The 144,179-nt window shown below is 41.1% G+C and overlaps 1 protein-coding gene across 2 annotated transcripts; it reads left to right on the plus strand.

The window, feature by feature from the left end:
* The first annotated feature begins 3,127 nt into the window (after positions 1-3,127).
* KIF14 (kinesin family member 14) lies at positions 3,128-65,374 on the plus strand. 2 transcript variants are annotated; one of them, XM_003264524.4, is made up of 29 exons: positions 3,128-4,317; positions 6,306-6,560; positions 7,489-7,576; positions 12,924-13,022; positions 15,360-15,412; positions 16,267-16,297; positions 16,709-16,816; positions 18,253-18,369; positions 18,876-18,991; positions 20,153-20,325; positions 21,718-21,865; positions 22,105-22,168; positions 24,087-24,271; positions 28,718-28,820; positions 30,236-30,396; positions 32,213-32,360; positions 33,129-33,281; positions 36,109-36,235; positions 41,356-41,449; positions 42,260-42,389; positions 46,673-46,773; positions 50,523-50,617; positions 54,564-54,788; positions 54,980-55,164; positions 59,326-59,484; positions 60,752-60,874; positions 63,257-63,331; positions 64,104-64,242; positions 64,959-65,368. In XM_003264524.4, the coding sequence occupies exons 1-29, from the start codon at positions 3,206-3,208 to the stop codon at positions 65,336-65,338; spliced, it is 4,947 nt and encodes a 1,648-aa protein (XP_003264572.2). In that variant the 5' UTR covers positions 3,128-3,205; the 3' UTR covers positions 65,339-65,368. The 2 variants fall into 2 exon arrangements, with proteins under 2 accessions (XP_003264572.2, XP_012357413.2); XM_012501959.2 differs by lacking the exon at positions 7,489-7,576 and having other exon boundaries at positions 64,959-65,374.
* Positions 65,375-144,179: the final 78,805 nt, after the last annotated feature.

Raw genomic sequence — 144,179 nt, forward strand, 5'->3', positions numbered from 1 at the left:
ACCGCACCTGGCCCTGATAAATATTATATTCTATTTTCTGATAGTTTCCTTATACCTTAATTTTAATTGAATTTTAGAGTAAGTTTTAGAATGACTACTTTATCATTTGTTTGGTTTGTCTGTATAATTGGAGCTACTTATGGTCTCTATCTCAGTGAATACTTCTCCAATATTGCTATACTTTTTGCCTGTTTAAAAAACATTGTTGCTTTACAATATCTATTTATCTAGTCTTTCTCATTTATCTGGTTATTTTTCAGAATGTATTTGTAATTTTTTTTCAGATTTCAAAATCTTCTAGGGGCCGGGCAGCACAGTGGCTCACACCTGGCAGATTACAAGGTCAGGAATTCGAGACCAGCCTGGCCAATATGGTGAAACCCCATCTCTACTAAAAATACAAAAATTAGCTGGGTGTGGTGGCACGCGCCTGTAATCCCAGCTACTGGGGAGGCTGAGGCAGGAGAATCGCTTGAACCCAGGAGGCGAAGGTTGCAGGGGCCTCTGCACTCCAGCTTGGGGGACAGAGCGAGACTCCGTCTCAAAAAAGAAAAAAAGAAAAATAAAAAAAAGGAACTTTTACTGAAACGGAGTTACATTTTACGGCGGCAAGAACCTTCGAGTTCTAATTATGCCACTGCTAATTGTCTGATCTTTCACAAGTTTAACTCTAAACCTCAGTTCCTCATCTGTAAACTAGGGGTAACATTAATATTTATCTCACAAGATTTTCAGGACTGTTTAAAAATTCATATAAGACATTTAGCATATTTCCTACTTGAACGCCTTGCGTAGGAAACACTAGAAAAGTTAATTATTATGATTAACTTGGTGGCAAATATCCACTTACAATGTGAAGTCTTCGATGTAATGGCTTCTTTCAGATTAAAGATGGATAAGAGTGTCACTGTCATGCTTTTCGTTTAACACCCACTTCAACGAGGTGCCCGCTGCGCCCGCGACCACCACCCCTTCCTGTAGTCGGATTTAAAGGGGACCAAACTCCACGCTTTAGCAGAACCCGAGGAGGGGCGGGAGCGTCGCCTGGGAGATGAGGGTGGGGCAAGTCTAGCATTCAGAGACGGCTACCGGAGCCCAATCACCGGCACTTCCGGGGGGCGGGAGTAAGCGACGGCGCGGCACCCGTCGCGACGCCCAGCAGCCAATCAGAAGGCGGGGCGCCCATTCAAATTGCGGCCTTCTGGGGAGCCGGCGCTGGAGGTGGTGAGTGGCGTGGGGACTGTTTCGAGGGGTTCCCAAGGTGCCGGACCCTGCAGAGGGGCGAAGTTTCGGCACTGGGGAGGGCCTGCGGACGCTTTCCCTACAGGCGACCGCTGCTTTGCTTGCGGGTGGTCTTAGCTCCGGTCCCCCATTCAGTTCCTCAGAATTCCAGGTCGGCGGGGAAGGGGTCCCCGAACGAAGGGCGCAAGGCAGCGTTTCTGGTGGGACCGGGAAGCTGGACTTCAGGGCCGCTCGGCCTGCGGGCTTCTCCCCGAGTCGGTTGGCATTAAGAGGTAATTCTTAGTCATAGCACCTGGTAATGACTAGGAGAGAAAGAACAGAATCACCGGATGTTTTGGTTTGGATTGTGTTCATTTTCCTTGTATTCCTTCCAGTCCTCTTTAAAATCTGATGGCGAAACTCCTCAAAGAGAAACCGTATTGATTTGTGCAAATCGCAAATGGTTTTTAGTTACAAGAGAATTTCCAGAATCTTTTTTTTTGCCTTTAAATCCATTTCATAACAGGAAAATTCTGTATTTTGAGTTGAAACGTTGATGGGAGATGCTTATAACCTGACGAATTTTTTTGTAATGACTTATTTATGTAAAAATTTAAAAGCCTAATTTAAAAATTACCTTCCATTAATTTGTTCCTCGATAGCAATAATCTTTGTAATAGTTTGAACCAGTGTCATTTTACAGGTTAGAACCCGGCATGCAAATTTAAAGTCTTGTTTACATCTTTGTAAGGAGTTGGATACAAAGTTGACTAAAAGCCAGGTGTCTTAGCTGTCACTGCTGTTCCCTTTCTTTAAAACGTTAATACCTGATAGATATTGTTGCTGTATATTTACATACGCCTCTGTCTAATTTGTTGTCTTACTGCTAAAGGGCAGGTTGTCTGTTTATCTAATCTTGCATGGTTTTTCTCAACACAATTAATTTACAGTACTTATTGTACTTACTGCCTGTGGTACTTGGGAATAATCTGCCTCGTGACACCAATCAATTTAATCTTCTCTATAGGCATTCCTGTATTCAACGTACATGGGCCGGACGCGGTGGCTCACGCCTGTAATCCCAGCACTTTGGGAGGCCGAGGCGGGTGGATCACAAGGTCAAGAGATTGAGACCATCCTGGCCAACATGGTGAAACCCCGTCTCTACTAAAAATACAAAAATTAGCTGGGTGTGGTGATGGGTGCATGTAGTCCCAGCTACTTGGGAGGCTGAGGGAGGAGAATCTCTTGAACCCTGGAGGTGGAGGTTGCAGCAAGCCAAGGTCATGCCACTGCACTCCAGCCTGGTGACAGAGCAAGACTCCGTCTCGAAAAAAAATTTTTATTAAAATAAAATAAAATAAAATAAATCTTCTTAGGGAACATTGGCAAAAAAAAAAAATACATGTAGCAGGTATTTATAAAAATACTTTGCTCCACACTCTGATTTAGGTGCTAGGGTTTCCTTTAGTTCTTCCCACTCCCCACGCTGGGAGTACTTGAAAATCTTTGTTGACATGCACTTTTTACATCTCCAAAGTCACTTGACACATTTGACCTGATATATGGCTTATCAGTATATTTCTTCTAGACTAAAGAAATGGGAATTGTATTCTTGTCTTTGAAGTCTACAGTATCTATCAGAGGGCCTGACACTGATGGAAACTTAGTCAATATTTGTTGAATAATGATGCTAAGTTCTCTGAGAGGTTTGCCTGAAGTTGCTTGGAAGCAGTATCTGAGCTGCAGATTGTGATCTATTGTAATGTGTGCCGCTGGGAATTTACTTACACAATGGGATGTTCTCTATATATTTTTAAAGCTTGCTTGTAGTCTATGTAATCTAAATCTTTTTTTTTTTTCTTTCAGTTTAGCAGATATTTTCAGAAATGGATACATAAGAAATGGCTGGAAATCAAATGAATGTCCAAAGAAGAGCTTAGGGTCTTAGTAACATTCTTTTTTGAAATAACTGTCTGCCAAAATGTCATTACACAGTACTCATAATAGAAATAACAGCAGTGATATTCTTGATATTCCATCTTCCCAAAATAGTTCATCACTGAATGCCCTCACCCACAGTAGCCGACTTAAGCTGCATTTGAAGTCGGATATGTCAGAATGTGAAAATGATGATCCATTATCGAGATCTGCAGGTAAAGTCAGAGACATAAATAGAACTTATGTTATTTCTGTCAGTAAAAAAACAGCAGACATGCCCCTTACCCCTAATCCTGTAGGTAGATTGGCACTTCAGAGAAGAACTACAAGGAACAAAGAATCATCTTTGCTTGGTAGTGAGTTGGAAGACACAGCTGAAAAAATAGCAGAAACACGCCTTACATTACAACGTCGTGCTAAAACAGATTATGCAGAAAAGTGGAAAACAGCTGAAACAGATTCTGTCAAAATGACACTGAATGTGGGAGGTGAAACAGAAAATAATGGTGTTTCTAAGGAAAGTAGAACAAATGTAAGGATTGTAAATAATGCTAAAAACTCTTTTGATGCTTCTTCTGTACCTTTAGATGAAGATCCACAAGTCATTGAAATGATGGCTGATAAGAGATACAAAGAAACATTTTCTGCCCCCAGTAGAGCAAATGAAAATGTTGCACTTAAGTACTCAAGTAATAGAGCACCCGCTGCTTCCCTGAGTCAGACTGAAGTTGTTAGATCAGGACACTTGACAACGAAACCTACTCAGAGCAAGTTGGATATCAAAGTGTTGGGAACAGGAGACTTGTATCATAGAAGTATTGGGAAGGAAATTGCAAAAACTTCAAATAAATTTGGGAGCTTAGAAAAAAGAACACCTACAAAATGTACACTAGAACACAAATTGACACCAAAGTGCGGCCTGCCTCAGGTTAAGAGCCCAGCTCCATCAATACTGAAGAAAAGAATGTCTAACCTTCAAGTTAAACAAAGACCAAAAAGTTCTTGTCTTGCAAATAAACAGGAAAGGTCCGCAGAAAATACAATCCTTCCCGAAGAAGAAACTGTAGTTCAGAACATCTCTGCAGGAAAAGACCCCTTAAAAGTAGAGAATAGTCAAGTGACAGTGGCAGTACGCGTAAGACCTTTCACCAAGAGGTATGTGACGCCTTTTAAAATCTAAAGCCAAGCAGTTACATGTAACGTAATAACGTACCTTTAATTCCTCTCTGCCTTTGGAATGTCAGTGTATTCATGCATCTTCAAACTTGTTGGCAATACTTTTGTATAGAAAGAACTTATAGATCTAGTTGTAGTGTGTTGATAATTTTTGATGGCTGACTATAAAATTAAAAAATTGAATCACCATATTTTGTATATTGAAGTTTCTCTAGATATATTGCTTTTAAAAAGTCTGAATAAGTCACTTAGGTCTCTAATGAAATCTGCTTGCAGATCTGCAATATATGCTGTAATGTTATACCTATCCCTTAAAAAGAGCCCTAACAGGCCAGGTATGGTGGGTCACGCCTGTAATCCTAGTGCTTTGGGAGGCCGAGGCAGGCTGATCACTTGAGGTCAGGGCTTTGAGACCAGCCTGGCCAACATGGTGATACCCTGTCTCTACTAAAAATACAAAAATTCGCCGGGCATGGTGGTGCACACCTGTAATCCCAGCTATTTGGGAGGCTGAGGCAGGAGAATCACTTGAACCTGGGAGGCAGAGCTGCATTGAGCTGAGATCAGGCCACTGCACTCCAGCCTGGGTGACAGAACGAGACTCTGTTTCAAAAAAACAGAAGAGCCATAACAAATTACTGGTTCCCTAAAGAGGTCCTTTCAAAACCCTTTCCAGAGTGGTGATTATCATCATCATTGTCTCCGATTACTATATAGTTGTTATAAATGCAGTGATACATTAGATTTGATTTTGATGGCAAAAGTGGTTGTGGGTGGGAAAGACACAGATTAAAGGTTGGAAAAGAGGGACATGACAAAACGCGAATGCGACAAAATGTAATTGTTTTAAAATATTTTAATGTAGTTTAAAATATTTTAAGGACAGTGAAAAACTTCACAGGGTTAGTAGTGTTTAACCTGAAGCTGTGTATCTAAGCAAGTTAGAAGAGGATTTGGTGACCACTGCATCAGGGCAGGAACCTCCAGTTTGAACCTAAGGGGTCAGTAGTTAAAGGCAAGTTATACAGTACTGTAGAATCTTTTTCGTGCCAATGGGTTAGTATTAAGAGGGAGAACTGAGGGTGAGTTGGTTTGAGAGAATTGGAGTGCCTAATAGAGCCTCAAGAACCATGATAGGAAGAGAAACAATAGAAAGAGCTGGTAGGGACAAAACGCAAGGTGGATGACTGTACTGAACTTAGTAAGGGACCAAGTGCCTGAATCCAAACTCATCAGACAAGCCTTGAAAGCAGGGCCAGGGTACAGTACTTGTCAAATTGATGAGGCAGGTGTTTTTTCCAGAATAAATTCTGATTTAAAGCAGTCTCAGAGTCAGGGGTGGAGCAGGGAGGAAGTGTATATCTGGAGCCAGACAAGGAGTAATGATGTTTTTCTGTAGATCTAAAGTATGTGAAAGATTTCCACCTAAGTCTCAAAGGGAAAAAGGGTATACATGAAGATTCGTGATTTTAAGGGAGAGAATCTAGAGGAAGGAGGAGAGATCTTTAGTAGCCAAGAGAGATTTATGATTCAAACTTATAGTCAACTGAGTTTTTTAAAATTGTATTTGTATTTTCTGCCAGCTTTATTTAGATTGGTACCCCCCAAATTTGTATAATAAAGATGTTTCTAAATTTGAATGAAGAGTATAGGTAGATTATAGTAGGTGGGATGGGGAAAGGTATAGTTCAAGAGAAAAAAAACAGAGGAAAAAAATCTTGTAAAAGTAGGATCGGTTTTCTGGGGAAATCTGGAATTTTCCCTTTGGTGGCACTGGAGCCACAGGAAGTATATTTTGGAAACCCACCGGAATTATGTTTGCTTATCTGCATTTTCCACATAAAACTAAAGAATTATCTTGCCTTGGAAGATTGTTTAAATAGTTTTGAGGTATTTATTATATTCTGTGAGAATAATACCCATGACAGTTTTAGTTACTTGATTTTTTTCTTTGTGCTTCTTTCAAGAGAGAAGATTGAAAAAGCATCCCAGGTGGTCTTCATGAGTGGGAAAGAAATAACTGTGGAACATCCTGACATGAAACAAATTTATAATTTTATTTATGATATTTCATTCTGGTCTTTTGATGAATGTCATCCTCACTACGCTAGCCAGACGACTGTCTATGAGAAGCTAGCAGCACCACTCCTAGAAAGAGCCTTCGAAGGCTTCAATACCTGTCTTTTTGCTTATGGTCAGACTGGCTCTGGAAAATCATATACGTAAGTTGTATTGGAAATGCAATTATCCAGAAGTGTTTAAATATACTTTTGTGAGAAGCGGCATGGGGGTGATAGAAAGAATATAGTTTGAAACCACACAGATCTTGGCCCAAATCTCATCCATTTTATATACCAGTTTTGCAAACTTGGGCAATTTACTTAGCCTCTGGGCTTCAGTTTACACATTTACCTTGATACAATTCATCTTGTAATTATCATTGGCCCCATTTTACTGTACTTTATATATTTTACATAAACTAAGGCCTAGAGAGGTTATCTTATAAGTATTTTGGTGAGAATTAAAAGTAAGGCATGTAAGCTAGATGTGATGGCACACACCTGTAGTCTCAGCTACTTGGGAAGCTGAGGTAGGAGGATTGCTTAAGCGCAGGAGTTCGAGTCCAGCCTGGGCAACTTAGTCCTCATCTCTTAAGAAAAAAGGGTGGGGGGGCATCTGGTAAATGGTAGCTATGATAATACCTGTTCTAGAAGGAAATACTCAGCATTTTAACAGTAGCTAATATTTGAGTTCTTTTTTTTTTTTTTTTGTAGCAAGGTTTGTTGTGAAGAGCAAAAGAACAAACCTTCCACAGCGTGGAAGGGGACCCAAGTGGGTTGCCCAACATATGAGTTCTTACTATATTCCAGGCACTGTGCTAAAGACTTTGCTTATATTCTCTCACAACAATTCTCTGAATTAGATAGTTTTATTATTCCCATTTTACAGTAGAAGAAATTGAAGTTTAGTGAGGTTAAATATCTTGGAGTCAAGATTTGGACTTAGGCAGATTTGACTCCAGAGTCCAGATTCTTAATTATGATATTCAATGAACTTGCTTCCTACTCCCTTCCCAGCCTATTTCCCCAAAAATAATTAAAAAAAAAAGAATTAGTTTTATTTCCCCCTTATTCATAATGTATTTTTCAGGATGATGGGATTTAGTGAAGAACCAGGAATAATTCCAAGATTTTGTGAAGATCTTTTTTCTCAAGTAGCCGGAAAACAAACCCAAGAGGTACGTTCTTATAATACCTGCAAGCTTCTTATCAGAGTAGAAAATAGTCAAATCAAGTTCAAATCAGTCATGGCCACTAAGGAAATACTTAATGGAAGATCAGTTCTAATTTATAGATCACTCTTCTTTGGAACAGTGGTACGGAGAGGGAGGGTGGAAATTCTAAATTCAGAATCAATTTCATCTGGTGGTCAGTGATAGTGATGTCGTCTCTTCTGTCTTCTCTCTCTTGCTTTTGCTTTACTTTTGTGTATACACAGAGGCTCACAAATGTGGTAGCTATGTACTATTATACGTGTCTTTGTAGTCAGAGAGGTGCACAGCTTAACTAAGGACAGCAGGCATAAACTTTTGGACAATGTGAATTAGAAAGAGTAGTGAAATTGGGATTTGAACCCAGGGTTGACTTCAAAAGCCATAATTTTTCCACTGTACTACACCTGAATAGGCTGTACTGGCTTCCTATTTTACTTATTCATTTACACATTCAGCTACCTTTTATTGAGCATTCTGCTGTTGCCAGGCAGCTTGTTAGATCAAAATTTTTTTTTCTCAAATTTTCTTGGTCATAAGCATCACCAGGGATTCTTGGCAGGGACATATATGTGCATGTGTATATGTATGTACACACTTGCTAAAAATCTCTTCTGGGGGTTCTGAGTCAGTTGGTCTGGTGTAGAGCTTGGGATTTTATAATTTTCGTGGTTTTCTCTAGTATTTTTTATGATAAAGGAAGTTGAGAAAATTGTGCTAGTTTAGGGGTGTGGAGTTAAAAGACCCAGTCCCTGTATTCAAAGGAGTGTAGTGGGAGAAATAAGTCATTTAACAGCCAAGTACAATCAATTAAATGCTAAACAAACGAAAGTAGATGCTTTAATAGAACATGTAAGTGAGAACATATAAGGTTGGAGGGAGACATTCTCTCAGAGGAAGGAGCAGCTGAGCTTATTTTTGAAGGATACATAGGATTATTAGCTTGGTGAAGAAGGGGAGAAGGACATTCCAGGAAGAGGGAGCAGCATGGACCAAGATTTGAAAGCAAAAACGTAGGGAGCCTTTGGGATTCTATAAATTGTTCACTGTGTTTTGAGCACAGAATTTGAGGGTGGAGAGTGATAAGAGAAGAAACTAGAGGCTGGGTGTGGTGGCTCACGCCTGTAATCCCAGTACTTTTGGAGGCCGAAGCAGGCAGATCATCTGAGGTCAGGAGCTTGAGACCAGCCTGGCCAACATGGTGAAATCCTGTCTCTACTAAAAATACAAAAATTAGCCGGGTGTGGTGGCACATGCCTGTAATCCCAGCTACTTGGGAGGCTGAGGCAGGAGAATCGCTTGAACCAGGGAGATGGAGGTTGCAGTGAGCTGAGATCACGCCACTGCACTCCAGCCTGGGTGACAGAGCATGACTCCATCTCAGAAAAAAAAAAGAGAATAAACTAGAAAGGCCTGCAGAACTTGGCTCATGAAGGACTATCTTAGTAAGTATAACTGGTAAGACTTGCTGATTATTGGAAATGGAGGATGAGGGAGAGAGAAATCGATGTTTCTGGTTGGACAACCGGATTAGATATCGATGTCATTTTTTGAGATCACAAGAGGAAAAGTAGATTTGAGTAATTGATGAGTTCTGTCTCTTCTGTGGATATACTACCTCTCCTCTGTCTTCTTCTACCCTCAACCTCTCACTTCCAGTAACTAAATTGAAAATAGGAGGAGTATGGGGATCAATAGAAACATGGCGGTCTTGAGACTATGAGATGATATATGATTCAAGTCCAAGTTTAGTGGGCATAAGAGAAAGCTGTGGGCTTGTGGGGCAGAGTTCTCTATTGGCTGTCCAGATTTTAGAAGGATAGTAATTTGAAGGTAAAGCCAGGAAGAGATAGATAAGTGTAGTTGAGGTAAAGGTCTTTGGAATGATTTCAAAGGACTGGGAGGCTCAGATTTTGCGTGGAACGACTATGTCATTGAATAACAGTGTAATGAATGCTTAAGAGCATGGTCAGCCAGGCATGGTGGCTCACGCCTGTAATCCCAGCATTTTGGGAGGCCGAGGCAGGTGGACCACCTGAGGTCAGGAGTTTGAGACCAGCCTGGCCAACATGGTGAAACCCTGTCTCTACTAAGAATACAAAAATTAGCCAGGTGTGGTGGTGGGTGCCTGTAATCCTAGCTATTCGGGAGGCTGAGGCAGGAGAATCGCTTGAACCCTGGAGGCGGAGATTGCAGTGAGCTGAGATCATGCCACTGTACTCCAGCCTGGGAGACAGAGCAAGACTGTGTCTCAAAAAAAAAAAAAAAAAGAGCATGGACTTTGGAGATACATTATTTGAATTTGAATCTAAGCTTCATCACTGGAGTAGAAATGTGATCTTAAACAATTTACTTAATGTCTTTCTGTGTTTCAGAACAGAAAATAGAGATGATATTGACAATATCTTTCTCATAGGTTTGTTGTGAGCATTAAATGAGTTGATCTATACAAAAGGTTTTGAAGAGTGCCTGGCACATAGTGAGCCCAGCTAAATGTGGTTATATCAACTTTGGAATTACCCAGGATGGTAGAGGATAATAGTATGTAGATGGGGGTAATAGAAGGTGGTATAGTGAGCATGATGGCAGGAGCCTAAGAGGAGAATAAATAAGTAGGTCCTCTCCAATGTGGCCCCAACTACCTTTTCCAATTTGTTTCCGACACTACATTTTCATTTCTAAGTCCTTCTGGAGCCTCTATAACATAAAATACTACTTTACATAAAATAAGCATTATTACATGTTTATTGAATTCTGACAGCCCCCATCCCTGTTCATAGCATTTGTCAATAACCTTATAATTACTTGGTGTTCCCTTATACCTGGTCTCTTTGGAAGTGTTTTGTTTCTCTCTCATGACACCAGCTATATTCTGCCTTGTATTACTTATGTACTGTATTGCATCTCCAATTAGCTTCTGAGTTCTTTCAGGATAAAAACTATGTCCAGTTCATCTCATATTTTCCCACCCTCCTGGAAGAGTGCTTTGTACCTAGTAGGGCACAATAAATATTTGGTGAATTGAACTTAAATCTCTTTGACACTCCCTTGAAGCTTCCAATTCTGTTAGATGCTTGCTGACTCACTTCTGGGTCAGTGGATGAAATTTATTTCTCTAATAAGGAAACCATGCTCTAACTGTCAGAAGAGCTGTTTGGAAGCAAAGGTTCCCCTTTTTGGCCTCTACACTGTATCTTTCAGAGTCAAAAGGAGGAGAAGCTCAGCCCACTTAGTCTAATGATTGCTTTCTTTCCCAGTCAGGAAGAATTGTTGATTTAAGGTTCCATCTCACTAGATCAAATGTCAACCTACAGGGTGTCTTTCCTATTCTGAGCACATGCGATGCACAGATCCTGCTGTCCTTACCCAAGAATGCCCTACCCCCTCTTTCTGGTTCAATCTACTCTGTCTCTCATGCCTCACATTCTATTTACTCCTTCCCTGTTCTCTGGCCATCCTAAATTTTCCCCTTTCTGATTAGTCATATTTATAGTCATCTCATTTTGATTCTTAATTAATTTTCTATTGCTGTGTTTTATCTATTGGAAGGTATGTTATATGTCTCTGAGATCTTAGCCTCATGGGGAAGAATCTTGTCTTACACTTCTTTATGTCCTGACAATAACCTAAAGCCATACACACAGTAGGTAGGTACTTAAGGAATGCTTATTGGATTGAATCGAACCTTATGCAGAAGTTAAGAAGAAATGCAAGGACTTTTGTTGTTGTTAATATTAAATTTTTTTTTTTTTTTTGAGACGGAGTCTCGCTCTGTCGCCCAGGCTGGAGTGCAGTGGTGCGATCTCGGCTCACTGCAAGCTCTGCCTCCCAGGTTCACGCCATTCTCCTGCCTCAGCCTCCCGAGTAGCTGGGACTACAGACGCCTGCCACCACGCTCGGCTAATTTTTTGTATTTTTAGTGGAGACAGGGTTTCACCGTGTTAGCCAGGATGGTCTTGATGTCTTGACCTCGTAATCCACCCACCTTGGCCTCCCAAAGTGCTGGGATTACAGGCGTGAGCCACCATGCCCAGCCAAAATTTTTTTTATTGAGATCAAATTCACATAACATCAAATTAACCACTTTATACAATTCAGTGGCATTCAGTACATTTATAATGTACAACTGTTACTTCTAGTGCCAAAAAATTTTCATTGCCCTCAAAGGGGACCCTCTACCTATTAAGCAGTCACAATCCATTCCCCCTTCTTCCCAATCCCTGGCAACTACTAGTTTGCTTCTGTTCTATGAATTTACCTGTTTTGGAAATTTCATATAAATGGAATCATGCAATGTGTGATATTTTGTGTCTGGCTTCTTTCACTTAGCATAATGTGTTGAGGTTCATCTACATTGTAGCACATACAGTACTTCATTCCTTTTAATGGTTGACTAATATTTCATTGTACGGATATTGCCAGTTTTGTTTATCCATTCATCAGTTGATGGACATTTGGGTTGTTTATACCTTTTGGCTATTGTGAATAGTCCTTCTGTGAACATTGGTGCATGTTTTTGTTTGAATACCTGTTCTCAATTGTTTTGGATGTATAGGAGTGGAATTTCCAAATTTCTATGGTGATTCTTTTTCGTTTTTGAGATGGAGTCTCTCTCTGTCGCCTAGGCTGGAGTGCAGTAGCGCGATCTCAGCTCACTGCAACCTCCACCTCCGAGGTTCAAGCGATTCTCCTGCCTCAGCCTCCCGAGTACCTGGGATTACAGGCGCCTGGCACCATGCCCAGCTAATTTTTTATTTTTAGTAGAGGTATGGTTTCACCATGTTGGCCAGGCTGTTCTTGAACTCCTGACCTCAAATGATCCTCCCACCTCGGCCTCCCAAAGTGCTGGGATTACAGGTGTGAGCCACCGTGCCCGGCCTGGTAATCCTATTTTTAACCTTTTTAGGTTAAAAATATTTTAACTATTTTCCACAGTGGCCGCACCATTTTACATCCACTAGCAATGGAGGAGCGTTCCAGTTTCTCCACATCCTCACCCACACTGGTTGGTTTCCACTTACTATTATTGCCATCCTAGTGGGTGTGAAGTGGTTTTTCATTGTGATTTTGATTTGCATTTCCCTACTGAGAAATGATGTTGAGCATCTTTTCATGTGCTTGTTTGCCATTTGCACGTTCTTCTTTGGAGAAATGTCTGTTCAAGTCCTTTGTGCATTTTAAAATTGGGCTGTTTGTCTTTATGTTGTTGAGTTGTAGGATTTTTTATATATTTATATATTTTGGATACTAGATCCTAACCACAGATATGATTTGCAATAAAATAAATTATATGCTGTGTTTCTATTCCTACTAGGTCAGCTATCACATTGAAATGAGCTTCTTTGAAGTATATAATGAAAAAATTCACGACCTTCTGGTTTGTAAAGATGAAAATGGGCAGAGAAAGCAACCAGTAAGATTAAAACAATTTATTATTTGTTTTGAATTTCTGTTCTTATAAATGCATCTAATTCTTTGAGTTCTCTGGATGGTATAGCTTAAAGTTTTTTTTTTTTTTTTTTTTTTTGAGACGGAGTCTCGCTCTGTCACCCAGGCTGGAGTGCAGTGGCATGATCTCGGCTCACTGCAAGCTCCGCCTCCCAGGTTCACGCCATTCTCCTGCCTCAGCCTCTCCGAGTAGCTGGGACTACAGGCGCCCACCACCACGCCCGGCTAATTTTTTGTATTTTTAGTAGAGACGGGGTTTCACTGTGGTCTCGATCTCCTGACCTCGTGATCCGCCCGCCTCGGCCTCCCAAAGTGCTGGGATTACAAGCGTGAGCCACCGCGCCCGGCCTCAGCTTAAAATTTTACTAGAATTATATGATGGCAAATGCTTGGATCTACAGTCCAATTAGATTATTTAGAAAATAAGCAGAGCACTGGCTGGGCGTGGTGGCTCACTCCTGTAATCCCAGCACTTTGGGAGGCTGAGGCGGGCGAATTGCCGGAGCTCAGGAGTTCAAGACCAGCCTGGACAACACGGTGAAACCCTGTCTTTACTAAAATACAAAAAATTAGCCGGGCGTGGTGGCTTGCGCCTGTAGTTCCAGCTTCTTGGGAGGCTGAGGCAGGAGAATTGCTTGAACCTGGGAGGCGGAGGTTGCAGTGAGCTGAGATCGAGCCACTATACTCCATCCTGGGCGACAGAGTGAGACTTTGTCTCCAAAAAAAAAAAAAAAAAGAAAGAAAAGAAGCAGAACAGTATCACTAGTAGAAATTAAATTAGTTATTAGGTTTAACCTCTTTATTTTAATGAAGAATTGTATAAAACTAAAGATAAAATATTTGTTCCAAGATTTAGTTGGACCATGTAAGTTGAACACCAGATCCCTAATAGTCTATAAGCCAAAACATAGTAAAACTTTTTAAAATTATATTTTTATTATAGGATATGTATTTCAGTGGATTATTTAGCAGATTCATACCTTGTAGATAATCTGTGAAATAGAAAGTTTCACAATTATATCATCTTTTTTAAAAACTGCTATTCGAATTTAAAATTTTTAATTTTGCAATGGACCTTGGAGCACAATAAACAAAAATCTAAAGACGACAGCTGGGCATGGTGGCTCACGCCTGTAATCGCAACACTTTGGGAGGTCAAGGCGGGTGGATCACTAGGTCAAGAGGTGGAGACCATCCTGGCCAACATGGTGAAACCCCGTCTCTATTAAAAATACAAAAATTACCTGGGCATGGTGGCGCGTGCCTGTAGTCCCAGCTACTCAGGAGGCTGAGGCAGGAGAATCACTTGAACCCGGGGGCAGAGGTTTCAGTGAGCCGAGATTGCACCACCGCACTCCAGCCTGGTGACAGAGCGAGACTGCATCTCAAGAAAAAAAAAGGAAGTCAGTTGTCTTCTTCACTTGCCCACGGTTGTGCAGTTTACTATTGGCAACATCAAGAAACAAACAAAACTTGACATTTGCTTCTATGATTTCTATATGTTTAAAGCTTCTGGTCACAAAGTTGAAAATGTATAATGTAACAATAAAGAAAAATTTTAATGTCTGAAATTTAACGAATATGTTTTAGAGAGCATTTAAAAGTATATAAGTCATAGCTACTGCAAAATTTAACATTCAAATGTCTTACTGGAAAACTAGGAAGACAAACTGGGTGCGGTGGCTCACGCCTGTAATCCCAGTACTTTGGGAGGCTGAGGTGGGCAGATCACTTGAGGTCAGGAGTTCTCGACCAGCCTGGCCAACATGGTGAAACTCCTTCTCTACTGAAAATACAAAAGTTAGCTGGTGTGGTGGCACTGTCTTGTAATCTCAGCTACTCAGAAGGCCGAGGTAGGAGAATCGCTTGAACTCAGGAGGCAGAGGTTGCACTGAGCCAAGATTGCACCACCGCGCTCCAGCCTGGGCGACAGAACAAGACTCTGTCTCAAAACAGACAAACAAACAAAAAACTAGTAAGACATCTGATGCTAAAATATATTGTTCTAATTATTGTCTATTAGCCAATTCTAATAGCAGTTTTTTAAGAATAGAAAAACTAGTAAGACTTGATGCTACAATATATTGTTGCATATTGTGCTACTATAAACAGTTTTTTATATTGAAGCTGTTTCCTAATGCCTTACAGATTTGTTTTTGTGAGAGCTTTTGTGTTTTTTTTTTCCTGGATAAAATAAAGACAAATCTCTTGCCTTAAACTCAAGATATAGAAAAAACGATCATTTAAGATTATATGAAATATTCGTCATACTCCTAATGATGCATGTATTTGCTTCTTCTAGCTGAGAGTGAGGGAACATCCTGTTTATGGACCATATGTTGAAGCACTGTCAATGTAAGTATTTGGTTCAGCAAGGGCAAAGAGGATAAAACATGAATAGAGTGAATTTTACTCTCCCATAATCTTTATTGTATTCTCATTGGCCTTCCTAACTTTGAAACCCTGGGTAACTATTTAGCCTTCTACCCTTGATATTGTCCAGTTAGGTTTTCCCTCTCTTTCCATAGAGTGTTAGTTACTTGTTTTAATACTTGCATGTGTCTTTCATAGTACCTGTAAAGTGTCTGCCATGGAGTATTCATTATACTGAGTATGAAGTAAATATTTGCTTTTTCTTTCTTTTACCCCTTCCTTTCATCACTAATTAAATCTTCCCTCTCAACCTGCTTTTTATACCTATGACTCAAAGCTAGACAGGGAAGAGGGTAGTAAGAAGAGTTAAGAGTTTGATGCATGCTAGGAGTCATTTACTTTCTTTTCCAACACTGCAAATGCTTTCTTAAAGGAAAGGAAAAGTTATTAAGTATTAACTCAGCTGCATTGAATACATCTGGGATTGTATTGGGACCCATATACACCCACATATAAATATACCTATACATATACATATGTGTTAAAGTATATCTTTTGGTATTGTGACTTAGACTTGAATATTATGTTAAGATGCTAAGGTGCTTCCTTGTATTAAGAAAAATCATACTTTTTGTTAAAATTAAAGCATTATTTTATTTCCTGTCCTTTAAGAATAGGGAAAATAAAAAATTCTGGGAGAATCAGTAAAATAATATTCATGAATTAGTCCATTGTGATCTTCAGCGTAAATATGTAATTGAAATGTTATTGTTTTATAAGAACAAGAGTATAATCATCAGTAAAATTGATTTTGTCTTTTCACTTCTTAAAAATAGGAACATTGTCAGTTCTTACGCTGATATCCAGGTAAGATTGATTGTATTTTGTTTTCTTTTCACTAGATAGAAAGAGCATAATCCTAAATATTTATAAGAATATTTTTTCTTAATTGCTGTTTTACAAATAAAAGGTTAGTTTCTTAATTTATCACAAACCGATTTTGTTAAGTTTTAATCAAAATAATTGCTCTTCTGTATTAAAAATGTTGACCTTCATGTAAGCTTAGAGTTATGGAAACAGCCTTTTAAAGTTATTATTTCCGGCTTCAGATTTCCATGACAGAAAAAAAGGCAATGGGAATACAAATTGTTAAAAGATAAATATTTACTCATTTCATTTTATAAATTAATTACAAATATGTATATGTTATCTCTCTTAATTTTTATACCAGTGAGTTACAGTCTGCTGATCTGATCTTCCTTCCTTTTTTCTTATAAGAGTTGGCTAGAATTGGGAAATAAACAAAGAGCTACTGCTGCTACTGGTATGAATGATAAAAGCTCCCGATCTCATTCGGTTTTCACCCTGGTGATGACCCAGACCAAGGTATTTTTTTTCCACAGGCAAGATAGTAAATACATTTAAGTTTCATGTTTTTCTTATTGTCTTCTTTAAATCAAAAGGTAAAAATACAGTCATATAAATATGTAAACTTAATTTGATTGTAGGAAATAGGCCTTAGTTTCAATGACTTTTGGTCAATGACCAAATGACTTATGGCAGTATACTATTTACCAGATTTTTAAATCAATAGTAGATGCTTGTTATCATGATACTGTTGATATGATCATATCAATATGTGATAGTATATTTTCATGTGTAGTAATAATGCAAATATAATTATATATTTTCATGTAATTATACAATAACACATATGTATATGTATAGGTATATTTATATGTGGGTGTATACGGGTCCCAATACAATCCCAGATGTATTAAATGCAGCATAATTACTATACATGAAAATATACTATCACATATTGATATGATCATATCAATGGTATCATGATAACAAGCATCTACTATTGATTTAAAAATCTGGTAAATAGTATACTGCCATAGATTACTATACATGAAAACATCAGAAAGTAAAAGATTTTTTAAAATTTAGCCGTAGGTTCCACTATTCAGATAAACCCCTCTAAACATTTTGGTATATAGTCTTTCAATTTTTTTACCATCACAATTAAAGTCACTTAAAATCACACTGTTAAAATCTGTAACAATTTTATGTTATTAAAATTTTTATAAAATAATTTTTAATAGCTATATAATATTCCATTAACTATTACAGTTCCTCAAGTTGTTCTCTACTGTTGGACATTTATATTATTTTTAAATGTTTTGCTATTATAATGCTGGGATAAGCAACATCTTTGTGCATTAAACTTTTTCTTTATTGTTATTTCCTTAATATAACTGAGTGGTTATGGATTTTAATCTCTTTAAAGTAATTTATTTTATTTTGGCATAATCTATCCACTGCTCAATATATTCTTTTCAGTAGACTGTGTGAATATTTTTGTGTTATAAATTATCACAGATTCACGAAGGGATGATTTTAGGCCAGGTGTGGTGGCTCACGCCTGTAATCCCAGCACTTTGGGAGGCCGAGGCAGGAGGATCACTTGAGCTCAGTAGTTTGAGACCAGCTTGAGCAACATAGTGAGACCTTGTCTGTACTAAAAAATAAAAAAAAGTAGCAAGTGTAGCAGCACAGGCCTGTAGTCCCAGCTACTTGGGAGCCCGAGGTGGGACAATTGCTTGAACGCAGGAGATCAAGGCTGCAGTGAGCCGTGATCATGCCACTGCACTCCAGCCTGGGCAACAGAGTGAGATCCTGTCTCAAAAAAAAAGGAGGGACTGTTTAAAAAATAAAAGAGTGATGTGTAATCTTTTACAACTTTCCCTTTAAAAAACCTATATTGATTGGAAGTCATAGAACTTAAATTAATTTAATTTAATATCATTTTGCTGTAGACAGAATTTGTGGAAGGGGAAGAACACGATCACAGAATAACAAGTCGAATTAATCTAATAGATCTGGCAGGCAGTGAGCGCTGCTCTACAGCTCACACTAGTGGAGATCGACTAAAGGTAAATGGAATGCTTTTTCTCCTTTTGATGAATTTTATTCCTGAGGTCATTATTTTAAGGAGAATACAAACTGAATACATTACTTAACCCCCCCAAATATATCTTTATCTGCAGTTTATAGACTTCATTGCTGTGGTCGAAAAAGAGATATGTACTTTTTGGTTATGATTAATTTTTAAAGAAAATATGTTTGAGTCATAAGAAAGTTGGTAGTTTATAGAAAAAAGTATTTATAGACAGGTGTTGTGGCATGTGTCTGTAGTCCCAGCTACTTGAGAGGCTCAGGTGGGAGGATCGCTTGAGTCTGGATGGTCGAGGCTACAGTGAGCCATGTTTGTGCCACTGCACTCCAGCCTGGGCAACAGAGTGAGACTCTCTGTCTCAAAAAATAAAAATAAAAAAGTATTTACTCAGTAATTATATGAGAGGAGAAATATATTTTGTGAAATAAATTTCTTGCTGAGAAGTATTTGAAGTTAAAAAATTTTTTTTTTTCTTGCATGCAGGAAGGTGTGAGTATTAATAAGTCCTTGCTAACTTTGGGAAAAGTTATATCTGCACTCTCGGAACAAGCAAACCAAAGGAGAGTTTTTATTCCTTATCGTGAATCTGTTCTTACATGGCAAGTATCTTTTGAAGTATAAAGAATTGTATAAAATATGGTGAATACTATGGGGAAAAGAATGATAGACTGACTTCATTAACTTTGGGATGGAGAAAGGTGGTAAGCATTATGAATGCTAGAGCCAAACTACCTGGATTTGAATCTCAGCTCAGCATCTTATAAGCTCTGTGACTTTGGGCAAACTACTTAACATTCTAGCCTGTTTCCTCACCTGTAAAATAGGAATAAAATCAATACCTTTTAGGGGTAAGTGAGAATTAAATTATTAGTGTACAGTTCTTAATACATAATATGTACTATATGAGTGTAAATAACTATTCTTGTACTTAACTACTATTTGTGCCTGATGTTTGAACATATATGGTACTACCAAACATATTGCTAGTTGTATAAAGAGAAATTGAATAATTTTGTTTGCTTACTACACAATGACTAATACATGGGTGCTCAATAAATGTTTTCATTAGTGAATGTATATTTAATTTTCAATATGTTACATTCAGGTTACATCTGTATGGATTTAATATTCAGTTCTGATAGGCATTAATATACAGTTACGATAAGGACTGCATCTTTACTTGAGGGTAATGTGTCTTTATAATTGGTTTATTATAATGTGATTGCCACCTTGAAACCTATAAGGGAAAATCTGATTTTTTTCATGTCTTATGAAAGTTAAAAATAGTGACATTCATTCTGCACTAATATATGTTTTAAGTCTCATACTCTTTTTCTCTAAAATAAAGATTTTGCTTTTAGTACAATATAGAATTTTTGTTTCAATGTTCATCATTTTCAACATTTATTGAACACCTGCTTCAAAAGGTTGTGGTAGCACTGGAAATACAAAGATGACCAAGACACATAGTCCCTTCCCTATGGTAGCTCACAGTCATGAAATACTTGATGATTCACCACATTTTAAAATCTCTGCACAGATTATTGCCTCCTGAAACAATATAAAAAGTATAAGAGAGAAAGAGTGTTTATGAGATCTAGAAATAGTTACAAATACCAGAAAAGTTTTAAATGGTGTTTGAGTAGAGTATAATAATACTGTATTATATACCCTATTAGTTTGTTTTGTGCTTTCTAGATAATTACTGTTATTAAGTTGTTGTAGAAGCAAAGTCTTATTATGACTTTTTTTTCTTGCAGGCTGTTAAAAGAAAGTCTGGGTGGAAATTCAAAAACTGCAATGATTGCTACGATTAGTCCCGCTGCCAGCAACATAGAAGAAACATTAAGCACACTTAGATATGCTAACCAAGCCCGTTTAATAGTCAACATTGCCAAAGTAAATGAAGATATGAACGCTAAGTTAATTAGAGGTGAATATTTTCTCAGAATTTAAAAATTGTTTTGCCACAGTTTAGTCTCAGATATTAGTTGCAGTCTTAAAATATGTAATTTATGAACATCAAAGGTTTTTTTCTATACCTATTTTAATAGATTGTAGTCATCGGCCTATAGTAATGGAGGATGATAGGTAGAAGGACAGAGAATAAGTAATAAGGAGAAAAACAATTAGAAAAAGAACATAGAAGACAGAGTGTGGGTAAGGGAGAAACAGTAAGCATTAAACAATAAATTTACACAGTCATAGATGTGTGCAGCAAAATACCAATAAAACTATTTACTGTTTTTCTTTTATGACCTCTCTTCCATTGACATTTTATGTACTACCTCTGCTCATGCTTAGTGCATTGATCCAAAGGCAATTTGAGCTTGAGTTTCTACTATAGGCTGAACTTCATTTATGCTAAATACTGCTTTCTATTTATCTCTAGGTAATCATCAATTTAGGATAGACTTTAATGCCTGCAAGAAATCTTGATTTGTATAGTTTTATCTTTGCTGATGTAGAACTATCATCTTTTCATGCCCCTTTGTCCTCTGGCCCTTTTTAGCAGCAGAAGGTGATAGACACTTCAGGTATATGAGCCAGAGAAGAATCTGATTTCTCTATCCTGGTCCATCCTTTCCCTTTTGGATCCCTTCTGTTTCACAAGTGGGACTGTTTTCATTAAAAATAAGTATTCTGGGCCGGGTGTGGTGGCTCACGCCTATAATCCCAGCACTTTGGGAGGCTAACGCAGGCGGACTACTTAAGGTCAGGAGTTCGAGACCAGCCTGGCCAACATGGGGAAACCCTGTCTCTACTAAAAATACAAAAATTAGCCAGACACAGTGGTGGGCGCCTGTAATCCTGGCTACTTGGGAAGCTGAGGCAGGAGAATTGCTTGAGCCTGGGAGGCGGAGGTTGCAATGAGCCGAGATCATACCACTGCACTCTAGCCTGGGCGACAGTGAGACTCTGTCTAAATAAATAAATATTCTGAATTCCAGCTTGAAAAATCTTTGATCTTGGCTGTTCTGCCTAGTGGATAGCCATTCTTTTATTTCTTTACTTTTTAAATAAACTTTCACTTTAACAATTCCCCTTTTGCCTCTCAAAAGTGTTACACTTTGGTCAGTACATTATACAGCTTTCCTACTTATGAACAGGGAAAGTTCATTAATACGGGAGCATATTTCAGGTTAAGACTAAGTAAAGATTTATAGGTTATATAAAGTAAAGCTGATTTCTCCAATATTCTATTTTATTTAGTAATACTGTATTTAAAACTTCAAATGAAATAGAAGATTGGAAGATTATGCTTACTGTGGAAATTATTATATATTAAATGTTATTATTCATGCATCTTTGTATAAATTTTCAGAATTGAAGGCAGAAATTGCAAAGCTAAAAGCTGCTCAGAGAAACAATCGGAATATTGACCCTGAACGATACAGGCTGTGTCGGCAAGAAATAACATCCTTAAGAATGAAACTGCATCAACAGGAGAGAGACATGGCAGAAATGCAAAGGTAGAGTACAGTCAGTACTCTAAATGTTAAGTGTGTTGCTCTGGAATCATAGGAATGGCAGGGACCTCAAGAGAATACTGAGTCTTTTTCCTTACCTTCCGAATAGAGCAGCCCACTCCCAGATTATCATATTTTAAATATTACTAGGTAGTTGCCTAATTTTCATTGATTGTCTCTTGACTCTCAATCTTATACATCTGGATGTTTTTAACTCTATTATTTTCTTTGTCTTTGGAAAGAGCATGGAAAGAAAAGTTTGAACAAGCTGAAAAAAGAAAACTTCAAGAAACAAAAGAGTTACAGGTATTATTTCAACTTTCTAAACTGATTTGAAAATAAAAGAAATATGCCAAGAAATAAATATTGCCAATATGCCAATGCATGTAAATTTAATGTTTCAAATACTTACTGTATACTGACTCTGTACAAAGCAATATCATAAGGAAAATTAATATAAAGAAATGTTAAGATCAAGACTGGTTGCTTAGAGCCAGCCCATAAGCTAGTTGGAAAGTTAAAGTATGAATAAACGATCTTGTTATATTTACTTTGGTTCTACAAATATATATTAAATGTCTATGCTGTGCCAGGAACAGGGGAAGCCAAGGTGATTACAGTTTCATCCCTCAGAGAGCTTGTGATCCACAAAGATTTACAAAACGTAAATAGAAGACTGAAATGCAATGTGATTTCATTAGATTGAGCCATAAGCAATTGCCATTTTTGTAGGTAAAGCATGGTTGAACACTGGCAGTTTCATATGGTTGAACCTAATATAATGAAAAGTATTTCAAGTGATTGGTAGTGGGGGAGTACTATAAGAATTCAGGAGAAGGAGGGAAAATTCCTTGGGCATGGCCAATCCAATCTCATAAAAGAGGTGGCATTTGAGATGGGCTTTGAAAGTTTGGGTAAGATTTTAATAGGAAGAGAAAAGGAAGAGCGCATTCTCGGAAGAGAAAATTCTGTGAAAGTAAAGGTAGAAAAGTTTGAGGTGTCTTTAGAAAGGGTATGTAGATCAGTTTTGGAAGCAGTTTATATGAGATCATAACGAGATAAAATTGGAAAGATATGTTATGATTAGTTTATGAAGGACTTGATTTCCAGGCCAAGGAAATTAAGTTTTATCCTGTAGGAAGTGAGAAGTTGTTGAAAAGTGACCAGGGAATTTACATTTTTTTTTTTTTTTTTTTTTTTTTTGAGACGGAGTCTCGCTCTGTCGCCCAGGCTGGAGTGCAGTGACGCAATCTCGGCTCACTGCAAGCTCCGCCTCCTGGGTTCACGCCATTCTCCTGCCTCAGCCTCTCCGAGTAGCTGGGACTACAGGCGCCCGCCACCACGCCCGGCTAATTTTTTTTTGTATTTTTAGTAGAGACAGGGTTTCACCATGGTCTCGATCTCCTGACCTCGTGATCCACCCGCCTCGGCCTCCCAAAGTGCTGGGATTACAAGCGTGAGCCACCGCGCCCGGCCGGAATTTACATTTTGAGAGCACCCTTTCAAGAGAATTAACCTGGCATAGGATATAAGATGGATTGAAAACAGAAGCTGTTGATGGTGATCAAGAGGCTGCTTCAGTAGTTTTGGTGTGAGTTGACAGGGGCCTGTGGTGAAGGCAATGAAGATGCAACAAAACAAACTGATCTATTCTAAAGATGGTCAGTCAATAAGAAGACACAATTTGGTGATGATAGATTGATATATGAGTAGACTGAGTATGGTGAAGGACAAAGAAGATAGGGAGGTTCCAAAGGAGAGATTCTAAGGAAGGAGGAGAGAGTCTAAAAAACCTTTATGGCTGGGCGCGGTGGCTCACACCTGTAATCCCAGCACTTTGGGAGGCTGAGGCGGGTGGATCACCTGAGGTCAGGAGTTTGATACCAGCCTGCAACATGACGAAACCCTATCTCTACTAAAAATACAAAAATTAGCCGGGCATGGTGGCATGCGCCTGTAGTCTCAGCTACTTGGGAGGCTGAAGCAGGAGAATCGTTTGAACCCAGGAGGCAGAGGTTGCAGTGAGCTGAGATCGTGCCACTGCACTCCAGCCTGGGTGATAGAGCGAGACTCTGTCTCAAAATAATAATAATAATAAAAAAAACCTTTAATTTAGTGAGACTTCATATAGAATTGTTCTAATGTTTAATATAGACCATTTGTTTTAGGTGAATTTAACAATTTCATACTGTGATTAAGAATTTCTTTTTCTGACTACTACCAGAAAGCAGGAATTACATTTCAAATGGACAATCATTTACCAAACCTTGTTAATCTGAATGAAGATCCACAACTATCTGAGATGCTGCTATATATGATAAAAGAAGGAACAACTACAGTTGGAAAGTATAAACCAAACTCAAGCCATGATATTCAGTTATCTGGGGTGCTGATTGCTGATGATCATTGGTATGTTAATCCTCTAGAAAAAAAGAAAAGGCACCTGTTCTATATCTTGATAACATGTGGTTTCCTTCATACAGCATATTCATTGATACAGATCGTTTGGTAGAATTCTTCAAACCCATTGTTTAGTCAGGAAAAACATACATTCTGAGTGTGTTGTAAGGATGATAGGTCAGTTACTCTCAATATAAAGTACAGTGTAATGCTCTCTCTGTTTTTGTTTTGGCATACTTGATCTGTTGATTGAAGAATAATTTATTTTCTTGCAATTATAATGATGCACATGAAAGTAAACTATCTATCTTACATAACAGAATTTTTGGTTGGATTGACCAATTTAAAAATGTTACTTTATGTGAATTTTGTTCATATGAATGAAATACTTGTATATATTGTTGGAATGTATATATTGTAAACTTTTTTGACTCCGCATTGTGTTTCCAAGATTTATGTACATTGGTCCTATTTTATTTTCACTGCTATGAAGTATTCCATTGTATGAATTTATCTCTTATAAAGTTTAGGAAGCGCTTTTAGATTGTATGTCTGAGAGTAGAGATACTAGGTTGTAGAATATGTGCATGTTCAACTTTAGTAGATAATTTCAAATTATTTTCCAAAATGAATTTTTACTCCCATTGGCTTTGAGAATACCTGTTACTCCACATCCTTGCCAATATTTAGTACTGTCAGACTTTATGCCAATCTGATGAACATAAAATAATATATCATTATGGATTCATTTTACATTCCTTTGATTAATAATAAGGTTGAACATCTTTTCATGTGTTCATTGGCCATTTTTGTTTACTATTGTGACTTACCTCTTCATATCTTTTGTTGATTTTCCAACTGATTTGTTTGTTTATTTCTTAATACTTTGTAGGAGTTGCCAATCCTTCGTGAGCTTTTTGGTATAAATATCTTTTTTTCTAATGTGTGACATCTTTTTACTCTCTCTGGTGCCTTTTGATTGATTGAAGTTCTTAATTTTATCATAGTACCCGGCATCAGTCTTTTCCTTTATGATTGTCAGTTTTTATGTCTTAAAGAAAGAATGTTCTGGCTGGGCGTGGTGGCTCATGCCTGTAATCCTAGCACAGGCGTGTGGGCAGATTGGCTCAGGAGTTTGAGTCCAGCCTGGGCAACATGGTGAAACCCCGTTTCTACTAAAAATACAAAAAATTTTCTGGGCATGGTGGTGCCTGCCTGTAATCCCAGCTACTCGGGAGGCTCAGGCACGAGAATAGCTTGAACCTAGGAGGTGGAGGTTGCAGTGTGCCGAGATCATGCCACTGCACTCCAGCCTGAGTGACAGAGCGAGATTCGGTCTCAAAAAAAAAAAAAGTGAGAGAGAAAGAATGTTCTGGCCAGGGGCGGTGGCTCACGCCTATAATCCTAACACTTTGGGAGGCTGAGGCAGGCAGATCACTTGAGACCAGGAGTTCAAGATCAGCCTGGCCAACATGGTGAAACCTCGTCTCTACTGAAAATACAAAAATTAGCCCGGCATGGTGGTGGGCACCTATAGTCCCAGCTACTTGGGAGGCTGAGGCATGAGAATCACTTGAACCTGGGAGGTGGAAGCTACAGTGAGCCAAGATCACACCGTTGTACTCCAGCCTAGGCAACAGAGTGAGACTCTATCTCAAAAAAAAAAAAAAAAAAAAAGACTGTTGTACATTGAGGTCATAGAGATGTTCTCCTAAATTTTCTTCTAGATGTTTTGAAGTTTTGCTTTCACATTTAAGTTATTGAATGTCTGGAATTTTTTATTTGGTGTGAATTAGGGATCTAAATTCATCTGTTTTCCACATGAATAGCCATTTCTCCCAGTACCATATATTAAATAGTTTATTGCTTCTTTTGGAATCTGTAGTGCTCCTACAAAAAATTTCTAAAAATATCAGAATCTGTTTCTTCCTACTAATACCCCATGGTCTTAATTACTTGAGCTTTGTAATGAATCTTCATTTATTTATATTTTTGATTCAGAGTTTTGCTCTGTCACCCAGGCTGGAGTGTAGTGGTGCCATCTCAGCTCACTGCAACCACCTGGGCTCAAGCAATTCTCCTGCCTCAGCCTCCTGAGTAGCTGGGATTGCAGGTGTCTGCTACCACGCCTGGCTAATTGTTGTATTTTTAGTAGAGATCAGGTTTCACCCTGTTGGCCAGGCTGGTCTCAAACTCCCACCTCAGGTGATCTGCCCGCCTTGACCTCCCAAAGTGCTGGATTACAGGTGTGAGCTACCATGCCCAGCCTGTAATGAATCTTTATATCTTTTTTTTTTTGAGATGGAGTCTCACTCTGTCACCCAGGCTGGAGTGCAGTAGTGTGATCTTGGCTCACTGTAACCTCTGCCTTCTGGGTTCAAGCAATTCTCGTGCCTCAGCCTCCTGAGTAGCCACCATGCCCAGCTAATTTTTGTATTTTTAATAGAGGCGATTTCATCATGTTGGCCAGGCTGGTCTTGAACTCCTGACCTCAGGTGATCCACCTGCCTTGGCCTCCCAAAGTACTGGGATTACAGATGTGAGCCACTGCACCTGGCCATGAATCTTTATATCTGTTAGGGCATATCCTTTTGTTCTTTAGGTTCTTTTGCTCTTTTATTAATTAATTATTTTCTTTAACAAATAAATACAGCATTTTTAACATCTGTGGCAAAGATACAGAACATGCTCCCAAAGAGTTAAGAGTCCAGTAAGGAACTTGGAAGCCTCCTGCTTGCCTCTAACTCTCTACTTCCATTTTTCCTACCTTCCTCAGTTTGTCTCGTTCACTAGACCATGAACTTTATGAAAGCTGGTTTCATGTCTGTCTTCATTGCTGACACATACCTGGCTCTTGGAGGCTTAATGAATAAAAGAACTTCATGGCTGAGGCTGGTCATGTGAAAGAGAAAAAAAGAACTTCAGTATCTATTAATGCATATTAAGTGTTATATGAGTACTGCATACTTACTGCTTAAAAGTGAAGAGAAGGAAGAGTTGACTTCTAACTTAAACCCTAAAGAACAGCTTCTTAGAGGACTCTAAGTTGGGCCTTCAAGAATGGTTGCAAGAAGGGAGAGGATGTCCTATCTAGAAGGAATGACTTAAAGAAAGGAGGAAAGCTGACATAAAGGCAAATTCAGAGTATTCATATGGTTGATTGAGTGTGAAATGGGGTTCTTATGGGAAAATAGTGGCAGATGAGGGAGGTTGGTTGTTGAAGCTAGATTGTGGGGAGTCCAGAATGGTAGGCCATGGAATTTTGAGAGCAGAGTAGATAGAATTAGGAGAGGAAAGGGATCAGAACAAGTACACATTGTATAAACCTTCACCCAGATAAGACACTAGACTGGTGGGAGGGATGTAGTGCCTAAGGATGAACTATTTTTTCCATATACTTTTCTCTAGGTACTTTAATTAAACTATTATTCTCTAATCACAGATCTTGGAGCCTAATCAACAGCTAAAAAGATCTTTGGTTAGGACTCAGTGTTTGTTGCAGTTTTTCTTTCTGTCCAGTTAATCCAAAGATGAATTGGACTTTGGAGTTTCTTTCCAATTCTCTGAATAAAAAGACTCAAATATGTAGCACTTATAGCTGATTTTCCACAGTATCACCTTATCATCCAGTTAATTAGATGTCTTAAGGAGTACACTTTGATCTCCATGTTTTTCCTTCCTCTGTAGTACCCTACTTTTCAAAAGTGGAAAAATATTTGTTCTTTCTGTTACTAAAGCTCATATGTAAAACCAGAAGCTTAGAAAATTGAAAAAACACTTAAAACTGTTTTATTCATAAGAAATCATTGGCAGTATGTTAATGTTTTTTGCTAGAGTTTTATTTTTTTATTTTTTTTATTTTTGGGGGAAGGTTTTTGTTTTCAAAGAAGTTATAATAAAAATACACCCAATGAAGAATGTTCCCACCACAGGTGGATTGGATTGCTAGAAGCCGGGCTTTTTTCACCAAACTTCAAAATCTAATTGGAGGCTTGATGCAGTGGCTCATGCCTGTAATCCCAGCATTTTGGGAGGCTGAGGCAGGTGGATCACTTGAGGTCAGGAATTAGAGACCAGCCTGGCAAACATGGCAAAACCCCATCTCTACTAAAATGCAAACATTAGCTGAGCAGGGCATGGTGGTGGGTGCCTGTAATCCTAGCTACTCAGGCGGCTGAGGCGGGAGAATGGCTTGAACCCAGGAGGTAGAGCTTGCAGTGAGCTGAGATCGTATCACTACACTCCAGCCTGGGCCACAGAGCAAGACTCCGTCTCAAAAAAAAAAAAAAAAAAAAAATCTAATTGGAGGGAAATAAAATAATTTTAGATTATTGTTACGTATTGGTATGAACCTTAACACCAAAGGAATAGCCCAAACAGAATTATACCATTTTGCCTTTTTCTTACTTTTTAGTGTGTTCTATAATTGTAACAATGTGCTTCTTATTTTAACAGTACCATCAAAAATTTTGGTGGGACAGTGAGTATTATCCCAGTTGGGGAAGCAAAGACATATGTAAATGGAAAACATATTTTGGAAATCACAGTATTACATCATGTAAGTGGATGGGTGCTACAATATAAGAAACTGTTTGACTTTGGACAAGTCATTTAATTTCTTTGAGTTCTGGTTTTCTCTATAAGATAAAGGTGTTGAAGCAGATTAAGGACTTTTTCATTTCAAAAATTCTTTTTCCTATTAATTGCCTTCTTGTGCAAAGACAAAAGTTACATTTATATGAATCAGTACCTGAAGAGCTGACCACTAACAGCATCATTATGTGTCCTATAAAGAGCTAGGCTTTAGAATCAGACAGACAGGGTCGAAATCCTGGCTTTGCCATTTGCTCTGTGACGTTTGGCAAGTTATTTAACTAGGTGATTAAACAATATCACACAAGTCAGGACACTTTTGAAATCATTATTAATAATTACATCAAGAGAACAAACAGCAGTGTGTTACAGGCAAACCCAGACCTATTGTGGCTCTATATCCTGCCTTTCAGAGATAGTGAAGGATTAACTGAAATAATAATTTGTGTATATAGTTCTTAGAATAGTATCTGCAAATAGTAAGCTCTCAATGAATGTCTGTTGTTGTTATTAAGCTTTGTGCTCTTTAGTTTCCTCATTCCTAAAATTGGGATGATTATATGTATCTCACTGAGTTGTGAATCGTAAATGAGATAACATAAAGTCTTGCACTTCATAATGATATTTTGGGCAATGAGGGACCACATATATAACATTGTCCCATAAGATTATAATACTGTATTTTTACTGTATATTTTTCTGTTTAGATATACAAATATTTACCATTGTGTTATAGTTGCCTATGGTATTCAGTACAGTAACACGCTGTACAGGTGTGTAACCTAGGAGCAACAGGCTATGCCATATAGCCTAGGTGTGTAGTAGGCTATACCATCAAGGTTTGTGTAAGTACATTCCATGATGTTCACACAACTATGAAATCACCTAACAGTGTACTTCTCAGAACATATCCCTGTTGTTAAGAGACATATGACTCTATATGTAATGTGCTTAATGCAGTGTTTGGTATATACAAAGTTATAAACGTTGGGAGGCCGAGGTGGGTGGATCCTGAGGTCAGGAGTTCGAGACCAGCCTAGCCAACATGGTGAAACCCCATCTCTACTAAAAATGCAAAAATTAGCTGGGCGTGGTGGTGCACGCCTGTAATCCCAGCTACTTGGGAGGCTGAGGCAGGAGAATTGCTTGAACCCGTGAGGCTGAGGTTGCGGTGAGCTGAGATTGTGCCACTGCACTCTAGCCTGGGTGACATAGTGAGACTCTGTGCCAAAAGAAGAAAAAAAGTAATAAATATTAGTTGCTATGATGTTTATGTTTATTGTTAATACTAGACTATATTGAATTGTTGGGCATAATAAATTTTCTAACTTAAGTTTTTGGTTGAGACTCACCTCAAGTACATTTTTTTGTGTGCTTTAGGGTGATCGAGTGATTCTTGGTGGAGATCATTATTTTAGATTTAATCATCCAGTAGAAGTCCAGAAAGGGAAAAGGCCATCTGGAAGAGATACTCCTACAAGTGAGGGTCCAAAAGACTTTGAATTTGCAAAAAATGAGTTGCTCATGGCACAGAGATCACAGTAAGTATTGCTGTTGATATGAAATAGTAAGTGTATGAGAGAGATCTACAACAGAGTTAATCACATTGTGCCAGTCTCTAGTAATTAACTCTTTGGGTGCTGGTTTCTAGTGATACAGTTTTTTCTCTTGGTATATTCATTAGTTCAGCAAATATATATTGACCGTCTATTATGTGTCTGTCACTGTACCAAATGCTGGGGATATAAAGAATAAGGATTGAAATTTAGCTTATGTGCTGAAGGAATTCATCATCTCGAGGGGCTGACAGTTATAACAGTACTATTGACACAGTTCTCTGACAAGAGTCCTGAACTGTGTGGTGTGGAAGCTCACGGTGTGACACCTGGCCCTGACCAGTTATCAGGGAAGGTTTCTAGAAGATGAGAAGACTTCCCATAGAGGAGAATCCCAATAGACGATTAGAATTTAGCCAGAGGAAGACTGGGAGAGTGTACTTTTGTTTTTCTTTTCTTCTTGTGCCCCAGTTTTAGTTCATGCAGTATTGTAGGATTTCTGGCATAAGCAGTATTCTTGTAAGCTAAATGGTAAACTGTATACAAATAAAATGCTAAAGAGTTTGGACTTTATCTTAAAGGATAAGGGAAACATTAAAGAATTTTGAGCAGACGTGAGACACTCATAATCAAAATCACATTTTTAGAGAGATCACCAGCACTCAAATCTGGAGAATGTATTAGAGATAGAGCAAGCTTAAAACCTGCAAATGCAGCTAAGAGACTATCGAAGTAAGATAAATATAGTGTGATTAGGTAGGAAGGAAACATAAAGGAGATAAGATTGACAAGGCCTGATGACTAAAGAGGATGAAAGGAGGAGGAATCAAGAAGAACTGGTTATAGACTAGACTAACTGCTTTGTCACCTTTTAAGAAGCCTCAACCTGCTTTTGCCCTTTAAAAAGAATTTTTTTTTATTGAATACAATATAAAGAGCACAAAATTTACCACGTTAGCCATTTTTAATTGTATAGTCCAAAGGCATTAAGTACCTTCACATTGTTTTGTGTGTTTTTTTTTTGTTTGTTTGTTTTTGTTTTTTTTGAGATGGAGTCTGGCTCTTATCATCTAGGCTAGAGTATAGTTGGCATGATCTCGGTTCATTGCAACCTCCACCTCCTGGCCTCAAGCCATCCTCCCACCTTAGCCTCCCGAGCATGTGAGACTACAGGCTCACACCACCACGCCCGGCTAATTTTTGTATTTTTTTGTAGAGATGGGGTTTCACCATGTTGCCCAGGCTGGTCTCGAACTCCTGAGCTCAAGCAGTCCACCTGCCTTGGCCTCCCAAAGTGCTGGGATTACAGGCATGAGTCACTGTGCCCACCCTAGTGCCTTCACATTGTTGTGCAACCATCACCATCATCCATCTCCAGAAATGTTTTATTATTCCAAACTGAAACTCTGTATTTGTTAAATAATAGCCATTCTCCTCTCTCCCTAGCTGTGATATCCACTAGCCTTCTTTTTGATACCCTTATTCTTTTTTTCAGTAAAATTAGGAATGGAAATTTCTGTATAATGTAGTTACTAAAGCACTGATTTTATTTAAATGTCAGGCATCTGCAATAGTAACTAAGTTAGAAATAAGCAATTTTTCGTCCTGTGTGTTTAAATTTTGAGTGTAAACAATTGTAGAGCCAGTGAAAATTTTAAAAACACTGTTGATAGAATGTCAGAAATCAAGTTTTAAGATTTAAACTTTCATTCAATGGAAAACTTTTCAGCAGGATTAAGAACTATTATGATGTATAAAGAATTCTTAACATGTACCCTGTAAACATCTTGCTACATTGTAGACTCGAAGCAGAAATAAAAGAGGCTCAGTTGAAGGCAAAGGAAGAAATGATGCAAGGAATCCAGATTGCAAAAGAAATGGCTCAGCAAGAGCTTTCTTCTCAAAAAGCTGCATATGAAAGCAAAATAAAAGCACTGGAAGCAGAACTGGTAAAAGGCAGAATTAGTTTTATTTTTTTTTTCCGACTTGTACCCCAAGTGATGTGTTGCCTATAAAGTTGATTATGTCCCTATAAGGGAACTGGGAGAGATCAGAGATAGTGAATCCAAGGCACAGTGAGTCTTGTCCCTCTTTAATTTTACTTTAAGAAATAAGTCAGGGCTGGGCATGGTGGCTCATGCCTGTAATCCCAGCACTTTAGGAGGCCGAGGCGGGCAGATTACTTGAGCCCAGGAGTTCAAGACCAACCGGGGGCAATGTAGGGAGACCAGTCTCTCCAAAAAGTTTAAAACATTAGCTGGGTGTGGTAGCATGCACCTGTAGTCCCAGCTACTCAGAAGGCTGAGATAGGAGGATCATCTAGCCCAGGGAGGTCGAGGCTGCAGTGAACCTTGACAGAGTGAGACCCTGTCTCAAAAAAAAAAAAAAAAAGAAAAGAGACAAGTTGGTGGCGATAATAGACAATGGCTACTAGAAGAAAAATAAAGAGAAACTTCTGTCCTCTAGCTGCTTGAGTCATGGCTGTCTCCATGGTTTATTGGAAATCTTGGGTTCCCAGAAGCCCATTTTAGAGAATACTCTTAAGAAGTTTGACTAGTGATATTTATTTTTAGTTAACCTGAATGAAGTGGAGAAGCTTTAATAGGGCAACTTTTCTATTAGTGAGTAATTTCTTGTACATTTGTTAAAGAAAGGGACTTTTGTAGTTTTTTGCTACAGTTTTTGCCTGAGTTATTTTTTATTATCGTTCTTTAAAGAGAGAAGAGTCTCAAAGGAAAAAAATGCAGGAAATAAATAACCAGAAGGCTAATCACAAAATTGAGGAATTAGAAAAGGCAAAGCAGCATCTTGAACAGGAAATATATGTCAACAAAAAGCGATTAGAAATGGAGACTTTGGCTACAAAACAGGTAATCTTATTGTATAACCAGTTAACTCTATTCTGAGAAAAAGGTGGATTTTTTTTTTTTTTTCAAAGAAGTTGCTTATGGTATGTTGACAGAAGAGAGCCAAATCCAGGTTTGTAGATGTGTAGATGAGAAAAGTACTTCTTGCCTGAAAGCTTATATCTTGGTACTGCTCACAGATCTGCTCACACATCACACAGAGATTTTGAAAGAGACAGAGTTCTTATTTCCATCTAGTTCTACTCCACTGTTCTCTTTTTACGCATCTACAACTATCTGGTCATCAGTCATGCCAAGTAATTTAAATAAGTGAAATAGTAGTAGGTCACATATGAGGAAGGAAAAAAGGCACAGCTCTTATACTGGGTCACATCCTGATGTCACAATGAAACATCTGCCTGTGGAAAGTGCAGCAAGCAGCCTGTTTCCAGAACTCACAGTAGGGCATTCATTACCTCACTCTTAGGAGCTCAGGCACCTGCCTGCTTTTATCTTGTCATTGAGGATAGAGGCATCTTTCATGGGCCACCTCAACTAATCAATTTCACAAGGCTAAGGGATAAAACCAGAATGTTAATACCTTCAAGCACCTTACTGTCAATATTTTGGGCCATTCTTTCTATTAGCGGTTCTTGAAGGGTGGTCCCTAGACCAGCAACATCAACATCACCGTGGGAACATGTTAGAAATGCAAATATTTAGGCCGGGCATAGTGGCTCACACCTGTAATCCCAGGACTTTGGGAGACTGAGGCGGGTGGATCACAACGTTGAGATCGAGGCCATCCTGGCCAACATGGTGAAAGCCCGTCTTTACTAAAAATACAAAAATTAGCTGGGCATGGTGGCACACGCCTGTAGTCCCAGCTACTCAGAAGGCTGAGGTAGGAGAATCTCTTGAACCTGGGAGTCAGAGGTTGCAGTGAGCTGAGATTACACCGCTGCACTCCAGCGTGGTGACAGAGCAAGACTGTCAAAAAAAAAGCAAATTTTTAGGCCGCACTCCAGAACTACTGAAGCAGAAACTGAGAGTGGGGCACAGAACCTATTTTAAGAAGCCCTGTGGGATGTTCTGACGAACACTAAAGTTTGCAAGCCACTGTTTTGATTCCTTATATCTTAATCTTAAGGTTTTACTCTCTCAAATGGCAATTTTATTTCTCTTTTTTCCAAGTTTGTGGGGTCGGGGAAACCAGGGAGGGAGTTGGGGGTGGAATAAAATACTCCTAGTAATTGCAAAGTATTGGTACCATAATACGGTTATTGTACATCTGTTAGTCAGCTCCCGGACACAAAGTGGCTAGTGAACCACCTGAGAGAGTTTTAGGAGAAAAACATAGAACTGTTTAAATCTTGAAAAACAATTATTATTATTATTATTATTTTTTGTTTTGTTTTGAGATGGAGTTTCACTCTTGTTGCCCAGGCTGGAGTGCAGTGGCGTGATCTGGGCTCACTGCAACCTCTGCCTTCCGGTTTCAAGTGATTCTGCTGCCTCAGCCCCCTGAGTAGCTGGGATTACAGGTGTCTGCCACTACGCCCGGCTAATTTTTTTTGTATTTTTAGTAAAGACGGGGTTTCACCGTGTTGGCTAAGCTGGTCTCGAACTCCTGACCTCATGATTCTCCCACCTTGGCCTCCCAAAGTGCTGGGATTATAGGCATGAGCCACTGCACCCGGCCGAAAAACAATTATTGTTACTGGGCTTATAATGCTTATTTGTACTAAACTAGATTTCTTGTATCTTTTGAATTTAATTTCTTTGTTTAGTCAACAAGTGTTCTTGGATATGGCCTTTTTTTTTTTTTTTTTTAACAGTTTGTCCTTTTTTCTTCTTTTTTTTCTGCTTTTTTTGGGTTTTCTTATTTTTAATTTATTTTTATTTCAATAGCTTTAGAAGTACAAATTGCTTTTGGTTTCATGGATGAATTATATAGTGGTGAAGTCTAGGATTTAGTGCACCTGTCACCTGAGTAGCTTACATTGTACCCAGTAGGTAGTTTTTCATTCCTTGCCCTCTCCCACTCTCCCTCTTTCTGAGTCTTCAATGTCCATTGTACCAGGAGTGCACACAGTTCACAATTTAGGTTGCACGCTCCTTATGAGAATCTAATATCTGATGATCTGAGGTGGAACTCTTTCATCCTGAAACCAACCCCTGCGCCCCTGTCCGTGGAAAAATTGTCTTCCACAAAACCAGTCCCTGGTGCCAAAAAGGGTGGGGAGCGCTGCATTATACCACTCTGTATGCCTTTGCATACCCATAGCTTAGCTCTCACTTATAAGTGAGACCATGCTGATATTTGGTTTTCAATTCCTGAGTTACTTCACTTAGAATTATTGCCTCCAGTTCCATTCAAGTTGCTGCAAAAGATATTTTGTTTTTTATTGCTGGGTAGTATTTCATGGTGTATGTCTATATATATATACCCATTAACTTCTATCAATGGGAAGAAAAAAGATTAACTTATGTCATCAAAAATTCCTAATGATACTGTTGTGGGGAAAAATTATTTTGTAAGGAAATTTTATAAATCATTTTTAAAAGCTTTTCATGTTTAATAAAACACATAAAACATGTTAACTACATAGGTTTAATAAAACATGTACTATAAAATGAGGTTTACCGTAGTGTGTTATCATTATCAATCTGTTTTTTTTAAATAGGTTTTATTGTGTATATTTAAGTTATACAATGTTATGGGGTATATAAATTGTAAAATGGTTACTATAGTGAAGCAAATTAACATATCCATCATCTCAATGTGGTGTTATAATTTCTCTCTTTGCATATTCTCACATGTGGGTCTGTATGAATGAATATCAATTAGGCTTTAGAAGACCATAGCATCCGTCATGCAAGAATTCTGGAAGCTTTAGAAACTGAAAAGCAAAAAATTGCTAAAGAAGTACAAATTCTACAGCAGAATCGGAGTAATAGGGATAAAACTTTTACAAGTGAGTGTGTGCTGATTTTAGCAAATATTTTCTAAAATTATGCATGTTATATGTAATATAATTACTAAAATATTAGCATTAGTTGCCTTTACGTATTCAAAATATTTTATTCTAGTTGTTGACTTTTCTGGATCTAAATAAATTTGTATGAATGGTTCTTTTTGAATATTCAGCTTTTAGAATATTTATTATATCAATGCTTTAGACTGAATGTTTGTGTTCCCCCGAAATTAATATATTGAATTCATAACCTCCAAGGCAGTGGTGTTAGGAAGTGGAGGTCTTTGGCAGGTGAGTAAGTCATGAAGGTAGAGTCCTCATAGATAGAATTAGTGCCCCTGTGAAAGAAATTGCAGAGTCCCCTCACCTCTTCCACCAAGTGAGGACATAGCATGAAGATGGTAGTCTGCAACCCAGAACAGGGCCCTCACCAGAACCTGACCAATGCTGGAACCCTGATCTCAGACTTCCAGCCTCCTGAACTGTGAGCAATAAATTGCTGTTGTTTATAAGCCACCCAGTCTGGCAATTTGTTAATAGTACTGCAATTGAGCGAATAGTAAGCAAAATTTCAATGTGCAGCATGTTTTTAAAAAATATATCTTATTCTAATTCTTAATCCTTGTTTTATATCTGTTAATAGTTGTGCTTAGTCATGGATTACTTTGTTTTTTCACTTAGACATTTTTTTCTTAAGAGATTTTTTTTCTAGCTTTACTGAGGTGTAATTAACAAATAAAAATTAAGTATATTTAAGATGTACAACATGATGTTTTTACATATATTGCAAAATGATTACCATAATCAAGCTAGTTAACATATTTATCACCTCACCTAGTTTTTTTTTTTTTTATGTCATGAGGACACTTAGGATATACTCTACTATTTCAAGTATACAATACAATATTATTAATTATAGGCAACTTTCTGTACATTAGACCTCCAGAGTGTATTCGTCCTGCATAACTGAAACTTTGTACCCTTTGACCAACATCTTCCCATTCCCCTATCCTGTATTTCCTGGTAACCATCATTCTACTCTTTGTGCCTATGAGTTCAACATTTTTAGATTCCACATATAAGTGAGATCATGTAGTATTTATCTTTCTATGTCTGGCTTATTTCACTTTTGGTGGTGTTATTACAGTTTTCTATATATAAGGTCATGTCATCTGTAAACAAACAATTTTACTTCTTCCTTCTCAGTTTGGATACCTTTTATCTCTTTTTCTTGCCCAGCTGGTTTTGTTAGGACTTCCAGTACTGTGTTCAATAGAAGTGGTGAGAGTAGGCATCCTTGTCATGTGCCTGATCCTAGAGGAAAAGCTTTCAGCTATTTGCCATTGAAGATGTTAGGTGTGGGCTTGTCATATATAGCCTTTATTATGCTGAGGTACATTCTTCTATACCTAATTTGTTGAGAGCCTTTATTATAAAAGGATGTTGTAGTTTGTCAAAGCTTTTTTGCACCTATTGAAATGATCATATGATTTTTATCCTTATTCTGTTAATGTGGTATATCACATTTATTTATTTGTATATGTTAAACCATCCTTGCATCCCAGTGATAAACCCCACTTGATCATGGTGTATGATCCTTTTAATGTGCTGTTGAATTTGGTTTGCTAGTATTTTGTTGAAGATTTTTGGATCTATGTTCATCAGGGATATTGGCCTGTAGTTTTCTTTTCTTGTAGTGTCTTTGTCTGGCATTAGCATCAGGGTAATGGTGGCCTTGCAAAAGGAATTGGAAATGTTCCCTCCTCCTCAGTGTTTTGGAAGAGTTTGAGAAGGATTAGCATTAATTCTTCTTTAATTGTTTGGTAGACTTCACCAGTGAAGCCATTAAGTCCTGTGAGACCTTTTTTTTTTTTTTTTTGAAACAGAGTCTTGTCTGTTGGCAGGCTGGAGTACAGTGGCACGATCTCAGCTCACTGCAACCTCTGCCTCCCGGGTTCAAGCGATTCTCCTGCCTCAGCTTCCCAAGTAGCTGGGAGTACAGTTTTTGTATTTTTAGTAGCGATGGGGTTTCACCATGTTGGCCAGGATGGTCTCTATCTCCTGACCTCGTGATCCGCCCACCTCAGCCTCCCAAAGTGCTGGGATTACAGGTGTGAGCCACTGGGGCCCGGCCCGACTTTTTTTTTTTTAAAGTCTTTTTGTTGTTGTTGCCCAGGCTGGAATGCAGTGGTGTGATCTCGGCTCACTGCAACCTCTGCCTCCCAGGCTCAAGCGATTCTCCTGCCTCAGCTTCCTGAGTAGCTGGGATTACAGGCATGCACCACCATGCCCAGCTAAGTTTTGTGTTTTTAGTAGAGACAGGGTTTCACTATGTTGGCCAGGATGGTATCAAACTTCTGACCTCAGGTGATCTGCCTGCCTTGGCTTCCCAAAGTGCTGGGATTACAGGTGTGAGCCACCATGCCTAGCCAAGTCCTGGGAGACTTTTGATTGCACTTTTTTTGGTACATTTCTTTGTAAAACACAGCATATTTTTAATATAAACTTTTTTATTATGGAAAATTTTAAATGAACTATAAAAGTAGAGATTGCTGCAGTAAGGCTTTATATATTTATCCAACTTCAATGATTATCAACACATGTTCAATCTTGTTGCCTCTATCCTCAAACTCACTGCTTCCCTGGACTATTTTGAAGCAAATCCCAGACATCATATCATTTAAGTTGTACACACTTCACTGTGTATCTCTAAATTAGATAAGGACTCTCTTTTTGCTCTCCCTCTCTCTCTTTCTCTTTCACTCTTTTAAGCATTGCCATAACTATATTTTTTTTTTTTTTTTTTTTTTTGAGACGGAGTCTCGCTCTGTTGCCCAGGCTGGAGTGCAGTGGCGCGATCTCGGCTCACTGCAAGCTCCGCCTCCCGGGTTCACGCCATTCTCCTGCCTCAGCCTCTCCGAGTAGCTGGGACTACAGGCGCCCGCCACCACGCCCGGCTAATTTTTTGTATTTTTAGTAGAGACGGGGTTTCACTGTGGTCTCGATCTCCTGACCTCGTGATCCGCCCGCCTCGGCCTCCCAAAGTGCTGGGATTACAAGCGTGAGCCACCGCGCCCGGCCTGCCATAACTATATTAATAATAATTTCTTACACATCACATATTTACTCCATATTCATATTTCCTGGATTGTTTCATCCTTTTTAAAAAAAAAAAAAAACTTGATTTGTTTGAATCAGGATACCAACATGATCTACACATTGCGTTTGGTAGATGTGCCTTTTAAGTCTCTTTTAATCTGTAAATTTACTCTTCTCTTTCATCTAGTAATTTGTTGAAGAAATCAGATGATTTGTCCTGTAGAGTTTTTTTGGATTCTGGATTTTGCTGATTGTGTCTCCCTGGTGTTGCTTAACAGGCTCCTCTGTTCCAGTATTCCCTAGAAAGTGGTAGTTAGATCTACAGGCCTATCAAATTCAGGTTCAGTTGTTTAGCAAGAATACTTGGTAGGTATGTTGTGTACTTTCTATAACTTCTTTAAAATAACTTTTAAAATATTAATACTCTTTTTTTTTTTTTTTTTTTTTTTTCTGAGACAGAGTCTTGCTCTGTCACCCAGGTTGGAGTACATTGGAGTGCAGTAGCGCAATCTCAGCTCACTGCAACCTCTGTCTCCTGGGTTCAAGCAATTTTCCTGCCTCAGCCTATGGAGTAGCTGGGACTACAGGCATCCACTACCACGCCTGGCTAATTTTTGTATTTTTAGTAGAAACAGTGTTTCACCATGATGGCCAGGCTGGTTCCAAACTTCTGGCCTCAGGTGATCTGCCGGCCTTGGTCTCCCAAAGTGCTGGGATTACAGGTATGTGCCACTTCACCCAGCCAATACTCTTTGTATCTGTTGCCAGGAAGCAATACTTTTATTCTTCTGAGGGCCTAGACAGTGCCTTACAATGATTACTTGATTTTTTAATTCATGTGAATAATGAGTTTATCCTTCCAAAAAGCTATTTTTAGTAGATTACTGGTTATAAGTTTGCCTGAACAATGTAGAAAATATTTATGATATAATCCTTTTTTTTTTTTTTTTTGAGACAAAGTCTTGCTCTGTCACACAGGCTGGGGTGCAGAGTGCCATCATAGCTGACTGCAACCTCAAACTCCTGGGCTCAAGTGATCCTCTTGTCTCAGGCTCCCCAGTAGCTAGGACTACAGGTGCATGCTTCCTTGCTTGGCTAATTTATTTTATTTTCTAGAGATAGGGTGTCACTATATTGCTCAGGCAGGCCTTGAAATTCTGGCCTTCAAGTGATCCTCCTGCCTCAGCCTCCCAAAATATGGGGATTATAGACATGAGCTACTGTGCCTAGTCATAATCTTAAATTCAAATTAGGAGCTGGGTGTGGTGGCTCATGCCTGTAATCCCAGCACTTTGGAAGGCTGAGGCAGGTAGATTGCTTAAGCCCAGGAGTTCAAGACCAGCCTGAGCAACATGGCAAAACCCCATCCCTACAAAATATAAAAAAGTTAGCTGGGTGTGGTGGCTGCACCTGTAGTTCCAGCTACTTGGAAGGCTGAGATGGGAGGATCACTTGAGCCTGGGGATGTCAAGGCTGCAGTGAGCCATGTTTGAGCCACTGTACTATAGCCTGAGTGACCTAGTGAGACCCTGACTCAAAAAAAAAAAAAAAAAAAAAGAAAGTGAAATTGTGCACTAAATTATTTTCCCTTTTTATTTTAATGTCCTGACATATATATATATATTTTTTTTCTTAATTTTTAGGCAAAATACAAAAGGACATGTTTCTATATAAATAAGACTATAGAATACCCAATACTTGAAAGAATTTAGAAATGAGGAAGAAAGAAAAAAGACATTAGAAAAAAATTTTTTTTTCTATATAATAGAAAGTAAAGCATTGTCTTTGGCTTTTTTATATCAACTTCCATTTTCTTACATCTTCCCACAGGCAAAAACCTCATTTTACACGAAAAATGTTTTATTTCACCAAATTACTCAAATATCACTTATCCTTCCGCAATATAGAGTTGAAACCATTCATTTAAAATCAGTAATTTTTTTTTAGGAATTGTTTTGCCTAATGGTATATGTTAGTGCCCATGTATGTATTTTGAATCTTTTCTGTGTGCTTTGTATTAGTGCAGACAACTTGGAGCTCTATGAAACTCTCAATGATGATTCAGGAAGCCAATGCTATCAGCAGCAAATTGAAAACATACTATGTTTTTGGCAGGTGAGTAATTAATTATCCTGATTAGAAATGTTTTAAACAAGTTGGCCTTTATATCATTTAGTTTCTCTTTTTTTTTTTTTTTCTGAGACAGAGTCTTGCTCTGTTGCCCAGGCTGGAGTGCAGTGGCGCAATCTGGGCTCACTGCAACCTCCACCTCCCAGGTTCAAGCAATTCTCCTGCCTCAGCCTCCTGAGTAACTGGGATTACAGGTGTGTGTCACCACACCCAGCTAATTTTTGTATTTTTAGTTAGAGATGGGGTTTCACCATGTTGGCCAGGCTGGTCTCAAACTCCTGACCTGGTGATCCGCCTGCTTTGGCCTCTCAAAGTGCTGGGATTACAGGCGTGAGCCACTGCGCCCGGCTATCATTTAGTTTCTCTAAGGTCCATTCTACAGCTATAGGAAAGAGCTGGTATCAGAATCCCCAGAATCCCCAGTGAGACTTTACCCTTTCAGAGGTCATTCTGGATTAAGAGAGATTTCAACAATTAACATACTAGTATATTTATAAATAAAATAATTTTAGTTGTTTTAGGAATTCGCTAATTTTCTTTTGAATTGAAAACGTATCAGTATTTCATTGTTCAAAAGGAACATACCTTATTAGAAATTTTTGATTTTAAAAAATTTTTGTTATTTTTATATGTTTTATACTTATATGATTATTACTATAATAAAAATACTTAACTGTGGAAAGATTTAATCAGTGGATGGAATTTTTAGGGAAATTATTCTACCCCAGAAAACTCTTAGTATAAATGAATGTGTATGTTTCAGGATAAGCTTTTTTTTGTCTGTTTTTCTTTCAGACATGATATATCAGATAAAAGTAGTTCTGACACTTCTATTCGGGTTCGTAATCTGAAACTAGGAATCTCAACATTCTGGAATCTGGAAAAGTTTGAATCTAAACTTGCAGCAATGAAAGAACTTTATGAGGTTTGGAATATTATTAAAATCTCTATAAATTTTTTAAAATAAAAAAGTGCACATGTACCCTAAAACCTAAAGTATAATAATAAAAAAAAAAGAATAAAAAAAAGTATAAAAGTTCAGGTACCTGCTTTTGGTGAAAAAAATATATATATAAAAGTGACATATTCTCCATATAGAAAATTTGGAAAATAAAAGGCAATCTATCAGTTACCTAAACCAACCAGTATTAACAATTATATATATTTATTTTTACATTTAAATGGAGTTTTATTGGATTGTTTTAATATAGGTATAATAGAGAAATTTAAGAGTAGAATCTAGTGTCATAATTGTATATTTTTAAAATTTTTACATTTAAGCTTAAGGAAAGAAGAAATTTGATAGACATAAATCATATTACATCATTTGAAATGATCTTCCTATGCCTAATGTACCTTTTTGCATATTTACATTTCTCCGTTGCTGTGCTTTGAGTGCTTCCAACTGCCTGCTGCCTGTTATAGTCACAACTAAAAAATCTCTGTACATAGTAGTTTTTAATATCTTATTTTGTCATCTTTTATTTTCCAAAATGAAACTAAAAATATGAACTTTTTATTACACTTTGATGCTCACCGACAAATTGCTTGCCAGAAATATTGCCATTTACCAATGTTACCAGTTTGCATTTTACACACACATATATATATATATTTTTTGAAACGGAGTTTCTCTCTTGTCACCCAGGCTGGAGTGCAGTGCTGCAGTCTCAGCTTACTGCAACCTCCGCCTCCCAGGTTCAAGCGATTCTCTTGCCTCAGCCTCCTGAATAGCTGGGATTACAGGTGCCTGCCACCAGCTCCAGCTAACTTTTGTATTTTTTTAAAAGAGACGAGGTTTCACCATGTTGGCCAGGCTGGTCTCGAACTCCTGACCTCAGGTGATCCACCCACCTTGGCCTCCCAAAGTGCTGGGATTACAGGCGTGAGCTACCATGCCTGGGCTTATTATTATTATTATTTTTTAATAGAGACAGAGTCTTGCTGTGTTGCCCAGGCTGGTCTTGAACTCCTGGCCTCAAGCAGTCCTCTCACCTTAGCCTCCCAAAATGTTGGGATTACAGGCGTGAGCCATTGTATGCAACCTGTATTGTAATAACTAGTAATTCTAGGGATTTCGCTGTTGTTTCTTTATGGGTAAAGTATGTGTTCATTCCCTTTGAATTTTTTTTTTTTTTTTTTTTTGAGATGGAGTCTCACTCTGTTGCCCAGGCTGGAGTGCAGTGGCACAATCTCGGCTCACTGCAAACTCCACCTCCTGAGTTCACGCCATTCTCCTGCCTCAGCCTCCTGAGTAGCTGGGACTGCAGGTGCCCGCCACCACGCATGGCTAATTTTTTGTGTTTTTAGTAGAGAGGGGGTTTCACTATGTTAGCCAGGATGGTCTCGATCTCCAGACCTTGTGATCCACCCGCCTCGGCCTCCCAAAGTGCTGGGATTACAGGAGTGAGCCACCGCGCCTGGCTGAATTTTTTGTTAAATGAAATGTAGGAAATTAATATAGCTATAAAAGTTATTTACATATTTTGATAAGCCATTATATTTATCATACACCTTTTTTCCTGATATCATCTTTTTGTTGGTTTCATTTTATTATACAGGCATTTTTAATTTGGTAAATTTGAATCCATCTATTATTCCAGAGATCTTACTTAAACATTGTACAACCCCTGCATTTTCTTTTAATAAAAAAAAAAAAAAGTTCACATCTTTGAATCACATAGAATTTATTATGGTGTTTTGTGAGAGGTATGAATTTAAAGTTTAAAGTTCATATTATCTAATCCATAAATTATCCCTAAAATAGTTGCAACATGTATTGTTGCATTGCTACTATTTGTCAGATATACTACCTTTAAATAATGTGACTCCATATGGAACTATATATTACTTAGATCATTGTAGTAATGAAGATATCATATGGAAAAACTTAGAGGATGCTGCCAAATTGTAGCCTAACACTTGAATTGTTTAATGGAAAAATGAAAATAAAAACAAAATAAAACAAAGGAAAGCAATGAAAGGAATCATTATGAGATAAAAGCAATAATGAATTAGAAATTAATAAATATAAGCCCTTGTTCTTTGAAAAGATAAATGTGATTTTAGAAATGAGAAGTGGCATTTAAGTAAACATAAAGAAAACATTTAAAAATTAATGTTACCTATAAAACTTTATGCTAATAAATTTGACAATTTCCTACAAATAAAAGACTTTTTAGAAAAAGATAAATTATGAAAGTTGACTTCATAGGTGGATAACCATGCAATAATTTGAAACGTTCATCAACAAACTGGCCTCAAAAAAAAAAAAACAAAGTGTAGGAAAAGAAGGTGCTAATCTCAGACACTCTTATGGGTAAGCTATTTTAAACTGCTAAAGAACAGATAAATCTTATTCTGTTTAAACTATTCTAGAACATAGCAATAAATAGAAAGTGTCACAGTTTATCTTATGCTAGAATAACTGATTAAAAACAAACAAACAAAAACCATAATAACTGAAAAGATGACTCAGAAGAGAATTACCAACCAATCCTTTTTTTTTTGAGACGGAGTCTCACTCCATCGCCAGGCTGGAGTGCAGTGGCGTGATTTCGGCTCACTGCAACCTCTGTCTCCCGGGTTCAAGCGATTCTCCTGCGTCAGCGGTCTCAATCTCCTGACCTTGTGATCCACTCTTCTCGGCCTCCCAAAGTGCTGGGATTATGGGCGTAAGCCATTGTGCCTGGCCTACCAACCAATCTTAATATCAACACAGCTATAAAAAATCCTAAAGGAAATGTTAGCAGGGCCGGGCACAGTGGCTCACGCTTTTAATTTCAACACTTTGGGAGGCCAAGGCTGGAGGATCACTTGAGCCCAGGAGTTCAAGAACAGCCTGGGTAACATAGTTTTTGTTTGTTTGCTTATTTGTTTGTTTGTTTGTTTTGAGACAGAGTCTTGCTCTGTTGCCCAGGCTGGAGTGCAGTGGCACAATCTCGGCTCACTGCAACCTCCACCTCCCAGGTTCAAGCAATTCTTGTTCCTCGGCTTTCTGAGTGTCTGGGATTACAGGCACGTGCCACCATGCCCAGCTAATTTTTTTTTTCTTTTTTTGTATTTTTAGTAGAGTCGGGATTTTACCATGTTGGCCACGCTGATCTCAAACTCCTGACCTCAGGTGATCCGCCTGCCTCAGCCTCCCAAAATGCTGAGATTACAGACATGAGCCACCACACCCAGCCAACCCTGTCTCTTTTACCAAAAATTTGAAAATTAGACAGATGTGGTGTTGCATGCCTGGAGTCCCAGCTGCTTGGAAGGCTGCGGTGAGACTTGAGTCCAGAAGGTCAAGGTTGCCCTGTAATCCCAGCACTTTGGGAGGCTGAGATGAGAGGATCACTTGAGCCCAGGAGTTCGATACCAGCCTTCTCTCTACAAAAGAAAAAAAGAGAATTCTTACACCATGAAGAAGTAGGGTTTATGTGATAAACGTGAAGTATATTCATAATAGAAAATCCAAAAAGGCTGAAAGCAATCATACCAAAGCATTGACAATGTTTATGTGAAAATGATGGGTTTATGAGTGGTTTTAACTTTTTTCTTTGTGTTTATATGTATTAATAATTTCCAAATTTTCTACAATTAATATGAATTGCTTGTGTTTTTAGAACAACAAAAGTAGTATGGAGGTCATTTGATTATTCTTGCCTTGATATATACTTTAAAACCTAGTGGTTGAACTACCCTAGGTTTAACTTACCTCCTACTTTTAACCATTCATTGCAATTTTTAACTTATTTTTCTGTATAATTATACTGTCTCTGGATCAAGTTCTATGTAGCATTTTGCTAGAACTGTAATTGTTATTATGTTAAATATGTAAAATGTAAACTATAATCCTGATCAATATATTCAACCAGGAAGTTACTACATCTTAACTTTGTCAGATTATTCTTTTATGTCTCTCTTGTGGATTTTATTGTTTATGTTTTTATAAATTCTTATAAATCTCAAGTTTATTATTCCTGAATTATTTAATGATTTCTATTGTTTTTATTAAAAGTAGATGTCTTTTAATATCATCCCTATCATCGTGTGATTGACTTTTAATTTGATCAGGAATGATTTTTTAGACTTATCAGATAATATGTGATCTTGCTAATTTTATGGTTTAAATGTAACAAGGATTTAATCTTTTTTTCTTAGTTGCTAAACATTTTTTCACCCCAAATTTACTGAAACTATATATTATATTTTTCTTAGAGTAATGGTAGTAACGGGGGTGAAGATGTCTTTTGTGATCCTGAAGATGAATGGGAACCCGACATTACAGATGCACCAGTTTCTTCACTTTCTAGAAGGAGGTAAAGACATTTTTGTTACTGGTTTTCTTGCTCTTTGTGTGTGCATGCGTGTGTGTGTGTGTGTGTGTGTAAATTGTATATCATATGTATTATTTCCTTATTTTAAAAGAACCATTGTCATGATAGATGTCTGGACAGGAAACCCAGAACTATAAGAGGAATAATATGTTATTGGTCAAATTACAGCACTTAGGGCATTAAATTGTTTATTAGTCAGTTAGAAGAGAAACCAGATTTTCAGTGTTTCATCATGTAAGTCTTAAGAGCAACTTAGAGCAGCATAAATTAAATTTTCCATAAAAATGAACAGTATTTATTACTTTTAAATTATTTTCTCTGGCCAGGTGTGGTGGCTTACGCCTGTAATCCCAGCACTTTGGGAGGCCAAGGTGGGTGGATCACGAGGTCAGGAGATTGAGACTATCCTGGCTAACACAGTGAAACCCCGTCTCTACCAAAAATACAAAAAATTAGCCCGGTGTGGTGGCAGGCACCTGTACTCCCAGCTACTCGGGAGGCTTAGGCAGGAGAATGGCATGAACCTGGGAGGCGGAACTTGCAGTGAGCTGAGATCGCTCTACTGCACTCCAGCCACTGCACTCCAGCTTGGGCGACACAGTGAGACTCTGTCTCAAAAAAAAAAAAAATTACCCTTTCTCAAGAACTTGACATATTCTATGATATTTTCTTGTAAGTTACAGAATTTTAAATGCAGTAAATCTAGTATGAACTCCACAGAAGAATAAATCACAGTGATAGACAACTTCTATATATGACAAATGTTGCTTATTCACTCAAAACATAAAAGACCTCCATAGTGAATAATAGATGCTTTTCAAGGAAAAACTAGTTCTGCTTAGACCTCAGATGCTTAGATTATAGAGAGGCAAAATGGTATTATGGAAAGGCCTTGGAGCCAATTTAGCCTCCTAGTTTGGTTTGGTTTTTAAGCAAGTATTTCTTTGATGACTACTGTCTGCTATGCCCTGAGGAAGCAAAGATGAATACAAAATACCCTCTGTCCTGAAAGACCAGGAATTGAGGAAAGTAGAGGCAGGAGCAGTTGATAAAAACCTGAACTGAGGCTAGACAGAAGGATTTTAAATGCAGTGAAGAGGAAAGTTGAGTTTTATACGTACTCAGGATGCAGAATCAATAGGATGCAGAGACTGGTTGTGGGGCTGAAGGTGTGAAGGGTGCAAGGATGACTCCTGGTTTTAAATTGGGTGACTGACTAGAGGAAAGTCGTGTTGCCTGAGATGGAGCGTTTAAGAGGAGTTTAATTTTGAACATGAAGAATTTGAGATTCTCAGGGGACATCCAGGTGTATATTTGGGTTTAGAACTTTGGTGGATGGAGCTGGGGATTTTCAAGATGTAAGGGTCAATAGTATTTATCTGTCAGCAGAAGCATCATTGTTATTAAGAGCATTTATTAAATGCTTACTAAGCCTTATCTCACCTAGTACACACCACAAACCTATGAAGTAGATATTGTCATTACCCTCATTTTACAGATGAAGAAACTGAGAATTTAGAGAGGTTAAGTGACTTGTCCAAAGTCACAGAGCTGACATGAGGAAGAGCCATTACTCAAATCCAAGTTTGGGTGACTCCAAACTCCTGATTTTTTTAACTGCCATGCCATATCGCCTCTCCATTGTATATGAAAGAGTAGCATCCTTCTGTTTAAGCTAATTGTTTTTTGTTTTCTTAAACTTCATTGCCTTCAGCTGCAGATCAAAATCCATTTGGGTTTCTAAATCATTTTAGGCCTATAGCCTTGTTTTTGACTTGGCTTATTTTAAACTCATTTATGATTTTCCTCAAAGAGATGAAACTATTTTATAGCAGCTTTCCCCCATTATTTCTGCTTTATTGGTCACATGGTAACCTCTAAGCTATGGTAAGAAATTGCTAGTACATAACAAGCATTATCCTGAATGAAATACAAAGCATATCTTTTACACAGAAATGAGCTCCTTGAGTGTAGGGAACATGTCTGTATCCCCCTACAATATAGCATAGCAAAAAGGTCACAAGCTCTGATATCAGGGTCCTGGGTTCTAATCCATGCTCAATGTAGTCATGTACAAGTGACATTACATCCCTAGGCTTCAATTTTCTCATCTATAAAATGAAGACAGTAATATATACCTACTTTACAAGGATTTACTATTAAGATTAAGTGAGGTCCTATGTATAGAGCAGCTGCTGCTCCTGCTGCTTCTACTATGACCACCATGACTGACAACGTCGGACTGATAATGGCTATGTTGCGGAGTTGTTACGAGGATTAGAGATAGTGCATATAAAGCTCCTATTACGGTGGGTGGGCATTCAATAAATGGCAGCTCTGATTATTATTGGATGCATAATATATATTGAATAAGATTAAATCTTAGAATACAGAGAAGCTATGATTTGTGTCCAGTACCAGTAACAGATGGTAATATCTTCAAGTGATTTGTCTTGAGGACTTGACAGAGTTGGCCTTTGGCACTGAAGTGAGCTAAATATGGTCCTTAGGTGAAATTGGGTAGATAGAGCTTAAGATATTTAAGCCAACCTAGAGTAACCCAAAAATTTAAACCAGATGAATAAATTCATCAGAGAATGATTTATGAATATCTTTGGATTTTAGGATTACTAGTTTTGTATTATTTTTATTATAAACAGATTTAAACTTTGTATATTTAGAATTGTAAATCACAATATGACCATTAATAATGAGCATTAAACTTTTAGCCTACTGGGGCTGGGTGCGGTGGCTCATGCCTGTAATCCCAGCACTTTGGGAGGCCGAGGTGGGTGGATCACGAGGTCAGGAGATTGAGACTATCCTGGCTAACATGGTGAAACCCCGTCTCTACTAAAAATACAAAAATTAGCTGGGCGTGGTGTTGGGTGCCTGTAGTCCCAGCTACTCGGGAGGCTGAGGCAGGAGAATGGCGTGAACCCAGGAGGCAGAGCTTGCAGTGAGCCAAGATCACGCCACTGCACTCCAGCCTGGGCGATAGAGCGAGCCTCCATCTCTAAAAAAAAAAAGCCTCCTGGATGTTGGTAATTTACATCTTATTTTCTGTTGACTTTTAAGTTAATAATTAGGGAATCAGCAGAAATTTAAAATGTTACCAAACATCAAAACATCTCAACGTTTTCTAAGATTTTGAAATTGGATGTTTTCATTTCACAGAGACTTTTGGGTACTTCTATAATTTAAAAGTATCATAGTTTTAAAAAATGAATTGCTCTTAGTCTGAGACCTTGTATATGAAGTTTCAGCCTTGTAAGAATGTTTATGACAGAATTCCAAACTCTGAGAATGCCTGCAGGTAATGGAAACACTGACAGATTCTTAATTATAGAACTTCTACTAGGCAATGATATGCCACAGTCGTTCTGCAATAAAATAGACTGGTTTGACTGTCTATAAATTTTGATATATACTGTTGACAGTTAAAAGTAAATTTCCCTCTGAGGTTAAGTAAAAACTCTTTGAAAGGAATATGACAATAAATATATGCTCAATAAATACTTATTCTATTTAATTAACTATCTGCCTAGAACAGTGCCTGTAAATAGTAAAATTCTTGCTCAATTAACCAAATGACTTTTTCCTTTGATGAAAATTTTTAATGAAAAACACACACATGAATGTCCATTTTCTTTGGAGAACTTATAAATATTCTTAATAATATTATTCCATGTGGTATAGAACTGCTAATCTTATGGTTTGTCTTTTTTCAGGAGTAGGAGTTTGATGAAGAACAGAAGAATTTCTGGTTGTTTACATGACATACAAGTCCATCCAATTAAGAATTTGCATTCTTCACATTCATCAGGTATTTTTTTCTTCACATTTTCTGTATGGCGAGAAAAGCACTGAGTCCTGGTTCTACCATTACATTTTTTCTTATCCGTGTGCAAATCCTTTCATTTCCTGGAAGCTTCTGATTCCTCTGTAAAATGAGGAGGTTGGATCAATGACCCCTTCCACTTCAAAAATTCTGTGCTCTGTGATTTATTTCAAAGCCTTTTAGTAGAGTAACTAATTCAAATGTGGAAGATGTGTATGTTCCAAAATGTAGGAGAATATTACTTCCTTACAAGTGAAAAAAAGCAAAGTGCAGCGGATTATGTATTTTATTCTATCATTTGTGTGAGGAGGAGAAAAAAGAAGATGTGGACATAGGTGCTTGTAAATGATAAGATCTCTCTGGAGAACTACACCAAAACCCCAAAGTGCTGGTTGTACATGGGAGCTTGGGGATGGAGACAGGACAGGAAGGAAGGCACCCTTTTCACTGCATACCCTTTGGTTTCTTCTGAATTTTGTATAATGATCTATGTATCATCTATCCCAAAATTATTTCAATTTTTTAAAAAAAGTTAAGATATTATTCCTCTGAATAATTATTTTTTACCAATATTTATTATAATGTTATTTTAAAATGTAGGAAGAGAGGATACACTGTAAATTTTATATGTGTAACTACCTGTAATAATTACAATTTAAAAATTACTACCTGCTGGGCTGGGCACGGTGGCTCACGTCTGTAATCCTAGCACTTTGGGAGGCCGAGGTGGGCGAATCACCTGAGGTCGGGAGTTCAAGACCAGCCTGAACAACATGGAGAAACCCTGTCTCTACTAAAAATACAAAATTAGCCGGGCGTGGTGGCGCATGCCTGTAATCCCAGCTACTCGAGAGGCTGAGGCAGGAGAATCGCTTGAACCTGGGAGGCAGAGGTTGTGGTGAGCTGAGATGGCACCATTGCACTCCAGCCTGGGCAACAAGAGTGAAACTCCATCTCAAGAAAAAAAAAAAAAAAAATTACTACCTGCTAACAATAGACTACTATGCAGCAATAAAAAAGAAGGAATGACTGATTCACACAATAACCTGGATGAATTCCAGAAACATAATGTTGAGTGAAAGAAGCCAGATCCAAAAGAGTATATACTACATGATTCCTTTTATATGAAGTTTAAGGACAGGTAAACTAAACTATGGTGACAAAAGCCAGAGTAGGTTAGAATTGAATAGTGGTTACCTCTGTTGGGAGTTAGTAACCGGGAAGAGGAAACCTGTTGGGCTGGGATGGTGGAAATGTTGTATACATTGAGCTAAGTGGGGTTTACAGACGTACGCATATATAAATCAGCTGTACACTTAAGATGTATGCACTTTACAGTACACATATTATACTTAGTAAACAAAAATTTTAAAATAATTATGTAACATAATCTATTTGATGAAGGTTCTAATGGAATGAGTAGCCATAAAAAGTATTATATCTCATCTTGACTTTAAATTTTAGAAATTAGGGTTTCTTTTAGGAAGATAATTATGATCCTACTACTTATTTAATCTAAGGTAGATTAAAATATGCTGTGGGTTTTTTATTTACCAGCAAAATAAAAAGATATATATCTGTGGTAGCAACTTATTTATTCGGTATTATCTGAGTAAGATATAATTTTAAGGGAAGTCAGAGATAGAAAAGGTCTTTGCTTATTTGTGGTTTTCAAAGACAGAAATGGAAACCCACATGTGAACTTAGTAGGACCCCATCTGGGCAGCTGTGAGTGGTGGAAGGGGGACCAGGCCTGGGGGTGAGGGGCTGTACCCCAGTGTCTAGCACTTTCTACCTTTGGGAAGTTGAGCAAGTATCTTAACTTCTAAAATTCAGGGCCATATATTTTACTGTATTTTTGCAGGTCTTCCTAAAATGTTTTTGTTGGATTTTAGAATGCATTAATACAATTACCTTCTTAAATAGAGAATATATAGTTAACTCTTCTCGATGACTCTACTATAGTCATTATCATCATAATCATATTGAGTCATCATTACCCTACTGTAGCTTTGGGTTTTGTAACTTTTCTTTTTTCTCTTTACAAACCAAACTCTTACCTTTGTTCTAGTTTTTTAATATTCCCCACCCTATGCCTTTATTCTACCTCCTTTTAGTTTGCTGCTTTTAAGCATCTATGAAGTAGACCAGAAAACTTAATCTTGTCTATTAAATAAGAATAATTATACTCAATATATTAGGACTCCACGATAAAGTTATTTCCAGAGGCTCTGAATGAGTCAAGCTTCCCATTTATTTCTGGTTTAGACAGTGCTTAGAAAATCCATCTCTCAGAGATGTGCTGTATTAACTGTAGATAATCAGTTGGTTTTTGCCTATCTTGATTGTAGTATACCTCAAAGAGAAACTATTGTAAAGTAGAAGTACTGAGACATTACCTTTTTTTTTTTTTTTGAGACAGAGTTTTGCCCTTTTTGTCCAGGCTGGAGTGCAATGGCATGATCTCGGCTCACTGCAACCTCCTTCTCCTAGGTTCAAGCAATTCTCCTGCCTCAGCCTCCCAAGTAGCTGGAATTACAGGCGCCCAGCACCATGCCTGGCTAATTTTTCATATTTAGTAGAGACGGGGTTTCACCGTGTTGGCCAGGCTGGTCTTGAACTCCTGGCCTCAGGTGATCCGCCCAGCTCGGCCTCCCAAAGTGCTGGGATTACAGGCATGAGCCACTCCACCCGGCTGAGACACTACTTTTAATGTAGTTTATCATTGCCTACTTTTCTAGTTTATGAATCCAATTATATTTCTAATTTTATGTAACTGTCATTGTTTTAATCAATTAGAGTTCTTCAGGGAAAATTAATCCCACCAGACATAGTGGTACATGCTTGTAGTCCTACCTACTGTGGAGTCTGAGGCCAAGGGATTGCTTGAGCCCAGGAGTTTGAGGCTCACTGTGCTATGATCACGCTTGTGAGTAACCACTGCCCTCCAGCCTGGGCAACAGAGCAAGACCCTGTCTGTCTCTCTCTTTTTTTTTTTTTTTTTTTTGAGACAGAGTCTTGCTCTGTTGCCCAGGCTGGAGTGCAGTGGTGCCATATCGGCTCACTGTAACCTCCGCCTCCTGGGTTCAAGTGATTCTTCTGCCTCAGCCTCCCGGGTAGCTGGGACTACAGGTGTGTGCCACCACGCCCGGCTAATTTTTTTGTATTTTTAGTAGAGATGGGGTTTCACCATGTTAGCCAGGATGGTCTTGATCTCCTGACTTCGTGATCTGCCTGCCTCAGCCTCCCAAGGTGCTGGGATTACAGGCGTGAGCCACCGTGCCTGGCCCAACCCTGTCTCTTAAAAAAAAAAAAAAAAAAAAAAGAAAGAAAAGAAAATTAATTCCTACCAAAAAGTAAAGAAAGAGATTAAACCAATGGTTACATGGGATATTTGGATTCTCTGTTGTCTCATAGTACAGTCAGGGAGCTACTAAATCTATGGATTGATGCTGTTGAGAGGTTAATTGATCCGTGAATGAAATTGTGTTTTCACTTTAGCATATAGAAATTAGACTGAATTGAAATAAGTATAGCCTACTTTGAATTTATTGATCAGTGATCCTATAATATGCTTGCATTAAAACATTTGTTTGAAAGTATTATGCCTGAACATTTTTGGAAGAGCAATAGTATACGAATAACATTTGCAAGCAGCAGAGGGGTTGTTTCTGCAGAATTAACATTATGGAGCACCCTGGAAATCAACATATGCAAGTATAGCATGGAAGATATACTTCCAAGTACAGCATAGCATACGATGTTATATATACTAATAGTTTTGTTTTTCTAATTCCGCAAGGAACACAAAAATGCTTTGTTGTTGTAATACATTTAAATAATGCAGAAGTGCATAAAGATCCCTTTTTTTAAAAAAGAAAGTATTATTCCTGAAAACAAGGCTTAAAATGGCTATTTTCTGTTGATGTAGGTTTAATGGACAAATCAAGCACTATTTACTCAAATTCAGCAGAGTCATTTCTTCCTGGAATTTGCAAAGAATTGATTGGTTCTTCATTAGATTTTCTTGGACAGAGTTATGATGAAGAAAGAACTATAGCAGACAGCCTAATTAATAGTTTTCTTAAAATTTATAATGGGCTATTTGCCATTTCCAAGGCTCATGAAGAACAAGATGAAGAAAGTCAAGATAACTGTAAGCAATCTCACTGCTTTTGTTAACTCACATAAATGATTATTTTCTGCACGTTGCACTTTGTTTTGAATAATTATTTGGCACATCTGGCATGCATCTTTTAACTGTGTTAAATGTTTTAATGATGATCATATATGAGTTCTTTTATTTGGATATTATTTCATCCAGTAATTTTTCTTCTTCTTTCAAAGTGTTTTCTTCTGATCGAGCAATCCAGTCACTTACTATTCAGACTGCATGTGCTTTTGAGCAGCTAGTAGTGCTAATGAAACACTGGCTGAGTGATTTACTGCCTTGTACCAACATAGCAAGATTTGAGGATGAATTGAGACAAGAAGTTAAAAAACTGGGAGGCTACTTACAGTTATTTTTGCAGGTAAATTGATTTGCTTATTATCATTTGAAGGATTCATTTAATAATTATTTATTGGCTTTCTACTGTCTATATCTTCCCCAAAATTAGCTCTGTATGATTTTCAAAAGTACATTCTATTTTGAAGTCCTGAGACTGTGGTTGTCTGTGATTGATTTATTGAACAAAGACTTACATGGCTCTCTATGTATGAGTAGTTCTTAGTGATTTACAAATATTAACTCATTTAATCCTTATAACAACCCCAGCAGTGGGCATGGTTGTTATCACCGTCTTGTAGATGAGGAAATGGAGGCAGAGGGAAAATAAATATACCATCCAATGTTACCTAACTAGTAAATGACTGAGTTGGATTTGGACCCAGGCCCAGTTCGTGCTCTGCCATTATACCATGCTGGCCCTCAATAAGGGATACTGGGAAGACAGACAGAGTCTTGCTCTGGGTATGGGATTGGGTTTCAACTCAGACTGAATTGGCCACAATCCTGCTGACATAGAGACAAGGAAATAATTTTGTTTTCCTGCTTATCTTGTATCAGATAAGATTAGATTTGGCTGTAAGAAGAAGTAAGATGAAAGCTTATTCTCTCTCACATAAAATCTACATGTAGTCACAGGGGCTCTGATCCACAGAGTCCTCAGGATCCAGGCTCCTCCCAGTGGTCCTCTCCACCATGTCCCAAGTGTAGCCCCTGATTTCATGACCCACCATGGAGGAGCCCCATCTGAGCTCAGTGCAGCAGGATGGAAGGAGTGGTGAGAAGGATAGGGCAAAGTTTGTCTTTTTTTTTGAGTCTCACTCTTGTCACCCAGGTTGGAGTGCAGTGGTGCGATCTCGGCTCACTGCAACCTCTGCTCCTGGGTTCAAGTGATTCTCCTGCAGCCTCTTGAGTAGCTAGGATTACAGGCACCCATCACCATGCTCGGCTAATTTTTGTTTTTTTAGTAGAGATGGGGTTTCACCATGTTGGCCAGGCTAGTCTCGAACTCCTGACCTCAGGTGATCCGCCCCCCCCCAACCCCCGCCAGCTTCCCAAAGTGCTGGGATTACAGGCGTGAGCCACCATGCCCGGCTGAAGTTTGCCTTCTTTTAAGGGAGGTTTCTGGAAATCACTGTATGCCACATCTATTTATGTATCTGGCTAGAATTTTATCATTTGACTACATCTAGCTGCAAGTATCATGAGGAAATGTATTTTTTAAAAAAATTCTGGACACCTATGTGCCAAGTCAAAAATCAAGGGATCTGTGGAAGAAGTGGAAAATTGATATTGGAGAATACTTAGTCATCTACCATATTAACAAATTCCTTCATAAAAATTCCTTGATATACAAAAGGAGCAGATAAGAAATTAATGGCTGAGTACGGTGGCTCATGCCTGTAATCCTAGGACTTTGGGAGGCTGAGGCAGGAGGATCAGTTAAGCCTGGGAGTTTGAGACCAGCCTGGGCAACACAGCAAATAATAACAAATATCTAACTTGTTAGATACTTTGTCTCTAAAAAAAATTAAAAAAATCAGCCAGCTGTGGTGGCACGTACCTGTGGTCCCAGCTACTTGGGAGGCTGAGGTGGGAGGATTGCTTGAGCCAGGGAGTTCGAAGCTACAGTGAGCTGTGATTGCACCACTGCACTCCAGCCTGGGTGACAGAGTGAGACCATGTCTCAGTAATAATAACAAAAAATAAACAATTTAATAAAAGAAAATACTAAGAGGGTTAGATTTCACTTTTAAAAAAGGATAATTAGACTGTGTAATAAAATGTTCTAGAACACTTGAACAAATTTTATGTTATAGTGCCCACCAAAAGACTTTCCACATTCTGTTATTGCAGTAGAATTTTTGTTGTGTCAAATACTTCCTGAATGGGCTATTTACTAGCTGGGATTTGGAAATCTTTAACTGATCTAACTAGTAAACTTGAAATCAGATGATTGTTTTTAATGTCTGTTGTTCTCCCTCAGGAGGATTTTCTAGGTTTCCCCAAGACTTGGTTAGGCACGTGTCTTATTTGCTTCTCTAATAACCCTAAACTGCACCCGTTATGACTTTTAATATAACATCCTATTTATAAGCCTGTACATCTCAATGGACAGTTAGCTCTAAGAAGGTAGAGGACAGTGGGTATCTTTTTTCACAAGGCCCCATTATGTGATAGATGTTGGGTTGGATACTTGTTATTGAATTAATTATAAATTCATATGGGATGAAGGATGACTTTGGATATAGGTAATGAGGAAATAGGATGACTAAGACAAGGGGTGGGGGATGGTGGACTGCAAACAGGTGTGGATGAAGTAGTAGATGAAGGACAATTTCTGACAGCATAGAACCATGAAAATGAAAGGTAGGATTGGCCAGAGAGCAAAGCTAGAGAGCCAGATGCGAAGGGTCTGACGTAAGTTTGAGCCTAGAAAAGGAAGCTTGTTGAAGGATGGTCAGTTGCTTAGTTGCTTAGATGCTTAGTTGGCTCTCAGATTTTAGAGGCAGTACTAGAATAGTGGGAGAACACACACAAAACAAAAACTTACTACTGGCACTTGAAAAACTGATGTTTGAACCCATGCTAAATTAGTTGTGCATCCTTGGGCAAACTGCTTAAATTTTTGCATCTCCTGTTTCTCACAGGAAAATAAAGCTAGAAATGCCTACCAGGCAGGATTGCTGTGAGGATCAGATGAATTAATGTTATAAGAATGTCTCTCTTAGAGTAACTGGTGTGTAGTTTCTTTCCTTCTTTTCATTTTCTGAGAAGAACATTTTGAACTGAACTTGTGGGTTTCAACTCATAGCCCTGTGGGAAATCTTATACAAGGAATCAAGGATGGAGAGACCAGGTGACTTGGAGGGGAAGTTAGATTAAGCTCAGGAGAGACTTGTGTTAAGCTAGCAAACCTGAATTTAGTGACTACACTTTCTACTAAGTATGGTTTGAGAATCCTTTTATTGTAGCAGTACAATTAGCATATTCCCCAAGGCAGGCCAGGAGAAATATTTTGAAGAGACACTACAGGGGGCAGGTAACAGAAAGAAGAAAAGCTGAAGAGAAGCTTCCTCATTCCTTTTTTATATGTGTACTCTGAATGCATGTGGGAAGTCTTTTGTTTGAAGGTGTTTGGGTGTTTTTTCACCCCTTTTGCTTCCCCTTCCTCTCCCTCTTGATTTCTTTTCCCCTGAGAAAATCATGTCTTTATTAACTGTTAGATGGTTATCAGAACAGGAAAAGTTCAGATGCAAAAGAGCCACCCTTCTTTTTCTTTCTTTTGGCTTTTACTTATTAATTCTGTCTTATATGCAGTTAATTTTGTACTTACTTTATGTCTCCTATTAGTGTGTAAGGTCTTTGAGGGTGGAGACTATATCTTACTCATTTTATCACCTTTAGTAGCCACAGATGTTTTCTGGTTCTGACTGAGACATTTATGAAGTGAGATCACTATATCAATAAATGCAGAATTTATTTTCTCCAGATGATTTTTCTTTTCTTTTCTTTTGAAAATCAGCGAGACAGAGTCTTGCTCCGTCACCCAGGCTGGAGTGCAGTGGTGCCATCTCGGCTCACTGCAATCTCTGCCTCCCAGGTTCAAGTGATTCTCCTGCCTCAGCCTCCTGAGTAGCTGGGACTACAGGCGCCCGCCACCACACCTGGCTAATTTTTGTATTTTTAGTAGAGATGGGGTTTCACCATATTGACCAGGCTGACCTCGAACTCCTAACCTTGTGATCAGCCTGCCTCGGCGTCCCAAAGTGCTAGGATTACAGGCGTGAGCCACCGTGCCCGGGACATTTTTCTTTTCTTTTCTTTTCTTTTTTTAAGATGGAGTCTTACTCTGTCACCCTGGCTGGAGTACAGTAGCACGATCTCAGCTCACTGCAACCTCTGCCTCCTGGGTTCAAGCAATTCTCGTGCCTCAGCCTACTGAGTAGCTAGGATATAGGCGTGTGCCACTATGCCTGACTGATTTTTGTATTTTTAGTAGAGACAGGGTTTTACCATGTTGGCCAGGCTAGTCTTGAACTCCTGACCTCAGGCGATCCACCCGCCTCAGCATCCCAAACTGCTGGAATTACAGGCGTGAGCCACTGTGCCCGGCCCTTATATTTTCTTTACCACCTGTTATAATCTCAAGTATCTGATACACTTGTCCATTTTTATCTTACAGGGATGCTGTTCGGATATTTCATCAATGATAAAAGAGGCTCAAAAGAATGCAATCCAAGTTGTACAACAAGCTGTAAAGTATGTGGGGCAGTTAGCAGTTCTGAAAGGGAGCAAGCTACATTTTCTAGAAAACGGTAACAATAAAGCTGCCAGTGTTCAGGTAATTTAGCAATGTTAGTTTAGACAGACTTCATCTGAGGGAACATTAGACTTTTGATAATAGTACAGTACTAAACATGGCAAGTTCTTTTTAAGTTTTCAAAATAGCTTGTACTTTTAGTAGTTTTGCAATAAGATTTAAAACTGTTTGGGCTGGGTGTGGTGGCTCATGCCTGTAATCCCAGCACTTTGGGAGGCCAAGGCAGGTGGATCACTTGAGGTCAAGAGTTCAAGATCAGCCTGGCCAATAGGCGAAACCCCCGTCTCTACTGAAAATACAAAAGTTAGCCAGTCATGGTGGCCCATGCCTGTAATCCCAGCTACTCAGGAGGCTGAGGCAGGAGAATCATGTGAACCCAGGAGGCAGAGGTTACAGTGAGCTGAGATTGCACCAGTGCACTCCAGCCTGGGTGACAGAGTAAGACTGCATCTCAAAAAAAACCCCAACAAAACCAAACAAACAAAAAAACTGTTGTAAATATATTGGATTATGTTGCAAACCTTATTTTACCTTTTGGATCCTTAATTTGATGCTAGTTATCTACCGTGGAGGGTTTTCTCAGCCAATCAACACGTGAAAAACCCTGTAATACCAGATAATTTGTATCTGCTTGCTTTCACTATTTATGCTATTGAAAACATTGTATTATATTAGAATGCTGCTGTGTTCTGGCTGGGGGCGGTGGCTCACGCCTGTAATCCCAACACTTTGGGAGGCCAAGGCTGGTGGATCACCTGAGGTCAACAGTTCAAGACCAGCTTGGCCAACATGGCGAAACCCCATCTCTAATAAAGATACAAAAATTAGCTGGGTGTGGTGGCAGGTGCCTGTAATCCCAGCTACTCAGGAGGCTGAGATAGGAGAATAACTTAAACCTGGAAGGTGGAGGTTGCAGTGAGCCAAGATTGTGCCATTTCACTCCAGCCTGGGCAACAAGAGCAAAACTCCGTTTCAAGATAAAAAAAAGAATGTTACTGTGTTCTAGCAATATAGAGCCTTGCTTAAAAGATGATAAACATTCTTTGCAATATGTTATATATGGGATACTAAATTACAGATTTGCTAATTTTATTTCTTTACAGACTACAGACTGTTCTTATTCTAGCTTTAGTTGAACTTAATAAACTTGGGATGTATTATAGTCCTAAAGTAAGCAGAAAATATAACTTAATTACTTGATAATTTAAAATATATAAAACCTAAATTTAAATAAATTAAAATATATAAAACCTAAATTTTCTAGTTAATGCTTAAATTCTTTTTCTAGGAGGAATTCATGGATGCTGTTTGTGATGGTGTAGGCTTAGGAATGAAGATTTTATTAGATTCCGGACTGGAAAAAGCAAAAGAACTTCAGCATGAACTCTTCAGGCAGTGTACAAAAAATGAGGTAAGATGAATAAAAGAATATTCTGTACAGTACTAAATAATATATAAAGTTGATTTTTTCAGCCAACAAATTAGATTTCTATGAATTCATATGTTTTAATTTGTTTTGAGTTATTTTTCACTGAAGAGGCTGAAATTTGGTATTAATGTACTTCTAGCTCATCTTAGAATCTGAAGTGAAACTCTGTGTAAGCCACAGAGATTCTCCATCCCTTTGCTCATACTACAGGGTTATATAGATTTCTCTCTGCCCAGAAAAACTCCATCTCAGAATAGGGGAAAGACATGGAACATTAAGCTGCTCTCCTACTTCCTATGTAGCCTTGAACAACTTACCTGAGCCTCAGTAGTTCCATTTTTAAATGAGGATGATCATACTTATTTCATAAAATTGTTCTGAGGATCATATGAGATGAAGAAACAACGTATATGAAAATGCTAAAAATGTAGTGCCTGGCAAATCTTAAGTCATTCATCTTATTTGCATGTGTTCTCTTTTTTCTCAACATATGTCTGCCTCTCTCACCTTGTGTTTTTTTGTTTTAAAAAATAAAAACACGGCTGGGCGCGGTGGCTCATGCTTGTCATCCCAGCACTTTGGGAGGCCGAGGTGGGCGGATCACGAGATCAAGAGATCAGACCATCCTGGCCAACTTGGTGAAACCCCATCTCTACTAAAAATTAGCTGGGCATGTTGGTGCACACCTGCAGTCCCAGCTACTCAGCCTGGAGAATCTCTTGAACCTGGGAGGTGGATGTTGCAGTGAGCCAAGATCGTGCCACTGCACTCCAGCCTGGCAACAGAGCAAGACTCCGTCTCAAAAATAAATAAATAAAAAATAAAAATAAAAACACATTGTTACTAAGTTTAGGAGCTCATATTGTCACTAAATCAAGCTTGCGCTCCAATAGGCATGAGGCTGATTTCAGTTCCATAGCGCAACTTCGAAGAAAGGGACATTTTGGGCAGTCAAAGGCTCATTCAGACCACCACTGACATCTCAAATTTGGTTTTGCTCAGCAACAGCACCATTTATCACTAAAACACTTCACCATATTTGCAAAGTGATACCACTTTTGCAGTCTATCACTATTGCAAAGAATTTCTGCTGGCAATAAGTGCAGAAGGGTCTAGAATAAATTAATGAAAAGTATAGATGAAATAATATATGAGAATGTGCTTAGTAAGCTGTTGAAGTAGGTGCAGGCGTTAGCCTTGGTATTGTTTTGAGGAAATAAGCAGCAAAAGGGCCAGGCCCATCCTGTATACAATTGACCCTATCTGCATACCCTCCTTTCTCTCATTTTCTTTCTATAGTATGACAAACCTGTACTTTGTTATTCATGGTAGGGTTTTAGTTTATCTATTCTTGTAAGTTAAAACTCCTTTAAGAACCTATAGAAGAATAATAAAATATCCAAAGAAATAGAAAATAAGCTGAAACACAAAAGGCATGGAGCTACAATTTTAAAGCTGGAGCCAGGAAGGAAAAATAATTTGGATATTCTTTTGGATTTTTTTTTTTTTTAAACCACATAGAGCAAATCTGAATAGGGCTAGGGAAGCTCTCTGTGAGTAAAGCCAATTAAACACTGAAAAAGAATCCTCTGGCAGAAATTGAGCAGGAAAGCACCTTAGGGGGCAGCATTGGATAGAATAAAAGCAAAGGCTTAGAATTTAGATGTGGGTTCCCATCCTAGTTCTCAGTCTTAGGAGTTAGGAACCAAGGTCTGTTTCTTACCTATAAAATGAGGTATACCATGGACAGCATAGGACTATAATGGAGAATCAAATAACAAAATGTTTGTAAAGTTCTTAGAGTATAGTATTTGCTTGATATGTTACTTACCCCCTTCCAAGGGAAATTTAGAAATTTCATATCTATAAATATTTAAGTATAACACAAAATCTGTTATTATAACAGATATTAGAGGGTATCCATATTTAACATAGCAATCAATGTGCAATTTATTTTGAAAGAAATTATTAGTGAATACAGGTGAATTAGACTGATTATTTTCCCATGTCACAGGTAAATAGAAAATACAGACTAAGTACATGATCAATGTGTTTAAAAGGAGAGTAATTGCTATAGCTTGAAATTTTTTATGTAAATAAAATAAATGAGAGAGATTATAAAGTTGAGCTCTTAAAAGTGAAATAAACTTATTTGGAAAGAAGTCAATGTTCAATTTATTTTTGAGGAAATTTCACATGTATGATTTAAGTACTCTCAAGCTATTTAATTGCAATCCCAGAAATAGGACTCCAATCTTTGGGCTTCTAGATTAGAATTTTTTAAAAGTCTGGTCCCATGCAATTCTATGATTTTTGTACTTCTGAATAATAAAGTATAATAAAATATTTTAACATTCTCTATAGGTTACCAAAGAAATGAAAACTAATGCCATGGGATTGATTAGATCTCTTGAAAACATCTTTGCTGAATTGAAAATTGTAAGAGAAGCTTTAAATTGATTTCAATTTTGCTTATTTTTTATCATTTTGCTTGGTTCAAACGTAGATATTTTTATTTCAGTGTTTATCCTTAGCCAGAGACAACTCTTTTGTGTATGTTTAATTGTAGCATGTAAGATAGCTCTTTGTCTTTTTTATGTGTGTCATAACTTACTAGTTCTAGTAATGGATAAAGGATTGTATAGAAATTTATTAATATATCTGTTTCTTATTGCTACCGGTTTAATAACTGTCAGCTTTTGCTTGGATGGTCATTATAGGCTAAAAAATTGTGTTTAATAATCATTGTTCTCAAAGATTTTAAAATACAGGTGAATTAGATAGATTATTCCCATGTCACAGGTAAAGAGAAAAATTAAGTATATGATCAATGTGTTAAAAAGGAGAGTAATTGCTATGGCTTGAAAATTTTTATTTAAATAAATGAGAACTATTATAAAGTTGGGCTCTTAAAAATGAAATAAGTGTATCTTTTAAAGTATTGAATAATAAATGGCACTGTTACATTATTCCATTCTCATGTAATAGGATGACAGACTTTGAAAATTAATTGAAAATTCTGATTTCTTTTGAAAACAGTAATTACTGTTGTATTTTGTTCTTGCTTATAGAAATAGAGTTACGCACTGGTGAGGAAATTAAACTCTCTTTCTTAAAGAGAAGATTCTGGCAATTAAAATCATATTGACTGAACTTTACTGCCATTAAGCCTGTTAATATATTATTTTAAATATTAACTTTATTTATACAGAAAAGTTTCAGAAGGCAAGTACAAGAAGAAAACTTTGAACACCAAGATTTCAAGAAGATGGTTAATCATGCTCCAGAATTCTTAAAGTTAAAACATTGCTTAGAGAAAGCTATTGAAATTATTATTTCTGCACTGAAAGGTATATTCTCCAAATGGAGTTTATAATCAGAATTTTATATCTTAAGGAACCTTAGACATCTTTTTTTTTTTTTTTTTTTTTTTTTTTTTTTTGAAACAGAGTCTCGCTCTGTCACTCAGGCTGGAGTGCAGTGGCTTGGTCTCAGCTCACTGCAACCTCTGCCTCCTAGGTTCAAGCTATTCTCCTGCCTCAGCCTCCCGAGTAGCTGGGATTACAGGCGTGCACCACCGTGCCTGGATAATTTTTGTATTTTTAGTAGAGATGGGGTTTCACCATGTTGGCCAGGCTGGTCTCGAACTCCTGACCTCAAACAATTCACCCACCTTGGCCTCCCAAAGTGCTGGGATTACAGGCATGAGCCACAGTCCCTGGCTGACATCTTTCCTTTTTATTTCTAACCTTTTCATTATTTTAGTCATTAACTGAAGCCTACCCAATGCTACTTCACTGATATTAGTTACCCATATAGAAACTTGTATTTATAATTAAATTCCCACTTAATATGTGTATCAGTACTTCTACCAAAATAATTAGATCCTGAAAAACCAAGTGCTTATCTAGCAAATAAACACTTTAGTTGACTAATCTTAAGTAGTTTGGAATTGTTTTGATAGGGTCACTTTGACTTGAAAGATATCTAGAGTCTATAAAAGTCATAAATACCTGATGAAAACTGAAAAGGCTAATTAACTTTTCCCTCTCTCTCTTGCATATAGGATACAGTAGTGATGAAAATCTTCTCCAGACTTGTGTTGAAAGTATTCGCAACTTGGCCAGTGATTTTTACAGTGACTTCAGTGTGCCTTCTACTTCTGTTGACAGCTATGAGAGTAAAGTAACTCACGTTGTACACCAGGAACTAGAATCTCTAGCTAAGTCTCTCCTCTTTTGTTTTGAATCTGAAGAAAGCCCTGATTTGTTGAAACCCTGGGAAACTTATAATCAAAATACCAAAGGAGAACACCAACAATCTAAATCAAGCGGGATTGATGGCAGTAAGAATAAAGGGGTACCAAAGCGTGTCTATGAGCTCCATGGCTCATCCCCAGCAGTGAGCTCAGAGGAATGCACACCCAGTAGGATTCAGTGGGTGTGAATACTGATGTGTAGGCACTTTTATGACCACCCATGAAAGAAAAAGAACACTAGCTAGGCAATTTTCTTTATGCAGGAGAGTTTAAGAGAAATCAGTACAGATATTTCAAAAAAGTCCATGTCTTTTTATCTTTAAAATATCTTTTTACCAAGGCCGGATGCAGTGGCTCACGCCTGTAATCCCAGTACTTTTAGGAGGTGAGGTGGACAGATCACGCGGTCAGGAGTTCGAGACAGGCCTGGCCAACATGGCAAAACCCCGTCTCTACTAAAAATACAAAAATTTGCCGGGCGTGGTGGCGCATGCCTGTAATCCCAGCTACTAGGGGGGCTGAGGCAGGAGGATTGCTTGAACCTGAGAGGCAGAGGTTGCAGTGAGCTGAGATCGTGCCACTTCACTCCAGTCTGAGCAACAGAATGAGACTCAGTCAAAATAAATAAATAAATAAATAAAATATCTTTTTATCTTTAAAGTGTTTAACATTGGTATACTATCTGTAGTTGGTTCATTAGTCTGTTTATAGTTATTTTCTCATGAGTGGAAACCTGAACAATCAGTTACCTTTGTGCCTATGCCTTCTCTCTCCTCAGACAGCTGGGATGATGTTTATGGTGAAATGGCCTATACAAGTTTAACTAAGACAACTTAACTTGCATTGTTAATCAAAAACTCTTTTCTCAAAGGGTTAACTGGTGGCCAGTTTGAATAGTATGTTCAAGGGTGTAGCTTCCTGTTTCTTTCCAACTTATAAGTAGCTACCTAAATATAGTATAATTATATATTAATAATATGGCTTGCTGGCATAATAGTTTACCCTGTTATCTGTGTTCTATAATGGGGGCTGTATGAATATTATTTAAAACTAATTAAATGTTGTCAGAATTATACTAAACTGTTGGGTGAGGTTAGGAGATCAGAGGCTGGACCTTCTCTTGATAATGCTTGTTTTGTTAAAGGTATAATGAGATAATTTGTATATGATTTGATGAAGATTAAAGATCCTTATATTCCACAGCTTTAAAAAAAACCTTTATTTATGATCAAGTAATAAAGATAATATTCTACTTGTGGGATCTTACATTAAGGAAATAGTTTGACATTTTTGATCTCAAGAGTATGTATAATTTGAAGAGATACTTAGTAACTATGCTTGGGTGATATTGAACAGTTCCTAAAGAATAATTCATTTAGGCCGGGCGTGGTGGCTCACGCTTGTAATCCCAGCACTTTGGGAGGCCGAGGCGGGCGGATCACGAGGTCAGGAGATCGAGACCATGGTGAAACCCCGTCTCTACTAAAAATACAAAAAAAATTAGCCGGGCGTGGTGGCGGGCGCCTGTAGTCCTAGCTACTCGGAGAGGCTGAGGCAGGAGAATGGCGTGAACTCGGGAGGCGGAGCTTGCAGTGAGCCGAGATCGCGCCACTGCACTCCAGCCTGGGCGACAGAGCGAGCCTCCGTCTCAAAAAAAAAAAAAAAAAAAGAATCATTCATTTAAATAACCTGATCCTTTCATTTGACCTTTTCAAATTTACAGATACTACTTGTACATTTGGCATAACTAGTTGAAACTGGCCATTAGTACCGTTAATAAATCTAATAGTTTCCTTGTTAGGAAGAGATTGTAAGTACATACGGTCATTGCAGTCAAAACAGTATTAGTGGACCTTGTGTGGTATTTTCAAGCTCTTTAAAATGGTACAATGTAGCACATTTGCTTTCATTTCTTTTTTATTTTTGGCATTTGACCTTGTATTCTTTCTGAAGCTCTATATGTATTTTTATTAGTCGATACTCTGGCAAGTAGCACTTTGCTTGTCCAGTTTGCTGGAGTGTAGATGTACATATGAGTATTTCCTGGGAGGTGCACTTCTTTGAAGAACTTCCTAAAGTATCTGTATAGTAGTTTTCATCTTAATATTCAGTATTTAATCTTCAGTTTGTGCTTTGTAAACTCATGACTTAATTGGTCAGAAACTTTTTAGTGTCTTCATAAAATTTTGTATATATATTTATACTAAATACATTGCGATACTGTATTTGAATGAATGGTGAAAAAATATTTGCTGTTGGAATCATGTGCACTGACAAGAAATGTTATAAAGAGAATGCCTTTAATAAATCTTTTCAGCATTAGAATTGCCTCTTGGGCTATGCTCTTTTATTTTACTGATTTTCTTTGTTTACTCTTCATTCAAAATAGCTCTGCCTTGATAATAGCTAGGCTAGTGTTGCAAATCAAGTTAATAATTAGGAAACACTAAACAAATATTAATATTGTCGTAACAACTATTTTTTTTAACATTGTTCTGCCTCTCTTTAGTTGATTATGCCTGGAATAGATTTATCACCATGTGGTATGTGGAAAGAGCACGAGCTTTGGAGTTTGACATATTTTTCACACGTTTGGAGTGTGAATCCCAGCTAGGCTGCTTAGTAACTACATGACCTTAGACATGTTACTTACTGTCTTCACTCCCATTCCTTCATCTGCAGAAAGAAAAGTAATACCCACCTCATGGACTATCTATAAGCATTTAGTGAGAAAAATGTGGGAATAACTCCTGGCAAGTAGTAGACTGTTAGTGAATTTATTTTCTGTCCTTTTCATTACCAGCTACAAAACCCTTGTTATGTATATAAGATCACACTTGGTGCAGGCATATGCCATTTATAACATTCTGCCAGTGTACCAAATTGTATTGCAGTCCTTTATGTCATACTTGAAAATATATCTGCTGTCATTTTGTTCCATGATAATAAATGGACAATAAAGATAACTAAACATCTTACTGCTCTTAAAGAAGGTATAATGTGCTACGTGTCCTCCATGGAGTCCATCTGAAAGTTTTAGCAAAAGGTTGTTTTGTCTAGTTAGCTAACTAGCATACTTGAGTTTACAGAGCCTAACTATGTGCCAATAAGCATTTCAAGGTTTTCCCTAAATATGGAAAGTAACCATCATAGGTGAGGGGAAAAGGTTTCAATAGTTTGGTTCAGTTAATAAAAAGGTTATGTGCCCAGCTTCCTGTGCATGATTCATCAGGTAAGTTTGTGCTCTCGATTTTGCAAGTTATAGTCATTGCATGATACAATCAAGACTGAGCTCTTTCATCTTTCTTCGTTTAGCCAGTATTAGTTTATGGGATTTTTAGATGTGGAGCATGGCCATTTAGTTTGTTTTAATATCTGATAGCTAGGTTCATTCATTCATTCCAATAATTATTTACTTAATTCTGGGTATGCTGTTGGTGTTAAGCCATAGCAACCTGAAAAGATTAGATTGCCTCATGGACTTTTGAAAGGCCCAACTTGTTGGATTCCGGTTGTTCATCACATTATATTTTCTCAGTGCCAAAGACCTCTAAACACGCTAAACTCAGCCGGGTGCAGTGGCTTATGCCTGTAATCCCAACACTTTGGGAGGCTGAGGAGGGTGGATCACTTGAGGCCAGGAATTCAACACCAGCCCAGCCAACATGATGAAACCCCATCTCTATTAAAAATACAAAAATTAGCCGGCATGGTGGCACATGGCACACCTGTAATCCTAGCTACACAGGAGGTTGAGGCAGGAGAATGGCTTGAACCCGGGAGGTAGAGGTTTCAGTGAGCCTAGATCGCGCCACTGTACTCCAGCCTGGGTGACAGAGCGAGACTCTGTCTAAAAAAAAAAAAAAAAAAAACAGGCATGACAGTGCATGCCTATAATCCAGCTATTCGGGAGGCTGAGGCATGAGAGTCGCTTGAACCTGGGGGGCAGAGGTCGCAGTGAGCCAAGATTGCGCCACTGCACTCCAGCCTGGGAGACCGAGGGAGACTGTCAAACAAACAAAAAACCAAACAAAAAACACACACTACACTCAAACATACAGGAAAACCACCAGAGAATCGCTGACTTATTCAAGACAGAATTCAGGGGAATCACTTGAATTTGGGAGGTGGAGGTTGCAGTGAGCCGAGATGGCGCCATTGCACTACAGCCTGGGCAACAAGAGCAAAACTCCGTCTCAAAAAAAAAAAAAATAGGAACACTTTTACACTGTTGGTGGGACTGTAAACTAGTTCAACCATTGTGGAAGTCAGTGTGGCGATTCCTCAGGGATCTAGAACTAGAAATACCATTTGACCCAGCCATCCCATTACTGGGTATATACCCAAAGGACTATAAATCATGCTGCTATAAAGACACATGCACACGTATGTTTATTGCGGCACTATTCACAATAGCAAAGAGTTGGAACCAACCCAAATGTCCAACAATGATAGACTGGATTAAGAAAATGTGGCACATATACACCATGGAATACTATGCAGCCATAAAAAATGATGAGTTCGTGTCCTTTGTAGGGACATGGATGAAACTGGAAAACATCATTTTCAGTAAACTATCGCAAGGACAAAAAACCAAACACCGCATGTTCTCACTCATAGGTGGGAATTGAACAATGAGAACTCATGGACACAGGAAGGGGAACATCACATTCCGGGGACTGTTGTGGGGTGGGGGAAGGGGGGAGGGACAGCATTAGGAGATATACCTAATGCTAAATGACGAGTTAATGGGTGCAGGAAATCAACATGGCACATGGATACATATGTAACAAACCTGCACATTGTGCACATGTACCCTAAAACCTAAAGTATAATTAAAAAAAAAAAAAGTTTTTTCCCCAGTTTTATTGAGGTGTAATTAACAAATAAATTGTGTATATTCAAGGTGTACAATGTGATGGTTTGAGATACAAACACATTGTGAAATCATTACTACAATCAACACATTCATCACCACACATAGTTACTATTTGTGAATGTGCGTGTAGGGGATAAGGACACTTAAAATTTACTCTTAGCAAATTTCAAGTATACTATACAGTATTATTATTATTATTTTTATTTATTTTTTAGACAGAGCCCCACTCTGTCACCCAGGCTGGAGTGGAGTGGCAGGACCTCGGCTCACTGCAACCTCCACTTGCCGGGTTCAAGTGATTCTCTTGCCTCAGCCTCCTGAGTAGCTGAGATTACAGGCGCCCACCACCATGGCTGGATAATTTTTGTATTTTTTAGTAGAGACGGGGGTTTCACCATGTTGATCAGGCTGGTCTCGAACTCCTGACCTCATGATCCGCCTTCCTTGGCCTCCCAAAGTGCTGGGATTACAGGCATGAGCCAGCGCGCCTGGCCTACTATATACAGTATTATTATATACCTTGCTATACATTAGACTCCCAGAATTCATTCATCTGATAAATGAAAGTTTATATCATTTGATCAATATCTCTCCATTCTCCTCACCCCACCCCCGACCCCTGGCAAACACCCTTCTCCTCTCTGCTTCTATGAATTTGACTTTTTAAGAATCCTCACACAAGTGAGATCATACAGTATTTGTCTTCCTGTGTCTGCTATTTCACTTAGCACAATGTCCTCAAGCTTCCTCCATGTTGTGACAAATGGCAAAATTTCCTTTTTTAAGGCAGAATATTCCTGTTTGTGTGTGTGTGTATGTAACATTTTCTTTATCCATTCATCCATCAATGGACAGGTTGTTTCCAGATCTTAGCTATTGTGAATATTGCTGCAATGAATATGGGACTGCAGCTATCTCTACAGGGTGCTAATTTCATTTTCTCTGGGTATATACCCAGAAGAGGGATGGGTGAGTCATATGGTAGTTCTATTTTTAGTTTTTGAGGAACCTCCATACCTTTTTCTATAATGGCTATACCAGTTTACATTCCCACCAACAGTGTACAAGGGCCCCCTAATTTTTTTTTCTTTTTTTTTTTGTTGAGACAGAGTCTTACTCTGTCACCCAGGGTAGAGTGCAGTGGCATGATCTCAGCTCACTGCAACTTCTATCTCCCAGGTTCAAGCGATTCTCCTGCCTCAGCCTCTTGAGTAATCCCTCCCCAGATATGGGATTACAGGTGCGTGCCACCACGCCTGGCTGATTTTTGTATTTTTAGTAGAGACGGAGTTTTACCATGTTAGCCAGGCTGGTCTCGATCTCCTGACCTCGTGATCCGCCCGTCTTGGCCTCCCAAAGTGATGGGATTACAGGCCTGAGCCACAGTCCCTGGCCGGGCCCCCTGTTTTCTACATCCTTGCCAACACTTACCTCTTGTCTTTTTGATCACAGCCATCCTAACTGGTGTGAGATGAAATCTCATCGTGGTTTTGGTTTGCACTTCCCTGATGATTAGTGATAATGAGCACAAATTGAGACGCCAGATATTTGCCCATTTTCTTCTCCTTTTTTGTCTCTCCAGGCTCCTGTTTTGGGTGCTGTGATGGGTGATCACCATTCTCCCCTCCTTCTCTCCCCAGTCACCCCACTGCCCTCTGCCTCAACTCCCCCAGCTGAAATTGCTCTCACCAAGGTCATCAGTGAACTTCTAATTACAAAAGCCAAAGGAATTTTTCAGTCTTAATCTCACTTAATTGCTCCCTTTCTTTGGGAATTCTATCCTCTCATGTCTCCAGAGTAGAATATGCCTGAGTTTTCTGATTGTTCTTTTCTCATCTCTTTCATGAGCTTCTTATTCTCCACCAGGTCTTTTAAACATTAGAATTCTGTGTGTTGGTTGAACAAAAATGTATTGTACTTGAGAGATGGACACCCTAAGTACCCTAAGTTACTTGTCACTACGCATTATATACATGTAACAAAATGTCATGTGTACTCCATAAATTCGTACAGAAAAATTAGGTGCCCAGGCCAGGAGCAGTGGCTCACGCCTGTAATCCCAGCACTTTGGGAGGCCGAAGTGGGTGGATCACTTGAGGTCAAGAGATCGAGACCATCCTGGCAAATGTGGTGAAACCCTGTCTCTACTAAAAATACAAAAATTAGCTGGGTGTGGTGGTGTGCACCTGTAATCCCAGCTACTTGGGAGGCTGAGGCAGGAGAATCACTTGAACCTGGGAGGCAGAGGTTGCAGTGAGCCGAGATTGTGCCACTGCACACTGCACTCCAGTCTGGGCGACAGAGGGAGACTCCGTCTCAAAAAAAAACAAAGAAAGAAAAAAAAATTCGGTGCCCAGTGTGACCTTTTCCTTGCAGTCTCCTTACTTTCCCTAGAGATGAATGCATAGTGAAGCTGTTGAGGGCGTGGATTCTAGAGGTTCTGCTTCTTACTCCCTACCTCTCTGCTCACTTCCTTAACTCTTAGAACTTCTGTTTTCTTATTTCTAAACTGGTACCTTGAGGGTCATGGCTTTGAGGGCTGCTAAGTGACACGACACCTCACAAACACAAGCACTTAGCACAGAAAACCCGATGCATGATAACTCAAGAAATGGTGGCCATGATTATTAATTTTATCTCCTAGAGTGATGTAACCACTGTTTATAAGCTGATACTCCCAAATGTACACTTCTTTCTTTTGAGGTCTCTTATTCAATCGTCTACTTGGCCATAACACAAGCACCTTAAATCTAAAGGTATCTAAAGAGTTAACTCATACTCTATATCTTTTCCTTTTTCTTTCTTTTTTTGAGACAGAGTCTCACTCTGTTGCCCAGTCTGGAGTGCAGTGGTGCTATCTCAGCTCACTGCAACCTCTGCCTCCTGGGTTCAAGCGATTCTCCTGCCTCAGCCTCCTAACCCTATACTTTTTAAACCTAATTCTTCCTGTATATCTTATCTTAGTTGAAAACGCCACCGTCCACAAAATCACCCAGACCAAAAATCTTAAGCTTATTATTATTTGACCACAACTGATCCTCACAATAACCCCAGGAGGTGAGTGCTATTATGATCCCCATTTCGCAGATGAGGAAAATGAGGCCTCTTGGCTTTGCAGTACAGAATCTCAGAACCAGAATTCCTGGGCCAAAGTCCATGCTCTATATCCCTTTTTTCTAAAATAAGTTCCTGTTGGAAGCGAATTAAGCAGCACACTTGCTGTTGCCTCTGCAGGGAACGCTCTTCCTCCAGGAATCCCTGTGGCTCCATCTCACTTCCTATAGCTTTCAACTCAAGTGTCATTTCCACGAGGCCTCCCTCCCTCCCCTTCCCTCACAACCCTCTGTCCTCTTCCCCTGATTTAATGTCTTCTTGGCTCTTTTTACCAGCTAGATACTATTGAGAGGTGACAGTGTGCTGGCAGTCCTCACTTGCTCTCGGCACCTCCTCTGCCTGGGCTCCCACTTTGGTGGCACTTGAGGAGCCCTTCAGCCCACCACTGCACTGTGGGAGCCCCTTTCTGGGCTGGCCAAGGCAGGAGCTGGCTCCCTCAGCTTGCAGGGAGGTGTGCAGGGAGAGGCGCGAGCGGGAACCGGGGCTGTGCGCAGCGCTTGCGGGCCAGCTGGAGTTCCGGGTGGGCGTGGGCTTGGCGGGCCCGGCACTCAGAGCAGCCGGCCGGCCCTGCCGGCCCCGGGCAATGAGGGGCTTAGCACCCAGACCAGCAGCTGCGGAGAGTGTACTGGGTCCCCCAGCAGTGCCGACCCATCGGCACTGCGCCCTATTTCTCACCGGACCTTAGCTGCCTTCCCTCGGGGCAGGGCTCAGGACCTGCAGTCCGCCATGCCTGAGCCTCCCACCCCCTCCATGGGCTCCTGTGCGGCCCGAGCCTCCCCGACGAGCGCCGTCCCCTGCTCTACGGCGCCCAGTCCCATCGACCACCCAAGGGCTGAGGAGTGTGAGCGCACGGCGCGGGACTGGCAGGCAGCTCCACCTGCAGCCCAGATGCAGGATCCACTGGGTGAAGCCAGCTGGGCTCCTGAGTCTGGTGGAGATGTGGGGAACCTTTATGTCTAGCTCACGGATTGTAAACATGCCAATCGGCACTCTGTATCTAGCTCAAGGTGTGTGAACACACCAATCAGCGCCCTGTCAAAACAGACCACTCGGCTCTACCAATCAGCAGGACGGGGGTGGGGCTAGATAAGAGAATAAAAGCAGGCTGCCCGTGCCAGCAACGGCAACCCGTTCGCGTCCCCTTCCACGCTGTGGAAGATTTGTTGTTTTGCTCTTTACAATAAATCTTGCTACTGTTCACTCTTTGGGCCCACACTGCTTTTATGAGCTGTAACACTCACCGCGAAGGTCTGCAGCTTCACTTCTGAAGCCAGTGAGACCACTAGCCCACCGGGAGGAACGAACAACTCCAGACGTGCCGCCTTAAGAGCCGTAACACTCACCGCGAAGGTCTGCAGCTTCACTTCTGAGCCAGCAAGACCACGAACCCACAGGGAGGAAGGAACAACTCCAGACGTGCCGCCTTAATAGCCGTAACACTCACTGCGAAGGTCTGCAACTTCACTCCTGAGCCAGTAAGACCACGAACCCACCAGAAGTAAAAAACTGGGAACACATCCGAACATCAAAAGGAACAAACTCCGGACACGCGACCTTTAAAACTGTAACACTCACCGCCAGGGTCCGTGGCTTCATTCTTGAAGTGTGAGACCAAGAAGCCACCAATTCCGGACACACTATGCCATAATTTTTACTTATTTTTCTTTTTTTTGAGGCGGAATCTTGTTGTCTCCTGGACTAGAGTGCAATGGTGCTATCTCTGCTCATCACAAACCCCTCCGCCTGGGTTCAAGTGATTCTCCTGCCTCAGCCTCAGGAGTAGCTGGGATTACAGGTGTGTACCACCACGCCCAGCTAATTTTTTGTATTTTTAGTAGAGACAGGGTTTCACCATGCTGGTGAGGCTGGTCTTGAACTCCTGACCTCCTGATCTGCCTGCCTCGGCCTCCCAAAGTGCTGGGATTACCGGCGTGAGCCACCGCGCCAGGCCTATTTTTCGTATTTACTTTTACCTCCTTTCACTAGAAGGTAAGCTCTGTGGGAGCAGGAATTTTTTGTTTGTTGTGCACACTGTTGTATCTCTAGCACCTAACAACACCCAGCACGTGGTAGGTGCCAGTAAATACCTGTTGAATAAATAAATGAAGCAAACGAACAAGACAAATTGTGAAGAAAAGAAAAAACCATAGTTACTGTTTGTGTGATTAAAAAATTATCATCTGGCCAGGCGCGGTGGCTCACGCTTGTAATCCCAGCACTTTGGGAGGCCGAGACGGGCGGATCACGAGGTCAGGAGATGGAGGCCATCCTGGTTAACATGGTGAAACTCCGTCTCTACTAAAAATACAAAAATTAGCTGGTCGTGGTGGTGGGCACCTGTAGTCCCAGCTACTCGGGCGGCTGAGGCAGGAGAATGGTGTGAACCCAGGAGGCAGAGCTTGTAGTGAGCTGTGATTGCGCCACTGCACTCCAGCCTGGGTGACAGAGCGAGACTCCGGCTCAAAAAAAAAAAAAAAAAATACATTTAAGAGGAACTTTCTGGATCCATAGTTGTTTTTAATTTACTATTATTATTTTTGAGACAGAGTCTCACTCTGTTACTCAGGCTGGAGTGCAATGGTGCAATCTCAGCTCATTGCAACCTCCACCTCCTGGGTTCAAGCAATTCTTGTGCCTCAGCCTCCCCAGTAGCTGGGATTATAGGCATGCACCACCACGGCCCGGCTAATTTTTGTATTTTTAGTAGAGACAGGGTTTCACCATGTTGGTCAGGCTGGTCTTGAACTCCTGACCTCAGGTGATCCACCCGCCTCAGCCTCCCAAAGTGCTGGGATTACAGGCATGAGCCACCATGCCCAGCCTAAGTTAATATTATTATTATTATTATTATTATTATTATTATTATTTTGAGACGGAGTCTTGCCCTGTTGTCCAGGCTGGAGTGCAGTGGCGTGATCTCTGCTCACTGCAGCCTCCGCCTCCCGGGTTCAAGTGATTCTCCTGCCTCAGCCTCCCGAATAGCTGGGATTACAGGCATGCACTATCACACCTGGCTAATTTTTGTATTTTTATTAGAGATGGGGTTTCACCATGTTGGCCAGGCTGGTCTCAATCTCCTGACCTTGTGATCTGCCCACCTCGGCCTCCCAAAGTGCTGGGATTACAGGCATGAGCCACTGAGCCCAGCCTAAATTATTTTTTTAATTGAAGAAAAGTTCGCATACAAAATATGAATATATCATAAGCCTTTAGTTCAGTGCATTTTGACAATTGTATTTGCCCACATAATCACCACCCAAAAGAAGGTATAGAACATTTCCATCATTCTAGAAAGTTCTCTTATGTCCATTTCCAGCCATTTCTCTCCTCCCAATGCCCAAACCACTTTCTGATTTCTATCACAATAAATTAGTTTTGCTTGTTCTTGGACTTCATAAAAATGGAATAATTCGGTATATATTTGCTTTTTTTTTTTGAGACAGAGTCTGGCTCTTTCACCCAGGCTGCAGTTCTGTGACATGATCTCAGCTCACTCTAGCCTTGACCTCCTGGGATCAAGCAATCCTCCCACCTCAGCCTCCCAAGTAGCTGGGACCACAGGTTTGCGCCACCATGCCTGGCTTAATTTTTGTATTTTTTGTAGAGATGGGACTTTGCCATGTTGCCCAGGCTTGTCTCAAACTCCTGGGCTCAAGAGATGTGCCAGCGTCGGCTTCCCAAAGTGCTAGGATTACAGGCGTCAGCCACCATTCCCGGCCACAGTATACATTTAGGTATGTGTCTGATTTCTTTTGCTTAACAAAATGTTTTGTGATTTATCTATGTTGTTAAATGAACCTGTAATTAGGCCCTTTTATTGTTCAGGAATATTCCATTGTATTGCTATACTGCAACGGGTTTATCCCTTCACCTGCTGAGGAACACATGGGTTATTTACATTTTTGAAAACTTGCCGAGATGGATCGCTCTGTCTTTTTGTAGTTGTGTTGTTGTTATTTAAGTTTGGTATTATACTTACTGCAAGCTCAGCTCTTAGGATTTGGAAATCGTTCTTCTTGCATTTTTTTCTTCCGGATCATAAAGGTCACATCTGTTAATAATCTCCTTAGACCTCCCTCTAAGCTTCTCAGAGCCCTGTAATGCTCTCCCCTTCCCTCACATCCCCTCTCCTCCATCCCACTTCTGGGCAGTTGGGCTCCAACAATGTTCCCATCTCCTTCCTCCCTGGTCCACTTGCTTGCTGCCCAGAACCTGCTGCTTCTGAGAGCATCAGAATAGCATCTCCTATATCCTCCAGGTGATCTCCCCTACTGGAAACCCCTTAGGGATTTTTTTTTTTTTGAGATAGAGTCTTGCTGTATTGCCCAGGCTGGAGTGCAATGGTGCAATCTCGGCTCACTGAAGTCTGCCTGGTTCAAGTGATTCTCCTGCCTCAGCCTCCCGAGTAGCTGGGAATACAGGCCTGCACCACCATGCCCAGCTCAGTTTTGTATTTTTTGGTAGAGACAGCGTTTCACCTTGTTGGCCAGGCTGGTCTCAAACTCCTGACCTCAAGTGATCCACCTACCTTAGCCTCCCAAAGTGCTGGGATTACAGGCGTGAGCCACCACACCAGGATCCCTTAGGGATTTTAGATTAACTTCACCTATTTACTATTAAAGAACAGAAAAGGGAGAAAGACTTCTTTAAGCTTGATTGGAGTTCAGATTCTTTCCCTAGTTTCCTCTCTAAAACCAAACCTCCCTCCGCCACTGCATAATTTAGAAGAAACAAGTTGGTTCAAGTGGATAAGAAAGGAATTTAAGAAAAAGAAAACTGCCCCAACCCCAGGCTATGATGTAACTCACAGCCTCCTCCTGGGAAGGAGTTAGCATTCCTGATACAATGCTTGAGGAATGTTCTACTGGAACAAAAAGAGATTCTGAACTTCTGGGAAGCCAGGGCTACCCACTCACCTGACTGACTACACACTCTTTCACTAGATTTTTTTTTTTTTTTTTTTTTTTGAGACGGAGTCTTCCTCTGTCACCCAAGCTAGAGCGCAGTAGCATGATCTTAGCTCACTGCAACCTCTGCCTCCCAGGTTCAGGCGGTTCTCCTGCCTCAGTCTCCCAAGTAGCTGGGGCTACAGGCGAGTGCCCCGCTAATTTTTGTATTTTTAGTAGAGATGGGGTTTCACCATGTTGGCCAGGCTGGTCTCGAACTACTGACCTCAGGTGATCCACCTACCTCGGCCTCCCAAAGTGCTGGGATTACAGGTGTGAACTACCGCACCTGGCCAGACTTTATTATTTTTTTTTAACCCAACCTAGAGGCTGAAGTGAGAACATTGCTTGGGCCCAGGAGTTCAAGATCAGCCGAAACAACATAGTGAGACCTCGTCTCTACAAAAAAACGAAACAAAACAAAACGAAGAAAACCCAACAACAAAAAAACTTAGCCAGGCGTGGTAGTGTGCACCTGTGGTCCCATCTACTTGGGAGGGTAAGGTGGGAGGCTCACTTGAACCTGGGGGGTCGAGGTTGCAATGAGCCGTGATCACATCACTGCACTCTAGCCTAGGTGACAGAGCAAGACTCGGTCTCAAACAACACACACACACACACACACACACACACACACACACACCACACACACACACACACAATGATTCTCTAACCATTCTCTTCTCTTTCCAGAAAATGTCTTTACCAAAAAGGACTCGTTGAACTGACTTGCTCAAAAACTTTTTCCTGGCAGCAACTTTGAAATTAAACTTTGACATGGGCTCACAATCATTTGAGACATTGCATGGCCATTGTGAGGGGAATCTGGGTGATTATTCATATAAAGTGGAGGCTAAAAATAGAACTCACTTTTTTTTTTGAGGCAGAGCCTTGCTCTGTCACCAGGCTTGAGTGCAGTGGCATGATCTCGGCTCACTGCAACCTCCGCCTTCCGGGTTCAAGCGATTCTCATGCCTCAGTCTCCCGAGTGGCTGGGATTACAGGCATGCGCCACCACACTCAACTAATTTTCGTATTTTTAGTAGAGACGGGGTTTCACTATGTTGGCCAGGATGGTCTCGATCTCCTGACCTCATGATCTGCCCACCTTGGCCTCCCAAAGGGATTACAGGTGTGAGCCACCACGCCCAGCCAGCACTCACTGTTTACAGATTTAAACTTTAAATTTTTTTTTTTTTTTTTTTTTTTTTAGTGCTTCCTTGTTTTCACTCTTTTCACAAAGAAAAATTATGAGTTTGGGGAGAAGCGAAAAAGTATACAAGAAAGTTTGGAGCAGAGCACAGTGCTAGGGCCTCTGCTGCCCAAAACAGCTTATGAGAAAAGACAGAAAGAGGCAGAGGGTAAAAAAACAAACACAAAGAAACATAAAAGCGCAAGCAGAAAGGGCAGAGTTTAGGGAGGCAGCACCGAGTGGCAAGAACGTGGGATTTCGGGCCGGCCAGACGTGGGTTGGAGTTTCTGGCCAGCCTTTTACTGCATGACTCTGGATAAGTTACAGCCTCCCTGTATCCCACTTTTCTTGTGGTCCCCAGAGATGATCATATATCCTCATGGGGTCATTGTGAGAGAACTGAAGTGTTAAGCCATGTGAATTGCTTAAGAGAGTGACTGGCATGCAGGTTTCACTACATTTATTATTATGAGTGTATTAATATTATTTACCCAGTTCCCAGCCCCAGACCGTGCCTGGACTGTCTCCTGTCCCTGCTGGGTCCGGCTCTGGCAGCCGGGTGCCTCAGCCCCCGACCTGTGCCGGGGAGGCCCGACTCTCCATCTTCACCTGCTTCGCGAGGCTTCATTCCCTTCACTCCCTGTGTTTTGTGCTCTTTATGCCTACAGCTGTGCTTCCTCTTCAGGTTTTTCTGGCAGGCTAAGTCCCAGTCCTTCAGTTCTGAATCAGTCATTTTTTAAGCATTCTAACCCAGAAAAAGACTGCCAGGGCCGGGCATGGTGGCTCGTGCCTGTAATCCTAGCACTTTAGGAGGCTGAGGCAGGTGGATCACTTGAAGCCAGGAGTTCGAGACCAGCCTGGCCAACATGGTGAAACCCCGACTCTACTAAAAATATGAAAATTAGCTGGGCGTGGTGGTGCATGCTTGTAGTCCCAGCTACTCAGAAGGCTAAGGCATGAGAATTGCTTGAACATGGGAGGTAGAGGTTGCAGTGAGCCGAGATGGTGCTGCTGCACTCCAGCCTGGGTGACAGAGTAAGACTCAGTCTCAAAAAAAAAAAAAAAAAAAAAAAGACTTCTAGCCTCTTCACCACTTCTCCTGGTGACTTACTAGCCCGATCAGCATAGAATGTCCAGTGGGCATTGATTCCTTTTAGGAGTCACTGGACACACACATATATTAGTGGCATTTACCTTCTGGCCATGGGTCCTCCCTGACAAATACAGTCATAGCTAACACTTCCTGAGAGCTTGCACTGTGACCTTGTTGAGTACTTACATGGGCTAGTGTCTTACAAACATGATCTCATTTAATGTTCACAATAATTCAAAATAACACGCAATGTACCATTATTGCCACCATTTTACAGATAACAAAATTAAGGCTCAGAGATGTTAAATAACTAGTGCAAGATCACACAGCTGGAGGAGGCATAAAGATTAAGATTTTGGTTTGTTGAATACCAAATTCTGTACTTTTTGCCACTACCTTACACTGCTACAGTTCATCATTTGTATAGTATTGTATTGTATTGTATTTATTTTTGAGATGGGACGTTGCTCTGTCACCCAGGCTGGAGTGTAGTGGTGCGATCTCAGCTCACTGCAACCTCTGCCTCCCGGGTTCAAGCAATTCTCCTGTCTCAGCCTCCCAAGTAGCTGGGATTACAGGGATGTGCCACCATGCCCAGCTAATTTTTGTATTTTTAGTAGAGATGGGGTTTCACCATGTTGGCCAGGCTGGTCTTGAACTCCTGACCTTGTGATCCACCAGCCTCAACCTCCCAAAGTGCTGGCACTGAGCCACTGCGCGAGCCACTGCGCCCGACCTGTATTGTATTTATGTTCAAGTCTGGCTCCTGCCCCCCAACTCCCATTTCAATTACTTTTAGAGGGAAGAATACAGTTTGCAGAATCCTTAGAATGACACAAAAGCCTTAGTGCTAGTCTGAAATTTTTGCTTATATAGAGATCTTTCTTTCTTTTTGCATTTCTCTCAGTTTCCATATCCTCCCTAACCAATAGGTTGTCACGTTATCCTGAAGCTAAGTGATTAAGAAATGTGAAGAATGGGCTGGGCTTGGTGGCTCATGCCTGTAATCCCAGCACTTTGGGAGTGCAAGGATGAAGAATGATGGTGAAAATGTCTTTTTTTTTTTTTTTTTTTTTGAGACAGAGTTTCGCTTTTGTTGCCCAGGCTGGAGTGCAATGGCTCGATCTCGGCTCACCGCAACCTCTGCCTCCTGGGTTCAAGTGAGTCTCCTGCCTCAGCCTCCTGAGTAGCTGGGATTACAGGCATGTGCCACCATGCCCGGCTAATTTTTTTGTATTTTTAGTAGAGACGGGGTTTCTCCATGTTGGTCAGGCTGGTCTCGAACTCCTGACCTCAGGTGATCCACCCGCCTCAGCCTCCCAAAGTGCTGGGATTACAGGTGTGAGCTACCATACCCAGCAAGCAATCTTCCTACCTCAACCTCTCAAAGCACTGGAATTACAGGCATGAGCCACCGTGCCCAACAAGGTCTCTCTTTTTGTTTGTAGATGGCCGTCTTTTCCCTGTCTCATTACGTTGTCATCCCTCTATGCATGTCTGTCTCCCAATTGTTCTTTCTCCCTGCTTTTTTTATGTTTTATTTATTTATTTTTTTTTGAGACAGGGTCTTGCTCTGTCTCCCAGGCTGGGGTGCAGTGGCGTGAACATGGTTCACTGCAATCTCAACTTCCCAGGCTCAAGCAATCCTCCTGCCTCAGCCTGTGTGTGTGGAGACAGTGTCTTCCTATGTTGCCCAGTTTGGTCTTGAACTCCTGGGTTCAAGCGATCCTCCCAACTCGGCCCCCCAAAGTGTTGGGAGTACAGGTGAGAGCCACCGTGCCCAGCCAGGCCTCTCTTTTTGGCTTGCAAATGGCTGTCTTTTCCTTGTCCCTTCACATCATCATCCCTCTCTGCATGTCTGTCTTCCGATTTCCCCCTTTGATAAGAACACAGTCATATTGGATTAGCATCCACCCTAATGACCTCGTTTTAACTTGATTACCTTTGTAAAGACCCTGTCTTCAAATCAGATTACATTCTGAAGTACTGGGGATTAGGACTTCGACATATGAATTTTGAGGAGAATACAATTCAACTCATAAAAGGAGACATAATAAACCTAGTTTTAGATTTGTTGATGTGAGGGATCTTGGCACGGCCACAGTGTGATATGCAGTGGAAGGTGAGAATATGTGTGAAGGGGGCTGCCTTATAGGTCTTTTATATTCCCGTACTGTGACGTAGCTCTCCTTTTGTCATACAAACCTTGTCACTCTGATAAGTGGATACTTTGCCTCAGGAGAGTTTAATGAATCATCTACTTCTCTCTCTCTTTTTTTTTTTTTGAGACAGAGTCTTGCTCTATTGCCCAGGTTGGAGTGCCATGGCTTGATCTCGGCTCACTGCAACCTCCACTTCCCAGGTTCAAGCAATTCTTCCTGCCTCAGCCTCCCAAGTAGCTGGGATTACAGGTGTCTGCCACCATGCCCAGCTAATTTTTGTATTTTTTTTAGTAGAGGTGGTGTTTCGCTATGTTTGCCAGGCTGGTCTTGAACTCCTGGCCTCAGGTGATCAGCCCGCCTTGGCCTCCCAAAGTGCTGGGATTACAGGCATGAGCCACCACACCCAACCAGCTGAATCATCTACTTCTCATAGTAGTTTCATAATGTAAAGATAAGCACTCCCATTTTACCAAAGAATAAACAAAAAATGTAGAGAATTTTAACTATTTGTCCAAGATTACATAGGTGGAAAGAATTAGAATTAGGTCTCAAATACTAGTTTATAAGCTCCAAATGTCACACTTCTTTATAAATCTTCATGGATGAAGCAGTGATGGTAGGAAGAGAGGGTTGAATGATGAATGGAGGAATGGGTGAGTGGACAAGTGGGTGGATAGATGAAAAGGTGGATGGTTGGGTGGATGGATGGATGGATGAATGGGTGGATGGATGGATGGATGAATGGGTGGATGGATGGATGGATGGTTGGATGGATGGATGAGTAGATGGGTGGATGAGTGAATGGATGGATGGGTGGGTGGAGGATGGGTGGATGGATAGATAATAACAAGAGCTTGCATTTCTTGAACACTTACTATTAGGCAACACTTACTACTACTAAGCTAAGCAGTGTATGTGCAACTGCTCATATAATCATCAAACAACTCTATGAAGGAGGTACTATTGTTATCTTTACCAGCCTAGTTAAAGAAACTGAGACTTGGAGCAGTAATTCTTCTAGGTTATAGGGTGAGGAAGTTGGTAGGGCCCAGATTAGAACTCAGGTTTGTTGGAGAATTTTGATCCTCTCTGCTAATTAATGCAGTACTCTGAAAGTATAGATGCCACTCCCAGACTCAAATCCTCTCTGGTTTCGTTTGAGTATGTAATTAGTTAGCAAGCATTTTTTTATGTTTGTTTGTTTGTTTGTTTGTTTTGAGACAGGGTCTCACTCTGTTGCCCAGGCTGGAGTGCAGTGGCTGATCACAGCTCACTGCAGCCTCTACCTCCCAAATTCAGGTGATCCTCCCACCTCAGCCTCCTGGGTAGCTGGGACTACAGGTGCCTGCCACCACGCCCAGCTAATTTTTTGTATTTTTTGTAGAGACGGGGTTTCTCCATGTTGGCCAGGCTGGTTTTGAATTCCTGGGCTCAAGCTATCCTCCCACCTCGGCCTCTCAAAGTGCAGGGATTACAGGCATGAGCCACTGTGCCTGGCCTGTTTGTTTTTAACTGTGGGTGGGCAAGACTAAACCAACTCCCAGAGGGAAGCCCCTTCCTTTCTTTGCCCCTCTGATTATCTGTCCTGCTGTCACTCTCTATACCATCATGAAGTCATGAATGTGCTTATCAAGAGCTTTAAAGCATTCCTGTTTTAAATATCTCATTTTTTAATCTGCTCCAGGCTTGTCATGCTACTTTGCATGCTCAGTTTTCTTCAAATAAACTTTTTAATTGAAGCATACCAAATATATAAAATACAGAAACTATATGTGTCCTACAAGAATTTTCACTCTGTGAATGCATCAGTGTAGCTGCTACTTAGATAAAGAAACGGAGTATCACAAACACTGGAAGCCTTTCTGATGCCTGCTCCTAGTCATTGATCCCAAAGGTAACCGCCACCCTGACTTTTAACACCATCATTAGTTGTGCCTGTTTTCGAGGTTTCTATAAGTAGAATCATACCTATGAACTCCTGTGTTTAACCTCTTTTGCTTAATATTATCTCTGTGAGATTTAGGTTGTTATGTATAGTGGTAGTTCATTTTCATTGCTGCATAGTATTCCCTTGTATGACTGTCACAGTTTATTCATCTAATAATAAATTAGACTTATTATTGCATTAATAATAAAATTGCTTTTTTTTTTGAGATAGATCTCGCTCTGTTGCCCAGGCTGAAGTGCAGTGGCGTGATCTTGGCTCACTGCAACCTCCGCCTCCCAGGTTCAAGCAATTCTCCTTCTTTGGCCTCCCAAGTATTTGGGACTACAGGCACACACCACCATGCCTGGCTAATTTTTGTAATTTTAGTAGAGACAGGGTTTCACAATGTTGGCCAGGCTGCTCTCAAACTCCTTTACTCAGATGATCCACCTGCCTTAGCCTCCCAAAGTGCTGGAATTACAGGCATAAGCCACCATGCCTGGCCAATAAACTGCATTATTGACCATCCTTCCTGTATCCATACCCTTTGGCATGTAACTCTTCAGTGCCTTCCCACTATGGGCAGGGTGCAATTCCCTGCATGGGTTTGACCATGTGATTTGCTTTGGTTACAAGGATATTAGCAGAAGTTATGCCATCTTGAAAAAAATGCTCTGAAGATTCGTTTTGCTAGCTCTTGTCTCTCTGCTGTTGCCATGAGACAAACAGGTGCAAGCTGGTCCTAGGAGCGGGATGAGAGATGTGTAAAGCAGTGCCTCCCCTGAACCCTCCAGAACCCAGCCTAGATGAGCCAGCCATAGAAGCATGAGCTAAAAAATATGCTATTGCTGTATGCCATGGGGATTAGTGTGGCCATAGTTAATTGACACTCCATTCTACAGCTGATGGACCTTGGTGTCATTCTCTGTTTTTGGTAATTACAGTAATGTTGATATCAACATTCTGGTACATATCTTTTGGTGCACACATCTACAGTTTTCCCCATTGCTCAATAATATAAAAATTAATAACATGTCCTTATGCAATTTCCTTTATTAATTTTATTATGAAATATATATCCAAAAAGTAAAAGTAACATCTATGTGTCTTTATTTTCATCTAAGCCTCTGGAGAGACTTATAGTAATTGCAAACAATAATTTCTATGGCAAAAGTGGTTAAGACCTCACTCTTTAACTGTGTGTGCAGCTGCTTACTTTCCTGCAAATAGAAGGCCTTGGGAGGCCAGTGGGAACATGGCCTGGTGGGATCTAAGTTGTGTTTCTCTTTGCCTCTACAAGCTAAACCGAACCCACTTTGAACTTGTTCTCTCCCAGTTAGTGCCCTTGTCAGGGCCATACATCACCAGCATGCTTCCCCCAGATGACCATTTCAACTATACATCATCCAAGTGAGCTGGGGCTCTCTTAACGTATTGCTCTTATACATCAACAAAGTGAGCTGCGGCTCCAGTAATCTATTAGTGTAATACACCACTAGGGTGAGGCATATTGATAGAGCAAAGCTGGTCGATCTGTGAATTGTGGATATCTAGGAGTTTGGGTCAAGAGAGTAATGCAGATTTCAGGTTGGATTGATGTGGCTATGAATGGTATTTTATGATATAAAGTTTACCTCTGATTTAGAAAGTAATTTAATGTGGGTGACAGCTCAGGTTCGGGCTAAGAGAGGTGGACGTGGTAGATATCTGTAACTCTTGGAAGATGTATTTCAGGAATAAATTACTGTTCTTGATACTTTTATTTCATTTTGCGATATGTCATGGGGGGTACCAGAAAATTGGCTTGGGAGGAAAGTTTTGCACATAAAGCAAAACAGGCTCATTCTGCTGCCTGCCAGGTAAATAAATATGAGGGGAGTGTGGCCTTTGGAAGGCTCAGATACCATCTGTTTCAGTTGGTCAGAGCTGCATTCTCAGGGTCTTGCTCTTGACCTAATGTTTATGTAACAAAGCAGCACAGCAGTTACAGTGCATAAATTGTTATTGGTTTCTGCAAGACTGCAGAGATCAGAAGAATTGTAGCGTTTAGGCAGAGGAACAAGGGGATACAGAAAGTACAATGACCAGATCCCAATGGGTGGTTCAAATAAATTAGGTCCCACATCAGGGGGACATAGCTACATTTGCTACTCAGGACAGAAGCAGCTCTGTTCTGTACCATACGCATAACAACCATATGCATAACTGACAGCTTCTGACGAGACGTGGAAAGAATTTTCTGGAGACTCTCAAGGGTTTCCCACAACTTCATTAGATATAAAAACAATGGTAGCAAACACTTACTAAATAAATATCCATTGATTCACTTAATCCTCACAACAGCCTTATGAGTTAGGAGCTATTAGCTGTCTCTGAAAGTTCAGAAGAGTGAAGCACAGAGGGGTTGAGGGACTTGCCCTATGTCACATAGCTGCTACGGGTAAATGATGAAGATGGGATGAAGCCAGGTAATCTGGATCCAGACATTCTGCTTTTAGCCACCAAGAGCAGAGTTCCAAACCTAGCTGCACATCAGTATCACCTGGGTAGCTTTTTTTTTTTTTTTTTTTTTTTTTTCCTGAGACAGTCTTGCTTTGTCTCCCAGGCTGGAATGCAGTGGTCGCGATCTTGGCTCACTGCAACCTCCACTTCCCAGCTCAAGCAATCCTCCAGCTTTGGCCTCCTAAAGTGCTGGGATTACAGGTATGAGCCACTGCTTCCAGCACTGGGTAGCTTTTTAAAAATAGTAACACCTGGCTAGGTGCAGTGGCTCACATCTGTAATCCCAGCACTTTGAGAGGCTGAGGTGGGAGGATCACTTGAGGTCAGGAGTTCGAGACCAGCCTGGCCAACATGGTGAAACCCCATCTATACTAAAAATACAAAAAATTAGCTGGGCGTGATGGCTGGTCCCTGTAACCCCAGCTACTAGGGAGGCTGAGGCATGAGAATCGCTTGAATTTGGGAGATGGAGGTTGCAGTGAGCTGAGATCGTGCCACTGCACTCCAGCCTGGGGACAGAGTGAGACTCCGTCTCAAAAAAAAAAAAACAACCCTGACTCTCAGAGATTTTGATTTATAATTGGTCTGGGGTAGGAATGGCCTATAAATAGGTTTTTGCAGCTTATTTTCTATTGTGCAGGCAAAATGAGAAATAATTGGATATCTGTCAATAAATGGTACTTATTTTTATTATAATATTTTAATGCAAATACACTTGAAAAGGGCACAAGTCACTTTCCAATCAGCAAGTGAGAGGCAGTGCCACCTGGGTAGTGAGCCACTCATTGGCTCAATGATGACACCCACAGGCGAAGTAAACAACTGCAGATTACCATGCATTGCCCAGTTTAGACATCAGATGCCAGTTGCCTCATAGGGCCTAACATAAGTCATGGGCCCCTTTTAAAAGTAGAAAGTGGGCTGGGCTTGGTGGCTTATGCCCTGTAATTCCAGCACCTTGAGAGACCAAGGCAGGAGGATCATTTGACGTCAGGAGTTCAAGACCAGTCTGGCCAACATGGTGAAACCCTGTCTCTACTAAAAATACAAAAATTAGCCAGGTGTGGTGGCGGGCGCCTGTAATCCCAGCTACTTGGGAGGCTGAGGCAGCAGAATTGCTTAAAAGAAAAAAAAACCCAGGAGGCAGAGGTTGCTGTGAGCCAAGATTGCGTCACTGCACTCCAGCCTGGGCAACAGAGTGAGACTCTACTTCAGAAAAAAAAAAAAAAAAGTAGAAAGACTTTAAAGACTTTAAAAGTATAAGTACTTTTAAACTTAACACCAATTTTTGGAAAGATTTTAGAAATTTCTTCTTATCTCAAAGGCAATGAGTATTTTGTTCCAGTGGAGATGTCTTACATAGTTCATATCAGTCGTGACAGAGCTTGTGTTCTGTCATTTCAGGCAGCTGAGACAGAACCACGTGCCATTTGTATAGGGGCTCCCTTCCCGTGGGTGTGCCCACTTGCTCCTGTGTGGGAAATCTTTTTTATTTTTTATTTTTTGAGACCGAGTTTCGCTCTGTTGCCCAAGCTGGAGTGCAGTGGCGTGATCTCGGCTCACTACAACCTCCGCTTCCCGGGTTCAAGTGATTCTCCTGTCTTGCCCTCCCGAGTAGCTGGGACTACAGGCGCCCACCACCACGCCCGGCTGATTTTTTAAATTTTTAGTAGAGATAGGGTTTCACTACGTTAGCCAGGATGGTCTCCATCTCCTGACCTCATGATCTGCCCGCCTCGGCCTCCCAAAGTGCTGAGATTACAGGCGTGAGCCACCGCACCTGGCCCCTGTGTGGGGAATCTTAATGCTGCCTTGTTCTAGTTCTTGCTGCCTGACAACTCCAATCTACACTGCAGGCCAAATGGAAAATGGCACAAACCCAACTCATTCACACATCCATTTGGCATTTGCAACAAAAATCAGGAAACATGGTCATTCTTCCAAGGGTTTTCTCTGTAATGAGGACAGAATGCAGATACAAATTAACATCTTAATATTACAAATTCTTTGAACAATATATTAATGTTTCTTATGCAATATAACCAGGTGAAATTACCTGAAACTGACCATTAAGGTTTTCAATGCTAATACAGAGTATAGATCTTTCTGTGCAACATTTGATTTTAGCCCAAAGCGTTAAACCCTGTTAACATCTAAATGCTGAATGAGGCTATAAGATACACATATATAATTTTGGAAACTGAAACAGATAAGCTTTTAAAATATAATTGATGACATCTGTAATCCCAGCACTTTGAGAAGCTGAGGTGGGCACATCACTTGAGCCCAGGAGTTCAAGACCAGCCTGAACAACATGGCAACACTTCATCTCTATAAGAAATACAAAAAATTAGCCAGGCATGGTGGCATGTGCCTGTAGTGCCAGCTACTTGGGAGGCTGAGGTGGGAGGATCAACTGAGCATGGGAGATTGAAGCTCTAGTTAGCCATGATCACACCACTGCACTGTAGCCTGGGCTACTGAATGAGACCTTGTATCAAATATATATATAATTGAATAAATCTAAGATGCCCACAAAAATCTTAATTTCATAACTGTTCTGATGTGCATTATATATAATAGTTATACTATATCTGATAGTGATAAGTGCTATGGATAAAATAAAGACTGCAAGGGATAGAAAGTGCTAGGGTAGCCTGGTGCAGTGGCTCACACCTGTAATCCCAGCACTTTGGGAGGCCAAGGCCGGTGGATCACCTGAGGTCAAGAGTTCAAGATCAGCTTGGCTCACATGATGAAACCCAGTCTCTACTAAAAATACAAAAATTAGCTGAGTGTGGTGGCAGGCACCTGTAATCCCAGCTACTCAGGAGGCTGAGGCAGGAGAATCACTTGAACCCGGGAGGCGGAGGTTGCAGTGAGCCAAGACCTCACCATTGTACTCCAGCCTGGGTGACACAGTGAGACTCTGTCTCAAAAAAAAAAAAAAAAAAAAAGGAAGAAAGTGTGCTAGGGTCATATGAGTAGGGGTTGCTATTTTATGTAGGGTGGTCAAGGAAGACCTCACTGATAAGATGTAAGAGCAGAGACCTGCAAGAAATGATGAAGCCAGTCATGCGGATACCAGGGAAGAGCATCGGAAGCAGAGGAAACAGCAAGTCCCAAGGCCTGAGACAGCACGGGGTCCTAGGTGCTCAAGCTGGGTGCATGCGGGAGCGGCAGCAGATGAGAGTTCGATTAGTAAGGGGAGAGGACAGAGCACAGAGGGCCACACAGACATTTGTAAGGACTTTGGTTTTTCTGTCGTTGTTTGTTTTGTAGAGACAGGGCCTTGCTGATTTTGCCCAGGCTGGTCTTGAACTCCTGGGCTCAAGGGAACTGCCTGCCTCAGCCTCCCAAAGTGCTGGGATTACAGGCATGAGCCACCATGCCTGGCCAGGACTTTGGATTTGACTCTGAGTAGAGAACCACTGGAGGGTTGTAAGTAGAGGAATGACATGATCTGCCTTTTTTTTTTTTTTTAGAAGATTCACTCTTTCTCCTGTATGGGGAATAGACTGTTGGGGATAAGAGCAGAAGTCAGTAGATACACAAGGGGTGACAGTGGTGGCCATCAAGTGTTGTCCTCCCACAAACTCCAATACACTATTCTCCAGTCACACAGGACGAAACTGACAGAGTTCATAAAAATGAACCTTCGGCAAGGATGCTATCCCAGCACTTGAAATAGTTCACATACATCTCTGGGGGTCAGGAAATCTTCCCTTGAGGTTCTGTTGAAGTCTAAGCTTATTAAACAACCATGAAATATTAGAAACCAGTACCAGGATCCAACTAGGGAGCAGCATGGGATCCACAAAGTTTGGGACAATTGGCTGTGTTTTGTAAAGCAGGAACAAGTTATCCATATTGGTGTCAAAGTGATGATGGATTAAAAGTCTTGAGTATGGTGGCTCATGCCTGTAATCCCAACACTGTGGGAGACCGAGGCAGGTGGATCACTTGAGACCAGGAGTTTGAGACCTGCCTGGACAACATGGTGACACCTCATCTCTACTAAAAATACAAAAATTAGCTGGGCATGGTGGCAGGCACCTGCAATCCCAGCTACTCGGGAGGCTGAGGCAGGAGAATCCCTTGAACCTGAAAGGTGGAGGTTGCAGTGAGCTGATATTGCACCACTGCACTCCAGCCTGGGCGACAGAGTGAAACTCTGCCTCAAAAAAAAAAAAAAAAAGTGTCTTGAGTATGATAAACCCACACAGGAAGAGTTGATTAACTGTTGTTGTTGTTGTTAATTAGAGAACAACAGCAACAAAACCAAGTGGGCTTTGTGGAGTGTGCTACCTGAGAGTCCCTTTGGTCAGGGACCTAACTGGCCTGATGTGATCCCATAGCGAGGGAGGGAGCAGGGGAAATGACTGCCTTGCCCTCACTCTCCTGCCTCGCTCCAGACTCCCCCTGGGGCCAAATCCAACAAGAAGCCAGACAAGGCAAGGGAACGCCCTGGAATGGGCCATATGGGTCAGCCTCCCCAGCATACAGCCAAATGGAAGAGGATTTAGTTTAGACCCAGAAAAGCAAACAATTTCAAGGTCCTATTGGGAGTGTGGAGGAAATGCCCTTCCCAGTCTCTTCCCCTATTGGAGGGGGAATTCAAGAATTAGGATAGAGAGGCCAGGTGTGGTGGCTCACGCCTGTAATCCCAGCACTTTGGGAGGCTGAGGCGGGCAGATCACTTGAGGTCAGGAGTTTGAGACTAGCCTGGCCAACATGGTGAAACCCTGTCTGTATTAAAAATATAAAAATTAGCTGGGTGTGGTGGCAGGTGCCTGTAATCCCAGCTACTTGGGAGGCTGAGGCAGGAGAATTGCTTGCACCTGGGAGGCAGAGGCTGCAGTGAGCCAAGATCGTGCCACTGCACTCCAGCCTGAGCAACAAGAGTAAAATCTCCATCTCAAAAAAAAAAAAGATAAAAAAAAAGATTAAAAAAAAAAGAATTAGGATAGAGAGATTGGGCATAGTGCCTGCCTTCCAGTGTGAAATTAATGGGATAGGACTTTGTAAGGATAGCTAGGTGGAATAGGGGACAAATGTTTCATTCACATAATAAAGTCAAAGTCATGTTAATGGAGGAGTTGATCTTGAATGAAGACTTGATGAGGCTTATTAATAGGATTGACTTTCCCTTTTCCTAAGTGATAATCAAAGAAAAACAAATGGAGGGGAGGGAATCTACCAAACTGCAACAAGGAGAAAAGGAATCATCTCACATCATTTCTTCCCTGCCCCTTTCCCCTCTCTCTTGGGACCAGAAGCTGCTCCATCTCCTCTACCCAGCAGCGAAACGGAGAGGGAGGCTGGGGCCCACCCTCTCACCAGGCTGTGAAAACATGCAATACCCATGAAACCTGTTCACTTCTGGGGGAAAGAAAGTCTGCAGAGAGCGGAAGGAGATAGGTCTTCAGAAAGTGAGCGCATAAAGGGGAAAGGCCCTTTTGTCTGTTGCAGGAGGAGGGAGACTGTGTGAAAGTGACTTAGCACTGTGCCCAGGTGCAAAGTTAGTGCCAAATAAGTGTTAACCGTGGCTTGCTTTCTTCTCTCTCCTCCACACACACACACACACACACACACACACACACACACACACACACATGCAGGCACAAGCAGATTCTACTACAAATGCCTGTCTCCTGCTGTAGGACCATACTCTCACCTGATATCATACTCAGGGAAGTGACATGGGCGAGGTGTGGGAGACTTTAATAGTGTCCTCTCTGAGATCTCCCCGGGATAGGGCGTGGTAAGGCAGCATGGATGCCGATCTCACCAGCCATTACAAAATGCAAAATTTTGCTTCTTTGAAGGTTTTGGCTTAATGTGGGCTCAGTTCCACTTCACCTCTATGGAGTGCAGAGGATGTGGTGATGTGGCCTAGATGCTTTGAACTAGCCTGAATGCAGGAGCCTAGGGCCCCGAGGAAGGATCACAGCTGCACTGTGGGGACGCGGGGGGTGCAGCTGCTTAGCTGAGCAGAATGGGAGTGGCTGCAACAGCCTGTAAAGGTGCTTGATTTCAGGGTCTTTATCCAAATAAAATATGGCTTGCTGACAGGTTAGGGAACACACCTCACTTCACACATAAACCAGCACTGACATGTTCATTTATTTCTGTAAGGTTTGCAGTCACCTAATGGGGTCGGGTTTACAGGGTGGCCCTTTAGCCCCTGCATCTTTTTTCCCTATCAAGTCAAGAAGCCTGAAATTCCTATTGCAAACGCCAAAGCCTCTAGGAGAGGTAGAAAAATGACATAGAGCACAGAGCCAACCAATGCAATACACAAAAATGAGAGTGTATATGCTTAACCATTCAGGAAATACGATAAACACATTTATTTTATATATTCATTTTTTGAGACAGAGTCTCACTTTGTTGCCCAGGCTGGGTGCAGTGGCGTGATCTTGGCTCACTGCAACCTCTGCCCCCTGGCTTCAAGTGATTCTTCTGCCTCAGCCTCCTGAGTAGCTGGGATTACAGGTGTGCACCACCATGCCAGGCTAATTTTTGTATTTTTAGTAGAGACGGGGTTTTACCATGTTGGCCAGGCTGGTCTCGAACTCCTGACTTCAAGTGATCTGCCTGCCTCAGCCTCCCAAAATGTTGGGATTACAGGCGCGAACCACCATACTTGGTGGATAAGCACATTTAAAGAGATGCCCACACACTCACATACTGCCTGACACTGTTCATTAATCTTTACAGGAGCCCCTTAAGCTCACCATTTTATACACAGAAAAGAGGTTAAAATTCACACAGCTAACAAGGGCCAGGGCTGGGATTTGAACCTAGTGCACTCTGGTGAGAAGTCTCACCTTCAAACATCCTACCTCGCTGCTGGAGGTGACCACTTAGCAATATTTGCAAAAGGTTAGAAAACACAAGTGCTTCCTGATTACTTTCCATTCTTGTTAGTCATTTCTTAGGGTCTGCCAGCTTTTATCACTGGTTAAAATGGTAACTACTTTTCATTCTAAATGAATCCTGCCCTCTAATTAGGAGCTTTAGTAACCTTAGAAGGTGATCTAATGCAGGTAAAATTTAAAAAGATTTTTCACACTTCACTTTTAAAATATGAAATCATGCAGGCAGCTTTGAACCAGTTTTATAACTGTTAGGTTTCCCCCCAGCTGTATGATACCCAGGAAATCAGGCCACCTCACCCTTCTGAGCTTTCAGAACAAACAAAAACTCCAGTAAATCTGGCTTGCTTTACGTTAGTGGCTCTAATTACAACCAAGGGGTCCTGTTCCCCTCTTGCAGCCTCTTTGAGACCTTATGTTAATGGGAGAGCTTCACAGAGTCACTCATGGTGTTTTCAGTTATGCAGTTTTTTTTTTTTTTTTTTTTTTTTTTTGGAAACCTGATTCTCTGCTGACACTTACTATTTCTTAAAGTGGCTTTGCACTTCTCTTCTTTTGAGTTTGAGCCATGGATGGAACAACCAGGCAGCTAGTTGTCAGCTCTGGGCTTGGTCTTTATTCTTTGAATGATGCTCTTCAGTTCCCATGGGCAAGGACAAAGCAGGGCACTGTCCTGGGCTGGGACAGTCACTCACAGCCACGTGATTCATGTGCTCAGTCCAAGCTGGGCATGGCCCAGTGGCGGCAATTTTCATTTGAGTAGACCCGGCTTCGATAAGGATACCTGGAGGGCAACCACCCAGCTTTTGTGGAGACAATCCCAGAATAAGGTAACTGATCCCACACTAAAGTAATGATAGAGTTAACTTCCCAACTCTTTAAAGCACAAGTGCAATTTGAACAGAGAGTTACTAAACACAGTTCAATGACAGCATCATCCTAGTTCCCTTAGCAAAGACCACGTGAGGTCTAGGACTGATGAATCACAGAACAGCGGAGATACAAAGAACATGAAAGTCATGTGCTACACCTCTTTATTTTATTTTATTTTATCTTTATTTATTTATGTATTTATTTATTTACTGAGATGGATTTTCGCTCTGTCGCCCAGGCTGGAGTGCAGTGGCGCAATCTCGGTTCACTGCAACCTCTGCCTCCCAGGTTCAAGCAATTCTCCTGCCTTAGCCTCCCAAGTAGCTGGAATTTTTGTATTTTCAGTAGAGACAGGGTGTCACCATGTTGGTCAGACTGGTCTCGAACTCCTGACCTCAGGTGATCCCCCTGCCTCAGCCTCCCAAAGTGGTGAGATTACAGGTGTGAGCCACTGCACCTGGGCTATTTTATTTTATTATTATTTTTTGAGATAGGGTCTCGCTCTGCTATTCAGGCTAGGGTGCAGTAGCACAATCAGGGCTCACTGAAGCTTCAACCTCCCCAGCTCAATCCTCCCACCTCAACCCCCCACCCACATACCCCTGCCACTGAGTAGCTGGGACTACAGGTGTTCACCACCATGCCCGGCTAAATTTTTTTTGAATTTTAGTAGAGATGAGGTCTCACTGTGTTGTCCAGGCTGATCTCAAACTCCTGAGCTCAAGTGATCCTCCTGCCTCAGCCACCAAAAGTGCTGGGATTACTGGCATGAGCCACTGCACTCGGCCACTTCTTTATTTTAAAGTACCCAAAGTCACATAGCCAGTTGGCAGTCCAGCAGGCACAGTAGAATTCTTGTGTGATCGGCTATAAATGTTGTGTCTCTAAGAAGTAGCATAAGAAATCACAAAAATGCCTTCAGGAGGGGCAGTAGAAAGGCACCGTGTAAAACAGCTGAGCCTCAGGAGGATGGGCTTCATAAGACATGACTGACAGCCAGCCAGCCAAATATCTGTGGCGTGCCTAATGAGGGTGCCCTGAGTGTCTCTGTCATCTGGAGTACGGTGGGGCACATTTTTCCTTAGAGATTGAGGATGGATGGCCATGGTAGCTGAGAGTAGAACCCCCAGTCTGAGAAGCTCCCGAGTGTCTTGTATTGAACAGTGATTTTTTTTTTTCTGTCTAGCATCCCTCATGCATTTGGTGAACTGCTTTTTCTTTATTCTAAATCATGTGAATCTGATTCCAACTGCAGTGTTCCATCCTTGGCCATGGTCATGTGGCCTAGGCCTGACCAAGGAGAGAGAAAAAGAAACAGAGGCCTAAGGATGTCAATTGAGTTCCTGGATCCAGCTGTGTCTGAAGAGAGGATTTGCTCTTCTGGACTTTGGGGTTATATAAGGCAATTAAGTTTCCGTGACTAATAACCAAAACAGTGCTAATGTCTGGGGGTTGGGGAAAGGTTGCTGAAGGGGCTCAACTGGTACGTGTGGTCATCAGACCGGGCAAAGAGGCAAGCAGTTCCATGATAGGACAGAGTCCAGACAGCCCATTTCTGCCCACAGCCAGGCCCAGAAGCCCCCAGTGTGGGGGCCTGGCAGGCGGTGGGCCCCTCTCTGAACCTGGTCACCTATTGCCTGAAAAGCCTTTCTTATTCCAGGAAAGACAGGACTATGGGCTGAAGCAAGTATCTTTAGCTTTTCCAGGAAACAGCATGGTGGCCGGTATGGAGACAGAAAGCAGTACAACTCTACTGGCAGCTTGTCTAAGGAAAGATGAGGCTTCTTCTGACCTCTAGTCCTTTGGGGGAACCCAGGAAGACATACAGGCCTTGACTTCTCAGAGCCTGGCTTTCAGAGTGGAGTGGAGGTGTGGGTGTCAGAGCTGCGGGAGTGCAATGCCTCCCCAGGCTCCCAGGTTGATTCACAGGTGCACCAGTTCTCAGCTCCCCACGGGGGACCGGCAGATGGGTAGTGAGCCAGCTGTTGGAACAAGCACAGCCTAATTTGTCAAGCTTTGGGTGGCCCTGAGGAGTGTTTCTAGCGATTGCCCTTTCTGTTGCAAAACACACCTTCAACTGTTACTCCCTGGCATCTGCTGCAGGTGTAAATGTGTTTCTTAGCACTTTATCATTGTCCCACAGTGGGGCTGGGTATTCTGTAACCTACTGTCAAAAGGAATGCTTTTCACTTATTCACTTTATGTCATTGTAAGGATGTTCCGATATTTATAGGATAACCCTTCCATGAAGGTCTAAAACCTGGATCAGATGACTCTTGTAAGTGCATTGCTACTTTGGCATTGAAGGATGGTTGAAATTTCATATATTTGATACCCATGGCCCAAAACTCAGAAAACACTATTGGGAAATACATGCAAAATGTCAAATTTGATTAAAGGTATATCAATATTTCCACTGGGCCGGGCATGGTGGCTCAGAGAGGGGCCTGTAATCCCAGCACTTTGGGAGGCCGAGGCAGGCAGATCACGAGGTCAAGAGATCGAGACCATCCTGGCCAACTTGGGGAAACACCATCTCTACTAAAACTACAAAAATTAGCCAGGCGTGGTGGCACATGCCTGCAGTCCCAGCTACTCTGGAGAATGAGGCAGGAGAATTGCTTGAACCCAGGAGGTGGAGGTTGTAGTGAGCCAAGATTGCGCCACTGCACTCCAGCCTGGCGACAGACAGACTCCATCTCAAAAAAAAAAAAAAAAAAAAAAAAAATTCCAGGAAACACTGTGAGTGAAGCTACCATGTTTCTGGTGAAACCTAGATCAATTTGGACCTTGTTGGTCCTGGGATTAGTCAACTGGGTTAGTAATAAATACATGAGTGCCTCCCAGAGGCTCCTGTCCTATTTTATCTATGCTTAGAATTTTCCAGTTTAGCCTCATTGCCTCTGAAGTAGACATGCAATTGTCAGAAAGTTCAATGGTTTCTAGAACAGTAACAGTTCATGTTTCCGTAGTTCTTTTTTCTTTTTTTAAGAATTAGAATAAGCACAACAACATTAATGAAGTTGACTCAGCAGTTATAATGCTGTCTTCTCAGTGGCTGGTTTCCCTGCCTTATTCTTTAGAAGAAATTGAAATATTGGCGGTGACACATTTTAATCTACCAGCCACAGAATATAGCCCTGGTAATCATTGTTGGAAAATGCACACATTGTGATGTAATAGATTTTTTACTCACTAGGTATTTTCTAAATCCTCAGAGTAAGAATGGGTCTCCTTTAAAGTTCCTAGTGATTTATGCAGAGAGACTTGGCTCCTGGATGTCCCTTGAGCAATAATCACACAGTATTAAAAAGGCATTTGGGGAAGAAGTCTGGGGAAGTCATCTTTGCAGGGATTTTTGGCAATGTAGAGAAGCCCTTTACTTCAAAGAGCACACGATGGGAACCAGAGAACTCCAAAGGTTTTTCTTTTCTTTTTTGTCTATTCAGCTAACTTCAGAATAGATTTGTGAAGACAAAAGGCAGGACACTAGTTAATGAGGCATGATTTATAGGCAACCAATACTGTTCTTGGTGAGGCCTGGAATGCTCACTTAGCCTCTTCTCCGTCAAATCTTCTTGTCTCTCCTGGAGTCACTTCACTGCTCCTGAAGGTGTTCTTCAAAACTCCTCACCTCCAGGTTCCCAAGTTCAAACATGACAGGCTCTTGGCTGACGCAGCCTTCTGCAGCTGGATGCTGGCTTACAAAGAGAGACTGTTTTCCATGTGATGTGATCGCTAGGGGATTGGAAAGCTCTCTCGCTCTGCCCCCCAAATATCTAAGTGGCCTTCTCCGGTGCTAGGATTTCCACCATTAGTCATGACTTTGTGTCGGAACTTAGGTCCCTAGTAGAGGTTGCGGCAGGTGGGGTGTGGAAGTGAAAAGATTCCTACATCCAGAATGGGGTTTTATTTTTATTTTCGTTTATTTTAGTTTTTGAGGATCAAATATCTTTTTTTAATTTTTTAATTTTTATTTTTTGAAACAGAATCTCACTCTGTTGCCCAGACTGGAGTGCGGTGGCGCAATGCGCAATCTTGGCTCACTGCAACCTCTACCTCCCAGGTCCAAGCGATCCTCCAGCTTCAGCCTCCCAAGTAGCTGGGACTACAGGCATGAGCCACCACACCCAGCTAGTTTTTGTGTTTTTAGTAGAGACAGGGTTTTACCATGTTGGCCAGGCTGGTCTTGAACTCCTGACCTCAAGTGATCCGCCCGCCTCAGCCTCCCAAAGTGCTGCAATTATAGGCATGAGCGATAGTGCCCGGCCCAAGTATCTTTCTAAATTGTGGAACTCAGTACAAAATTAAAGGCTAAATCGGTAGATGTCAAAGTCTGGAGAAAAGTCAAAGCTGTTTTCAATTTTTTTCCTATTCTTTCCTTATCTTCCTTTCTCAAATTCTTGCTTCTTAGAGGTGACCACTTCGCAACCACCCCAGGGCACCTAGTATAGGGCCTCCCTCACAGCCAGCACGCTCTCAAAATCTCCTCTGAGCTCCTCACCTGTTGTCCTTCCTCCAGAGACCTGGAGCCCACCTGCTGCTACAGAATATCAGGGAGCAGTTAGGAGTAGAGGAGGCACTGGGAGGCGTTTGTGAATTAGCAGTTGTTTACTCACTCAGCTGCAGTACTCCAATCTGGATAGGCAGTGATTTGGTGCTGAGTAGAAACTGCAGTTTCAGGGAAGAAAAGTCTGGCTAAACTTACTCACATCAGCAAGGGAAGCAGTGGCTTGACCTTTCAGACATGCCCAGCAAGGGGACACTGGGTGCCAGGGTCACCTGGGTCTCCATTGTACCCCATTCTACCCTCCATGTTATAGCCATTGGAGTGGTGGCTCATGCCTGTAATCCCAGCACTTTGGGAGATTGAGGTGGGAGGATCCTTTGAGCCCAGGAATCCAAGACCAGCCTAGGCAACATAGTAAGACCTCCATCTCTACAAACAAACAAACAAACAAAAAACAAAACAAAACAAAAAAACAAAACAAAACCCATCCAGGCATGGTGGTGCACACCTGTAGTCCCAGCTACTCAGGAGGCTGAGGTGGGAGGATCACTGGGGCCCAGGAGGTTGCGGCTGCAGTGAGTGGTGATCACGCTACTGCACTCTATCCTGGGTGACAGAGTGAGATCCTGTCTTAAAAAGGAAAAAAAAAAAAAAAAAGGAAAACTAGGTTAGGACAACTTTAATCTAAAAACAGCATAAGAAAGAGAATCGGTGACCTGAGCTCAGGTTCCAGCTCTGTATCTTTTTTTTTTTTGAGACAGAGTTTTGCTCTGTCACTCAGGCTAGAGTGCAGTGGCACTATTTCGACTCACTGCAAACTCCACTTCCCCAGTTCAAGCAATTCCCCTGCCTCAGCCTCTTGAGTAGCTGGGATTATAGGCACATGCCACCAGGCCTGGCTAATTTTTTTGTATTTTTAGTACAGATGGGGGTTTCACCATGTTGGCCAGACTAGTCTTGAACTCCTGATGTCAGGCAATCCGCCCGCCTTGACCTCACAAAGTGCTGGGATTACAGGAGTGAGCCACCGCTCCGGGCCTCTTTTTTTTTTTTTTTTAATGGAGTCTTGTTCTGTTGCCTAGGCTAGGGTGCAGTGGCATGATCTCAGCTCACTGAAACCTCCGCCTCCCAGGTTCAAGCAATTCTCCTGCCTTAGCCTCCCAAGTAGATGGGATTATAGGCATCCACCACCATGCCCGGCTAATTTTTGTATTTTTAGTAGAGACGGGGTTTCACCATGTTGGCCAGGTTGGTCTCGAACCCTTGACCTCAGGTGATCCACCCGCCTTGGTCTCCCAAAGTGTTGGGATTACAGGTGTGAGCCACTGCTCCTGGCCCAGCTCTGTATCTTTCTGTGCCATCTTGGGCAAATAACATTTCCTTGTGGTTACTCGAAACTCCACATTGCAGAGTTGTAAGGACCACGTGGGATGAAGTTGCAAAAGTGTTTTGAGAGGCTGCTTATGAGATCTGCAGTTTGGTGCTTCTCACTCCATAGTGTGCTCATGAATCACCTGGGGGTCTTGTTAAACTCAGATCTGACTCAGTGGGTCTGGAGCAAGGCCTGAGTCCGCCTTTCTAACAAGCTCCCAGGTGATGGCAATGCTGCTGGTCTATGTATGACACTGTGAGCCGCCAGGATTATCTCAAAGGTTTATCACAGGCCAGACACATCGTAAGTGTTCCAGAGGGGGTGGCTATCATTACTAGTAATATCCAGAATAGCTTTACTCTTATTTTGATCTAGAGAATTGCTTTAGGATTCACCTCCCACCTCCACCACTAATCTGGGTGATAGAATATTTTGTAGTCCTGGCTGGGCACAGTGGCTCACGCCTGTAATCCTAGCACTTTGGGAGGTCCAGGCGGGTGGATTGCTTCAGCCCAGGAGTTCAAGACCATCCTGGGCAACATGGTGAAACTCTGTCTCTACAAAAAATACAAAATTAGCTAGGTGTGGTGGCGTGTGCCTATAGTCCCAGCGACTTGGGAAGCTGAGGTGGCAGGATCACCTGAGCCCAGAGAGATTGAGGCTGCAGTGAGCTCTGATGGCACCACTGCACTCCAGCCTGCATGACACAGTGAGACCCTGTCTCAAAAAAAAAAAAATTGCAGTCCTGAGGAAAATTTATAGCATGAGCTCTTTTTCCTGAATGCCCCTTGGACAACCCCTTGAGAGTGAGAACTTTCATGATTATGTTTCTAGAAGGAAGGGTTTTTTCTTTTTTTTTTTTTTTTTTGAGACGGAGTCTTGCTCTGTGTCCCAGCTGGAGAGCAGTGGCATGATCTCAGCTCACTGCAACATCCGCCTCCCGGGTTCAAGCAATTCTCTGCCTCAGCCTCCGAGTAGCTGGGATTACAGGCACCCGCCACCACGCCCAGCTAATTTTTTTGTATTTTTAGTAGAGACAGGGTTTCACCATCTCGGCCAGGCTGGTCTTGAACTCCTGACCTTGTGATCCACCCGCCTCGGCCTCCCAAAGTGCTGGGATTACAGGCGTGAGCCACCGCGCCTGGCCAGGAAGGGTTTTTTCTTTATCCCTTGCCATTATCTCTGTCTTTGAATGGGTTAAGATGTATCAAATCTAGATTTCTGTGAGGCCTGAGCTTGGAATAAATCTTATGCCACCTTCAGAGGAGATGTGAGAGTTTTCCAGGTTAGACCAGGTACCTACTTTGAGATCTGTTGAGACAGGAGTCAGTGTTAATTTTGTGTTCAATCTTCCATAGTCCAGTCAACATTGCTGGGGGAAGATGTGGCTTCTAGTCTGACACAGAATAATAAATACGTGCAGAACACAGTAACCTCAAGGGCCTCAACAAAGTCTGAGGTATGAGATAGTTTCCTTACTCACCTTTAATCATTTTTTAAAACTTAAAATCCAGATCCCACACAATAATCATTTCTAAAAGTAAAATTCCATATTTACATTGAGCCTGACAGGCATGCAAAAATGTTGTCATGGGTAAAGCAGAAAGGAACTTTGTTGGCTGGACACGGTGGCTCACGCCTGTAATCCCAGCACTTTGGGAGGCTGAGGTGGGTGGATCGCCTTAGGTCAGGAGTTCGAGACCAGCCTGGCCAACATGGAGAAACCCCATCTCTTTTAAAAATACAAAATTAGCCAGGCGTGGTGGCGCATGCCTGTAATCCCAGTTGCTTGTGAGGCTGAGGCAGGAGAATCGCTTGAACCCAGGAGGTGGAGGTTGCTGTGAGCCGAGATGGTGCCATTGCACTCCAGCCTGGGCAACAAGAGCAAAACTCTGTCTCAAAAAAAAAAAAAAAAAAAAAAGGGCCGGGCGCTGTGGTTTATGCCTGTAATCCCAGCACTTTGGGAGGCCGAGGTGGGTGGATCACGAGGTCAGGAGATCGAGACTGTCTTGGCCAACATGGTGAAACCCTGTCTCTCTTAAAATACAAAAAATTAGCCGGGCATGGTGGCGCGTGCCTGTGGTCCCAGCTACTCGGGAGGCTGAGGCAGGGGAATTGCTTGAACCCGGGAGGCGGAGGTTGCGGTGAGCTGAGATCGTGCCAGTGCACTCCAGCCTGGTGACAGAGCAAGACTCTGTCTCAAAAAAAAAAAAGAAAAAAAAAGGAAAGAAACTTTGTCCCTTTACCACCTCTCTCAGACAGGCACTGTTCCTGTTTTATCTGATTTAATCCTTCCAGCATGGCTGTAGCCTCAGTTGTATTATTAACATCTTCATTTTACAGATGAGGAAACCAAGGCTCGTGCAATTCAGGTGATTTCCCCAGCAACAGCTAATGCCTGCCAGTTGACCAGGAAGATGCATTCGTTGGCCGCAGGCTCTGAAGAGATGATAGAGCAGGCCGAGGTGGGATTCTGGTTCCTTCCGGACAAATGTGGGTTCATTCTTTCTACTCCTTCCATTTGCTAAGGGCTGGGTGCCTCTACCTTTTTCCTTGATTGTCCAGTGACTGGTTGTTTTTTCAAATCTGCATTCCTCTGGTAAAATTAACCTCTTTTTTTTTTTTTTTTTGAAACAGGGTCTCACTCTGTCAGCCAGGCTGGAGTGCAGTGGTCCCATATCAGCTCACTACAACCTCTGCCTTCTGGGTTACAGCGATTCTCATGCCTCAGCCTCTCGAGTAGCTGGGAGTACAGGTAAGCACCACCACGCCTGGCTAATGGTAAAATTAACTTTAAAAGAAGCTCTGAGGCCAGGCACGGTGGCTCATGCCTGTAATTCCAGCACTTTGGGAGGCCGAGGTGGGTGGATCATTTGAGGTCAGGAGATTGAGACCAGCCTGACCAACATCGTGAAACTCTGTCTCTACTAAAAATGCAAAAAATTAGTTGGGCATGGTGGCACACGCCTGTAATCCCAGGTACTTGAGAGGCTGAGGCAGGAGAATCTCTTGAACCCTGGAGGTGGAGGTTGCAGTGAGCCGAGATCATGCCACTGTACTCCAGCCTGGACTACAGAGCAAACCTCTTCTCAAAAAAAAAAAAAAAAAAGAAGCTCTGGGCTTCTGGACTGTGCACCATTTAACAACTGCCACTCTTCCCCCCAGATGAGGCTACGTTTCAGTAGCAGAGAATGTGTCCCCAATATATAATTTATCTATTCTTTTATAAAGCACTTTAAGGTCTTTGGGGATCGCAAGGGCTGTGTAAATATGCTATTTATTATTCATTAACTTTATCCTCCTAATGGTCCCCCCCTAACAGGTCTGAATCAATCGAGAGGCGTCAGGTTGCAAGAAATGCCACACAACCTCCTTTGTTGGTGAGAGGCTTGGCCACCACCCACACATTTCCACAGGATAGGATGTGTTCAGGTGAGCAGCTGACCCCAGGTGCTTATGATCCCTGCAGCAAACTCTGTTCATCACAGAAGTGTTGTTCAAAGCACAGGAACCCTCAATTCATTGGTGAGTAGGGGAGAGCAATGGTTTAGCAAATTGAGTATTTTTGTTTCAGCACTTCAGAGTTGCTGGATATCTTGCTCAAATGTATTGCTCCTAGCTAGTAGAGCACACTAAATACAGATAAATCTTTCTTTTTCTTTTCTTTTTCTTTTTTTTTTTTGAGGCAGGTTCTCACTCTGTCACCCAGGCTGGGGTACAGTGGAATGATCACGGCTCACTGCAGCCTCAATCTCCTGGGCTCAGGTGATCCTTCCACATCAGCTGCCCAAGTAGCTGGGACTATAGGTGTGTGCCACCATGCCTGGCAAATTTTTGTATTTTGTTTGAGATGGGGTTTTGTCATGTTGCCAAGGCTGAAATCTTTCTAAAAATTAGACTTTGTGTCTAATTATGAAAATATTAGGTCGGGCATGGTGGCTCATGCCTGTAATCCTAGCACTTTGGGAGGCAGAGGCAGGCAGATCACCTGAGGTCAGGAGTTCGAGACCAGCCTGGCCAACATGGTGAAATCCCATCTCTACTAAAAATACAAAAATTAGCCAGATGTGGTAGTGCGTGCCTGTAATCCCAGCTACTCAGGAGGCTGAGGCAGGAGAATCGCTTGAACCCTGGAGGCGGAGGTTGCAGTGAGCCAACATTACAACACTGCACTCTAGCCTGGGCAACAGAGCAAGACTGTCTCCAGAAAAAAAAAAAAAAAAAAAAAAAGCTCATTTGTAAAAATGTAGATAAGAAAAAGAAGAAAATAAATATCACCAATAGTTTTTACTGCACAGAAATAATAACAGCTTTAAAATTTTAATTTCCTTCCAGTCTTTCTCACACACACACAAAAGATATTTGGCATGCTGCATCTTGCCTTTCTCATTTAACATTTTATATTTCATGAATACTTTCCTGTGTCATCAAATATTTCTCAGAATATGATTTAAATGTCCTTATATGGACATGCACAAGCAGATCTTTCCTTGGTAACTTAGGCTGTGTGCACTGTCATTATTCCAGAACATTAATTTCCATTGATGATGTCACAGGGCTAGGTGACCTGGCTGAAAATGAAGTGTCAGCAGAACTCGCACTAAAACTTAATTGTATTTTAATATACCACTTAATAAAATATTTCTCATAATAATGAGTTTCTCCCCATTACCAGAAGAAACTAAAAATCCTAGTCAATTTAGATTTTTCCTGAGGCTTGAAGATAGTAAAATTGAGAGCACACTGGGCAAGAAGCCAGCAATGACATTAATAAAGCCCACCATAATCCAGGTGCAGTGGCTCATGCCTGTAATCCTAGCACTTTGGGAGGCTGAGGTGGGAGGATCACTTAAGCCCAGGAGTTTGAGACTGGCCTGGTCAACATAGTGAGACCTTGTCTCAATAAAAATTTAAAAATCAGCCAGGTGTGGTGGCACATGCCTGTAGTCCCAGCTACTCGGGAGGCTGAGACAGGAGGATCGCTTGGGCCTAGGGGTTCGAGGCTGTAGTGAGCTATGATCGCACCAGTACATTCCAGCCTGGGCAATAGAGTGAGACTCTTTCTCTAAGATAAATAAATAGGCCAGGTGAGGGGCTCACGTCTGTAATCCCAGCACTTTGGGAGGCTGAGGTGGGTGGATCACCTGAGATCAGGAGTGACCAGTTGACCAGCCTGGCCAACATGGTGAAACCCTGTCTCTACCAAAAATACAAAAAATTAGCTGGGCATGGTGGTGCGCACCTGTAGTCCCAGCTACTCAGCTAGCTGAGGCGGGAGAATCGCTTTAAGCCAGGAGGCGGAAGTCCCAGTGAGCCAAGATCGCGCCACTGCACTCCAGCCTGGGTGACAGAGCGAGACTTCATCTCAAAAACAAAATAAATAAAATAAAATAAATAAATAATGTAAAGACCATGATAATGCTTTGTTAGCAGCCATGATAAATTCACAGAATCTTCCAGCTCGGGTTCCCTGATTTGTGCTGCTACACTCCAGGTACATGAGACATGAAATCTTGGACCACAGGTCTGCTCTGAGGCATCTCCACTGACAGTTCTGTTCTTATTCCTGTGAGACTCATCGGATCCATAAGTACAAACCCGTATACTGCGTTTCTTTTAGAACAAATCAGAACAGGTCAAGTTGTAACGCAAAGAAAACAAACCTAAAGTGATTCATGACACACGAACGTCTGAGAGCCCGGAGGGGGAAGCACTGCAGGGCAGAGCTCGGTTCTGTATGGGAGGGCACTTCCAGCCCCCTGGCTGCCCATCACTGGCGTCTCTTAGTGGGGCTCTTGTTTGGACCTCTCCTTTCCCTAAGGTTTGATTCTGTCCCAAGCTCCTGGCAGGCAGAGGCCATATCTGTGTAAATCACTGTGTACAGTACCCAGCCAAAACCCATCCACAAATGTCCCTGATAAGAGGCTTTATTTATTCATTTCCTTAAGAGTTAATGCATTCATCTAGTTCAAAAATCCAAAAGGCAGCCAGGTGCAGTGGCTCACACCCGTAATCCCAGCACTTTGGGAGGCCAAGGTGGGCAGATCACCTGAGGTCAGGAGTTCGAGACCAGCCTGGCCAACATGGTGAAACCCTGTCACTAGTAAAAATACAAAAATTAGCCAGGGGTGGTGATGCACACCTGTAATCCCAGCTACTCAGGAGGACGAGGCAGGAGAATTGCTTGAACTGGGGAAGCGGAGGTTGCAGTGAGCCGAGATTGCGCCATTGCACCCCAGCCTGGGCGACAGGGCAAGACTCCATCTCAAAAAATAAAAATAAAAATAAAAATAAATCCAAAAGGCACAAAAGAGTGGCCAAAAAAAGCCTTCTTCCCTCCCCAGCCATCTAGTTTTACCAGTTTTTTATGTGTCCTTCCATAGATATTTATACATTTATAACAAATGTATATAATTTTCACCTTTTAAATCAAATAGTGTGTTCTGTGCATACTCTTTTCTACCTTGCTTGGTTCCCATAGCAATGTCTTAGAAATCATTTCAAAAGCAGTTCATAAAGAGCTTCCCATTCTATTTTACAGCTGCCTAGTATTCAATTGTCTAGGCCATAATATAGTCAATCCATCCCTTATTATTATTATATTATTATTATTATTATTTTGAGACAGATTCTCACTCTGTTGCTCAGGTTGGAGTGCAGTGGCAGGATCATAGCTCATTGCAACCTTGACTTCCTGGGCTCAAGTAATCCTTCTGCCTCAACCTCTGGAGTAGCTGGGACCACAGGCACACACCACCATGCCTGGCTAATTTTTGTATTTTTTGTAGAGACAGGGTTTTGCCATGTTGTCCAGGCCTGTCTCAAACTCCTGGCTTCAAGTGATCCTCCAGCCTTGGCCTCCCAAAGCGCTAGGATTACAGGCATGAGCCACCAAACCTAGCATCACCACTCATTAATTAACACTTAGATTTTTCAATCTTTTATCATTACAATGCTTCAATGAAGTGTAATTCATTATTTTATATGTATGAGGGAATAATATATGCTTTGGCCTCTCACTACATGGATCTGGAAGTTTGAAAGGCATGGGATGAATTGAGGCATATATCATTTCATGTTGTAATGAAGAGGAAGGCAGCTCTTTTCTAACAAAACAAAACAAAATTAGCCTGCCCAGGTGAGTGTCTAATAGGGTAAATAGCATAGCATAGTGAAATTACATAGCATACTGAAATTACTGAATTTCAGTGCTTAGCTCTTCGCTATCTGATCAACTTAGAGAGGTACAAAGCAGTCAGTCTGAGGTACTTGCATTCTCCAAGACTTTTTATTTTATCCTTTCTCTTTACTCTATCCCATTTTCTTGTATTTTTAAAGAATCAAGAATAGGTATCAAACACTCTAAACACTGGAGTGCTACTAGTCCTCTGCCTTTAGCTTCAAAAGGAACCTGAGCCTCCAACTGTTGGTGAGCTCTGTTCCCTCCCTTTTCCTTCCTCCCTTCTTTCCCCTTCCCTGCTTCCTTCCCTCTCTTCCTTTTTTCCTTCCATACCACCAAGTAACCAGCCTTTACTGAGTGCCTGTCTTATGCAAGCTCTGTGCCAAAATCCCTGCTCTAAAGGATCTTGCTACTAATCTGAGAAGAAGAGAGGGCCGCCATTATGGTTGTGTAGTTTGGAGGACACTTCCTGGAGGGAGGTGGGCTTGGAGAAGACCTCATGGGCAGAATTGCGGTTGGGGGATCCCAGGCATTGTTCCCTGCAGGTGGATGGAACAGAACAAATGAGGGCGAGGGGGAGGTGTGCTCCCCAGACACAGAGAACATCACAGCAATGCTGGAGAGAGGAGCAGGCAAGATTGGGAAGGGTGGTTTGGGGTCAGATTGCAGGTCTTCGAGATACTGGCGACCAGAGGTTGTGTGAACAGTTGCAGGGGAAGAGGTCAGAGCTGGAATGATGTCCTGGCTATACTCTGTAGATTGACTGCTATTCCAGCCTGGGCGACGGAACGAGACTTGGTCTAAAAAAAGAAAAAAAAATTCCCATGTGGGGCAGTGCTCAGTGACTCAAACTTATAATCCCAGCACTCTGAGGGGCCAAGGCTGGAGGAACATTTGAGGCCAGGAGTTCAAGATAAGCCTGGGCAACATAGAGAGACCCCATCTCTACAAAAAATAAAAAAATTAGCCAGGTGAGGTGGCACACGCCTGTGGTCCTAGATACTCCAGAGGCTGAGGCAAGAGGATCACTTGAGCTCAGGAGTTTGAGGTTACAGCAAGCTGTGACCCCACCACTGTACTCCAGTGCCCGGGCAACAGAGCAAGACCCTGTCTCTTAAAAAAAAAAATTTCCATGTGGACTCCAGATACCACATCATAAACAATAGGAATAATTTTTCTGAAAACATCATTTGGATATTTTTTGAGTGAGAATTATCTGAAAAAGAATCCCAAGAAACGTGTCCTCCACCTCCCAAATATATTAAAGATCATTTCAAACTAATGTTGAAGGAACAATAGCTACACCAATTGTTTTTTAAAAATGTAAATTTTTTAAAATAATTAAGTCCTGCTGTAGGAAAATTTAGAAAGGTAGAAAAGCAAAAAGAACAGAATAATCATCCACAATTTTATTTCCCAGGGAAATTATGTTAACATTTAGGAATATTTTTATATCTGTTTAGGTCTCAAATGTTATATATATGTGCAAATACATGTACATATATTTGTAATATGTACCCTGCTTTTCTTTACTTATTATCAGCATTTCCTCATAGCATTCAATATTCCTTTAAAGCATTATTTTTACTGATGGCATAAATCCATTTCTATGAATGCACCATGATTTATTTAACCATTCTTCTAGCTTGGGAGATTTGTGTTGCTTCCAATTCCTCACTACTACAGATAATGCTTCAGCAAGCATTTTGGTACATAAATACTTACATCTCTGATTATTTCCTGAGGATATATTCATAGAAATGGGATTATAATATCCAAGGGTATGGAATTTGTTGTTGTTGTTGTTGTTGTTTTGTCTTGAGACAGGGTCTTGCTATGTCATTCAGGCTGGAGTGCAGTGGCACGATCATGGCTCACTGCAGCCTCAATCTCCCGGGCTCAAGCAATCCTCCCACTTCAGCCTCCTGGGTAGCTTTCCCAATTACAGGCAAGCACCACTATGCCGGCTAAATTTTAAATTTTTTTTGTAGAGATGGGGTGTTGCCATGTTGCCCAGGCTGGTCTCGAACTGCTGGCCTCAAGCAATCTTCCTGCTTGAACCTCCTAAAGTGCTGGGATTACAGGTGTGAGCCACTGTGCCTGGCTAGATATGAAATTTGCAAAGGAGTTTAATATACATTAATAAATTTATACTTCCATCACCATTATATGAAAACATCAGTCTCAACATAGCCTTTATCAACAATAAGTATTATCATTTTTAAAAATTTCAAGCTGTTTGATAGGTGACTTTGGTTCACGTTCATGCTTCAATTATCAATGAAGTTACACATTTTTTCCATGTGTTAATTGACCACTTATATTTTTTCTTTTTCTTTCTTTTTTTTTTTTTTTTTAATTTTTTTTGAGATGGAGTCTCTCTCTGTCGCCTATGACGGAGTGCAGTGACGCGATCTTGGCTCACTGCAACCTCTGCCTCCCAGGTTCAAGCAATTCTTCTGCCTCAGCCTCCCGAGTAGCTGGGATTACAGGCATGCGCAACCATGCCTGGCTAATTTTATATTTTTGGTAGAGACGGGGTTTCTTCACGTTGGTCAGGCTGGTCTCGAACTCATGACCTCAGGTGATCTGCCTGCCTCAGCCTCCCAAAGTGCTGGGATTACAGGCATGAGCCACCGTGTCCAGCAATCACTTATATTTTTTCTTTTATGAAGAAATTGTTTATGCCTTTTGATCATTTTTCCATTAAGCCATTTATGGGTTTTCATTTGGTTGTTATTTTAGTTTGGCTTTTATTTTGGTTTGTTTTTATGGCTTTATTTACATTAAGAATGTTACATTTTTGTCATATGTATTGCAAGTGTATTTTCAGTTTTTAGTTTGCCTTTTATTATATTTTTGAAATTCAGTAATTTAAAATTTTACAGGGTCAAAACTGATTGGTATCTTGTTCCATTGTTTCATTGTTTCTTTCCTTTATTTATTTATTTATTTAGTGAGATGGAGTCTTGCTCTGTTGCCAGGCTGGAGTGCAGTGGCGCGATCTTGGCTCACTGCAACCTCCGCCTCCCAGGTTCAAGTGATTTTCCTGCCTCAGCCTCCTGAGTAGCTGGGACTACAGGCGCGTACTGCCACACCCAGCTAATTTTTGTATTTTTAGTAGATACGGGGTTTCACCATGTTGGCCAGGATGGTCTCTATCTCTTGACATCGTGATTTGCCTGCCTCGGCCTCCCAAAGTGCTGGGGTTAGAGGTGTGAGCCACTGAGCCTGGCCTCTTTCCATAAATTTTATGCTTAGAAAATCTTTCATCATCTTCGGATTGTATAAATAGTCATCATTTTATTTTTCTACTCTTTTTAATGCTTTCACTTTAAATTTTTTTTTTTTTTTTTTTTGAGACAGGGTCTTACTCCAGTCCCTCAGGCTGGAGTGTAATGGCACAGTCAGGGCTCACTTCAGCCTCAACTTGCCTGGGCTCAGGTGATTCTCTCATCCCAGCCTCCCCAGTAGCTGGGACTACAGGCACACACAACTACACCTGGCTAATTTTTTGTATATTTTGTAGGGATGGAGTCTCACCATGTTGCCCAGGCTAGTCCCGAACTCCTGGGCTCAGGTGATCCTCCCACCTCAGCCTCCCAAAATGCTGAGATCACAGGCATGAGCCACTGGGCCCATCCCACATTAAATTCTTTAATATATTTGGGGCTCGTTTTGCTGTGTGGTGAGTTGTAAAAAGGATTCTTCCCCAAGTAGTTAACCATTTGTAAAAACCGTATTTATTTCACACTATATCCTTTCCTCATTGATTTGTGATTTTAAAAATACCATACCATATCCTAGTAGCTTAAATATTTTAGGGTCCATTTTAGAACCATCTTTTGTACTTCATTGATCTATTGACTTATTCTCGTGTCACTACCACATTGTTTCAGTGAACGTCTTTCAGTCGGCTTTAATATCTGATAAGGCAGATCCTTCCTTACCATTCTTCTCTGTCAGAATTTTCTAACTATTCTCAACTGTCTATTATTTCAGATATATGCTAAAATGATTTCGTCAAATTTTTAAAATTTTGAATTTTATAAGCCTATGCACCAATTGAAATAAAGCGTTCTCCCATGAATGTGCCTGCCTCTTTTCTCAGGTGTCTTGCTAATTCTAATCCAACAGGAGAAAGCCTCTTAAAAGTCCCTGGCAGATGACAGAGAGGAAAATTAGAGGCAGATAATAGCTCTCTTGGGTGACTAGTATTGAACATTACGTATTTCCTTGTCAGAACAATTAGAAAGGAAAAAAAATTAGTAGATGCCTTAAAACCTACTAGAAAGTTAAGTGGGCAATTGCAGAAGTAGAATTACATGCACATGTATGTAAAAAGAGTCAAAGTGGCTTTAATTGTAAATAGATTGTACACATTCAAGAGAATGGCCACAAGCTGTGTTTCCTTCATAATTTGGAATGCTCTCTGTGCAGGTAGTATAAACCCAGCTGCACTGTGTTTTGTACCCTACACCCCTCCATTCTGTGGGTTGATGTGTCACCAACAGAGTTAAGCGTGATTCGCTTAGCTGAGTCAGGATCAGATGCTGGGGATCTTAAAAATAGATGTGTTGGAGAGCAGACTTAGCTTTATTTCATGAAACATGGAGTCTTACAGGCTGCATACTAAACCCTGATGGAAACTTTAGCATTTTAAGCCGACTGAGCAAAAACTCTTTCTCCTTTGGTCTAACTCAGCTTCAGTAGAAATCTAAGAAAAAGAAAGAGGGAGAAAAGTTCCCTGATTTTATAAAGACTTGTCCAATGATTGTGTGAGCTACTTATAAAAGTAAATCTAAAGATCTTTATTCACTTTAGTGAATAAAGAGTTTAAGTTAAAACTTAAAGGGTTTAAGTTAAAGTGGTAACAATGTTGGATATCTTTCTGGTATAGAGAAGGCAATATTCACAATTTTTTTTTTTTTTTTTTTTTTTTTTTTTTTTTTTTTGAGACGGAGTCTCGCACTCTCGCCCAGGCTGGAGTGCAGTGGCGCAATCTCGGCTCACTGCAAGCTCTGCCTCCTGGGTTCACGCCATTCTCCTGCCTCAGCCTCCTGAGTAGCTGGGACTACAGGCGCCCGCCACCATGCCCTGCTAATTTTTTGTATTTTTAGTAGAGATGGGGTTTCACCGTGTTAGCCAGAATGGTCTCGATCTCCTGATCTTTTGATCCGCCTGCCTCAGCCTCCCAAAGTGCTGGGATTATAGGCGTGAGCCACTGCACCTGGCCAATATTCACAATTTCAAAAGGACTATCTTGGAGTTTTAATAGTCTGGGCAAGCTGATTGCTCTAACAAACAACCTTTACACTGAGCAGCTTAACACAATAAAACTTTATTTCTCACTCATGTCACATTTTAATGTGGGTCAATGTGGCACTCTACTCCATGCAGACATGCAGGGATCCAACTCTACCTTGTGGCTCCACCCTCGTTTAGGTTCTCAGATCTTCTCCTTCCAGCCAGCAGATGGGAAAAGAAAAGGAGCATCCCATGTAGAATGTTTTAATAGGCCAGGTCTGAACATAATGTTTCCAATGGGTAGAATTTAGTCCCATGTCCACACCTAAACTCAAAGGAGACTAGAAAATGCAGTGTAGCAGTGTGCCCAGGAAGAAGTGAGGAGCACAGATATTGGTGATTACTAGTGGCTTCTGCCATAGGACTCATTTCTTTCTTTCTTTTTCTTTTTTTTTGAGATGGAGTTTCACTCTTGTCGCCCAGGCTGGAGTGCAATGGCACGGTCTTGGCTCACTGCAACCTCTACCTCTCAAGTTCAAGCGATTCTCCTGCCTTAGCCTACTGAGTAGCTGGGATTACAGGCACCTGCCACCACACCTGGCTAATTTTTGTATTTTCAGTAGAGACAGTGTTTTGCCATGTTGGCCAGGCTAGTCTTGAAATCCTGACCTCAAGTCATTCTCCCGCCTCAGCCTCCCAAAGTGCTGGGATTACAGGCATGAGCCACCATGCCCGGGCAGGACTCATTCATTTCTTCATGCACTCATTCATTCATAAATACTTACCGAACAGTCATTATGTGCCAGATACTAGCTAGGAAGATAGGACTGCAGGGTATCTGCCTTCAGGAAAATATAGTCTTGGTCTTGAATCCTCACCTACTAGCTGTGTAAGTTTCATCTGTTTGAGTTGCTAGGTAGGGATGAATGGAGCTTGCAGTGCCATTGTGAGGGCTGCATGAAATAACATATATGAAGCCCCTATCATGCTTTACATACATGTAAATGACCTATTCTGCATTGATCATATGTCTTCAATATTATTTGCTATTACTGTTAAGACACAGAATTCACACAATGCTTGCTTTCCCCTCAAATCTCAAAATAGTAGATTTGTGCTGTCACTTTCACTGTTTACAAATTAGCTGGATTTTCCTTCTATCCAAATACCATTTTTCCAAATATAAAAAATACTTAATTCTTCAACCCAAGTAGTTTATGGTTTTTATTATAGCCCATTTGTACCCTTCATGTTGAGAAAAGAAAAACATTCATTTGAGAGCCTAGAAGCTATTGGCAGTATAATTAGTGGGAGTACCAGCGAAAGGAATTGCATAGATTTGCACAATAAAACCTCGAGTTTGAGGGACAAAGAGGTCTAGCCATCCACTGTTGTGTTCACATTGGCCACTAGATGGCAGTGTCTCACAGGAATATGATGACCCACTCTGGGGCACTAATGGGTATTTGCTCTTGGACTTAAGTCCTAACTTCAACTAAAGAGAGATGAAAGAAACAGCATAAAATATTAATTTTTTGTTTTTAAACTTGCGAAAAGAAATATCTCTAAACACTCTCAAAATGTTCTCTTGTGACATTTTATATCCATTTTTATACCTGGAGGCCAATAGAAATAATGCAGTTATTATAGTTTATGAACACTGACTGTGTATGCACGAGGCTCTTAGGGTTTTCTGAGTCAGTTTCTGAGTGCCCTTTGAGCTTGACTTCTATTCTTGGTTTTCCATGCACATTTGGGAGCTGGTCTTGATTGAGACTCTGATAAAATTCTCATTTTTCTCCTGGTTAAAAAAAAAAAAGTTTGGGCGTGGTGGCTCACGCCTGTAATCCCAACACTTTGGGAGGCTGAGGCAGGCGGCTCACGAGGTCAGGACTTTGAGACCAGCCTGGCCAACATAGTGAAACCCCGTCTCTACTAAAAAAAAAAAAAAAAAAAAAAAAAAAAAAAAAAATTAGCTGGGCGTGCTGGCAGGTGCCTGTAATCTTAGCTACTTGGAAGGCTGAGGCAGGAGAATCACTTGAACCTGGGAGGCAGAGGTTGCAATGAGCTGAGATCACGCCACTCCACACCAGCCTGGGCAACAGTGTGAGACTGTCTAAAACAAAACAAAACAAAACAAAACAAAACACAAAAACGCCAGGCATGGTGGCTCATGCCTGTAATCCCAGCAATTTAGGAGGCCACAGTGGGCGGATGGCTTGAGGCCAGGACATCAAGACCAGCCAGGCCAACATGGTGAAACCCTGTCTCTACTAAAAATGCAAAAATTAGCCGGATGTTGTGGCAGGCACTTGTAGTCCCAGCTACTTGGGAGCCTGAGGCAGGAGAATTGCTTGAACCCAGAGGGCAGAGGTTACAGTGAGCTGAGATCATGCCACTGCACTCCAGCCTGAGCGACAGAGTGAGACTCTGTCTCAAAACAAAAAACAAAAAACAAAACAAAAAGAATGAGACATTCACTCAGAGACATCCAGAGATACTGAAAGCTTATGGGAGAATTTCTAGCAGTATTTATCCTTGAAGTGCTCATAAGACTGTCCAGCCTAGAATGGAAGTTAGGTAATGTTTTGTTTGTTGCTTAGTTTTAATTCATATCTATGTGTTTTTTTTTTTCAGAGAACCAAATACTGAGTGGCAATTCATTAGACATGGTTGGAGATGATGCCTTAAAAGAGAGCTTTATTAATAATAATAATGTTTACTGAGATATCACTATATATCAGGCACTGTTCGAAAGGCTTTACATGTTATTTCATCTAATCCTCGCTCCAGCCAGGTATGAAAAATACTATTGTTATTGTGAATTTACAAGCAAGGAAACCGAGAGAGAGGTTAAGCAGTGTTCAAGGTCACAGGGCTAGTAAATAGTAGATTCAAAATTTGAACATAGGTTTATCTGGCTCCAAAGCCAATTTTAAAACCCAAGCCCTTGTTTTTTTAATATGTCATATTTGTTTTCTTTTCTTTTCTTTTTTTTTTTTGAAACAGAGTCTCTCTCTGTTGCCAGGCTGGAGTGCAGTGGCGCGATATCGGCTCATTGCAACCTCCGCCTCCTGGGTTCAAGCGATTCCCCTGCCTCAGTCTCCCAAGTATCTGTGACTACGGGTGCCTGCCGCCACACCCGGCTAATTTTTTGTATTATATTAGAGACGGGGTTTCACCATGTTGGCCAAGATGGTCTCGATCTCCTGACCTCGTGATCTGCCCGCCTTGGCCTCCCAAAGTGCTGGGATTACAAGCGTAAGCCACCGCGCCCGGCTGTCATATTTGTTTTCTTATTGGATTGTCTCCCTGCCTAGACTGTGAACTTCATCAGGGCAGTGATGATGTATCTATTTTGTTCATCATTTCCAGATGTGTCAGATACCCAGCAGGTATCAAGAATGATTTGTCAAAGGAAGAAATGTATAGTGATCATGTTTTCAGAATAAAAATAGTCATGTGTTTCTAGAAAACGGTTTTTATTGATTCGTTCATTTACTTATATAAAGTCCTGTAAAAGGTTGAGTGTGGTGGTTCACGCCTGTAATCCCAGCACTTTGGGAGGCCAAGGCAGGCAGATCACTTGAGCCCAGGAGTTCGAGACCAGCCTGGGCAACATAGCAAGACCCTGTCTCTATGAAAATAAAATAAAATAAAATAAAAAAGTCATATAAAGATAAAATATTTCATCACATTTAAAAATAACCCTTAAAAAATCAACATAATCAAGACAATTCAAATCGCTGAAATCAGTAATGTCGGGAAGACAGGATTGCTGCCCCAAATGAGCTGCGGTAGACTGAGAAGTCAGCACACAGCAGCATGAAGATGGACAGCCTGGGCCGGGCACTGTGGCTCATGCCTGTAATCCCAGCACTTTGGGAGGCCAAGGCGGGCAGATCACCTGAGTTTGGGAGTTCGAGACCAGCCTGACCAACATGCAGAAACCCCGTCTCTACTGAAAATACAAAATTAGCCAGGTGTGGTGGCGCATGCCTGTAATCCCAGCTACTCGGGTGGCTGAGGCAGGAGAATCACTTGAACCTGGGAGGCGGAGGTTGTGGTGAGCTGAGATTATGCCATTGCACTCCAACAAGAGTGAAACTCCATCTCAAAAAAAAAAAAAAGGGCAGCCTGGGGTGAGGATCTGGTAGGTGAAACCAAAAACCTGCTCTAAGAGTCTAAGAGTTCAGAGAGGAGAGTGGACCTTTGGGCATGGTGATGCAGTCTTGCAGTCCCAGCTACTCTGGAGATGCAGGTGGGAGGATCACTTGAGCCCAGGAGTTCAAGACTGCAGTGAGCTATGAGTATGCTGCTGCAGTCATATGCAGTATGACTTCCTTCCTTCCTTTCTTCCTTCCACTCCAGCCTGACAGAGTAAGACCCTGTCTCTAAAAAAAAATAAAATAAAAGAGAGAGAGAGTGGGTTTTGAGGAGGGAGTGTGTGAAGGAAAGCCTCAGAGTGGTGCAGGAGGGCAGGTTGCTATGGGTGGCCTAGAATGGGTACAGTTTACTAAGTCAGCAAGAAGGGTGTTGGGTCACTCATGCTCCTTCCAGCCCCAATCCCCATCCGCTGCTTTGTCTCAAGTAGAAATAAGTATGACAGAGCTTGCAGCACCTACCTTCTCTTGCAAGTTCCCAGTTTAAACTTGTGCACTAAATCTCACCTTTAATGAGAAGCAGCTTTTGGTGTCTCAGCAATCGTTCTGGAGCCTCCTCCTACCGCTGTCAGGTTTGTGGGTTTTATTTTTGTGTGTGTAATTGGAAAATTCCCCTGTGAGACTGGAAAAAGGCATCAATGTCGCTACAAAAATGGTCTCCGGATCCAACCTATGGGATTGGGCAAGCTTCTGAAAGTGAAGCCCATCAGAGAGGTGAGGGTCAGGTGGGTAATTTCACTCGTCGCTCTTGTCGGACACTGGTCTTTGTTCTGTACAATTAGGAGATGACAACAGCCTGGGGACGATGAGGCTGCAGCTAGCAACACAACACATAAAACACATTTACGACACCTCCCGTGGCAGAGCTGGGTGGCGGCTGGCGGCATCCCGGCAACAGGAGCAGTTTTGTGCTGTGCCTGAGAGCCGCCATTGCAAGCTCCCAAAAGGGTATTGGTGTCGCTAAAACGAGCTCCTTGTGTCCAAATACCAATCTGCAGGTCTTTCTCCTTCCACATTTCCTCACCTCCTTTTGCCTTGTTTATCTTTTTTTCACCAAAGACAAAAAGAAACCATCGCCAAATGTCTTCTCTCTCTCTCTCTTTTGTCCACCAAAGCGAAATTCTCTTCTCCGTGATCTTCAATAACTTATTCTGGAAAATTCACCAGGAGAATTTATTTTGTATTTCAATGTCTCCATGATTGAGCAGTGTGTGTGATGTCTAAGCATGGTCGCTTGCAGTGATAGATAACTACAAAAGATTTGCTTATGAAGCAAGGAAACATTTCCATTTACAAGGGCATCTCTCCTCTCTTCCACATTCCTGATTTTTAGCAAAGTGCCCTTCACTTGCCAGAGACTCGACTTGCATTGCTTGTAGAGAAATCGCCCGCCTGCCTCTTGGTGTAAGACTCACTTCCCCTCCCATCTCCAGTTTGCATGTCTCTGAATTGCCCAAATCTTCTGGGCTCATATTTAATAGACCAGTGTTTGTGTAAATCAATGCCTATAAACCGTTCACTTGAGAATGGGGAGCTGGTATTTTTTATGACTCAAAGGACAGTAAAAGCAGCCTCCACATAGGGCAACCACACGTTTTGTGATTGAGTTATTAAGTTCTTGTTAGATCCATCCCAGTCCTGACATACTGCACATCTCCTGTAGCCTGTAATTTCTCTAGTAGGAAAAGAACTAAAAGACAAGCAAGCTCCATCTGAAACACCCTGGAATCTCAAGCACACTTGCAGTTCAGGAAATAATTCCAGTCTGAGTTTCTTATCATGGCAAGAATGAGATGTATTAAATGTGAGATGAAAGGAAATAAATTATACCCTAATATGTCTTTTGCTATATCAATATATTTATTAAGAGTTCTAATTTCTTCTTTCTTTCTTTCTTTTTCTTTCTCACTCTCTTCCTTCCTTCCTTTTTTTTTCCTTCCTTCTTCCTTTCTTCTTCCCTCCCTCCTCCTTCCTTTCCTTCCTTTCTCTCTTCTCCTCTTTCTTTCCTTCCTTCCTTTTTTCCTCCCTCCCTCCCTCCTCCCTTCCTCCTTCCTCCCTTCCTCCCTTCCTTCCTTCCTTCCTTCCTTCCTCCCTCCCTCCCTTCCTCCCTCCCTCACTTCCCTTCCTTTCTCTCTTTTCTTTCTCTTTCTTCCTTTCTTTCTCTTTCGCTCTCTTTCTTTCTTTCTTTCTTTCTTTCTTTCTTTCTTTCTTTCTTTCTTTTTCTTCTCGCTTTCTTTCTCCTTCCTTCCTTCCTTCCTTCCTTCCTTCCTTCCTTCCTTTCTTTCCTTCCTTTCTTTTTTCTTTCTGTCTTACAAGGTCTCACTCTGTCACCTGAGTTGGAATGCAGTGGTGCAATCATGGCTCACTGCAGCCTTGACCTCCCAGGCTCAAGTGATCTTTCCATCACAGCCTCCCAAGTAGCTGGGACTACAGGCACCCGTCAGGACCTATTTGTTTCTTAAAAAGTCCTTCTAGAGCAAGGATCAGCAAACAATGGCCTATGAGCCAAATCTGACCCACTACCTGTTTTTGCATTGCCCAAAGGCTACAAATGGCTTTTACATTTTAAAATGGTTGAAAACAAGCAAAATAATAATATTTCCTAAGGTGAAAATTATGTGAAATTTAAATTTTAATGTCCCAAAATAAAGTTTGATGGGAACACAGGCATAGTTGTTCGCTTTTGTCTTGTCTATGACTTCTGTGCTTCCACAGCAGAGTTGAGTAGTTGCCACAGAGAGCGTATGGCTTGCAAAGCCTAAAATATTTACCATCTGGCCCTTTACAGAAAAAGTCTGTAGACTGCTATTCTAGAAAAACAAAATGATGCTTCTTTGTTCGCAAATAAATTCTCAAAATGTGAGCCTCCAAAAGGCAATTTCTTTTAATCTTCAGGGAGTGCCATTGCACAGTGAACCCTTCTGAGCTAGGTCTTACCTAATTTTACTCCAAGGGGTTCTTCAGAGTGGATGGTTGCCTCCTTGAAGAATGCTGCTTGGCAAGTATTATTTCCTAGTGTTACTTTTCCATAGGAAGTAAGTGTTAGTTTCACTATAGTAATAAGTGTTACTTTTCACAATAGTAATAAGTGGTACTTTTCAATAGGGACACAACTCTTTATTTGAAGAAACTATAAATCAGTGTTTCTCATCCCCGATGGTTCTTTAGAATCACTAAAGGAGCTTTTAAAAATCCCAATAGGCAGGTTGTACCCAAGACCCAGGCAGTTTGAATCTCTGAGTGTGGGGCCCAGACATTTGTATTTCTTTCTTTTCTCTTCTTTTTCTTTCTTTCCTTTTTTTTTTTTTTTTTTTTTTTTTTTTTTTTGAGATGGAGTCCCCCTCTGTGTCCCAGGCTGGAGTGCAGTGGTGTGAGCTCAGCTCACTGAAACCTCTGCCTCCTGAGTACAAGTGATTCTCTTGCCTCAGCCTCCCGAGTAGCTAGGATTACAGGCACACACCACCATGCCTGGCTATTTTTTTTTTTTTTTGTATTTTTAGTAGAAATGGGGGTTTGCCTTGTTGGCCAGGCTGGTCTCGAACTCCTGACCTCAGGTGATCTACCTGCCTCAGCCTTCCAAAGTGCTGGGATTACAGATGTGAGCTATCGTGCCCGGCCGACATCAGTAGTTCTTAAAGTACCCTAGGTGATTCCAATGTGCAATCAAGGTTGACTACTGTGAAAGTTCAGCTGTACAAAGGGAAAACCTTCTATTTAGAAATTAATGTTTTAATTGCTGTAGCCAATTCCATTGGAAATTCAAATATTTACCGAATGCCCACAAAAAGCTAATTGTTCTGGAACCTCTCTCTCAAAAAGGACTGAAACATCTCTTCACTCTCAGTAATTTAGCAAGGCATATCATTGGCAATGGATTGAGTGGCCTCCTTTTCCCGATCTAGACCACTATCTAAGTCATCATTTCTGGATGCTCATTAAATATGCAGAATTAGGTATGTAGATATATGAATGCCAAAAGGGGTTGCGGGAACCTTCAATTTTATCATTAGAAGCAGCATCATCACAGCATAAAGCTTTTAGACCCTCCCACTTACCAGCTAACCAACCCTGAGCATATCCCTTCATTTCTTTTAGATTCGTTTTCTACTTCTGTAAAATGAGGTAATTATAATACAGTACCTACATCACAAGGCTGTTGGAAAGATTAGATGGAGTAATACCCATAGAAGCTCTTTTATGGCCAGGCATGGTGGCTCACGCCTGTAATCCCAGCACTTTGGGAGGCTGAGGTGGGAGTATTGCTTGAGCTCAGGAGTTCAAGAGCAGCCTGGGCAGCATTGCAAAACCTCATCTCTACAAAAAATACAAAAATTAGCTGGGTGTGGTGGTGCACATCTGTGGTCCTAGCTACTTGGGAGGCTGAGGTGAAGGGATTGCTTGAGCCTGGGAGGTAGGGCGTGCAGGGGTTGCAGTGAGCTGAGATTGCACCACTGCACTCCAGACTGGGCAACAGAGCGAGACCCTGTCTCAAAAAAACAAACAAACAAAAGAAGAGGAAGACGAGGAAGAGGAAGCAGAAGCAGCTGTTCTATTACTAAGAGTTCTATTCACTGATTGGATACATTTTCCCTGGGAGTTACACTGTAGTGGGAGGGACAGAAATAAGCAAGGAAACTGGTAAAATATGAACAGATGCCCATGGTGGTAAGTGCTGTAGAGAAAAATAAAGCAGGGGAGGAAGCAGGAGTGTTGGGGGCGGGGTGCTGAGGGTGATTTTTCAAATGGTATGGTCAGAGAAAACTCACTAAGGAGACCCAGTGACTGTGAGTTATCATTATGATATTAATGAGAAATGATAAACTATCTGACATGCCTCTGAAACAACTTGTAACTGATAATATTAGGGGCCCCTTAAAATTCCTTGTAGAAAATGGGTCAAGAACATGAAAACTGGTGGGATTAATGGAAGTGGCTAAAAAGCATATAGAAAAGCTCACCTCTCCTGGTGACCAAAGAAAGGCAAATTAGAACAAGATAACATTTTTAACTTATTGGATTGGGAAACTGGCATTGGCATCAGCTGCTAATGGGAGTCTGAACTGATACCTCCTTTTTGGAGGGCAATTTGTCAGTACCTATCAAAATTTAAAGTGCATGCACATTTAGACCCAGAAATTCCGTTTTTAGGAACTGATTTTCTAGAAATATTCACACACACAAGTATACAAGAATATGTTCATAAAGATATTTATTTATTATTATTATAGTAAAAAAGGTGGCTCATGCCTATAATCCCAGCACTTTGGCAGGCTGAGGTGGGTGAATCGCTTGAGTCCAGGGGTTCAAGACCAGCCTAGGCAACATGGTGAAACCCTATCTCTACAAAATATACAAAAAATTAGTCAGGCATGGTGGCAAGCACCTGAGGTCCTAGCTACTTGGGAGTCTGAGATGGGAGGATCACTTGAGCCCAGGAGTTCAAGGCTGCAGTGAGCTAGAACTCCAGCCTGCATTCCAGTCTGGGTGACAGAGTAAAACCCTGTCTCAAAAAAAAAAAAAAAAAGGTAACAAAGTATAGATAATCTGTGTATCTCAGGCACTTGATAAATGTTTGTTAAATGAATAAATGAATGCATAGATAAATGATTTTTTTTTTGAGGTGGAGTTTTGCTCTTGTTGCCTAAGCTGGAGTGCAATGGCGCAATCTTGGCTCACTCCACCTCCTGGGTTCAAGCGATTCTCCTGCCTCAGCCTCCCGAGTAGCTGGGATTATAGGCGCCCACCATCACTCCCTGCTAATTTTTTGTATTTTTAGTGGAGATGGGGTTTCACCATGTTGGTCAGGCTGGTCTTGAACTCCTGACCTCAGATGATCCACCTGCCTCAACCTCCCAAAGCGCTGGGATTACAGGCATGAGCCACCACACCCGGCCGGATAAATGGAATATTATAAGGCAATTATAAATTAGGTAATGTGTGTGCACAAACAGAAGAGGATGACTGTATTAGCAAATGCAGAAGCCCATGGGGAACAATATTAATATATAAGGCATAAAATACACGCAGACATACCATGCTGTGAAAAGTTCTGGAAAGCTACCAGTCAGACCACAGAAATCCAGTGTGTTAACAACAGCAAAGAGTATTTAATTATAGTTTCTTTATATGCTGCAGAATGGGAGATCAAGGAGGTATTGAGGAAACATTTTCACATTTTCATTTTCTACATTTCAGTATTGGTAGAAATGTTTTCAATTATCATATACGACTTAGGTACATTTTAAAAATTGATAAGATTCGTATTTTTAAAAATGTCTCTTAGAAATATAGACATTTTAGCTGGGCAAAAGCTACCACATTCCTCACTGGCACTCATTTGTTATCCACCATAACTAACTGAAGGTGGGAGGTATCCACTCAATGCCAGGTACTTTACATGTGTTATTTCATGTCATCTTGCTAGATGGGGAAATGGAAGCTTTCAGAAGTTAAGCAACTTGCCACAAGTCACCAGCTGCATGCTGTAAGACTTGTCTGGTGTCAGAGAACACAAGCCCTCTTGTTGCTGACCAGTAGCCATGGAGGAGTTCAGAGTCCTGAAAACACCGACCACCAGGCAGAAATAAGGACCTGAGGTCATATCAAGGCCCTCTCAGTCACGCAGGAGCAATATTGAAGGCAGAGACGCAAGGGATAAACTTTACCTTTCTCGCATTTTGCCCAGGACCAATCTTTGTGCAATTAAAATTAAGATACTGCTCTAGAAATTTTTGAATCATATTTGAACACCATTAAGGCCAGAGACAGGTGCCCATGAATAAGTTCAAACCTCACTGAGTTGCATTTCAGCCACTGAGCCACAGGAGCTGGAGACAGCCATGAGAAAACCAGTTCTGATTTGCTGGAAAACTGTTTTCTAGGAAATTGACCATTATATTCCTCAAAGTCTTGTGTCTAAGAAAGATTCAAAGGAAGAATTTCTTGTAGAACCGAGTGCCAGGACAAAATTGGTCACCCAAGAAACTGCTACACTTTCTCATTCAGATAACTAGAGCCAGTAATCTATATTGCCCTTTTTGGCTCTGGTTGTAGAAAACCCAAGAGCAAATCTGAAGCTCAATTATTACAGCTGTGAGTCCTTAGATGTAGCAGATCTTTTGACTCTGAATGTTTTCTTCCTGGATTTTCTAATTTTGTTTCTATTATTCTACCATGTCTTTTGCCCATAGAATCAAAGCTGAAGTCCTAACAGGGCTCTCCATGGCTTAGCTCCTGACCAGCTTCCCAGCCTCTTGTCCCGTCATTCACTCCATCCATGACTGGCTTTCTACAAACACACACCAAGCTTAGAACTGCTTCCAGCTTTTGTGGTCATTCTGCCTGCTTCTGGACTTCTGTTTCAGCCCGTTTCTTGGCTGGTTCTCTCTCACCAGGTCTCAGGGGAAGACCTTAGAGAGACTTTCCTTGACCTCTTCCCACTGAGCACCAGTTACTTTGCCCTGGGTCACCATGTTCATTTCCTTCAGAGCACTTATTGCTGTCTGTATTGATTATGTTTACTTACTGATTGTCTCATCATTGAAGGAGTTCAGGACCTGGTCATTCTTATTCATCTCTGTATTCCTAGAGCTTAGAAGAGGCAGGCAGTAGGCTGTCTTAGTCCATTCGGGCTGCTACAACAGAATACCATAGACCAGTTGGCTTAAACAACAAATTTATTTCTCACAGCTCTAGAGGCTGGGAAATCCAAGATCAAAGCACTGGCAGATTTGGTGTTTGGGGAGGGCCTGTTTCCTGGTTTATAGATGATGCCTTCTCAGTGTGTCGTCACATGGTGGAAGGAGACAGCTAGCTCTCTGGGACCTGTGTTTTTTTTTTTTTTTTTTTGGAGATGAAGCCTCACTCTGTCGCCCAGGCTGGAGTGCAGTGGCGCAATCTCGGCTCATTGCAACCTCCGCCTCCCAGGTTCAAGTGATTCTCCTGCCTCAGCCTCCCACCTCCTGGATCCAAGCAATTCTTCTGCTTCAGCCTCCTGAGTAGCTGGGATTAAAGGCGCCTGCCACCACACCCGGTTAATTTTTGTATTTTTAGTAGAGACAGGGTTTTGCCATGTTGGCCAGGCTGGTCTCGAACTCCTGACCTTGTGATCTGCCCACCTTGGCCTCCCAAAGTGCTGGGATTAGAGGCATGAGCCACCGCAGGGTACCTGTTTTATAAGGGTACTAATCCCATTCATGGGAGCTCGGCCCTCAGGACCTAATTACCTCCCAAAGGCCCCACCTCCTAATATCATCACCTTGGAGTTGAAGATTTCAACATATAAATTTGGGGGAAACACAAACATTGAGACCATGGGTACTTGATAAATATTTGTTGGATGGTTAATGAATAAATTTGTTTTAGGCTGTTTCAAATTATTTTTGGTTCAACAAGAAAGGTAAGTTACAAATAATCAAATCAGTACAAATATCAAACATAGTTATGAGTTACAAATATTCAAATCAGTACAAATATTGAACGTAGTTGTGAGCTAGGGAGTATTTTCCTCCTATCACCTGTAGAGTACACATAGAAGAATTTAGCTTATTGCACAAAGAACTGCAATTAAGAGGTCTCTGGCAATGTAGAAACTGCTTTATATAATTCTTTTTGAGACGGTTCTTCTTCTGTTGCCCAGGCTGGAGTGTAATGGTGTGATTATAGCTCACTACAGACTCCAACTCCTGTGTTCAAACTATCCTCCCACTTCAGCCTCCCAAGTAGCTGGGACTACAGGCATGCCCCACCATGCCCTGCTAACTTTAAAATTATTTAGTAGAGATGGAATCTCTGATTTTGAGCCCCTGGCCTCAAGCGATCCTCACACCTTAGACTCCCCAGGTACTGGGATTATAGGTGTGAGCCACTGCACCTAGCCCTATAATTCTTACATGCCACCTACCAAACTTTATTGCTTAGTGTCCACAAGATATGTTCATTGAATAGGGGTTAAGTGCCCCCTCTTAGCCTTCAGCCTGCACCAATTTCTCCTTCCTCTGGAACGTGAGGCATCATACAACTGGTTCACCTCAACTGGTTCAACTCAAAGGCGTTAGTCTGGTCTCAATGAGATGGTCAAATCTGAGAGGGCAAGAAGAGCTTATGTTTTTCTTATATGACTCATCTCTCACTGCTTGGAACCCAGCACAGCAAAAATGCTAAATAAGCATTTGAAGATTGATTGATTGACAAACATACTATATACCAGTCAGTTACATCATCATTAGAAAAGCAGGTTTAGGCCAGGCGCAGTGGCTCATGCCTGTAATCCAAACACTTTGGGAGGCCGAGGCAGGTGGATCGCTTGAGGCCAGGAGTTTGAGACCAGCTGGGCCAATATGGCTAAACCCTATCTATCAAAAAAAAAAAAAAAAAAAAAAAACAAAAAAACAAAATTAGCCAGGAGTAGTGGCACACGCCTGTAATCCCAGCTACTTAGGAGGCTGAGGCACTAGAATCACTTGAACCCAGAAGGCAAAGGTTGCAGTGAGCTGAGATTGCATCACTGCACTCCAGCCTGGGAAATGGAGTGAGATTCTGTCTCAAAAAAAAAAAAGGAAAGCAGCAGATTTATTTCATATTTAAAGTTGCACCATGATAATATATTATTTAGTAATGTACCAGATGAGGCCACAGAGCATGTTCATCAAGGATAGAACTTTCCTAGGTCCTAGGATAGAAGCTAAATGAATAAGATTGTAAGGATCTTGTGGTCTCATTTGCGAAATGCCATCTATAAAAAGTGAATTAAGGTTTTTCATATATATATATTTATATATGTGTATATATATATTTACATATGTATATACATATATATATATAGAGAGAGAAAGTTTTATTTTTTGTTTGTTTGTTTGTTTTGAGATGGAGTCTTGCTCTGTCGCCCAGGCTGGAGTGCAGTGGCACAATTTTGGCTCACTGCAACTTCCACCTCCTGGGTTCAAGCTATTCTCCTGCCTCAGCCTCCTGAGTAGCTGGGACTACAGGCATGCACCACCATGCCCAGCTAATTTTTGTAGTTTTAGTAGAGACCAGGTTTCACCATATTGATCAGGCTGGTCTTGAAATCCTGACCTCATGATCCACCCGCCTTGGCCTCCCAAAGTGCTGAGATTACAGGTATGAGTCACCACGCCCGGCCAACAAGGTAATATATTAAAAGATAATGGAATTTTAGTGGTAGAAAAGATAATAAGGACCTAGACTAAGTATTGGCAAACTTTTTCTGTAAAAGGCCAGATAGTAAATCTGTCAGACTTTGCAGGCCCTATGGTCTCTGTTGTAACTCTGTCAGTTACCAGCAGGCAGCGGGCAGCATTTGGCTCCAGGCTATGGTTTGCCAACCCCTGTCCATGGTATTTCAATAAGTGTCTTCGGATAAGAAGAATAAATTGGGCTGGGATCAGTGGCTCATATCTGTAATCCCAGGACCTTCAGAGGCCAAAGTGGGAGGATTGCTTGAGCCGAGGAGTTTGAGACCAGCCTGGACAACATAGTGAGACCCCATCTCTAAAATATAGAAAAAACAACAAGAAGATACCTGGGCTCCTGTGGTTAGGCAGGCAGCACTGCGGTAGGAGGTGGAGTTGTCCTGGTCTTGAAGGCATGATCAGGTTTGGAAAGCAGAGAGGAGGACAAGCAGGTGTTGAAGTCAGATGACCATCAAGAGCAACAAAGCAAAGCTGAGTAATTGGAAGAAATGGTGAGAAGATAATTTGGCAGGAAAATAATTTGCATGGAGGAATAGACAGACAGTGATAAGACTGAAAAGATGGTGGGACATTTTGGAGAATAGGCTAATCCTGTAGGCCAGAGCATCTGGAAATGCTCCACTTCAACAGCAGAGGGGAATGATAACTTGAAATGATGCTATTTCTATAAATTGTTTTATCATAAAAGTTAACTCAATTTATCATTTTATTCCATAATGTTTGTTTTAGCATAAACAATTAACGTCAGCCTCGCACACAGTGGCTCATGCCTGTAATCCTAGCACTTTGGGAGGCCAAGGCGGGCAGATCACTTAAGGTCAGAAGTTGGAAATCAGCCTGGCCAACATGGTGAAATCTAAAAATACAAAAAAAATTTTACTAAAAGTACAAAAATATGTTACTAAAAGTGTTTACTAAAAATACAAAAAAATTAGCTGGGTATGGTGGCGGGCACCTGTAATCCCACTATTTGGGAGGCTGGGGCAGGAGAATGGCTTGAACCCAGGAGGCAGAGGCTGTAGTGAGCTAAGATTGCGCCATTGCACTCCAGCCTGGGTGACAGAGTGAGACTCCATTAAAAAAAATTAATGTATAAATTGCTTACTATTGCATAAAATTAATGCTTCAGGAAAATTTTGCTCTGTTCATTCAGTGGTTTTGAGGGCTTCCCCACACACTCCTGGAAGCCCTCTTACCTTAGTTTGAGAAGGATGGTTGTAAGCAATAAGAAGGATTCTGGGAAGAGTTGGGCTAGCGGAGGGAGACCCTCTAGAAAGGTCAGTATGATGTACTCAGATGACTGGGTTATGTGCACAGGGACTAAAATTTGAGGGCACAGAGACAATTAGAAATCTGTTTTCATAGACAGCTGGGAAGTCATGGGGGCTTGTGACTGAGAGACTAAAAAGGCAGAAGACAAATATATTCAAGAGGCAAGGATGCCAGGGTTTGATGAAAAACAGTTGGGCAAGTAAGATATACACATACAATAATTCCAAACTCCAAAGTAAGACAGAAGACTAATCTTTTTTTGTGTTATAAGTTTAGAGATACCATATTTTGTTCTCAGATCCATGTGTCAACATTTTAACATATCTGGAATCAGAATGCAACAAACAATTGATGATACAACCCAGTTTATTTGCAGGTTTTGTTCTTTCTGGGTGGCACACAAAATTATGAGACATCTTACCATGGCATCTTAAATTTGTTGAAATATGATATTTGTAAGGTTTTAATTATAAATTTCTAGCTAATAATCTCTCTTTGGGACCATTAATATGACAGTATAAGCTACCCCAAGGGTCAAGATGAGATCAGAGGCTTTTTGAATCTATCATGGGGATTTTTGATTCCATGCTTTAAAAGTGGTTCTCATTGTCCATCAATATATAATTGATGGACAGCAAAGACTAAGATCCTTTCCAGAATTTTCCCTTTCCTCCCATAACTGCTTAAAACAAGGCAGGTCTGTGTGATCACTTGATTTTTCACCTACTACCTGCCAGAGGCTACATTATATACAAAATGTAAATAAATCAAGTCACACTCTTTATGACCTTTTAGAAGATACAGATATTGTCAAAATATGTAAAAGAGTTTTCTTTAGACAATGTTGTTGTCACTTATTTATGGCAATTACTTTATAGTCAAAGTTATCTTCCAAGGTTTCTGAAAATTCCTCTAAAATAGTAAATGGTTTGCCATATGCTAAACTTTTAGGTGTCCTTTCCACTAGGAGGTGAGTTCATGAAGCATGAGCTGCTGCCACCATTCTTGCCGCAGAACGTGAGTGTTGAAGGAAGTGCTGGGTGGGCTGGGGGCTGTGGGATGAAATGCGTGGAGCTTCCTCTTGCTTCATTGTTTCCAAGCTGCATCCATTTCTGGACCCCACTTATTTCCTGCTTTTTTTTTCTTTTCTTTTTTTTTTTTTTTTTTTTTTAAGAGTCAGCCCTACCTCCCTTTTCTATTTTCCTATTAGGTAAAGAGTCTGATGAAATGATTCATGCATAAGTTTCAGATAAAATTATAAAATTATTTATGCCCCTACTCTTCCAATGGCTGTTGCATTTGCAGTCTTGAGCCCAAGCCTTTAGTCAAATTGAGAAATTTCAGGAACTTGGACTTATATTTTAAAGTACACTACAAGCTGGGCAAGGTGGCTCACGCCTATAATCCCAGCACTTTGGGAGGCTGAGGCAAGAGGATCACTTGAGGCCAGGAGTTTGATACCAGCCTGAGCAACATAGACAGACCCCGTTTCTACAAAAAATCAAAAAATTAGTTGGGCATGATGGCATGTGCCTGTAGTCTCAGCTACTTGGGAGGCTGAGTTGGGAGGATTGTTTGAGCCCAGGATGTTGAGGCTGCAGTGAGCCATAATAATGCCACTGCATTCCAGCTTGGGCAACAGAGCAAGACCCTGTCTGAAAAAAAATTTTTGAGACAAAAATAAAAATACACTACAAAATGTCACCTATACATAGAAACAGTAATAATAATATTTCACAGGGTGATTATATGGGTCAAGTGAGCTAATTTTTTTAAGTGTCTGGCGCACAGTACACAATTAATGGTGGCTATTACCACTGTTACTTCTTGAGTTATTGTTTAGCAAATCTCTGTACAGTTAGAAGCTGTTATCTCTGCAATGGCAGCAGAGACAGTACGTTCTCCTCTCCAGCTGCATAAGGTAAGTGTGATCTGATGCTGTAGACAATGAGCTTCATTAGCTACAGATTATTTAATATATTTCTGGTGACCACTGTGGTCAAGTTCAGCTTGCCAGAAATAAGGAGCAACACATAACACGTCTCACTGAGCAACAGTAGCTTTCAAGTGCAAACAAATACCTCATTTAAATGCCTTATAAAACAGTAGAGAAATTGTGTGTAATGGAAATTTAGGGAAGGTCTGCTACTGTTGTATTCTTTTTTCCTTAAATTTCCCCACCCACAATTTAAATATTTTTAATGAAGCAAATTGTGTAATGCATCAATGAGACGTCCTTCTCAGGACATGGTTTCAAGGAGATTCCAGTTGAACTGTCAGGCTCTGAGAAGTGGAGTAAGGTTTGTTGGGCCCTGCTGGGATTGGGATTGATTAACGGTGTTGTGATAAGCAGGGAAACAGATCAGTGGCAGCTCCCGCTCCCAGCTGTCACAGCTGTGCCTCTTCTCTCTTGCAGCCTTTAAAGCACCTCCTTTCCTGTGGAATTTCTGTAAATTATTTGCTCAGACGCCAAGATGCCATAGAAGCAGCTGGCTGTGAGAATCTGGTCAGATGCACGTATTTGTTGTGGTTTAGGACATTACCTTAGCAATTTCCCATTCCTGCCTTCCCCAGGAGTGGGGGGGGAACAAACGCATTCTAACTTTGGAGACAGAGCGAGCAGGCTAGCCAAGTTGCAAAGCCAAGTGCATCTTTAGTCGTGCAATGTTATATGTTGTTTCTTTTTCTAAAAGAAACGATGTACAACATTATAAAGAAACATTTTGTTTCTTTACATTTCTTTTTCTAAAATGTTTTACATAGCCTGGCCAAGATGGTGAAACCCTGTCTCTACTAAAAATACAAAAATTAGCAGGGTGTGGTGGTGCATGCCTGTGATCCCAGCTATGTGGGAGGCTGAGACATGAGAATTGCTTGAACCCAGGAGGTGGAGGTTGCCATGAGCCAAGATCGCGCCACTGCACTCCAGCCTGGGTGACATAGAGAGACTCTGTCTCAAAATAAATAAAATAAAATAAAATAAATAAAATAAATGTTTTACAGAGGTGACTGACAGGTGAGCCTCACATGTGCTTTTGGAAGGCTCCCACATATAGAATGGTAAAGTAAGACTTGGTTTCTGAGTTAACGCGTCCATTGCAGCAATGCATTATCATCCCCACCTATACTAAGGTGGCCCATCACATAGCAACAGACACTCAGATCACCTTCAACACAGGCTTGCTCAGCAGTCTCAGAAGGCTCAACCCATTCCCTCTTCAATAAGGATTTAGCCTGGCTGAGGGAGAAGCCAAAGGTAAGCCACATAAGCAGACCTCCAAAGTCACCTCAAGGTGCAATGCGTGGGTGAGGTCTCAAGGTCACTAAAGATATCAGCAATACATGAGGTGTTTATCATGTTAGCTGAACAGGTGTTGCTATTCCCATATTACACATGAAGAAACCGAGGCTAGAAATAAGACCCAGATCTTTTGAGTCCTCATGCTGTTTTCTTCCTATAACACGGCATCATATTAATACTTTTTTTTTTTTTTGAGACAGCATCTCACTCTGTTGCCCAGGCTGGAGTGCAGTGGTACAATCACGGCTCATCGCAGCCTCAACCTTTCAGGCTCAAGCGATCCCCCTGCCTCAGCCTCACAAGTAGCTGGGACTACAGGTGCACATCACCATGCCCGGATAATTTTGTATTTTTATTTTTGTAGAGACAGGGTCTCACCATGTTGCTCAGGCTGGTCTCAAACTCCTGCGCTCAAGTAATCCTTCTGCCTCAGCCTCCCAAAGTGCTGGGATTACAGGTGTGAGCCACCACGCGCAGCCCATTTTTCTTTTTTTAAAAAAGGAGGACAACACTTCATAATCTACGAAGTCTCTTTCAGCTCTTGTGCTCTGTAAGTCTATGATTTTGAAATACAAAACCTGGCGTTTCAGGCCTGGGTGACTGCGGTGGTTGGCATTGTTTCAAAGGCTGTATCCTCAAATATAGACTTTGTTCATTCTGAGAAGGTGAGTAGTACCTTTAAAGTCAGAAAAGGAATGAGATTATTTTACATTATTTGTTTTCATTGCATTGAAATATGACTTAATAAGTAGTATCCAAGTAAATAATGAGAATAATGCAATAAGCACTTAAGTTTAAAGCTTATGATCCCTTTTATAGCAGCATCAGAGATATGAGCAAAACTAATAAATTAAAACATTTTTGAAGAAACTCTTGTTTAGTCAATTTCACACTACTAAAATGGGGCATTACTAAAGGTACCTCAAACATCCATACCACTCCAAATAATGTCCAACATTCCCCTACTACAGACGCACTTGGCTTTGGAAGTTGGCTAGCTTACTCTTTCTTCATTCACTCTTCTACACAGCACTGCAGGTAATTTTTCTGAGTGGTTTTGGGAGACCCAGAAGCCTACTCTCTTCTGAAAACAAGATTACAGAAATGTATTTTCCGTGGGAGAAAGTTAATTTTTATATATACATTTTTCTCTATTTCTAAACATGGAATAAACATGTTTCCCTTTATTTTTAAATGTAAAATGCATATTCCTGAATGCAGCTTGACTGAACAGCTTTTGTCTTAAAGTTCTAATATTTATTTATTTTGCCATTATCTGATATGTTAGCAGTGTTTCATAATGCCTCATGTCACACAAAAGCAAACACAGTCACATTACATTAATGACTAGGCTGGGATCATATAACTGACTGGCTATAATTCTATGCCCCCTTGCTATAAAAAAACATGACCCTAAATCCTAACCAGCTTTGGAATAAAAGGCCCCACAATTATGATATAGTAACAAAGTTCATGTTATATACAATTTGATTGTTTCAATGTTCTTTGCCCATCCATTTTCATTTTACCTGCTATTATACATGTTAGTAAAAAGTAAAGTGGAAATCCACTCTTCGGTATTTTAAGTACAATGTTCATTTACCCAACATACTTGACCGGATAAAACTAAATATAGTGGAAACTTCTTTTATAATCCCGGTGTTTGAAGTTAGGACTAAACCTACCTTGCAATGTAATTGTAATCACAGACATTTTCCATATGTATTTGGGTTTCCTAAATGAGGTCTAGGTAACCATCCGCATCTAAATATATGATCAATCACCCCAATACCACTTGATTTTTAGCTAGGCTAGTCTTTACCAGATACTAGCTACTCAACAAGTGCTAACAGTCTGGAGGAGAAGCCAACCTTCTCTTTGGTCTATTACTTACCCAAAGGGTTCAGCAGAGATTATCAGTAAAAGGAGCTATATATGCCCAATCTATTAGACAAAATAAGACTAGCAAAGGCAGCTCTGTGTGATTTTACCTTCCTCCAAGACAGGAGCTGTTGCAAGGGCTCCAGCATGCACTTTTGTCCTTCCTGTGAGTCTTGCAGGGTTATTTTTTGGAGGCTAGATAGAAAAAGCTTCCACCGTTGCATCATTTCCTTCAGTGCCAGCAGCTTTTATTCTTTTAAACAAGTGTTTAGAGGAAAGTGTTGATGCTTATTAATCTGTTTCTTGTCTTACAAATGTGCTTACACATGATTGGTAGTAAAACTGCATATCTGACAGCTCTCAATGTAATCTACATGGCAGGACAAGATTGTTACACTGAACAGATCTGTTTGGAATTGTTATTCTTTGTAATTACCTTTATTAAGTGAAAGCATGTGTCAATCAACTTTGAACTTTGAACATACCAGCAATTTGCAAGAAAAATGCATTTCAGTTTCTTATAGGCACACATGTGCTTGAAGATGAGTATATATGTAGGTAGGTATATATGCTGTATTAGAAACATGTTTTGGTAATTTTCTGAATATATAACTTCCCCCTAGTTTGCATGTGGTAACTTTAAATATAAATAAAGTATACAACATCTCCAGATAATGATATCAACAGAGTATGTTTAATAAATGGCTAATCTATGTACTAATATTTAAACAGATACTTTTAAAATAAAGAACACTCCTCCTTAAATTTCTGCAATAAAACTATACATTGACATGAATTTTAACGGCCACTCCTCAGTAGAAGCATAAATTTGAAAACATATTTACTTTTTGCATTACTATATATTGTACATCAACCATGGTGTTATCACTTTCTTGATTTGATCAGAGCTTACCTGGGTCAGGAATCTGCCACCAACGAGGGAACATTTCAAGAAAGTATCCTGAACTTTTGTAGGTTAGTTAAGAAGTGCAAGGGTGGAGGATGAGAGGAGGGTGAGGATCGCAAAACTACCCGTCAGGTACTGTGCTTATTACCTGGGTGATGAAATAGTCTGTACACCAAATCACCATGACATGAAATTTACCTACATAACAAACCTGAGACCGGGCGTGATGGCTCCTACCTGTAATTCCAGCACTCTGGGAGGCTGAGGCAGAGGATCCCTTGAGTCCAGGAGTTCAACACCAGCCCGGGTAACATAGTGAGACCCCGTCTCTACTAAAATACAAAAAACTTGGGCAGGCATGATAGTGCATGCCTGTAGTCCCAGCTACTTCAGGGGCTGAGGTGGGAGGATTGCTTGAGCCTACGAGTTCAAGGCTGCAGTAAGCCTTGACTGTGCCACTGCACTCCAGCCTGAGCAATGGGAGTGAGACCCTGTCTCCCCCACCCACCCCGCCCAAAAAAGAAAAGGAAAGAAAGAAAAAAGTATAACAACCTGCACATGTACCCCTGAACCTAAAAGTTTTTTTTAAAACATGCTACTCATTCTACCTTTCACTGACTGTTATAAACCAATGCCCTTCTCTCCCTTAGTGTAAGGGATGCCCCCATGCACTTATTCATTCATTCAGCATTTCATTCTTTCATTCATTCATCCACATTTCATTCATTAATAAATTCATTCGCTCATCCACATTTATGAAATAACTGTACAGCACCATGGGGGATTAAACAAATGAGTAAGATACTCAAAAGAGAATTCAGGAAAGGAAACAGAAGAAAAGCTTAGGAATTAGTCTCACTGTAGTGTCCTAGTCTGGCTTTTCCAGTCCGGGCATTATGCAAATTCCTTTTCTGCTTCTTCCGCATGGCCATTTATCTCCACCAGGGGGTGTTGAGGTATAGAAAAACAGATAAAGGTGGTGGAGGCAGCTTTACAACTCCTCAGCAACTCCCTTCCCTTCTAAGGGCTGAAATTACTGATTAAAATTAGGTTCTTCAGACGCTCTGTTAACTTCAGCTATGCAACTTATCCTCCATATAGGAGCCAGAGGAATCTCTGTGGACCGGCCTTTTTCAACCTAAACCCTCCAGCGGCTTCCCGGCTCCCAGAGTGAAGTGGAGACGCTGTTAACCTGCTTTGCCCTCTTCCCTCCCTCACTTTATTTCCTACTCCTCGCCCCATCCCTCAGCCCACTCCAGCCCCACAGACCCCATCTCCACTCCCACTTCAGGCCTTCGCACTGGCTGTTCCCTCTACCTGGGCTCTCTTCCAAGATATTCTCCCAAGTCTCCCTCCTTTGAGTCTTTATCAAATGTTGCCTTTTCTATGAGACCCACTGTGACTGTGCTTCCAAAAATTGCAACCCCAGCCTCAACATGCATTAGCATGAGCTACCCGCTACCCCCATTATTATTATTATTATTTTTGAGACAGAGTTTTGTTCTTGTTGCCCAGGCTGGAGGGCAATGGTGCGATTTCGGCTCAGTGCAACCTCCGCCTCCCAGGTTCAAGCGATTATCCTAACTCGGCCTCCTGAGTAGCTGGGATTACAGGCATGCGCCCCCATGCCCAGCTAATTTTGTATTTTTAGTAGAGATGGGGTTTCTCCATGTTGGTCAAGCTGGTCTCGAACTCCCGACCTTAGGTGATCCACCCGCCTCAGCCTCCCAAAGTGCTGGGATTACAGGCCTGAGCCACGGCGCCTGGCCCTACTTTTTAGGCAGCACTTAAGACCTTCTATCTAACATGCTGTATAACTTGTTTTTTTTTCTCTTTCTTTCTTTCTTTCTTTCTCTCTCTCTCTCTTTCTTTCTCTGTCTCTCTCTCCTCTCTCTCTCTCTTTCTCCCCCTCCCTCCCTCCCTTCCTGTCTGTCTCTCTCTCTCTGTCTCTTCTTGAGACAAGGTATAGTCACCCAGGCTGGAGTGCAGTGGCACAATCACGGCTTATTGCAGCCTGTGCCTCTTGAGCTCAAGTGATCCTCCCACCTCAGCCTCTCGAGTAGCTGGGGCTATAGGCTCACGCCACCATACCCTGCTAATTTTTCCTATTTTTAGTAGAGATGGGATTTTGCCGTGTTGCCCGGGCTACTTATTTTCTCTTTTTTCCTTTTTTTTTTTTTTTTTTTTTTTTTTTGAGAGGGAGTCTCGCTCTGTCGCCCAGGCTGGAGTGCAGTGGCGTGACCTCAGCTCACTGCAAGCTCCACCTCCCAGGTTCATGCCGTTCTTCTGCCTCAGGCTCCTGAGTAGCTGGGACTACAGGCGCCTGCCATCATGCCCAGCTGATTTTTTGTATTTTTAGTAGAAATGGGGTTTCATTGTGTTAGCCAGGATGGTCTTGATCTCCCGACCTCGTGATCTGCCTGCCTCGGCCTCCGAAAGTGCTGGGATTACAGGTGTGAGCCACCACGCTGGGCCACTTATTTTCTATATTTATTGTCTGTCTCACCTCATACAGAGGTAAGTTCTATGAAGGCAAAGATTTCTGTTAATCTTACTGATGTTTTCCCATTTCCTAGAGCAGTGCCTGGAACATAGTGTCTATTAAATATTTTTTGAATAAGTGAGTATTGCCAGGTCTTCCTGACCAAGCACAATAGGCTTGGTTTTATGAGGATGTCTATCGTTTAAACTTTGCTATTTTCTGATGGAAGCATCTGAGAGGAGTGTTGTGAGTAAATGCACGTAAAGAACTCGGAACAGTGCCCGGCACCCGGTAGACTCTCAATACACCGGGCATTTCATGACAGGAGGCGTGGGGTTAAAACGTGTGCTCTGAGCCAAACCGATCAGGGCTAAGTCCTGACTCCATCTTTCCTAGATGTGTGACCTTGGGAAATGACTTCATCTCCAGGTGCCCTCAGTTTTCACTTCATAAAACAGAGATGATGATGAGATAAAGTGCCTCAAAGCACTGTGGGGAAGCGTCACTGAGGTCATCCATGCGAGGTGCTTAGAAGAGAAACAGGTTGCTCAAAACCTCTCAGATGGGCTGTGGGGAGGGCCAGTGGAGGGTCCAGCAAAGGAGAAATCTGTGAAGAAACTGAGGGCGATTCCAAAACTCTCAGCTCCAGGAGTATTCTGAGGAGAAGTGACTGAAGTGGATCATGGAGCTTCTGGAACAATTTGGGAAAACTCTGGGGAGCTGGCCTGGAAGAGGCACGGAGGGTAGGGGGAAGTTAGTGGGGAGACATTTAAAGGCAGAAATCCTGCAAAGCTGGGAGTTTAATGTGGAACTGAGTGGGGGACCCAAAAATCCCTTGTGGCCCTAGTGTGGGGTTAAGTGAATGGAGGTGGGTAGATTTGGGGTGAGGATGTCACTTGGGACTGGAGTTGGCCCTGTGCCTCGGAGCAGGGTCTTTAAAACACTGAACCCCTTGATCTCCTTGGTAAGAAGGGTTAAGTTTCCATGAGTGCCTGGAAGTGGAGGCTGTGAAAATTAGTGTGACAAGTACAGACAACTCTTTGTTATTGAAAAGGAAGAGTCATTATTAAAGTGGGAAGATGAAAAAGAATTTACAAAGTGCTCAAACAATGCATGCGAAGGTTGTTGTACTTTCTATAATTAAGGAAACTATTTCTAGAGGTGATTGATCGTATCTCTTTGTGTTATAATGCCTACTGCTATGACTATAATCGTCCAGTCAACACACTCTTTTAGAGACTAGATGATTTTTTAAAAATACGATCATTTCAGCATTCACAGTTTTCTGCTGTTGAAATACATATTTTATTTTTAACAGCTTTAGTAAGATATAACACACTTACCGTATAATCTGTCCATTTAAAAATATACAGTTTGCTGGTATTTGGTGTATTCTAGTTGTGCAACCATCACTACAATCAATTTTAGAACATTTTTATCACCCCAAATGAACTGTACCCATTAGTAATCACTCCCCATCACTAATTTCCTTTCTGTCTCTATAGATTTACCTATTCTCGACATTTCATAGAAGTAGAATTATAGAATTTGTCAACTTTTTTTTTTTTTTTGAGGCAAGGTCTTTCTTGGCCACCCCGACTGGAGTGCAGTGGTACAATCATAGGGCACTACAACCTGGACCTCCAGGGCTCAAGTGATCCTCTCACTTCCGCCTCCCAAGTAGCTGGGACTGCAGGCGCACACCACACGCTCAGCAATATGTCAACTTTTATGACTGATTTCTTTCACTTAGCATAATTTTTTTTTGTTTTTTAGATGGAGTCTCACACTGTCGCCTGGGCTGGAGTGCAGTGGTGGGATCTCGGCTCACTGCAACCTCCCACTCCCGGGTTCAAGCGATTCTCCTGCCTCAGCCTCCCGAGTAGCTGGGATTACAGGTTCCCGCCACCACATTCAGCTAATTTTTTGTATTTTTAGTAGAGACGGGGTTTCACTATGTTGGCCAGTCTGGTCTTGAATTCCTGACCTGGTGATCTACCTGCTTTGGCCTCCCAAAGTGCTGGGATTACAGGCGTGAGCCACTGCGCCCGGCCCACTTAGCATAATTTTTATAAGCTTCATCCAAGTTGTAGCATGTATTAGTACTTCGTTGCTTTTTGTCAATGAATAATATTCCAGTGTGTGGATATACCACATTTTGTTTATCCAGTTATCAGTTGATGAGCATTTGAATTGTTTTCACTTTTTGAATATTATGAATAATGCTGCTATACACATTGGTGTATACATTTCTGTGTGGATATATGTTTTTATTTAGCTTGGGTATACATCAAGGAGTAGAGTTGTTGGATCATATGATACCTCCATGTTTCACCTTTTCTTTCTTTCTTTTTTTTTTTTTTTGTTTGAGACAGAGCCTTGCTTTGTCACCCAGGCTGGAGTGCAGTATGTAATCATAGCTCACTGCAACCTCAAACTCCCTCCCTAATTCCAGCACTTTGGGAGGCAGAGGTGGGCAGATTGCTTCAGCCCAGGACTTGGAGACCTACCCTGGGTAACATAGAGAGATCACGTTTCTAAAACAAACAAACAAAAAAAAGAGGCTGGGTGCCCTGGGAGGCAGAGGTGGATGGATCACTTAAGGTTAGGACTTTGAGACCAGCCTGGCCAATATGGTGAAACCCTGTCTCTATTAAAAATACAAAATTAGCTGGGCATGTTGATGCATGCCTGTAGTCCCATCTATTCTGAAGTCTAAGGGAGGAGAATTACTTGAACCTGGGAGCCAGAGGTTGCAGTGAGCCGAGATCACACCACTGCACTCCAACCTGGACGACAGAGGGAGACTCCATCTCAAAAAAACAAAATATCTACACTCAGTGGAGTATTCCTATTGGGTTGCTATGTTTTTTATGTTTTCAATTGGTTTTGGGGAGCATGTGATTTTTTTGTTGTGTGGGTAAGTTCTTTAGCGATGATTTCTGATGTTTTAGTGCACCTGTTCCCTGAGCAGCCGTACGTTGTACCCAGTGCACCCAAACTCATAGCTCACTGCAACTCCCAACTCCCAAGCAATCCCCTGCCTCAGCCTTCCAAAGTGCTGGGATCGTAGGCATAAGCCACCATTCCTGGGCCCGTGTTTTACCTTTTGAAGAACTGCTAGACTGTTTTCCAAAGCAGTGAAGCACACATTTTTGCAGTAAAGCAAGGAATTTTATAAATGATATGCCCTTTCCACAAGTTCCACTTTTTATCCAAACCTTCTCCTAAGAGCTGATCTCTGCAGCCAGGAGCCTCCAGGTGGGCAGCCTGCCTACGGTGCCAAGGGCAGGTTGATGGAAGAGAGTGGGAGGGACAGCAGGGGGAGGAGAAGAGAAAGAGCAAGGCAGAGAGGAAGAAGAAATGGGTGACTAAGGCAGGAGTAATAAAACGTTGAGCTACTGGGGGCTGTCCACTCCTAAACCCCAAATTTTAAAATACGTTTGTAGTATAAGTTTTCTGAGCAATTCTCTCAAGTGCTTAAAAGGAGGGGTTGGGGGATTTGAGCTCCATGTAGAATGCTGAATACTGTCTTCAGCTGTGGCGGGTTCACAGGATTACTCATGTCCTGCAGTGAAGGGCAGATAGGAAAATGACTCACTTCACATACAGCAGTGCGCCTCCACCCTGACGCACATAAGAATCACCTGGGAGCTTTTAAATACTACTGATGCCAGGGCCTCATGCCAGAGATTCCGATGGACTTGGAATGGGGTGGAGCCTGGAGGCTGGCCTATTCTAAAGGCTCTTCAGGGAATTTTTATACGCAGCTAGGATTGAAAATCACTTATGTAGACATACGGTTTTTATGTTTTAACAAACACGTTTAAGGCAAACAAACTACTGGGATGATCTTTGGATGCACCACAGAACTTTTTCAGAAGCATTTGGGAGTCCCAATGATTTCTACTTCTGAAGAGTGCTAGTGAATGAGGGATTTTGACTGAGGGCTTATTTTGCTGCCTTAGTATTCTCTCCTAACCAGAAGCCTTTCTGTTTTGGAATCATGGAGCACATCTTTTGTGGGCTGCGAAAAGCTCTAGGTGGAAGGGAAGAGCATCAGGTGGTGAAGCTGAACTAGGAGAGTCTAAAAACCACGTGGCCTCTCAGGCACCCTTGAGTCTAGAGGGAGTTCCCTGATCTCACATTTGAGAGTGATTCTAGGGGTAAGTACCTTTTTTTTTGATAACTTTTTTTTTTTTTGCAAAGATAGTTTTTGATTATTATAGAGCAGAACTGGTGGATGGACTTGAAATTTTACATTTTTCTCTAATTAAAATATCTACAAACAGAGGCTGGGCGCGGTGGCTCATGGCTGTAATCCCAGCACTTTGGAGGCTGAGGTGGGCGGATCGTTTGAGCCTAGGAGTTTGAGACCAACCTGGGCAATATAGCGAGACCACGTCTCTTAAAAAAATTTGTTTTAGCTGGGTGTGGTGGCAGGTGCCTGTAATCCCAGCTGCTCGGGAAGCTGAGGCTGAATAATTGCTTGAACCCAGGAGGCAGAGGCTGCAGTTAGCTGAGATTGCGCCGTTGCACTTCAGCCTGGGCAACAAGATCGAAAACTCCAACTCAAAAAAAAAAAAAAAAGGCCGTGCGCGGTGGCTCATGCCTGTAATCCCAGCACTTTTGGGAGGCCGAGGTGGGTGGATCACCTGAGGTCGGGAGTTCGACACCAGCCTGACCAACATGGAGAAACCCCATCTCTACTAATACAAAATTAGCCAGACATGGTGGCACATGCCTGTAATCCCAGCTACTTGGGAGGCTGAGGCAGGAGAATTGCTTGAACCTGGGAGGCGAAGGTTGTGGTGAGCTGAGATCGTGCCACTGCACTCCAATCTGGGCGACAAGAGTGAAACTCCATCTCAAAAAAAAAAAAAAAAAAAGAAAGAAAAAAATATCTACAATCAGTGGAGCATTCCTATTGGGTTGCTTAAATTTTTTTTTTAAATTTTCAATAGTTTTTGGGGAACAGGTGATTTTTTTTTGTTACATGGATCAGTTCTTTAGTGGTGATTTCTGAGATTTTGCTGCACCTGTCACCTGAGCAGTATATGCTGTACCCAATATGTTGTTTTCCATTCCTCACCTCCCTCACCCCCTTTCCCCCTGAATCCCCAAAGCCCATTATCTCATTTTTTTTTTTTTTGAGACAGAGTCTCGCTCTTATGCCTTTTTATACTCATAGCTTAGCTCCTACTTACAAGTGAGGGGGTGGGTACTCTTCATTCAGCCATACATTCATGAAGACATGTTTATTGGGTTCCTTCTGAGTGCCTGTTAATCATCTGAAGCAGTATCACAGAGTTAGAAGACAAGTCCTCCGACTCTGTGCCTTCCAGTCTCCACACACCTCAGTGACCTTCACACCACCACCCTAGTCCAAGTCACTGTCTTCTCCAGCCTAAATGTCTGCAGTTGCGTCCTACTAACTGGCCTCCTCGCTTCTGCTCTTAGTCCCCTATAGCCTATTCTCATAGCTAGAGAGATAAAAAAAAAAAAAAAATCAGATGCCCATACTCTCTTTCTCAAAGCTTTCAAATGGCTTCTCATCACATTTAGAATATAATTCAGCTCCTCAAATGTTGCAAGACTGCACCCCTACCCACCTCTTCATTCTCATCTCCTCTACTTTCATCTTCCCAGCCCTGTTGGCCTTGCTCATTTCTTCCTGAGGGCCTTTGCACTTCCTGTTCCCTCTGCTTGTTTTCCCCCTCGATATCAGTTGGTGCTTACAAGTCTCTCTAAACCAAGCACCCTGTATTAGAATCCATGTGTCTCTCACAGCAGCCACTAAGATCATTTGCAATTAGGAGGTACTCAATAAGACACTTGATGATGTGAATGGATACAAATATAAAGAAAATAACATATAAAGAAAATGACATCTTGGAAAAATCCCTGCCCAAAATTCTCTGGAACAGGTAACTCAAAAGAGCCAAATCAGCGTATCAAGTCTGATGTGGTTCTCTTGCTGCTCAGAGAGCTGCAAAGATTTTACGCTTGTGCAAGCAGATCCTCTGGAAGAAGTAATTTTCTCTTTGGGAGAGTAGCAGTACACAGGCTCAACAGTAAATTCACAGTATTTTACAAGATGAAAAGCGAAAATCATATTAAAAGCAGTAATCATACACTAGCGGCACCAATCTCTCATACTTTAATGGTATGGTGCCATAATTTGACCATAATTTCTCTCTTTCTGTGTCTCTGGCTCTCTCGACTATGAAAATGCTTAGTGGCAGGTCTACACAGCACGAAGCAAAACAGTGGTAGTAGAGAAAGATACATTTTGATATAGCACAGTCTCTGCTTCCTGTATTTCTTTTACCATTTAAATAATAGTAGGCTTTGCATTTGTATAAATCATGCAGACAATAGTGTGGGACTATGAAGACGTGGTCCATGATGGCTTGAGTCTGTGGATCACAAACCTCAGATGAAGGGGGAGAGTGTTAGGGAAGGTAGGCACAGTTTCAATCTATTTTCTTCCATTGTTGCTTGTAATAGGTTTTCCGAAATGCTTTCACCTTATGGGCATTCACGCTGCTTATTCTTTTGCAGTTGTTCTGCATTACTCAAAAATCATCTCTGATTGTCTTCCACATGTTTTTCCTTTTTAGAAAAAACCCTCACCAGGTACTTGGGAGGCTGAGATGGGAGGGTTGCTTGAGCCTAGGAGTTTGAGACCAGCCTGGGTAACATAGCGAGATCCCCCATCTGAAAAAAGAAAACAAACACGCACAAATTTAAAAATGGGGAAAACCCTCACACACAAACCTAAATGCAATATATGTTGATTTTAGATGATTTGGAAATATATAGAACAAAGAAAAACCAGTTACCCTTAATTCCACCACCTAAAGTTCTTAATAATTCCTATATTTCTGTTAGAATATGTTAACATTTTAACTTTTTATGATTATAAAAGCAA

This window comes from Nomascus leucogenys, chromosome 9 (genome assembly GCF_006542625.1).
Source record: "Nomascus leucogenys isolate Asia chromosome 9, Asia_NLE_v1, whole genome shotgun sequence".
Classification (NCBI taxonomy): domain Eukaryota; kingdom Metazoa; phylum Chordata; class Mammalia; order Primates; family Hylobatidae; genus Nomascus; species Nomascus leucogenys.

Bases quoted from the DNA above. Each gene is read 5' to 3' on its own strand.
- KIF14 (XM_003264524.4), top strand. From the start codon at position 3,206: ATGTCATTACACAGTACTCATAATAGAAATAACAGCAGTGATATTCTT. The intron at 21,866-22,104 runs GTAGAGTACAGT...GTCTTTGGAAAG, and splicing joins GACATGGCAGAAATGCAAAG to AGCATGGAAAGAAAAGTTTG. The intron at 64,243-64,958 runs GTATATTCTCCA...TCTTGCATATAG, and splicing joins TATTATTTCTGCACTGAAAG to GATACAGTAGTGATGAAAAT.